General features: G+C 41.1%; 1 protein-coding gene across 1 annotated transcript; it reads right to left on the bottom strand.

The window, feature by feature from the left end:
* Positions 1-54,325: 54,325 nt before the first annotated feature.
* NECTIN3 (nectin cell adhesion molecule 3) lies at positions 54,326-112,622 on the bottom strand. Its single transcript, XM_086627198.1, has 6 exons — positions 112,388-112,622; positions 75,141-75,479; positions 67,789-68,085; positions 65,371-65,488; positions 62,273-62,424; positions 54,326-54,918 (listed from the first exon to the last, which is right to left on the bottom strand). Exons 1-6 carry the CDS (start codon positions 112,620-112,622, stop codon positions 54,326-54,328), a joined length of 1,734 nt encoding a protein of 577 aa, XP_086483324.1.
* Positions 112,623-144,179: the final 31,557 nt, after the last annotated feature.

Below are 144,179 nucleotides of genomic sequence, written 5' to 3'. Positions count from 1 at the left end.
ATTCTTGAGAGCAAGGAGACTCTAGAGATCATCTAGCCCAACCCCTGCTCAAGCAGGGTCAGCTAAAGGAGTTTACAAAGGACTATGTCCAGTCATTCTTGAAGTATCTCCAGATAAAATAAGATAAGATACTTAAGAATGGTGACTCCACAACCTCTCTGGGCCACCTGTGCCAGTGCTCAGTCATCCACACCATAAAAGTGTGTTTTATTATGGAATTGGATGGAGTATTCTGTGTTTCAGTTTGTGCCCGCTGCCTTGTCCTGCCACTAGGCACCACTGAGAAAAGTTTGGCTCTGTCTTCTTTACTCCCCCATGAGATATTTATACACATTGATGAGATCCCCCTAAGCTTTCTCTTCTGCTGGCTGTCAAGTCAAAGCTCTCTCAGCCTTTCCTCGTGAGAAAAACGCCCTTAGTCATCTCTGTGGCCCTTTGCTGGACTCTTTCCAGTACATCCGTGTCTCTCTTCTACTGGGAAGCCCAGCACTGGACACACTGTAGATGTAGCCTTGCCAGTGCTGAGTAGAGAGGAAGGATCACCTCCCTCAGACTGCCGGCAACACTCTCCTAATGCAGCCCAGGATGCCGTTGGCTGCCTTTGCCATAGGGGTGCATTGCTGGCTCACAGTCACCTTGCTGTCCTACCAGGACTCCCAGATCCTTGTCTGCAAAACTGTTTTCCAGCGTGATCTATGATTTGGGCCTATGAATGCACACTAGCGCAGGAAAGCGAGTCCTCCTTTCTGTGCGCGCTTGCAGTGATCACCTACGTCCAGAAGACGTGCAAATGTCACATTGGGCCATGATGGCTGGATTAGCAAGTATGCTGTGCTACAGCTGACACTCACTGATTGTCCTTGAGATATTTTGTATAATTTACTTTCCTCCAAAGAATGGCAGGGAGTGGCTGGAAAGCTTTTCGACACAACTAACTGGCTGAACCTCCCTTACATCTGACATGCTATTCCCATAGTCTTCTGTGAGTCTGAGAACACTCGGCTCTCTGTATGCTTGGTTTACTTGCAGTAACATAACCTCTTGATCCAGCAGCTGAGAACATGTCTTGACATTTCCAACAGCAAGTGAAACCACCTTGAACCTCGACCTGGGAACCCCTCAAGGGGCTACATTTCAGCCCAAAACTTCCCTGGCTGGTATAGCCTTATGCCTACGCTATGCTTATTTCCCGTGCTTCAGACTCAGATGCAACACCAGGCTGACAACATCCACTGCCAACAAAAGACAAAAAGCAGGATTACTCACATTTGAACATCCGCTTTCATCCCTTCTTCAACCTTAAGAGCCTTTGACTACTTGCCAAGTTAGTTCTCTTTTCATTTTTATACAAGTCTGCTGATTCACAGAGGTGGAAGAGGAAAGTAATGAGGGAAACACACATGTTGCAATACTAAAGAAGAGATCTTAGTGTAAACAGCCCAGCTGGAAAAAGCAAACAACAGAAACCTTATGAGACAGTTTCATCTTAAGTTTCCAGTCGAGCTATGTGGGTCCTCCCACACAGACAACGCTCACCCTCCAAGACTGCTTGCAACCAGGCTGCAATCCACTACATGTCATGAGGTCCTGAGTCCACGTTGCATGACCTACGTGCACAAAACTTGACAGCAGTCTTTTTTTCAGCTTATCTGAGAGAAAAACCTGTGCTTTCTCTGCATGCTGGTTGGGCTGAGCCAGAGACAGCAAGGTGGAGCATTTTAGAGTGGCTTCCTGCTAATGAGCTAACATTTCCAAAGTGGGCTCAGGCAGATGCAGCTATAAAAGCACTGTAATTCCAATTGATTGGCCCCTAGTGGAAATGAAGCAACGAATAAGACAGCTGCTTAGCAGTGATCCAAGAAAGAAAATGATGATTAACATTTGTCTCATTGCCTTAACATCTTGCTTTTTCCTTTATACAAGGTGATGTGTGCTGAACGTAACACTAAAACCAAATATTTTAGGACTAACTTTTCTTCTTTCTATCTACAAAGCTAAGCACCACCTCCATCAAACAAATATGTTTCCGATCTACTGAGGCATGTGGCTATCCAACAAGTACGTATTCTCTCCCTTCAATGGAGCTCTGCTGTTGAAATTGTCACACTTTCCACCCACAAGTCCTTTGAACCTTTAACTTCATACAACATCCAAAGTAATTCCTTCCATGGTCTAAAACAATTTGGTAAAAGTTGTCATCGTTCCTCATCTCCCAGATACAAACCAATCGTTCGAATAACATGCCATGAAATAGTTACAATAAACCATCAACCCACTTGGCATGTAACCAGTGGGCTGAGCAAGGAAACCTCCCACTGCTTTAGTGCCTAGGGACCTGTTTCATCTGCTGTTTACAGTAAAACATAGTAATTTTTTCAATACATCAGTCATCATCTATACTAGGGGCACAAGTTCTTCAGAGAATCCATTCTGCCTTTCAGGAATGGCAACCTCCAAGCACCAGCCAGCTGATGGTGCTCCATGATGTCCTTCAGCACACCCACATTCACATAACAAGTCAAGCTCCTGTGCAGCAGTGACACGCTTTTTCTGGAAACAGGCTCACTTCAGACTTCTGATTCATTTGCGATCCTGCCCAAATTCTTCAGCTGCCATTAGCTGAGGGAAAAAAGGCATGGAAACACCACTCTCCAACAGTAAAAATGCAGGCTCAAATTCAGGCAAGTCCCATTCTCTGAATGAAACTTAGAGGGATGCAAGTCTTTCCTCCAGAGCAAAAAGAGTCATTGTTTTCTCAAACACTTATTTTGGCATATTTCTTAAAGCAGAGGGGCTTCTTTGAGCCTTCTCTAAGACAGGCTGCACAAACCCATGCTGGATAACCTGAGCTAACACATGCTCAGAGCAAAGTTCTCCACAGCCACATATTTCTCTTGCAGCCATATAAGCAAAAGTGTGAAACTACTGTTGGGCAACTTTTTTTTACTTGCCAAGACAGTTTCAGATATAGACTTTTAAAAGAAACATTATCATATTTTGCAAAGTTTTTAATATTTTCTCTCCTACGCTTCTCATGTACTTTTTAAAGCTCTAAATTTATGTGGAAACTAACCTTCTGTGTTACTTTATTGTCCTTTACAAAGCTACTAGATACCGTCATCCTCTTCAATAACTTGAAGTATTTACATGGCTGCATGCCTTGTTAAATTCAGGGCACTCAGGGTATACCTGATTCTTCTCCCCCCTCCCATTATAACACTTACACAACTATCAGCGGAGTAGCTTATATGGAATAAAGAAGGGAACTAGAGAGCTTAAGGCATGACTCCAGAACAGAGCTGTAAACAATTTGACATCTTTTGTAGATAAGGGTCTGAAGGAGACTTCTAATGCATCAAAACAACAAGATGGAATAACTTGTAGAAGGTGCAAATTCAGGTCAATCCAACAAAGAATACCTTACAATTTAAGCAGTTGTTATTTTTCAATTATTATTTTAAAAAGCAGGGTACAAAAAGCCTAGAAAAACACACTCGCGCATCGAAGGTTGGTAAATCACCAAACAAATCAGAAGCAGATCTTCTCTTGGAAAGAAATAAGAATTCCTGAAAATTAGATTTCTCTTCACTATTCATATACCACCTAGAATGTCTCTATTGCAATGATGCTGAGGGTTGACAGACAGCAACAACATGCAAAGGAATCGTGCAATTAACTTTAAGGGTCATTTATTCACTCTGAGTTTCAAGAAAAAGGTTTCCATATGAAGCCCTTAGCTTTTCTATAAAACATATAAAAGAAACAGCACCAAAGACATCATCTGGATCCTCAAAATCCCCTCACTAAAAACATCAGTGGATAAAGCAAAGTGAATAGATACAACACTTTTACATATATTGATTCCTCTATATGTGTGGTCAAGTTGGCAAACAGGGGTTTTGTTAGAGGACGTTGTGCATTGCCAGGTTCCAGCTTCGTGCACCCACAAGTCCATCACTAACACCTGTTACACTCCTTCCAGACTCCCTTCTCCCCCCTATATTTCCCAGGAAGCCCAGTAGCTCAGCTGCTTTTCGTCTCTTAACAAATTTACATTCAGATTTTGTTTCTTCCAGGCTTCTCCCTTGAATTTTTGTAGCTGGCACTTCTTTCTTCCTCTATAGCTAGAGGCTACCAGGTGGTGTGTGACAGATCCATTAGCAGCTTCCATCATCTAACTGTGACCTACAACAGCTGACTAAGACATCTGTATACCTGGGCCTTGTCCTTCTACCACTCTAGAGAGCTGCTGTCCTGATGCAGCACTTCTTTCGAACATCTAAACCATGTCAAAGCCTATGAGTCCTCCTACAAACTGCTCATGGCTCTACATCAGATACCATGATACGTGCTCTGAGGTTAAAAAGTCTCAGGAAGGAGCTTTCATGCCCCCTTCTACTAATAGAAAAAAACGAAATAGAAAAGAGGAAAGGGAAGATGACAACAGATTCTTAAGAATCAAATCTGACCTTCCAGAGCAAAAATAAAACTTCATGCACAACTAGCGTGAATTGCACAGGTAAAAGCATGTTTGAATAACAAGTTTCCAAGTTGTCAGACCAGCCACTGCAAGAGGCAACAACAGGGTTTTACTGACATTTTCATATCATAAACAACTTTTATTATATTCCCCCATGTATTCCAACAGCTGTGCTAGCAATGCCCCTGGTAATAGACTTCAGATTCTCCAATTTCTTTGTATCTGCTATATTTAGATTTGTTGTTCAAATCTCTTGATCTGACTATTGGCATGACTCATCAATTGTCAGCAGCATATTATTATAACTAATCAGCATCTTACAATTAGAGACAACGGCTTCTGAATAAAACTATTTGACTGGAATCCTATTTGAGCCACTCAGCAGTGGCCATTAGAGAAAAAGCTTTACCACTTCTAATTTTGTGTTATTGATCCAAAAATGCTAGAGATAAAACACTGCTGGAAAACTTCCTGGAGATTATGTCAATACACGCTGAGTATTAATACAATAGTTTTTAAGAAGCCAGACACAATGATTCATCCCTTTTAACACATGCCTGGACTTTGGAATTGCCTGTTACGATTTCTGTATCATTATTTACACTAACTGAAAAACTTACCTTTCTCCCAAAAAATCAATTTTAATGTTTAACAGGAAAATTCATCCCCGTCTGAGCAACAGTTCTGTGAGTAGTTTCTTTAAGTACCCAGATCTATTTGACTTTGCAACCGCATAGGGAACTGGATGTATGAGCTCCGACATCTGCATTTTTGGCAAGTTCCCCTACGCTGCAATTTGTTCTTGACACAGCTTCACAGCAGAAACCAGTCCAAGCGATCTCTGGACTCTGCTGCCTTCACTGTGTCTGCCCAACATAGCCTGAGAGAAGCTCAGAGTGACACCCTATGCCGATGGAAGCTGTGGCATTCGGGGAGAGGCAGCAGCCTCCAGCTTTGGCCCCGCTCTGAACTCAGGTTAGCCGGGAGCCGTGCCTTATTTTAGAGGCAAAGCACTGCTCGTCGGCTGCTGAATGGCATTTCACCTCCAAGAGGCATTCTTCCAGCTTCCAGCGTTTTTTGTGGGCATGCCTCACCTCTAATTTGACAAGGCAAACTGTTATCTGGCACACCAAAAAGGTTGCTAACTCCAGGTAGAAGCTATTTTAAGATGCTTTTATGCCAGTATAATTTTTCCTCATTTCCTTTTCTACCAGGGAATAATTTTTAGCTCAATGAAAAGAAAAACGCATCACCCTACTGTCTTTCCAGAACAAGATTATTCGAATGGGAATTAAACCAGTATCTTTGTAAAGAAATCTTTGTTTACAAGCTCAGCATACCAAGCAGTACCTTCAGAGCGCCAGTGAAGTTTAACTGATGACATCACCTTCCCCAAAAAAGCAGGAAACCTTCAAAAAAAAAAGGTGTAGGAAGTCTGAAATATCTTTCAACAGTTCACATTCGAACTGTGAAACTGAGTGCTGATTATTAATGCCCTCCTTTTAACTCCTACTCATGTAGCAGAATCTGCTCTTCGCCAGCTCCCACAGTATTAACTTCATCTACAAGCGTCCCTGGCACCCTCCGATACCACGACAACTCAGGGCTGTTGACAGCCCCTCCACATCAGTGGGTTGTCAGCCTGCAGATCAGCCTCCCCAGACCAGTGTCCTGAGCCCACATGAGTTTTAAATGCCCAAAAGATTCCACCATGCTCAAATGACAGCACAGAAGCAACAAGAACATGGAGCCTGTTACTTTTTTTTTCTCTTTCTCTCCCGCCCCCTGCCCCCCCCCCAGACCCCGGCCTCTTCAATTGTCATTTAAGCCCCTTTTTTTATTCTTGTCTTTGATGGAACTACAAAACTCAGCAGCAGGGTACAGGTCAATCCCAGACTTTGCTGCAAAACACAGGATTACGGAGCACATCATACTACTCATTAGATCATCGGGACATCTTCCAGAGGGTCTCGCACTGCAACGTCACTCCTGTGAGAGGCTAAACATTGTCCTGCTTTTGGAGACTCACTGTTCTCTGGGACATATACCTATATACTGTGGAAAATTTGTCCCTCCTTCCCACACGCTGATTTAGGGAAAAGAAACAGAATGGACATGTTTGATGTGCAGGGGAAACACATCACATTAGTCTTCACAAATGGCAGATTCTGGAACAGGCACTTGAGCTGTTAAGATAGTGTTTAAATTAACAGAGGAAAATACAGCCAGAATGGCAGCTATATCAAGCCATAAACAAGCAGAAAACTAGAAAGCAGGTTCAGGCTTTAGTCCAAAAATTGTCCGGACAACCTCACAGTAACACAGCACTGGACAGTAGGATTCACAACAGCAGCATCAGTTTTATCCTGAAAGGCTTTCCTGTTACTCATTTACCACCAGTGTCAGCCAAATCCCAAGTCATGATTTCAAGTGTGACATCAGGGTGAGTTTTCATGCGTCGGGCTTGATCTTTCACAGATATTCCTTCCTTGGCGTTTCTGTGTAACCGCTGTAACCACTTTATGACCATACTGATGCACACGGATTTACCAACGCCTCAGCCTTTGGTAGGATCCAACACTTGTACAACTGCTATTTCCATTCCGAGACCAAGTCCATCATTCTTCCACACCATATTTTCCTCTTGCTTTACTCATCGGTTCCAAATCTAACTAAGAGGCTAAAAGAGGTGGGAGGGAGGAAGATGACCTCTTCCAAAACATCTTCCTTCCAAGGAAGAGTAAGCTGCTTGGATATGGACAGTCTAAACTCTTGCTCAGACTAAACAAAGACAGCTTCCTTGATGAATACATGACAGCACTGAATTTCAAATAAGCAAGTAAGTGCTGGAAGTGAATAAATAATTCAGTAGGAGAGATGGCAAGTGTGCCATTCACCTAAGATTTATTTTATTATGAAAGAAAAAGGCTCACTGGAGATAATGGGAAAACTTTCTGGAGGACGTGTTGTCTACTAGCCAATTATTTGGGCAAGGACTGCATTGGTTAACTTGTATTTCAGCACTGTTGACAAGAAGCAGCTCTTTACAATGCATAGCTGCATCTTCACATTTCTAAAATGCTGCATTTCTGCTGTGAGCACCACCCATGGGGTTCACCGTGTCCTGTACAACAACAATCACATACTGGGTTTCCTTGAGTTCAGAGATCAATCTGCTAAGCTTTGGGAGAGATAATAACTGTTACAGATTCAAGCCTAAACAAACCAAGTTAATAGATCTGTATCCTTGGTAAGGAAGGAGGTTTTAAATCAAACTCATACAGGTAGCAGACTTGTGTACAAACCCAACATCTATGCAGCAGAATACATCACCTCGTGACACTTGTCCTCTAAAGAGCTTTTCTGCGATTTCCAGTGAGCTTTTAAAGTCTTCATGGGGAATGAATCTCAGCCAGTCACACATGCTTAACTTTTCTGCCACTGACCCCCTGCAAGGAAATGGATCAGAATTTCTGAAAGGTTTTAGAACCACCGATGGAAACTTCCTTTTTCTCCCCATTTCATAGTCTTGTTTCCACCTGTCTGTGCATTGTGCAGTCTCTTCTGACTGCACTTAGTACAAGGCATTGCGTTTCTGCTGCGGTTTAACCTCAACCAGCAACCAAGCATCACACGGCTGCTCACTCCCTCCCTGTCTGTGGGATACGGGAGAGACTCAGAAGAGCAAAAGTGAGAAAACTGGTGGGTTGAGATAAAGACAGTTTACTAAGTCCAGCAGAAGCTGTGTGCACAAGCAAAGCAAAAGAAGGAATTCCTTCACCACTTCCCATTGGCAGACAGGTGTTCGGCCATCTCCAGGAGAGCAGGGCTCCATCACATGTAATGGGGACTTGGAAAAGCAAATGCCATCACTCTGAATGTCCCCCTTCCTCCTTCTTCCCCCAGCTTTAGATGCCGAACACAATGGCATCTTGTCTGGAATATCCCTTTGAGTGGGCTGTGGTCAGCTGTCCCGGCTGCGTCCCTCCCAACTTCTTGTGCACCCCCAGCCTCCTGGCTGGCGGGCGGTGGGAGAAGCAGAAGAGGCCTTGACTCTGTGGAAGCACTGCTCAGTGGGCAGGAAAGCATCCCTGTGTTCCCAGCACTCTCTTCAGCACAAATCCGAAACTGCCTCAGACTAGCTGCTGTGAAGAAAATTAACTCTATCCCAGCCAAAACCAGCACAGTTTCCTGGCCAGATTCTCATCTTGGGTACAGCAACACAAATCCAAACAATTATATCAATCAATTTGTTTGTTTGAGAAGCAGCTCCACTGTTAGCCTTCTAAAGAATTGCCAAGAATAGAGATCAATTCCTGAAGTTTTAACTAGATTAACTTTGAAGACATTTATTGTTCAAGCCCATACTCTGTCTCTTTCTTTCGGTAATTACTGGTCTCCCTAGAAGAAAGATTTTGAGGGCCAGTCATTCTAATGAGGATTAATTAGCTTGTGTCTGTTTTTTTGCCAAGAAGCAGCAACGGAGTCTCTGCATCTAGCCTATTGAAATGATTTTACTAATCATATCTTTTAATTTCCAGGTGAATATAAGGCATTGTATTTCAATGATTAGAGCTTTCAGACTGAACACGCCTAATCCAGCTGAACAGGAGGCTACTGCCAAAGGGGTGGTCTGGCTCTCCCAGTATGCCCATACCTACCTAAACACTCCCACTGTTTCCCATCAACTGGATCGAGCAGTCAGGTAGTTGCAGTGCAAATCTTCGATCCAGCCAAAAAATAACACCCTCATCAACTAACTATGTTTAGATTGGAGCCGACTCATCTGTCAGTTCCCTGACAGCAAGACAAGACGCGCTGTCCGATCTGATGCACGGTGGAATCAAGCGGCTGCAAGACTGGTACGGCCTCTTTCAAACACCAGCTGCTGTGTTTGAGTTAAAACTATGGTTCCATACTGTGCTAAGTCACCAAACAGAGAGGAAAGGGAAGATGTTTCCAGCTTGTTGTGGCAAGGGATTGAGGCTTGGCTGTAGGATTGGTAAAAGCATAACCTGCTGAAGAAGCTTGCTTGTTTTTGTGCTGGGACAAGTAAAGTGGTAGGGAAGAGGTAGAGCGGGAAGATGAAAGAATCTATAACGAGCTGATTAGCTACAGGGAGAGATGAACCATTTAGCTTTAATTTTGGTCTAAGTTGTCTATATGAAGTAAAAACATTGGAGAACACGCCTAAGTCCTGAGTATTCCCATGGAGTTGATCACAATTGCGCTTGACATTTTTTCTAATAGAGAATTTCTCACAGCATTTTTTAAAATGAAAAAATGGCAACTCTTGCATCCCACAGTCAAATGAGATGAGGGTATCTTGCCACAAACATGAAGAATTTGGAAACAGGATAAGATGTGTTAATGGGTGAGCATCAGAACTTATAAACCCTCATTATATCACTGGCACAAAGACCTCAGTGCTTCTGATTCAAGCTTATTCACATACCACTTGAGTATCTTTCTCCTTTCTGTTGAAGAAGCTTCTTTACTTTTCATGAAAAGGGGTGAGGAGAAGTCAATTACACTTGAATTAAAGACGTTACTTGACCATGAAAATTATGGCCAGAACCAAAATAAATCATCTGTTAACAGGGGAAAAAAAAACCCTCTGTACCTTAATATCTTTATGACTCCTCCTGTTCCTGTGAAAAATTTATTTTTGCTAATACAAACTACCCCATGACTCTCTTCAGGTTTCCCTGCCTGCTGGTACAAATCCACTCTGTGCAGAGAACAATCTTTCAAGAACATGTATGATGCAAGGCCAGATCTAAAGCACACTGGAGGACTTGCAGTTCCTGTGGAAGATTTTTGTGAGCCTACCAGCTGCCTGGACTGCTTTGAGGCATGGTGTGACACGGGATAGAAGAGAGAAGGTCTCCAGGAGATCTCTCTGGTGTGCAGCAAGACAGTGATCAACTTCTTTCAGCCTCTGGAAGTCACAGGGGCACAAACCTCTCCGTCTTAGCAGGCAAGACAACAGCAGAGACCGCTAGCTCCCCTCAGTACTGTATTACCACGTGGTGCTGTATCACTTCTGTGTTCAGTATTTCTATTGCTGTTCTCTGTAAGGAGCTCACCTAGGGCAGCTAATTCCCAGCTTTGAATCCAACAGAGCCATTCTGGCAGCACAAAGGCTGTGTTAGCCTCTAGGTATGTGCTTTCCAACACCACCCTACTTAGAACTCCGATTTATTTATTTCATGGTCAGTAGAAGCATTCGAAACTATTGAGTCTAGCACAGGTACAACTTGAGATTCCTCATTTCCTTGTATCTATTCATTTTCATTTCTATGCTAATTTGACTTTTCACTGTTCTTTAACCACAAGCAGCAAACTCTTGCAGAATTCTTGTTCTGTTATTTACTCATTCAAGTGTTGTCTGTGACCAAAATACCCCCAAAGTGTCTCAATGGCTCCGCTAGTTTTTCACTCATTCCCAAGCATCACCCTGCTCAGTGTTTTTACCAGGAATAGATACTTCAGTATTTGAACTCACTGCTACAGGAGATAAGGAACAGGAATTCTGTGTAAATGAACTCCCATTGGCAATGTTCCCTTCAGCACTACAGCAACAATTAGGCAAAAAAAAAAAAGGCAGACAACTATGACAAAGAGGCATCTAGTGTTCTTTTTTTCAACGTCAGAGCAATTCATTAGAAGTAAGATGACCTACAAATAGGAAGGTCTGCTGCTCTGCAAATGCCAGCTCTCCTCAGTGTCCCCTTAGCTCTACTTCACTACAAATCCGCTAGTTTTTCAAGCACTGGTATGACCAACAGCCTTAAGCGAGCAGTACTTGCCTCACCAGTTCAAACCATTGGCTAATCCGGCCCAGCAACTTCACTGCAACAACAGCCTCTGCAGATACGTGCAGAAGCCCAACAGGTTTGTCACCTGAAGTCAATCAATCTGCGTGCACTCAACCCTGGCTCGCACCCACAGCCTGGCAGTGGCCACACATAGCGGGCTTACCCTCCCTGCTGAATGCACTTCCCCAAAATCAATGGTCTACTCAAGGCACCTGCTAGAGATAAAACCATAGAATGGTTTGGGTTGGAAGGGACCTTAAAGACCATTCTAGTTCCAACCCCCCTGCCATGGGGGGACACACCTTCCACTACATCAAGATTGCTCAAAGCCTCATCCAACCTGGCCTTGATGCTAGGCAGGAGGACATCCTCCTCCCTAAGATCCAAGTCTGGCCGGGCACACCCCCCTCCCACCCCCCTCCCCCAGGGAAGGGGTTCAGGAACTACAGCCAAGCCCCCTCATTAGTGCAATGTTTTCCTCCTCACAGCCATCAGGGAGCTGAGCCAGGTCAGCACTGTTTGTAACAGCACACGCAGCTGGAGACCAGACAGATCTCGTTAGGCATTTACAAATCCGCCTTTAGAACTGAAAACAAAGCTCAAACACTGAAGTGGCTGCAGAAATGCATCTTTGGCCAGTCTGGGTAAATTCTCAATTCATCCAGCACTTGGAAGAGCCTTACAAGAGTCCTGCTCAACATGCAGTGGCACTGTGAAGGATTTCCTGCAGGTCTTCTGATTACTGAAGTTGTCTTTATTTTTCAGTAATGGGTCTGGACACTTGTTTTCCAAATTCTTCTGTGCTGCTGGTCCAGGCTCCACCATAACTACAGATTGACATTTCTTACTGAGGCGCAGGAACAGAGATGCAGGGGATATAACCAGGCCTGGACAAGCACGGCACGTGCCACTTCAGATTTATAGCCAGAAAGGACACATCCTGGCATCCTTCTAAAAAAGCCCAGGTCTTTGCTTCAAAGGCATTCCTGAACACCAGGTCAGAAACGCTCTCTGCCCTTTTCCGCACTGACTGATGAGCCCACATCTACTGAGCTGCCCAGAGTACACCAAAAGGGCATCCCGGCTCCATTCCAACACAGCAGCCATACGCTGCTTGTGGCATCTCCCCTTTTCCCCCTTCCCTCAGCCATCGCAGAGCAAGGCTGGCTGCCTCCTATGCTCAATTGCTTCCCTTAACAACTAAAAATTCCTCTTCAAATTGCAAACAACTTGATCTTTTACCTCTTCCTCCAGTCTTTTGAGATTTTTGCTGTGCCCTCGATGTGAGACTCATCAGTGCCTTCACGCTAACACAATTGAAAATACTTAGAATTCACACTTTATATGCAGTTCCCCAAACTAATTAAACTTCTTTATGCATTTTGTGAACTGTTTTTCATCACTTCTAGTAAAGTAACACCTCTACTTAAACATGTTATGTGCTGCTCTTCAGCTAGCAGCTTAGAACAGGGAGACAGGACTAAGGATTTTCCTAGCCAAAACTAAATAGGGTAAACAAGAAAAAAAGAGAGGGAGAACAGTTATGTAGAACTCCCATGGCAATCAGCCAGTTCCTTTACTCAGAGAGTATGATGTTTAGACCAATAGTAAAACAGCAAACAATAAAAAAGAGTTTTTGCATCTCTTCAGTTGGCAAGTTTGTGGGCAAGACTACCTCCCATATTGTTGTCTTCTCTGATTGTTAGACTGTCTCCTGCTTATCAGTGACAGGCTATTCAAATTGTCTTTTTCTGAGTAAGCAGTCTACAATTTAGCTGCTAAAAGAGTGGTCCGTTTCTCCACTTTCCTATGCCCACATCTTTATGAAAGGCAGCAGAAATTGGATATGTCTGTTCACTCATAATTAGCTGAGCATCCACATCCTCCGTTATGCATCCATCACTGCCTAAACTTTCATGTGTCACAGCTGATCAGCCAGCACTACATTATATTGAAGGAAATAGTGCTTCCCTGAAAATGACTATTTGAATTGAACGGTAACTGTTTTATATCCCAGGGGTATTATCACTGTTGCAGTCAGATTTCTACAATTAATTAGTTCATCGTCTGCCCTTGATGATTACGTGGCACTTCTCCATGGCAACATTGATTTGTGGAGCTTAGTTTCAGAAAGACAAGAAACTCACAAACCTTCAGATTTCATCGTAACTGGCAACACCAGCAGCGAGAGCGCTCAGGCTGCAAATCCTAGGAGACAGTAGCTGTTTGTCTCACTTCTGCTGTGCTCCAGCGATTGGCAAGTTTCTCATTCAGCAGTGTTTAGCCGTCCCTCTGCTATGGGGCTTGCAGCTGATTAGTCCTGTGTTGACTCACTATCCCAGGCATGCTAGAAAATGAGCCAAAAGGGATGGCATGGGCTTTACAACAGTTCAGGTTCCATCCTCATCTAAACAGAGCTGGGCTACTGGAGAGGTGCCATTGATTTCTCATCATGTTACAGAAGGATTTGTTTTAAGTTTACCCCTTGCCTGGCTCTATCGTGCTTCTAACACCTACTACTTTGTAGTAATAATAATAGCACCTAGCACCTAGGTTTTAGACTGTTATCTATGTTGGAAGATCCTTAGATGTTCTGTATGTTTGGCAAAGCACATTCAAGACATCTAATAACTTATCCAGCAGTGAAATACCAACACTTCAGAGTTGCAGAGCAATACATACCTAGCAGCAGACATCAAAGCAGCCACAAAACATTAAATTGACATAGTAGAAGCAGAATTACCATGACTTTATCTGGGCTGGAAAGAGCTATTAATGTTGAAAACGTTGTAAGTTGTCAGTGTTTCCTCAGTCTTCAATGACTCAGGGGCCTCCTCTTCATTCTTGAATGACTCAGGAAAAGGGGCAATAGCTTTAAACTGAAAGAGTAGATTTTGATTAGATCTAAGGAAGAAATTCTTCACTCTGAGGGTGGTGAAGCACCGGAACAGGTTGCCCAGAGTTATGGATGCCGCATCCGTGGAGGTGTTCAAGGCCAGGTTGGATGAGGCTTTGAGCAACCTGGTGTGGTGGAGGGTTTCCCTGCCCATGACAGGGAGGTTGGAACCAGGTGATCTTTGAGGTCCCTTCCAAACCAAACCATTCTATGATTCTATTGCTATTTTGTAAGATGACACAGAGCCGCAGGAGAGTTAACAAGCAAAATGAGAACACTTACTGAGGAGTCAAAAACGCCAGCCTGAAATCCTCATCTTCAAGCAACTTTTGCTTCTGTTGTACAGGCATGCTTCAACATGGGGACGGCTCAGTCTGTTCTAGTCTGGCTCTCAACATCCCCTCCTGAAGCTTTTCTGTTTTGAAAAAGTAACTGAGGCAGGGACAGAAACCTTGCTTTCTGCCCACCAGATCATTTAATGAGGGCGGTGGATTCTCTCTGCTGTCTAGCAAACACCTCACTATTTGTACAAAACAAACATCTCCACGAGGAGAAACCTTCCCATTTCAGAGCATCCTTGGCCTCGTGGCTCCTCTCTTGCCCCAGCAGTGGGAGCCACAGAAACCCTACAGACCCCTGCTGTGCAGGTTAACCTCTGGCACTTCACTGCATGTACCTCTACTGTGCAAAATGTTAGGAGGAGGGAAGCTCATTTGGTCCCCCTGTGCACTGTTAACAGCAGAGCTGTCTAAATGAGTTTAAGTAATACATAGGATTTCAGTTTCTTCTGCTCACTGTTGAATAAAGCCTCGTCCAAAGACATCATTGCTGTTACAACTACCAGCATCCCATCCTTGCTGCTGTTGAACGCAAAGCATCTATTTCAGATGCAAAAATCATCAGGCTTTAAAAGCAGCACAATTCATTAACTGACCTCCAGACAGCAGGCCCCCTTGCGCAGGCCACCACCGAGCAGCGTTGGGTGGGAGCAAACAGGCAATTACAGCTCCAGCAATGCCTGACTGACTTCAGCCAACTAGCAGCTCACCACTGCGACGCTAGCAGTGCCCAAAGAGCTCACGGCACTAATTGGTAGGATTTCAAGTGCACTAGGAGTCTGCTCTACAGGACTTCCTGGCCACTCTGATGGAATTAACTTCATGCGAATGCCTCAATGTTCATATTATGTATCCTCCTCCTGCAAAAACAGCATTTCAAATAATTAAAGCCGGGTTAATTACTCTGCCAGCCACTAGGAACACTTAAAATGCCGCCACATGTGGCAAAGGAACCCCGTGCTGTTTCCTATGTGTCTGGATGAGGGGAAGAAAACCTCTTCTACGTTTTAATAAACTTCCATGTTCTACTCACTAGTGTTATTATGTGGGAGAGCCGATGGGGTAGTTGTTGGTGGGAGAGCCGATGGCCGAAGTAACAAGTGTGCACAACAAAGCAAGACAGAGGAAGGCTCAGGAACTATGTTGTCTCTCAGGTGGTTACATCCAAGAGTCTGACATTACCAATAGAGTTCACCTTTTTTAACCCAGTCCAGTGAAGGGCAGGGGAGAAACACAGGCTGCTGTGTACAGACACACTAAGAGGCAGAAACAGCGACACCAGAAAGGAAAAATTGAAAGTGAAGACAATTTATCTTAAGAGTAAACAGTATGGATTTACCAAATATACCTGCAAGATGAAAATCAGGAGGTCCCCAGCCAGCAGAGCTATCAGGTGTTTAAACAGTCTTTCACAGAACAGCAGCTTTACAGCTGAAGCAATGCCAGTCTGTGAGAATGGATATAAGAGCAACTACAGGTGACAGCGGGGAAGCTTACTTTCACATCCTGACATATTCTTCTAGTCTTACATTTAAGTTAAGGAGTACTCCATAAGTCCCAGAAGATTTTGCTGGGACATTTTTCACATATCCACCTCCCCCACATCTCAGAGCTCAAGCGTTTGTAAAAACAGGGCAGTGGTTCACCTTCCAGGCTTTTGATCTCCCACAATCTACATCAGGAAGATGAAAGTGTTTCAGCTCTCTGGGAAGCACAGCCACTACTTAGGTTTTCTCCAAATATCTGTGACTACACAAAAAATTCCAAGGAGCAGTAAGCGCTTTGTGAGATTTAAGTACACAGTCTAAGATCTGTTACACCGAAAGCAACAAGCAGCCTGTGTTCTCTCCCATTTCATTTACAGCCTGGGTAATCCAGCAGCCGTGCTTTAATTTGCTGCTGTCAATTCAGATGGCATTTTTCCCCAGGTTCATAAATGCTACCTAAGTGAGTTTCCACCAGAAGTCTGATTGGACTTTAGGATGTTCAACTGGCAATATAAAACTAATCCTTGTCTCTCTTTCACTGTTCATCACATCATTTAGAAGCTTGTTTGCACTGTCAGTTTCAGGCAGCCTTAGTAAAGTCTGGGAAGAGCCACCTTCCACTGCTAGCATTACAAATGGGATGACAGTGTCTGCAGCAGACTGGGCCACTAACCCAAAGCGGCAAACAGCACTTTTGAACTTTCTCTTTCCCTTGCTGGTCAAGACAACAGAAGAGCAAATCTGTTTTCGGAAACCGCAGAGTGGATCAACAGCTAAGAAAAGAATGAAAAGCACAGTTTAAAATTACATAGTTCTGAAGGGGACCACGCCTCCCCCTTGACAATTATTTCTGAAGTCAAATAATTCACTATTTGTTACCTCATCTCACCGTGCTGCTCTCTGGGGGTGTTTTCAGGGAGAGGAGTACGGGGGAGTGGGATGTGTACACAGCGCATTGGTTTTTTTAACTAGACTTGGCACACACAAGAGGTACCTCGGTCTTTATTCTGACAACGAGCAAGCCAAGTCCTTTTTCAGTCATAACCCTTGACCCTCAACATGACTTCCTTTTCCATAAACCCTGAATCTGGTTGCTACAGTGACTCCCAGAGCAAAATCCACCTGTGCCTTAACCTAAACCGGATTACATTCGAGTTCTGCCGATACGGAAGGATGCCTGCAAGACAGCAGAGAGAGTTCCCTGTGTCGGGCTGCTTTGCCTTCCAGATCTGAACACAGAAATCATCAAGCAGATTCCAGGATAGCAGTGTGAAAGATGACTTTATTGTACAAGCACTTTAATACACCTACCATGTTAGAGACAGCTTTCTGAGAGCCCGGAAAAGTTCCGTAAAAAGTCTTAGTTACAAATTAATTACCCAGAACCTGTGATAAAGATAAAAGACCCGTTAGATTTACAGAGTGATATATTTACTAGAAGTTACTGTTATGAAGCTACGTGTTACAGTAAGCCACGCTACGTGATCACTCACTAAAGTGATTCTGTCCTTAACAACAGAATTTATGAAGAAACAGGGGCAATGAAGTGTGACTGCATCATTGGTCCTTTTTCTAACCCACGAATGATTAGTTTATTTATTTTTATTTATTTATAAAGAAAATATTTTAGCTAGAGCAGCTCTCTGGACATGATTAAGTAGTATAAAAGGCACTGTTAAGAGATTGAGCTCATTTCAAGCTGCACATCCCATAACTGTCTGGTTTGCAGATAACCTTTGATTCATTACCGTGGCAGCAAAGAGCAAACCATGTCCCTGCAGCACAACAAGCAGCAAACCACAAACCCACAGTGTGACCAAACACACAAAGCAAAGTTTCACTTTACAAGAGAGTCAACATTTTTGTCAAGGTCTAAGTTTAGAGACCGCTACCCATCACAGCTATATGCACAGTAAACATATGCATTAAACCAACTATATAGCGGGATTCCATTCCTCCGTTACAGAAGCTTAACTCAATCCTGTCAAAAAACACAGGAACTGAGAAAGCACAGAGCAAGTGTTGGCCTCTGCAGAGAAGTACGGAAGGGCCCTGGTGAATAACAGCTTGGACATGAGTCACCACGTGCCCTTGCAGCAATGAAGGCCAAATGTCTACTGGGTTGTGTTAGTAAGAGCGGAGTCAGCAGGTCAAGCGAAATTATTCCTTCCCTCTGTCTGGATTTGTGAAGCCTCACGTGGAGTGTTGTCTCTGGTCTCGGCCCTCTCAAAACAAGACAGCAGTTGCCAAGTCTCTCGCAGTGACTAGGGGTAACAAAAAATTCCAGACTTCCAAAAGGAAGCAAGCACACAGTTGAAACTAAAGTAGGACACTTTTTTTTTTCTCTCCAGAAAACCTCCTCTTCTGTAAATTCTATCCATCAGTTCAGTCTCCAGAGGGTATTCTGGCACCATATGTAGCTCCACCTGTGAAGAACATCTTATCAGTTTTTCCTGTGTTCACCAAGACGATCTTCATTCTTTTTCAAGTAATTCTTTAAGCTTTCACAGCATTTTTAGTCACTGCAGGCAACTGCACAAGTAGTAGTCCTTTAATTACATTCACACTCCATATGGTTAGCTTCGAAAGCCCAGGAGTAGATTCAGGACTGACAGCTCATCTCAGGGTTTAGCAGGGACGAACAATATGCATTCAGTACAGCACATGCTGGTGACACACTAACCAAAACCACCTGCCATCCTACCAGCTTCACAGAGAGGCACTTAACTGGGCTGACTCACAGCTACTATACCTGTGGCAGACTACACCCCACGGATGAGCATGTTCCACTGCACGAAGAGTCTGTTGCCACACCATTTTAAGCTGTTGAAGGTGTCCCATCCAGATGCAAAAGGCTCATTTTCTTTCCTTGGTTTGCCCTTGCATCCTAAGATGCACTCACACAAAAATAGAGAGAAGCAGTGTTATCAACAGATGTATAACTTCAGAGAGATCTATTCTCTGGCTAGAATATTCCTTTCATTTATCAGCAAAAATTCCACTTAAATTCTGAAAAATTTCAGACATATTAGGAAATATCACAGCCGAACACATTTCTGAAACACAGTGTTAAAGGAAAAAAACATGTGAGAGAGGATCCTGAGGAAGAAGACAAATTTGAAGCAGTACAGGAATAAAACTGAAACTTATTTCCCTTCCAGGATATTTTTCCCCTATAACCTGATATGCAGAACGTGCACAAGATCCTGAGATGCAACGATGCTTCACTTCACAAGAAAACCACGCACCTTCAGATTTCACAAAGGCTAAAAGCAAGCCTAGGTTGTCTTGAGAAAGTTTAACATCAGCTCAAATTGGAACTCCATCTGTGTTTTTTCAAAGGTTTGCAATCTGGGAAACAAAAGGGTGCTTCAGTTTGGTCTAAACAACTTCACAGTACCTGCAGTGTTCTCCCAAATAAGAAAAAGGAGGGAAAAGCTACACTGAAAGAGACAATTCACTTGAAAGAGTGCAGCAGCATCATGATGGTCGTATCATTTCATATTCCTCTGTATCTTACAACTGACCGCACAAAGGGAAGACCACTGAATAGTTACGCCAGGCAATCACAGACCTAATGATGGCAGCAGGATTGACCACATAGCTGGCAATAACTGTCAGCTTTCTTTTGCAACCATCTGTACAGGCCTGCTGGGAAAGATACCGTAACTTTGTCCTGACATTTATTGTTTTAACTGAAGATAAACAAACATGTGATAGGTAGTTATAGCAATCAGCCCCATGCGTTCGCTTAACACATTTCGTGAACAAAAAGCATTTCAGCAACAGCAAAGCAATTCACAGAGGGAAACACACAAAAAGCTACCTTTGATACTTTTTGTCTGAACACAAGACTTAAGTCTGGATTTCCCCTGCCTAGACCCCAAACAGCAGGGGAAACAGCTCACCTGTATTAACGGATCAACTAGTCAGAGTTAAATACATTTTACACTTAGGTTGAACTCCATCTTTTATCCCTTTGCCAGCTGACTTCAAATGGTGACTTTCTGGAATTCCAGCCTTACAAGAGAGCTGGCCTAGGTGCCCTGTGAGTCTGTATAAATATCCAGAACTTATCATTCATCTGCATTTACAAAACAAATATGTGCTTATGCTGGTACTAGAGTTCAACATGCATAAAAAAATATCTGAGAAGCTGTATTGTCCTGTTACTTTATTTATGGGAACGTTCAGTATTGGATACATTTACTTGACACCTTTCAAAGGATTCAAGAACATCTCTAATGGAGAGAGATAGATTATATTTTAATTATTTCCTGGTATTAATCAGAGTGAGATAAAAGCTCTTTAACAGAACTGAAGCTATCCTGAGATGGAATGAGTGCTACTCAGACACACAGTAGTCCTCAACAATCACTATTCTCTTTAGCCTCACTTGTTTAGTGCTCCAGTAAAGCACTGCTCGACTTCAGAAAGAGCCTTTAAAACAGGCTTTTGACACCTGGGTGGAAACAAGTACCAGCTTCCTACTTGGCCAGTCTTTGTTGTTTGTTTGTGTTTTTTTTTTCCAGTTTGCATCAAATATTGTATCTTCAGAAAGTATCAGGTATGCCAATAAGTCTAAATCAACTGTCATTCCAAACACATTCCATACACTTGTTAAATGCACAAACATACAGAAAATACAAAGCTCAGTAAAACGATTTCAGATTCAAAGTCACAAAGGGAAGGGGAGGTGTTCTTAAAAAGCCTGAAATAGAGGGCTCTTGGTTAGGACTTGTTAATTATGTCAGTCAAGCACGGACAACAATGTCTGATCTTCCAAAATGAAATTTCCATCTGCAAGGAAAGAAAACAAGGCTTAGTCAAATTCAGAGGAGGTGCAGGCCTATCTTTGCAAGGAGAAGCAGTAAATAAGTTTCAGGGGAAATATTAAAAATATTCAGATTTCCTAGAGAATTCCAAAATTCCAGTTATAAAAGCCAGCAAACATTTTCTGTTGGAGTGTGCCATTATTGATACAATTAAATTTGCAAAAAATGCAAAGATGGAGTTTGTGACAGGGAACGGATGGTTTCCTGACCTACATCAACCAACATGCACAAAGGGGCAGAGAATCTTGTCTTATGCAAACTGTGTGTAGGAAGCTTAGAATAAATTTCTTTCACTTATTTCCCTGCATCTTTTAAAAAAGATTTATTACTGTGTGGTATCAATGGATGCTACAAAATATTTTTATTGGCATTAGCAGCAACTTGGTCAACTGGAGCTAGGGCAACTTCAAGGAATGCAAGTCTTAAAAAGCGTTTACAGAAAGTTTAGCATATCTATACCTGGGTGCATAATGGTAGGTGTCCAGCTTCCCAGCCTCTTGTCTAAAATAACCAGACAGTAACATACTGAGCTCCCATATAAATCACATTAAGTATGGCACTTAATGTGGTCATTTCCGATTCATATTTACTTGCATATCACCTAGGTGGTTTTTTGTTTTTGTTTTTTTTTTCCTCTTTACCAAGTCTTCTCAGGAACACAAAGACATGAATTGTATATATTCAAATTAAAATGCTACCTAACTATTAACATCATGCTGTGAACTGTAACAAAACATCAACAGCAGAAAAAAAAAACACTAATATCTTTAGGACTATGTGGTTTCATAAGGAAACTCTTCCTTCTAATGCATTTCAGGACTATTTCAGATGGTACTTGTCTAATGGTGCTGGAGCAGGTCCAAAGTAGCTCAGAACATTTTCAGGGCATCCATTAGCCTGCTAGTACATAATCAAACTCTGGTCTGCTATAGTTTCTTTAAATCAACATCTCACAAGTGCAGCAACATCATTTCCTTTAACTCTAGAACATCAGCATTTTTTTAAAAATTCCCCAAAATACTACTAAAGTGTTGGTGGGGGAGATGGGGGAGGGGAGGGGCAGGGGGACTGTTGTGGGTTAGGCCGAATCCCACACACAGACGGTCACTCACCCTCCCCCAGCCCCAGGGATCAGGGAGAGAATTACAGGAGAAACGGGAAACCCGTGGGTTGAGATAAGAACAATTTAATACAGATGATTTAATACACAGTGTAGATGCTCACCACCCCCTCTTATCCGAAGCCCGTCTCATCCTGAAGCTGCAATCCTGGACGAACGCGAGGCCCCGAAATAGAGAGGGGGAGAGAGAGAGTACTCCGAGAGTGGGAGTACTGGAAGAGAGGGGGGAAAAAAAGGCAAAAGAGCAAAAGCGCAAAAGCACAAAGGAGCAAAAATGGCGAAAGAGCCAAAGCGCAAAAGCCCTTCTTTCCGGCTGCCCCTCACTTTTATACTGGGCATGACGCTGCATGATATGGAATACTAATTGGCCAGTTTGGCTCTCAATCTTAAGTTCCATCACAAATCACAAGGGGAATCGTGTCCCCCTTGTCCCAACTATGCTCCCCACTTATCCCGCCGTGCTTCTGCACCCCAGCACACTGAAAAGTCCTTGGAGTCTCACGTCCAACCACAAACATCAGCTTGCTATCAGCATTCTTCTCAGAGCGAGCCTCTGAGTAAAACCAAAACACGGAGCTCTTCTAGCTGCTAAAAAGAAGAGCTAACACTGTCCCAGCTAAAACTAGGACAGGGACAGGCAAAGAAAATTCCAGAATTAAATTTAGTACCAACTACAATGGCTGATATCAAGAGAACACGAATCACAGAAGTCCTGCTTAAGTTACCTAGGCTGCCTAGCAGAAGAACAGCCAGTTCAGTAGCAGAGCTGAAAGTCAGAGGTGCAGTGAGCATCCATAGCATCCTTTCATCTCCATCTGGAGATGAACTCCCATGGCTTTGTCTTTAGACACAAAAGGCTGATGGCTTCTTCAAACAAAGGCTTGCAAAGTTTGTAGTTTTTCTACTTTCAGTTGTCACTTTCGTGTTCTGGGATCTTGACAGCACTTTATCCTCCCCCCCCCCCCCCATCCTTCTGAAGTGAACTGATATTCCTAGTTAATTCAAAATCACAGAGCTATTTCCCAATTCTCAACTACTTACTGTATAATCAACGCTTTTAGATTCAAGTATCCACTAGGCATTTTATTCCACATAGATGTTCACAGGGTCAATTACACTTGTGCAAACCATGCACTCAAGCCTCGTCAGTGACACTAGAAATTCAATTATCTTTGCCTTTCTAGATTAATCTTTTGATGGGCTAGGGGACAGCTATGCAGCTATTTAATTTGTACACAGATCCAATCTTAAACAGATGGTGAAACTTGGATGTGATTTCATAGTAACACATTTGAAAGTGACAATTCTCACTCTCTCACTTTGCCTCAAAACTGTGGCTTTTGGATACCCTACCCTACCGTACAACATTCAGCTAAGTAGCATCAACAGTCAAGCTAACCGGATTCCTCCTGCTATTAGGACACATCAGAAAATGAGGAGCTTTCTAGAAAATTGTCACCTTTCGTTTATTTAAAATGGTTTCAGAAGACTGGAAAGTCAATCCCTGCTTTGTTGGAAAATACTGTTTTTTTTGTGATTGACAACATTACTGTATTATGCTAGAAGCACAGAGCTCATTTCTGCCGTCAGGAGGTCAAGACATTTGGTCACGAAATCCCACTACTGAATTCTACCTCAGCAGCTATCCTGCTTCAAGGCAGCAACAGGCAAGTAGTCTAAACGATAACACCTCCTTGTATAAGCAGAGGACTGTTTTCTCCAAGCTGTTATAGTCCATCCCAGGCTTGCCTCCTTTCTTGCTTACTGTATGTCATCTATCACCTGTAAGTAAGGTGATTTAACCATTTGCAATCCTACATTTTGTCCATTTTTCCACCTATAAAGAGGACAGCTGCTGTTGACAAAGTTTACCATTTTTCACTTCAAAAATTGCTCAGTTAAACACATACAACACATATATATACACACCACATCCCTCATGCCATTATAAAACATCAAAGAGGAGGAAAAAAACCCAACTTGTCCAACGTTGAATCTCAATCATCACCATATAGAGTCGAAAATCAGCTGTCCCAAGAAGCCAGAGCAGAAGGATAAGAGATAAATATGGTAAAACATAGAACCTGTTCTCCATCTTAGAAATGCATTAGATACTTTTCTCCTTAATAAAGCCCTAAGTAAATTAGTGGGAAATATTTAGCCAAGAATATAAGGAGAAAGGAAATCCTAGGGCAGAGACTGTTGCCTCTCCCTGCTGGAAAAAATGAGATCCGAGATGACTGAGCAAGGAAAAACGCCTGGGATGTAGAAGGAGCAAAGGTGTACAGAAGGGATCAGACAAAGACAAGCTGCAGAATAATCACTAACAAACTAGAGTGTGGGTTTTTTTGTTTGTTTTTTTTTTTTTTTAAAGTGTCTGAGACCTTTTTGATCTGAATTACTTTAACACCCCTGAATGAAACTAAACAAAACACATTGTGAATCTGTAAAGCTCCCTCTTAAAGAACAGAAACAAGGCAGACCCATGTTGCAGAGGGCAGGCAGGAGAACTTGCAGGTTCTGGTTTGTGTAAAAGCTAGTTTATTCAGTGCACAAAGTCAAAGGACACCAGGGGGTTTGCTGGCTGATCAAAAGAAGGATCTTGCAATGAGAGATTCTGGAAAGTCATCTTTCTGTCCAGACACAAGCCTTGATAACGGCCACGCCAACTCTGGAAAATTCGAGATCACTCAGCTCTGTGGCATGTAGATACATCTACACCATATAGCTTAAGGCATCATGTCCAGCCAGGAAGAGTCCCTGATCTTCAGGGCAAGAGGGCTCTTCTCTTCATCAAGCAAAGGGAAAAGGAGTTGTAAAGTAGATGGCTTGATTTTTTTATATGTAGGTAGTAGGACTCTTAGGATCCAATTTTTAGTAGTCAATTTTGAAGGTGCTTGAAGAGCTAGCAAAAACACATCCAAACACATGAGACTTTTTGCCTTATCCAATATTTGTTACTAATCCAAGGCTTCTAGCAATGGTCCTGGCTACAGGAAACTGATCCAGTTGACAGTAAGTTACACATTAAGTCAAGTCACAAGCATTAGTAGCAAAGCATTGTACCCAGAAACTGTGCAAGTCTTCTTGAGGTAATTAAGCCTTTTGTCCATTTGCTTAGTCTACCTGGGTGAACCAATCTACAAATCATGCTACCCAGTCAATCTGGATTTTAAAGCTACCTGGATCAATACAAAGGTATTTTATTTGCCCACAGGAATTTCTCCTTCTCAATTCATGTCAAAGAAGGAAAGAACTTTGATAGTTGTGGGATTCAACTCAGGCAGCTACAGTTTTTATGCTTAATGGGAACAGTCACATCAGTAGCTGAAGTCTGATCTTAACAGAGCTGATTTAGTCAAACAGGAGACAGAAATCCAACTGCTCTGTTTTCATCTATCATACTTGACAACAATTCAGCTTTTGCCACAAATAGTACCTAAAACTAATTATTCCAAAATTACTACGGTAGCTCAGAAAAGTTACATAGATCTGCAGACTCTTGTCTTTTCTTACCAGTATAGCATACTAGGGTGACAGGAGAGAGCACACTTAATCTTTTAATAGTTATCTGTCTCCTCTGACCAGCCAACAGGTAGGACTGAAGCACCTTTTGTCTGTATGCTGTAATGTTGCACATGACCTAATACTGCATGCAGCCATAAATTAGTAAGGAAAACTTCGCTTTATGAAGTTTATTAGCTGAATGGTGTAAATAAATACTGGCTCAAAATATTTTACTGTCAACTAAGTAGCTGTTCAAGCAAAGAATATCCCAAGTCATACAGAGAACTACAAGAACCTTCTTAATAGGGCAGGCAAGACAAAGTGTCAGGAAGATTGAAACTGCAGACACACCATCCGTTAGGACAGGATCTAATGCAGCAACACCACTAGGAGTAAGATTTCAGAGATCCAAGACAGTAATAAACTAATAAAATTGGACATTGGGAAAAAGACAAGTGGAAAAAAGACAGTTGAACCCTTTATAGCATCTCTTAACATTTTGCTTATAATCTGTAAGCAATACAGTCTGGTTACTAATTTCATATAGATGCAAAAATGAAGTTGCTTCCCAGCATTTAGACATACGTCACATGGCACTGGACTGAAACCAGAGGAAAAACTAGCAGACAAGTATTTAGCCAGATGTCTAAATTATCAAGTTACATTAAAAGCAGTAAGAGTATGTGATATATTGTCATGAAAAACTCAGGACCCATTAAGGTAGTAGTAGGTTTTACTAGTACAGGAACAAATTCAGGTGCAGCACAACAACAAATATTTAAACATCTTCCTCTGGCAATCAGCATTAAAAAAGTTATTTCCTGTAAATCTGCATTAGACTATAATTCTAATTTACCCCAGTGGAAGAGTACATTTCAAGTTGGAATATGATAAATCTGTGGCTAAACTCAAATTAAAATGACTTTTTAATATATTTAATGTACTCTATGCATTCTGTGTGTAGCCCTGCACAGTAAATTCAAATTTATCTCAGCTGGAGACTACTTAGTTTCCAACTCAGTCTCAAAATAGTAAGCTAAATTCAAATTACACAGTCTTGGTTACTAGTCACACAAAGGGTAGAAGAATCACAGCGTGACTTGTCAGGTCGTAAGTAGAATTTATTTTCTACTGGCAATTAAAGGATCTAGATTTAGATCCAGCATAAAATCAACTCACGTAAGATCACAAAACAAGACTAGACCTGCACCGATTAAAATGCCTCACACATCTCTAACTTGGGTTTCGCGTTGTTAAACAACTATTTTTTATGCATTTTTATTCAGCTAAAGGTATTAAGCTAGTGACCAAGAACAGTGCCATACTTTTCATAAAACACAGACACAAGAAATCTTTACTTTCTGTCAGAAGGAAACTCTTGAGGTTTATTAGAATTTTGAATCAGTATTTTGACACATAGACTCCTTTAAAACTTCAGTTTTTGGTTAAGGATCAAATCATAGGCCTCTACTTTTCAAAGCAGCTGGTGATACGAGAAGCAGAGAGCTGAACAGCACAACCCGCAAGTCGCCTAAACCACAAAAGCCCAAGTTCTCCAATTAGGTCCTTTCTTAACAAAGTCACTCGTGAATAGCAATTTTTCACTGCTCACAAATATTTTCAAAAGAGATCACCTCAGTTGCACAGCAAGAAAAAAAAAACCACGTTGGTAAGTTTTAATGCCACTGAATTCTCTAAGCCATCTACCTCCACAGGGGAATAAACCCAAAAATTTATTATTATGTGTTATCCTGTTGAGATTCAATCACTCCTCGGCTTTGGCTTTTTACCAGTTGTCACCACTTTAACAGTTTACCATAACTTTTTAGCACTTCGTTATATCATAACTACCTTGAACCACCTTTACAACTGGCCAGGTCATTCATGTCTTTCCATACCAAGCAGGTTCTTCTAAGTTTCCCAATATTCAAAGCATCTACACCACCAGATGCATAAAACCAGGTGACAGCTTTGAAACCCCCACTGAAAACACCGGCTAGCTTGATTCGTCTCAAACTTAAATGTTTTGATGACACTCATAAGATGCGTTATAGTGTGTAAGCAGCAATTAAGCATTAGTTTTGCTACTGGAATGAAATGTGTTTCCAAAAGCCAAACCCAGTCTTCCAATACTCTGGATATGTACCACAAGTGGATAAAAAACTCCGGGCCATTTTTTTTTTTTTTCCTGGAGCTTGAGCTCTGAAGGAAAACCTTGAAAAAGGAAAACCTTTTTTTTTTTCCTGGAGCTTGAGCTCTGAAGGTTCAGTAACCTCTGAAGTGACCTATGCTGTCAAAACAATTCCAACTGCTCTGCTACTACCTGTTACTGCAGCACTCACACAGAGCCTACAAACACCACAGTGGTTCAGATACAAAGAAGAGTAACTTCAGGTGTGTGGCATCGAGTTATACTATATTTTAAGCACTTATCTGTACAATAATACAGCATTCTGCACCCAAATTTGTATCACTCAGGGAAGGAAATAGCAGTAACACTGCCAGAAAGCAGCTAAAGTTAAGAGCTCATGGTAAAAACCTTCTTCCCATTCTCTGTGAATTATCACACCTTTTATTGGGCCTTCCTCGAGCTGGATACCCAATACCTCACATCATTTTGTGACCTAACAGAAGTAGTCCTCAATAATCTCTTCTTAAGTGTTTCCCTTTTATTTAGTACATTTTCTTAGTTTTCCTTTGTATTACTTCCACAAACATTTTGGACACAGCAAAAAATTGTATTTTCTGTAATTACACCAGCTTATAGAATTTAAACATACTTGAGCAGAAGACAATTTATATTTATCAAAGCTAGAAATGTGAATTACTACTCATCCTCTCCATTATCTACCTCCCTTAACAGTGATTTTGGGTGTTCAGTTTACATAAAAACTGGATTTTCACCAAGTATTATATGCCCCCTCTTAAATTAAAGAGTTGAAAAGACATCTCATCTCAGCATCCAACACCACAGATACTCAAAAGTGGTACTGTTACGAAAAATACACGTTATGAATATACAACCAGAGAGGAAGAAACTTATCAGCAAGAAAGTGATACATCTTCCACCTCTTAAGTAATCTTAAGTGTAAAGAACACATCAAAAATTTCTATTTTGAATGTTTTTATTCAAACCAATATACAAACACAAACATTTGGAGATGTACAAAAATAAAAAAGGACATTTTCTACATCTTTAAAAAGCATATCAAGCTTACTTGAATATGTGCACTCCTTTCTGTGTGAAATCCTAATCAGCAGACATTTTTCTGTTCTCTTCAGAGCATTCTATGCCAAATCCCCTACCCCAAAATCCAGCCACACTTAAGACTACAAGTAAAATTTAAAAAACCTAACACTAAATGTCCCTGAACAGATTACAAGAAAACATTTCTCACAGTTAATAACCATGATAACATAATTTCCCTAATGACTTTAGGGCAAACTACATGCTGATTAATAGTTTGCAATTTAAGCTTTCTGTATTTTGTTGATATATAACTTGGGCAACACAGTTGGACTACATTTTTCTTTTTAAGCTGTTCTCACAAATTCAAAAAAGCAATTATAGCTTTGTTAATAGCATTCCTCCTTCCTCCCTCCTTCACCTAAAGCTTCAACTCTTCAAAGAAAAATGTATCTGCAAATAAGAATAAAAAGCAGCAGCAGAGGTCTGAACCCAAAATAATTGATTTTTACATCATCTGCCAATGTAATAGGAACTGAAATGATCACCTGCTCAGTATCATATTGTATTAATGAATATAGTGGAAGCATTATCACAATAACACTATTTTGAACCACCCTTTAATATATACCCAAATATTTTTTGTATGAATTTTTGCTCAGTGATATTGGTCAAATTATCTCAAGCAGTATAGCTCATCTCAATGTTCTGTCATTCTATTCACTTTAACATTTGGCCAAGACACTGTTTTCTTTTCATGTTCTGCCAACAGATGTTTTTGGAGCTGCAGTAACGCAAGGATATGTGAGGCAACACTTGTGCAAAGACGTAGCTACTTCAACTGACATTACTGGAAAAATATATTTTGGGGCACACAAGCCCTTCTTTAGGTCTCAAATACAGCAGAAAGGTTTCAAGTTGAAAACAGTTGCTCAATTTACATCAGAGTGCTCAGTCTCTAAGAGTAAAGCAAGTTGACAATGGTTCAAAAAAAGCCCCCGAGAAAAAGGTTCTCTCCAACCTTTCTTTGCCATTCCTTCAGCTGTCAACTTCATCCACATCATATAACAGAAATTTGCTTAGCAAAAGAACAGTTAATGTCTTCTGGTACAGTGTCCAGAACATGGACACCTAAGTCACTATCATCCAGCTGCTACCTGTAACAAACTAGAAATATTTACCAAGCCTTACTGTGGATAGGGATCTCATTGACTTTACTATGATGGAGATAAATGCAGGTTGAACACAGGTTTTATAATGGCATCCTGCCTGCAGCACATGTAACTATACTAGCCTTCATTTCTATTGGTTCTACAACTATGCCTCTTTTCCTCTGTCTGAAAAATTCAATTATCTGCAGAGAAAACACTAATATCACAGAAGTAATGTTTAATTCTGTAACAATAGCTAGTTCAGTATGACAAAGTCATTTTTTTCAACATTTTGTCTTCAGGTTATCTGACTGAAAACCATTATTCTGTACTTACGTGTACAGAATATACATAAGTCATTCAAGTTCCTCCAGCAAATTTTAGACAGTGTCTCACTTCCAGCTGTCTTGAAATATTTCAAGATTGTCCTGTCCTCAGTACTAATACATTATTTACATAGTTTTTCACTTGCTAAATATTTATTTTTTTACTCCAAAGGAAAACTTGTTTTTCTAAAGATCCTGAGCACATTTTTTCAACTATTATCCCACATTCGTAAAGTTTCATGTGGAATACTCTTAGCACTGGTAACATCAGGACATTCTCCAGTTATTTCACGCTACTGGTTAAAGACTGAAGGACAGCACTGAGAAATACTTGAAGTCTACTGAAGTTTTCCTTTTCTTGCTAAGACATAAGAACATATCATAGACAGTTTTATTGCCAACTGAGAAGAAACTAAAGAACATGAAATGTATTTATTACCAAGCAAGAGGAAACTCTGCAACACTTAACATGGAGATCATACTTGGAAAAAGGCTAAATAGCAATTTGTAGGGAAGACACAGGTACACATTAGACTTCCAGAAAGTTTTGTCTGTCTAGACATCTACTTCCTGCAACTAAGTTTCACGTAGACCTACTATGAAACTACAACCAGTAAATACATCAACTGACAGACAGGATCAACATAAAGCAAAGTTTCTGATGTAAGGAAATTGCCTCACTTTAAACAAGGTGGGAAGACACACAACGTGTTATAAAACAGCAAGTCAGTATTTGAGAGGTAGTCTAGTTGCTCATTTGACTGGGAGAGGTAGAGCTAGCTGAGAAATCAATAGCTAAGGCCAGTCAAAATGACAGTTATACCAAATTTTCTAAGATGCAGAAAAACGACTCTCAGCCTAAGACTGCTTACGTCGCCAGGAATTCAGTTGTCTTGCTTATATTAGTCACTTTTACACAGGTAACTTGACTGTAAAATAACCATTCAGGGAGAGAATACTCCCAGAAATTACCAGAGAAACAGCTTAACTACATTTTCCACGTGTCAACTAATTGATCTAATTTATACATCTTACAACTATGAAGGTTAATAAAGCTAAATGGCTCTACTCTTTTGGCAGGTTGGTGTAACTACAAGAACAAATACGTAACAAAGGCTAGAAAGCAAGTGAAGTCCTAAATTCCACAGAGTTTACCTATATAAAACTCTCCATGCAATTTCTTCCCACAGGAAAAAAGATCAATTATTTTAGAGATGAAAGTCAACAAGACATACTGGTCACACAGTCAATAGGTATTAAACCCCCTGTATCTTCAAGTTAAGACAGCTGGATATAGAATCATACATAATGTTCCCTTGGATTGATGTAGACTTTTCCAGGTCCTGAGTTTTGTGGGTATCTGCTGCTCCAATTTTTGTAGTATGTTTGCTGATAAACAGGATACATATACTGAAGATCATCTTGTTCCTGTGGCTCTTCAGCCTCGCAAGTAAGTTGCCTTCCATTCACCGTTTTCTAAACGCATACAAGTAGTCATCAGTTTCACAGTTCATATACAGAACCTGCAATTCCTATTCTCGTAAAAGCTTTAAGCAAAATCAAAGGTGCATGATCTCCAAAACAGTTCTATGAATCAAGAAACATGAACTTAAAACAATTCCAATCACTAACAGAGATATGACAGAAGTGTTGGTAACTAGCTACAGTTAACCTCAAACTTTTGTTGCACAGAAAGTTAAGTTAGATTTTAAAGCTGAATAAATCTAAAAAGCAAACACAAACTACAAAGAAGTCTGTCAGCACTCTTGTGCATTGTTGTTTTATTCAATCAGAACTCCAAAAGCTCTAGTGTTTATGTATTTAAAGTAGTCAGCAAAACTACCTAAGAAATACAGGATATTAAAAAGAGATTGACTCTTTCCATTTCATGGATAGCAAACCCACACATCCAACAGTTATTGACTAAGATGAACAAATACTTTGCTCTTCATAAAGAACACCCTTACGAGCTTATTTTAAAGAATAAGATGAAGTCGAAGCTTCAACCAGGAATTCAAGTCATATTATTTACCATGTGCTGCAAGTTTCCAGCATCTTTCTCTCCATACTGGTTTTGCAAAGCAAAATGTTCCTCCTGAAAGAAAAAAGTTACAGTGGAAACAAGTCAAAATTAAACACTGCAGAACAGGTTTGACTTAGAAAAAAATGCTAGTCATCACAAAATACACTGTCTTGTGAAGTGTCTTAACTGACTGCCACATAAAATACTCATTTTCCACCAGAGAATAGCTTATGAAAGATGCTATTGTCAATTTAGGAAATGTTATTTACACGTATTTAATTTTGACTTTTTATTTAAGGAAAGCATGCTTGAGAAAGATTAAAAAGCTTTTTTATTTTAACATGACATTGATTTTAGATAAGCCACAGGTTAAAACCAAAGTAAAATCCATACCAGTTTTACAGTATAAAGTTTTCACAAGCATCATATGGATAAATGCTGAGTCTGACATTGCATAACAGTGCTTAACTGAAAAGGAATTTGATCATAAAATACTGAGAGCAGAAGGTAGTACATGTTTCTGTTTAACTTGATAAAATTAAACAAAAGTACTTCCTACTGAAAAACAAGAAACTTTTAAGAGACTATCCAAAACAAAGAAAATGTTTTTCAGTAATATTAATCTCATTATTTACAACTTGTCTACAAAAGTTTGTTTTGCTGACTGATTTTCCAACTGACAGTCCACACTGCCTAGACATTTTACTACTAACTCCTCTGTGAGGCCTAAAACGTGTTTCTCAAAGTATATCTTTCCAAAATATTCTTTTAGAGGTCTAGTGAGGCCTGATAGCTAGATGTACATCAGGAATTAATTAGCATTCTATTCACAGGACTAGACAAGAGCTAATAACAAGCAAAATCCCCCCAGCCATGCATTGCATGAACACCCTACATCTCCATGTCAGCTGTAGGTCTGCTCCTACTGTTCAGCGTGGCTTGCTAATAAAAACATAGCCATATACAGCAGTAAGTTCTTCCGTAATTCCAACGGGAGTCCATTGCTTGATTCATTAAGCCCATTGGCCCTTTGGAACATTAGATATGCTAGAACAGGGGAAAAAAACCAACTTGCTATCCAGCTGGGTCCTGCTACGTGATACCCTCTCCTACCTACAAAAGTAGCCTTAAAAAGTCACTTTATTCCGCAGTTATTTGCCCTTTGTTGGTTCCCAAAGAACAGTCCCACCACCAAGACCAATATAGTTTTACAGATTGCTTAACACTGAGTTTCAAAACTCATTAGCTATTACAGAAACAGAAAAATTCTTAAGGCTGATAGAGTGATCAACGCATTTGAGAGGTGTCACTATCTCTTAACTCTTCTGTCAGGTCTCCCAGAAACTCCATTAACTAAACCAGAGGTTCTGATGGCAGATGGTCATTGCTCTCTGCCCTACCCTATACCTCTTACATGTCCTAACAAAACTGTTTCCATATGTACTGGGGCTCTGCGACAGCTTTATGAGCTAATGCCTTGAGCCTGAGCACACATGGCAAACACCAACATTCTCAACCGTGTGACAATGCCTTGGCCTGACAGATGTGCCCTCAACGTGAGAGAACAAAAGCCTATTGATAAAACTATAAGATATGTACACATAATGCAGATGTTACTCCTGTCAATTAGAATACATGGGTTAAAGGGTGAAGACATACAACTTCTAGACAGAAAACAGCATCTTAGAAAGCTTCTGTATCTTGTCAACTATATTACTTCTGAAACAGTCAATATTAGTCCTCCTGATACTGTAAGGAGGCCATGGTTGTGGCTTATTCAGTAGATACTTTGCTTAGTAATGGCAACTAAAACCATATTCAAGCACACAAATGCTTCATAATCAGTTAGGCTGAAATCCTCTAACTTTGAGAAGTAATACTAGATGAAAGTCTTGCTCATTGTACACACCTGAAGAAAAATGAACTACACACAGCTTATCTATACTTCACATACGTTTAACATGTGCATACAGAGCAAGTAACAACAGAATCTACCAATAAAGGTAAGAAAACCAGCACTACTGGCATACAAATCAGCACGCTTACCGTGCTCTTGGAAGCAAGCTAGAAAAACATGGCGGAAATTCATTTCTGCCAGAGCTCACCAGACATTCCATGGAAGTAAAATCACCCATATCTGTGCCTTGCCTGAAGAGTGTTTGGAGGTACTATTCAAAAGCAGCTTGGACCACAAATAGTTTTCTCAGGCAACCTAGTATCTTGTCTATTCTTGTATTAGCAAGCTTTCCTAATAAATCCCAGTTTTGCAAATAAGTGTTTTTCGTTCACTTTGGGTTTTGGGTTTGGTTTTGGGTTTTGTCTTTTTTTGTGTGTGTGCATGTGTTTTAGTCAAAGGAAAGCAAGCAGCTTTCTGTTCTTTGTAATAGTCCTTCACTTGGTAGGAAACACATCGTGTCCTTCAACATTTTGTTCAGAATGGCCAGTTGTTTCCTTCAGTTATTACTCATGTACTAATCATGATAAACATTGTTAAAGTGCTCTGCATACCTTCTAATATTCTCAGTGGAATTCTAAAGTGGAAATGTGGTCCAATCTCAAAAGGCAGACTACTGCTAAATTCCACAGCTGCTGGAAGACACGAATAGATGCTTATCTGAGTAATCCACCACACTGATCCAATAGAAGACAAGAGCCATCTAGATTTTGCTCAGATCTGTCCTTAGGAGGACCTTGGGACTTTTACTGCTTGACTTACAACCCACTATCAGCATTTCTCAATTAGGAAGTCGCTACCCCCACCAATTTCAAGCTTACTCTGTAAAGCTCAAGACTTCCAAGCCGTTCTCTCCTCCCTCAGTCGTCATCTTTCTAAACAAAGAATCAACCTTCTACTAACCTCTGGGATTGTTTTGGAAAAGATAGCAAAACTCCTGGAAAACAAGTAATTCCTGCTTATTTTGTGTAAAGGCTGTAAGTAAAAATCAGTTTTCTTCATACAACTAAGTGTAGCTGGGTCAAGTACAAGGAGCCTTCAACGACTAGATGAGATTTATTCAGAAAACAGACAACTCCACAGCTTCATACTGCTTGGTTTTGCTCCAGTCTGTCATTAGCCCATTTCACAGCTTTACCATCGGCAACCTCAAGGTGACCAAGCTGGCAAAAAGCTGAAATAATATTACAGTAGCTGGAGACAACAGGCTCAGGTATAGCTAAAGGGAACAAAACTGTACCTTGAGGTTATGCAGTCACTGGTCTGAGATACTGGAGTAATGATTTGAAAGGAGAAGCTTTATGGACAAGCAGAAACCAGTCTGAACTATTGTTAGATTATATGACAAAATGGAAGACAAAGAGCGGACGAACATATGGTGCCTGTAATTATCTCCAAAAAGAGAGGGCAATTGCACTGCATTAAGAGCAACAGCATGAAGAAAAATCATCGATTAAGACAAGTTAATTTCTGTAACAGGGCTCATAACAGAACAGAACACAAACATTGTACAGTTTATAGTAACCCTACTCAGACTAAGAATAGTTAGATATAATTTTTTCTTCACTACTTAAAATCAACTAGGTCATCCTTTTCAAGACTGGCCTGCATACATAAAGTTGACGAATATTTCCATGCAATTAGTAGTTACAGCACTGATCAGCTTGTATACTCATCTAAGCAAGGGACTTAGGACAAAAGGACTAAGCAAAATAGCTCAGGCTTGGAACTGACTGACTGATTTTTTCCCCTAAACCAATAACCAAAGCACAAAACAAGAGCAAAGCACCATACCCTCAAGAGGACAGGCAATACAAGAACCTTTCCAAACAGACCAAAGAGCTAAACTAAAACTCAATTAACTTATTTACAAAACCATTAATTAAAATGCAAATTGTCATTTTGTGTATGTTTATATACTTACCTCTAATTTGATTATATCTGGGAGACAAAGTTCTACCCATTTCAGGAAGAAATGCTTCCTTGCCCTTTTTCTGGGCTCCACCTAATAAACACACTGCACACGTTACAGAGAACACACTTGAATGCATATTTTCAAATCCCAAGGAACTCAGTTCTTTGTTAGGCATTTACGGTTTTAAATTCTACCAACAGTGGCAGAAAGTATCTCAATGTTGCACTTTATTTTCCTTCTTAACCTTAGTTTTTAAAAAAAGAACTGTACTGCAACTATCCATTTGCATCTCTGCAAACAAAGGTATTTTTTCCAAGGAGATTTACCACAACTAAAACCACTTCCTCATGAGTAGAAAACCTTCCTCCTAGTTGAGCCAGCTCACTGTCGGAGGGGCCAGTTTTCATCCTAACCATTTTATCTGTTATTTAATCCTTTTTGGGAAGTAAAAAAGGCACTATTGGGAAAAAACAGAAGAACAACTATAACTAGCTGTCCTATTCTAGACCTTCAGACAAACGAGACATTACAGACTGGGAATTTTTTCCACCTTCTGCTCAGTAGCAAGAAAAAAAGTTTGAATAAGTAAGAGTTTAAAGCCTCATTCAAGACAAACATAAGTAAAACTTTTCCTGAATATTAAATGCAATGTCTGAAAACACCTAATGGTTAAATCTGCAATGTAAACAAAGGTCCGCATGTATTGAACTCATACTGTAGTAGATTGATACATGTATGAAATTATCAAGATCCAATACAATTCTCTCAAACATTTAAGAAATAAAACTTTGATTTCTTTGTTTTGAGTTTAATAAGGTGTTTCTTATCCATTTGCCCAGTTCCACTTATCCCTTCACACCTCAAACAGCTTTCAGAACTAGAGAACCATACCAGTGATACATTGATGCTCCATTTCAGATATATTGGCGCAAATTTTGGACGATAATTACGTTTCTAAAAATCAGTTTAACTTTCAACAATAATTCTACATGACCACTACTCTACTTTTCAAAAGTTAATACAACACTACAATTTTTACATTGGATAGAGCTGTACAATATGCTGATTACAATGCGAGCTACTTAAAATAGAAGGTTTAAAACCTTCTTTTGCTTCTAAAATAATTTTGTTATCATTATGATTAAGTAACTTTGTTACCAAAATGGGCTACTTCCAAATATGCAGTTAATCACCAACTGCCTAAGTTAAAGGACAGCAAATTTTAATCATACCAAGCAATGCTATCTGAGAATTATGACTCAGGATACAGCTTACACTGTGGTATCATTAGACTAGCCTGCTCCGTAAAAGACAACAAAAAGTCCTTCTATTTAATAACAAAAGGAGGGCTAAAGATCACCTCCAGCCCCTACTGGACACAGGGGGTACGTTAGTCACTAGTGATGAAGACAAGGCTGAGGTCCTTAATGCCTTCTTCGCCTCAGTCTTTAATAATAAGGTCAGTAGTTCCCAGGTGAGCTGGCCTATGGTGTCTGAGAGCAGGGAGGGAGAGCAAATCGAAGCTCCTGTGATCCAAGAGGAACAGGTCAAGGATCTGCTTCTTTGGCTGGATGCCCACAAGTCTATGGGGCCTGATGGTATCCACCCAAGAGTCCTGAGAGAGCTGGCAGATGTCATTGCCAAACCCCTGTCCATTATCTTTGGGCAGTCTTGGCTCACTGGGGAAGTTCCGCTGGACTGGAGGCTGGCGGATGTTACCCCCATTTACAAAAAAGGGCGGAAGGAGGATCCGGGGAACTACAGGCCTGTCAGTCTGACCTCGGTGACGGGCAAAGTCATGGAACAGGTTATCTTGAGTGCTATTAATGAGCACATACAGGTTAACCGGGTGATCAGGCCCAGTCAACATGGGTTTATGAAAGGCAGGTCTTGCCAATCAAACCTGATCACCTTCTATGATGGGGTGACCCGCCTGGTTGACAAGGGAAGGGCTGTGGATGTAGTTTTCCTTGACCTCAGTAAAGCCTTTGATACAGTTTCTCCTAATGTTCTGGTTGAGAAACTGATAACTGCTGGCCTGGACAGGCACACCCTCCTTTGGGTTAAAAACTGGCTGGATGGCCGGGCCCAAAGAGTGGTGGTAAATGGGGCTAAATCTGGCTGGAGACCGGTCACCAGTGGGGTTCCCCAGGGCTCAGTGCTGGGTCCGGTTCTGTTTAACATAGAATCATAGAATCATAGAATGGTTAGGGCTGGAAGGGACCTTCAAAGGTCATCTAGTCCAACCCCCCTGCAAGGAACAGGGATATCTCCAACTAGATCAGGTTGCTCAGGGCCTCGTCCAACCTGGCCTTGAACGTCTCCAGGGATGGAGCATCCACCACCTCTCTGGGAAACCTGTTCCAGTGTTCTACAACTCTCATGGTAAAAAATTTTTTCCTAATATCCAATCTGAATCTACCTCCCTCTATTTTAAAACCATTACCTCTTGTCCTATCACAACTGGCCCTCCTGAATAGCCTCTCCCCATCTTTCCTGTAGGCCCCCTTGAGGTACTGGAAGACCGCTATAAGGTCACCCCGGAGCCTCCTCTTCTCCAGGCTGAACAGCCCCAACTCTTTCAGTCTGTCCTCATAGGAAAGGTGCTCCAGCCCTCTTATCTTCGTGGCCCTCCTCTGGACCCTCTCCAACTGGTCCATGTCCGTCTTACATTGGGGACTCCAGAACTGGACGCAATACTCCAGGTGAGGTCTCACGAGGGCAGAGTAGAGGGGAAGAATCACCTCTCTCGACCTGCTGGCCACGCTCCTCTTGATGCAGCCCAGGACACGGTTGGCCTTCTGGGCCGCAAGAGCACATTGCCGGCTCATATTGAGCTTCTCGTCCACCAGTACTCCCAAGTCCTTCTCCTCAGGGCTGCTCTCGATCCATTCTCCGCCCAGTCTGTATTTGTGCCTGGGATTGCCATGACCCAGATGTAGGACGTTGCATTTGGCCTGGTTGAACTTCATGAGGTTGGTACGGGCCCACCTCTCCAGCCTGTCGAGGTCCCTCTGGATGGCATCCCTCCCTTCCAGCGTGTCGACAGCACCACACAGCTTGGTGTCATCGGCGAACTTGCTGAGGGTGCACTCCATGCCACTGTCCACGTCACCGACAAAGATGTTGAAGAGGGCCGGGCCCAACACGGACCCCCTGAGGGACGCCACTCGTGACCGGTCTCCACTTGGACATTGAGCCGTTGACCACTACTCTCTGAGTGTGGCCATTGAGCCAATTCCTTATCCACCGAGTGGTCCATCCATCAAACCCATGCCTCTCTAGTTTAGAGAGAAGAATGTCGTGTGGGACAGTGTCAAAAGCTTTGCACAAGTCCAGGTAGATGATATCCATTGGTCGACTCTTGTCCACCGATGCTGTCACCCCATCATAAAAGGCCACCAAGTTGGTCAGGCACGATCTGCCTTTGGTGAAGCCATGTTGGCTGTCACCCACCACCTCCTTGCTCTCCATGTGCCTTAGCATGGTTCCCAGGAGAATCTGCTCCATGACCTTGCCAGGCACAGAGGTGAGGCTGACCGGCCTGTAGTTGACCAGGTCCTCCTTGTTCCCCTTTTTAAAAATGGGGGTTATGTTCCCTCTCTTCCAGTCATCGGGGACCTCGCCAGACCACCACGACTTCTCAAATACAATAGCCAGTGGCTTGGCAACTTCATCCGCCAGTTCCTTCAGGACCCGCAGATGGATCTCATCAGGTCCCATGGACTTGTGCACCTTCAAGTTCCTCAGATGTTCCCGAACCTGCACATCTTTATCAATGACCTGATTGAGGGGATTGAATGTACCCTCAGTAAATTTGCGGATTACACCAAGCTGGGAGGCTGTGTCGATCTGCTTGAGGGTAGGGAGGCGCTTCAGAGGGATTTGAACAGGCTGGATCGTTGGGCTAAGGCCAATGGCATGAGCTTTAATAAGGCCAAGTGCAGAGTCCTTCACGTGGGGTGTAAAAACCCCAAGCATCACTACAGGCTCGGGGAAGAGTGGCTGGAGAACTGCCTGGCGGAGAAGGACCTGGGGGTATTGGTTGACTACCGGCTTGATATGAGCCAGCAGTGTGCCCAGGTGGCCAAAAAGGCCAATGGGATACTGGCGTGTATTAAGAATAGTGTGACCAGCAGGAGCAGGGAAGTGATCCTGCCCCTGTACTCGGCACTGGTGAGGCCGCACCTGGAATATTGTGTCCAGTTTTGGGCCCCTCGCTTTAAGAGAGATATTGAGCTCCTGGAGCGAGTCCAAAGAAGGGCGACTAAACTGGTCAAGGGGCTGGAAAATAAAACTTATGAGGAGCGGCTGAGGGAGTTGGGGCTGTTTAGCCTGGAGAAGAGGAGGCTGAGGGGAGACCTGATTACAGCCTACAAATACTTGAGAAGGGATGGTGGGGAGGTGGGGGAAGGGCTCTTTACATTAGGGATGGGTGACAGAACAAGAGGAAATGGGTATAAGCTTAGTCAGGGGAGATTCAGGTTGGATGTTAGAAAGTATTTCTTCTCTGAAAGGGTTGTCAGCCACGGGAATAGGCTGCCCAGGGAGGTGGTTGAGTCCCCATCCCTGGATGTGTTTAAGAATAGGGTGGATGATCTACTTAGGGATATGGTTTTATGGGGATTAGGGACAGTTGGACTCGATCTCTAAGTTCTTTTCCAACCTAGAAATCTATGAATCTATGAATCATCATGCACCATGTCTACACGTCTTAAATACCTCCAGGGATGGTGACTCAACCACTTCCCTCGCTGTCTGTTCTAATGCTTGGTACTTAAAAATATGATTAATAAATAATTACTTATAAATATTGATAATAAAATGCTTGACTTTGCAGAGTTTGATAAACGCATTCAGATTTACTCTAAACATGCTCTTTCTCAAACAGCCATTTAAAATCCTAAACCAATTATCTCACTAACATCTTGATCTTACATTTTCACATCCTTTCGAATTTAGAAATCCCATTACAAAAGCATCCACTAATAAAAAACTTGTACCTCATCCTAGTCCCCATCTGGTTACTTTTTTTTTTCCCATTGTAAGATCCTTCATCAATATAGATGAGTTTATCTTGCACATTTTATGCTTCCTTCCATTCAGTCTTGTTTGCCTGAACAGCTCTTCAGTCTAAGGCAAATTTGAACAATAATGCTTCTTTTTTCATCAAGGAAGAGACATTCCCACCTGTATTAAGACCATTAGGAAAAGAACTAGGAGAGCGCAGAAGAGCCATAATCTATAATTTCAAATTTGATCCAGAAATATCATCATTCAATAAATGGTGTCATAGGCTTTTAACTGTGCTAATACAATTTTAACATCTTTCCTGTTCTGAACAGGAATCAAATATTATGATGGAAGAGCTTTAGTGTCTGACAGGGTTGCTTGGCAAAGATTGTGACGTATTCTTAACAACTTGCAAGTCCAAAGTCAGTATTCTCATGGCTAGGATTACCTACGGGGCTGTATTTCCCTTCTCCACTTTTACTTCTGTTGCTACAAAAAAGTCGTATTAACTCCTGAATGCTCCAAGAACTCGTAAATATTCATGCATTGCATTATACAAAACAACATCTTTTTCCTCTTTCCTTCAGAAGCATCTGTCAAGTTAGACATAACTTCAGTTCTTTCACAACGTCAAAGACTGTCCATCTCAGTCGTGTTTCTAGGCAAGTAAAGAGGTCTTGCTTCTTAATAATATATTCTTTGAAATGTAGTGAAACTAACTCTAATGATTCGAAGGATTGCCTGAATTAGTGCCCCGTCTCCCACTCCTTTTATAAATATTATGCAACAGAGGAATTCCTCTTTAAGCCACTGGAACTCTTCCACTGCTCAACTTGCTCTTGATCTGCCTCAAAACTCAGTTGCCAAGCAGAGATCCTTCATTCACCACAGACGTAACCTTCGGGCTGCTCACTGCTCTTTCACATCACATGCAAAAAACAGTTCTGTGTAACAGAACAGTATTTCCATGACAATGATTATTGAAAAGCCACCCAGACAAAAGCAATAGCTTTGTTACTAAAAGAGTTGATAAAGTGAACCTACACTGTTCATAGTAAATAAAGTTATTTGCACTGCCATTCTTTCTTTGTTCCACTTAATATCTCTATGTTTTGGACTTCTACCTCAATCTTTTAGGGCCACAAATGAACCGGTTCTTCTCAATTCTTAAGTGACTCACAAAAATACATACACCGGTATTTGCAAATACCAGTACAGAGAAATTACTATGAGTACCTAGTTACACAGAACTTTTACATACACGTAGCTCATTATTTAACATTACTTTAAGTATACCTAAAGTATACTTAAAGCTTCCAAGTCTGAGAGGAGCAACTATGGAAGACACTGGCTATCTAGTATTATCGGATATCTACAAAATCCCTCTTCATTTTAATACCAACACCCATCTACTCAGATATGGCTAAAATCTAGTTAAATATTGACTGCTGGAACACAAACAGGAGAATTTCAGCTTATTAGTTGCATCTGGAATACTTCACAAGATCCAAAAAAAGCTACTGTGCATGATATGAACAATAACCATAAAAATGATTGAAAAATTTGCACATTACATGTAACAACTTCCCAGAATCAGCTCAAATTCAATCAATTCACTTTCAATTCTCAGTTATTGTGAGTATGCAGAAGACACCATTTAATTTCTTTCTCCTTTACTTAACTTTGCACCTTTGTGCAGCTTATCACTTCCACTCAGATTGAATTTGATCATCTATTGCTGTTGACAAGGCAGTGACACTTCACTTGCAGATCTTTTCAGTGTATCCAGAAGCTTACATCTGAACTACCCAGGCAGAAGCTCACCAGCACGCTTCTCATTTATGACTAGACAATGCAGTTCAAACAGCATTTGGAACTTAAATTATGAGGCTAGTACAGACTTCTAGTCAAACAGGACAAGACATAGTGACAGGCTGTTAACTTGCTTCTGTTACCTCTTCACAGCTGTTCAACTGTTGGCTTATTACACCAAAATAATGCAACCAATCCCTTCCTGACTAAATCTAGTATTTTGACACTTATTTCTATTAGATAAAGCAGAAGCTCTTGCCTCAAGCACAACAGAGAGCACATGTTGATTATAAGCAGTATCAGCTAGGAAGACAGCCTCTAGCTCCAGTTCTTTTCAGTTTTGGAGTTCCACAGAAGAGAAAAAGAACAGGAAAAGAACAGAACTGTTATGCCAACATCCATTAGTTTTAAATAAAGTGTAGTTAACATTTAGCCTGAAAAAGAACTAGATCTCTCTCCTCCCTTTTCCAAAACAACTTAAAACTATATTTATCCAGCTTGAGGGAAATGAATATTCAATTCAGTTTGTTTAGGGTCTTTTATCTATTTCTAAAATATATTTACATAAAATGTTTTATTATGTGTTCAACAAAAACTATAGTCAGCTTCAGCTCTTCTTAGTTCTTAAGTATTCACTAACAGAAGCCACAGTAAGCAAAACAAAGAAAGAATTCCAAAACAGTAGATTTCCAAAGAGGAAAACAATCAGGTATACACTTTATGAGTAGTCCTGTAAAGGATAAATAATGGCATTTCCTGCTGTTAACATTTTGCCATTTAGCAGCACTACAGATGCACAAATAACAACAGTCCATCTCTTCTGATTCTATAAGCAAAATAATCTTTTACCATAATACTTAAAACACAGAAACCTATTAGCAGAAGCATGATTCACCAATATTGCATTTGTTGAGCACTGTGACAGAAGAAAAAGTTACCTCATAGTAGCACAAGATGCCCAACTTGAGTACACAAAAGCACTGTTTCTTTTGTGTCATCTTAGGTGTTATACCACCTTCAAGATCAGAAGACAAAAACCTATAACGCTTTTTGCCAACCAAATGTTTCATACCTTCATAATGTTATAATCATCAGGCTGCTACTAAAAGTAGCAACAGATGTCAGAAAAGTTTCATTTCATTCAGTAACAATATTAACAAGTATTACCCAAGGCAGTATTTGTAATACAATATTCTTTTCATGCATTAGTTTAATGAGAAAGAGTAAAGCTTTTATTGGTAACTCATTTGGTGAGGTTTAGTAACCAACAATCGCATTAAGAAGATCTACAGGAGTATTTTCAGCGTTACTAAGAACTTCATCACAACCCATCTTGAAGGTGGGTGAAGATATTTTCCTAGGGCATCTCTCTACCAGAAAAAAGGCTTTTATAGGTCCTTAATGCTCAAGTACACCAGAGTATTTGAGAAATACTATTTACTACAAACAAATGATTGCCTGAATTACCTCAGTCTTGTAATTCAGCACATCAGTGGTTAGAATCATGTCATTTATACAAAGTACTGAAGACGTAACAAAAATCCCACTAAGAACAATTACAACCTAATTCTCACTAATACTGACAGGTGATTAAAGTTTTCTTCAGTGTAAGCAGAAATCTAAAAATTAGACTGACTAATTTAATATATATCCCCCAAAAAGTATCACATTCCAGGGGCTATAGTCAGGATCTACAGTTTTCACAGACTGGTTTATTATATGAAGTGTAACAATCAATGCTGTTAACTGAAGCCATCTCCCATGAACAGGTCCCTTCCGTGTTGCCTAGTGCAAAAGAAGCCTTCTGAATTCACCTGGAGTTTCACACGGAGATCAATCCAGCACAAAGCTATCCTGTAGCCAAGAAGGGCAGTCCTGTCCTTCCTCACTTCCCACTTATTTTAACTGTCTCATTTGCTAGAATTAGCTTTCCAGTGTATCCCCTCAATGATCCTGTTGTACCAGACTGTACCCACACAAACACTAACTGCTGGTAAGGAACTTCACTGTCTTGCTGTCTGGTTTGGACAGCATTACTGTAGATCACATGAAGCTACTGCTGAAAGTACACTAAAAATTCAAGTACTTCTCACAGAATTAGTACAGTCTTTTGTTGCTGATAAAGGTTAATTAAAGAAAAAATGATAAAATTACACGTTACATAATTACAAGCATTTAAAAATCATTAGTGATCTTCACTGGGAATCAAATTCACTCAAATCTTAACGGCTTAAAAGAATGGCAGTTTTTAGCAGCAAGGAAGATGATGATGCTGAAGTCACATGTTAAATTTGTGAAGGATATTTGTTCCTCCACATGAAGATTGTTTTATAAAGCTATGTATATTCTCTTAATCACCAGAGAATTTCAACTACAGCTTTTTCTACTTCAAGACTAGCAGAGTCTGTCAAATACTACTAGAGATACAAAAAGGATCCATCTATCAGCTTCCTGACCTTTAAGGATGACTAACATCAAAGGTGTAAGATTCTGGTATGACATACGTAGGGAAACCTCTTGGTTCAGAACCAACAATCAAAAGAATATACATTACCAAGAAAGCAAACTCAGACTAAATTAACATAATAAAGGAAATTGAAGTAGCAGAAGTCTTAACTTTAAGACGCATATACTTATGCACTTACTCACCTGAAGCATAGCTTCTTTCTGTGGTACAGAGAATGCTCTCTCCTCACATGAAGATGGTTTGTGAGTAGGTGGAAGATCAATCCTGTAGTAAAGACAGAATGAAATATGACATGCCATTCATGTTTGTGAATTCCAATTGAATGGTCAGATATTATTTATTTTAGCTGCCAAATCATCCAACACAACATTCAGGGACACACACCTCTCAGTCAGCAATAACACATAAATGAAATTTTGTCATGTTAACATATCCACCACTGGCAATAATTCAGCCACAGTTTTTGTAGAAAAGCACCATCTATAGTTTGTTATTTATCCTAGAAGGTGTGTTAAGTAGACCGAACCGTCCTCCCCTCCCCAAGTAAATTAGGGACTACTGGTATCTATCATCATTTCTAGGTCACGAGATACAGCTTGAGCAACATTTACTACTACTACTACTACTACTACCTACAGTCTTTCATAGAATCATAGAATGGTTAGGGTTGGAAGGGACCTCAAAGATCATCTAGTTCCAACCCCCCTGCCATGGGCAGGGAAACCCTCCACTACACCAGGTTGCCCAAAGCCTCATCCAGCCTGGCCTTAAACACTTCCAGGGATGGGGCAGCCACAACTTCTCTGGGCAACCTATTCCAGTGCCTCACCATCCTCTGAGAGAAAAATTTCTTCCTTATATCTAATCTAAATCTCCCCTCTTTCAGTTTAATGCCATTGCCCCTTGACCTATCGCTACACGCCCTTGTAAAAAGTCCCTCTCCAGCTTTCCTGTAGGCCTCCCTTTAAGTACTGCAAGGCTGCTAGGTCTCCCCAGAGCCTTCTCTTCTCTCAGTCTGCCTTCACAGCAGAGGTGCCCCAGCCCTTGGACCATCTTCGTGGCCCTCCTCTGGACTTGCTCCAACAGCTCCATGTCCTTCTAGTGTTGGGGACTCCAGAACTGAATGCAGTTCTGCAGATGGGGGTGGAGTCTCATGAGAGCAGAACAGAGGGGCAGAATCACCTCCCTCGACCTGCTGGCCACGCTTCTTTTGATACAGCCCAGGATATGGTTGGCTTTCTGGGCTGACAGTGCACATTGCCGGCTCATGTTGAGCTTCTCATCCACCAGCACTCCCAAGTCCTTTTCCTCAGGGCTGCTCTCAATCCATTCTCCACCCAGCCTGTACTTGTGCTTGGGATTCCCCCAACCCACGTGCAGGACCTTGCACTTGGCCTTGTTGAACTTCATGAGGTTCTCCAAGGCCCACTTCTCCAGCCTGTCAAGGTCCCTCTGGATGGCATCCCTTCCCTCCAGAGTGTCCACACCACCACACATCTTGGTGTCATCTGCAAACTTTCTGAGGGTGCACTCGATCCCACTGTCCATGTCACTAACAAAGATGTTAAATAGCACCGGCCCCAGTACTGATTCCTGAGGAAAACCACTCGTCACTAGCCTCCACTTGTACATTGAACCTTTGACCACAACTCTTTGAGTGTGACCATCCAGCCAATTCCTAATCCACCAAGCGGTCCATCCATCAAAACCACGTCTTTCCAGTTTAGAGACATGGATGTCGTGTGGGACAGTATCAAATGCTTTGGATAAGTCCAGGTAGATGATGTCAGTTGCTCTTCCCTTATTCATCAATGCTGTAACCTCATCATAGAAGGTCCATATTTTCTGTGTGCCTTAGCATAGTTGGCAGGAGGATCTGCTCCATGATCTTGCCGGGCACAGATGTGAGACTGACTGGCCTGCAGTTCCCTCGGTCTTCTTATTTTCCCTTTTTAAAAATGGGGGCTGTGTTTCCCCTTTTCCAGTCATTGGGAACTTCACCAGATTGCCACAACTTCTGAAATATGATGGATAGTGGCTTAGCAACTTCATCTGTCAGTTCCCTCAGGACCCACAGATGCACCTCGTCAGGTCCCATGGACTTGTCCACCTTCAGGTTCTTTAGATGGTCTTGAACCTGATCTTCTCCTACAGTGGGCGGTTCTTCATTCTCCCAGTCCCTGCTTTTGCCTTCTGTGACTTGGGCTGTGCAGCTGGAGCTCTTGCCAGTGAAGACTGAGGCAAAGAAATCATTGAGTACCTCAGCCTTCTCCATATCCCAGGTAGCCAGGTCCCCCGTTTCCTTCTGGAGAGGGCCTACATTTTCCCTAGATCTCTTTTTATCACTGACATATCTATAGAAGTTTTTCTTGTTGCCCTTGATGTCCCTGGCCAGATTTAGGGCTTTAGCTTTCCTAACCTGATCTCTGGTTGCTCGGACAATCGGTCTGTACTCTTCCCAGGCTACCTGTCCTTGTTTCCACCCTCTGTAGGCCTTCTTTTTGTGCCCAAGTTGGTCCAGGAGCTCCTGTTCATCCATGCAGGCCTCCTGGTGTTCCTACCTGACTTTTTCTTTGTTGGGATGCACTGCTCCTGAGCTTGGAGGAGGTGATCCTTGAATATTAACCAGCTTTCTTGGGCCTCTCTTCCCTCCAGGGCTTCATCCCATCGTACTCTACCAAGGAGATCCCTGAAGAAGCCAAAGTCTGTTCTCCTGAAATCCAGGGTAGTGAGCTTGCTGTGCACCCTCCTTGCTTCCCTAAGAATCTTGAATTCCACCATTTCATGATCACTGCAGCCAAGACTGTCCTTGAGTGTCACGTTCCCCACCAGCCCTTCTTTGTTAGTGAGAACAAGGTCCAGCAAAGCACCTCTCCTCGTTGGTTCCTCTACCACTTGGAGAAGGAAGTTATCATCCATGCATTCCAGGAACCTCCTGGATTGCCTATGCCCTGCTGTGTTGTCCTTCCAACAGATATCAGGGTTGTTGAAGTCACCCATGAGAACCAGGGCTCGTGAACGTGAGGCAGCTCGTATCTGTCTGTAGAGGGCCTCATCCACCCAGTCCTCCTGGTCAGGTGGTCTGTAGCAGACCCCTACTACTATGTCCCCTGTCCCTGCTCTCCCTTTAATCCTAACCCATAAGCTCTCAGTTGGGACCTCATCCCATCCCAGGTGCATCTCCATGCACTCCAACTGGTCTTTGACATAGAGGGCAACCCCTTCTCCTCTTCTCCCTTGCCTATCCTTTCTAAAGAGCCTGTACCCTTCTATTCTGACACTTTCTTTGAAAAGCCTTTGAGAACACTTTACAATCATTACCTGCAAGGCTTCAGCTACAGAATTTAACAGAAAAACAATAAAACAGTTATTTCTAAGCATGTTAGAAATTACTCGGTTGTAGGAAAACACTTGACTCACCTTGGTAGCTCAAGAGATTCAAATGCTGAAACTTATTTAATGCTCAACACTAAGTTATTTTGTTCTATTCTTCATTAAGTATAAAAAGACATGACAGACATTTTCACTTCTCATTAATTTACAGACATTCAAAACGATCATCACTTTTTATACATGTTCCTAACAGGGTTTAGACATCATCCATTAACTGACAAATTCATTTCAGACTTTTTTTTGTTTGCTTGTTTTTGTTTGACCATATTGGATGCTTAAAAAAGTAAACTGAATATCTACACCAGAGACTTGAAGAAACAACGAACATTTCAGAAAGCACATTTAGTCAGTCATTTCTAAGCACACATGCCTGTGGGGTGCTTGCTTCATTTCACACACACACATCAGGACAAACCTTGGCAGATCTCCACTTCTGCAAAGCCTGGTCAGCTTGCTCTTATGTTAGACCTACAGTTATGATAAACTAGTAGTCTGTGGCATCAGTCAAGATGGATGTCTCTCCTGCCCTCCAGTTCAATGAGCATTCTTCGTTCAAAAAAAAGCTTCTGAAGATATCAATAATTGCATTACCTGTGAAGTCCTTCTCAGCTTCCTCGCTTCTTTTTCAGAAATGCAGGTAATTTTACATTTGTCTACACTGAAAATACAGCCCTGAAATTATGACAGCTGAAGAGCTGCTGAGGAAACTCAGACACTTAAATTCCTGTATAGAACAAACACTTTCTGCATATTGCTTTCAATGAAAAAAAAAAAAAAATCCAACACATACTCACACTTTGTCAAGATAGGATGGCCTTTTTTTCCTTGGGGTTAGCAGCACTGTCACAAAGATGGTAATGATAAAAAGAGCAAGGACTGCTCCAATCACAGCCCCTGCTACAGCAACAGAAGATGTCTGCTTAAATGGCACATCTGCAATGTGATAGCATAGATTACACCTTTAAGAAGTTCACATACTTTCAATACTCAGATAAGCTGTTTGAGCGTTGCTCTGAGAAATGTTTCTTCCTTCCATGACCTAACAGCAAGCCTTGTCCTCTGCGCTAGCACTCTTGCAGTATTGGCTCCGGTCACTCAATTAAAAAACTGGTTAAAAGAGCTCATGAATTATTAACATCAAAAATGTCATTGACTACTTTTAATAAGTACTAGCTGCATGCTTTTATTTTCAATTTTGAGACAAGAAGAGGTTAGAGAACACATGCTTTGCACTTGTGTAAGTAAACAAAGAGTTAATTCAAAAAGCTAGACAACTATGGCTTTATTGGCAATCTATCTTTAAACCCACTAAAGTCTGCAGAAAGGAAAAAGGTAAATTTAAAAAACAATGGAGAAAAGATATACTACTAGGAACAATGAACATACAAACTCACTAATACTTTGCTTACACGCAAAGCAATCCATAAGACCATCTATTATCTGAAGGACTTGACACTTCAAGCTATAAGAAACAGTAATTTGGGGTTTTTTAAAAAGTATTTTTCTTTTGACCTCAGCATTGTCAAACCCAATGTTTAACAACTCTCATACTGAATTAACATACTTGTCAGTCTTTAAAGGTCACCCATTTCACTATGCTAATAATTCAGTAAGTTTTACATCTCAAAACTGTGAAACCTGTTAGCATACTTTAATTCAATCTCAGTGTTTCAAACTTGCATGCACCAATAGCCTTATCAAAAAGCTGCACAATTGGAATAATTTACATTAGCTTCACTAAAACTTTTATTTGTAAAATATAGGTAGCATACAGGAATGATGCCCTGATCTATGTTGACTACTAGATCAGAAAAGCAACAGTAAGAGTTTAAGATTAACACAGCTCTATACTTGGAATATATTTCTAATGCAGTTTACTGGAGCTATTTCCTTCAAAAATAATCATACTCTCCATTTCTCCAAACACTACACAACTTCCTCTATTTAATCTCTTACCAGAGAAAATTTTAGGAGCCTCTTCAGCAGCATATTCTGTTCACAGGTCAAAAACCCAAAACTGTGCAATTTGTTTTATCAATTATTTGTAATTCTAATGCTGTTCTGCTTGTACGCTGGAAAGCTAGACAAAGTCACCTTTTTCTCATCCCTCATTTTGAAAAAAATCCAAACAAAAACAAACCACCAAAAAAGACATAAGAAACCACCTTACTTCCAATGTAATTAAAGGATTTCTGTTCCCTCACTGCATACAAGAGACCTGACAGCAATACTTCCCTGGGATGCTCATGTAGGTATGTTTAAGTAGCTTGAACAAAACTAAGTGTTTTTAGTGACTTAAGTTGATGGATAAAGTCATAGTTTAACAACCTGCAGGAAGCTAATTTACTCCAGAAGATTAACATAATTTACCACCTTCAGTGATCATTGCTCTATTTTTAAAAACAGCTTTCTTGGCATAAGCCCCATTTGTCTGCCAGATACCAGTCTATACACTTAAGAACCATAATTTCCATTTTCTCTTGAAGAATGGGTACATGAATCAGTGGAAGGTTCGTTTAACCACTGCTTTATAATTGGCTTAAGAGTTCTTTACACTGGGTGCCCTCTTGTTTAAGTGAGAAAGTTGCAGGTAACTAATACACACTTTTAGGTCTATAATTCATGCAGATGCTTTGGTCCTGTGACTACACTAGAAGACTTTGACTGTTTCATACCCTATCAACTTTACAGTGCCTTTTTTTCTGGAAAATTCTGCTATAATATTGAAACATTACCAAGTATTATAATTTCAATGAAAGTTCAGCTACTTAATCCCCATTCTGGGTGAGATAACAACAGCCACCCACTTATGTGTGAACATCAGGAAAAGCAGCCATACTCCAGCAAGCGCAGCAACATACAGGAACTGATGTGCAATTACCACAGGGCTCACTTAATTTGCTTTTTTGAATTGGTTTGGCAAAAAAGCAGGCACAAAAATTCAACAGTCTAACCAAAGGAACCATCAGAAACCCAGCCTATCATGCCAAGCTGAAGAAGCCAGAGTGCACCTAAGATGCATGGTGCCAGCTATGCAGCATTTTAACCACCAGTTGGTCAGAAACAGATGGGAATCGACTTACTCCAAGAAATATGGTTAAAGCAGAGCTGTGCTTAAAGGGAAACTGTTTGGACAGCAACTATCCCTATTTATCATTCTCAAGGCTCATACTTTAAAAAAATAGTTTCTAAAGACACTTGTTTTATAAGCTTAGAGACTCAAAGAGGAAATGCTAAATAGTGCACCTTTAACAGCTTAAATACTTCAGTTCCTTCTACCCAGCCTCTGGGTTTATTATGCTTTTTCATCTCCAATTTTAAAAACATAGCTGTCAAACATTTTTGAACACTATCTGTGTTCCAGAAATTAACAAAAAGTTTATTCGCACAACAGCCATTTGTACTTACAATCAATTCTTTTTACAGCAGACATAATGTACAAAACATTGCAACACGCATAAGCCCTATCCCTATGATCAGCTCCAAAACATTTCAACTTCTTAACCCATAAGAATTAAATATATATATATATTTAAAAATCAAAACAAAAACATCCACAGAGACAAAAGCAAGATATCCCATGTGGAAAACAGGTTTATGGTTATGTTTATTTCCAAGTAACACCATCTTTTAAAGATGATATATCAAGTATTTTTTATTTGAAGAGAAGTATGATCTCTTTATTCCAGAAATAATTTGGATCAGAACCTTCTGCTAGAAATTTAACTCTTTCCTTTTGTTTGCATTCAAACTACAGATACACACAATATCATTTGCTATTGTTCTTGAGACTTTGGTCAATCACGTATCAGTACTGCGTCAAACCAAACATGAACTTAAGTCGTTAAGGGATGCTTTTCCATTTGAATTTCAAATAAAGCTGTTGCCTTAATCTTTTCTGAAGACACACAGTCATATGCAATCACAGTGTATTGTCTACAACGCTCAATACAACTATTTTTGTGAAGCTCTAAATGCTGTAAGCTACCAAAGATCATGAAGTTAGAAAAGAACTTCCAGCATGAATGCTTATGAAGCAGATGTAATTATGCAGCCTATTTCATTTTGAAGGTAGCAGAGAATTTTCCCTTTTCAAGTTTCAAATACTAAGAGCCTTAACCGCTTCATTTGCTCAAGCTAAACACTTAAAAATGGCACTTCAAAGAATGTGCTATTCTAATTATTAATTTATCATTGTTCTGTAATTCATCTAAAGTTATTTCAGTCCTCCCTACATATTCAGCAGTATTAGTTTGGTGAACCTGCTCAAGACAAAGTAGAACTACTTCAGATGTCAAATGAGATGTCCTACATACAATGCATACTATGTCATTTTAAAGAACAAGAATATGAACACGTTGTTAAATCTGTATCGATTATTTGCAGAGAAAACAAATCCACTGTGGCACAGAGACTGCAGAATTTATCTAAACTCCTGTTTCATAGATTCTGTAGTTCCACCATCAGAGAGTGTGTTTTTACTTTATGAAGTAGCAGTGCAAGTGTCCCCTTCCCTACTAATTATCTGAAATTCTAGTTACCCTCTTCAAAGCAAGCATTGTAACATTCAGAAGCAGCATAAACTATTTTTCTAACTTCTGGTCATAAAAATTCTAGCAAATGCTTTGACACCTCTTAGTACACTTAATCTTTACTGGCACCCAGGAAAATGGGCAAATTCACATTAGCCTCCAGCTTTAAAGTCTATTAGAGTTTTATTCTTAGTTGTGTCCAATTTCTCCAGCTTTCAAATTCAACAGTAGTATTCCCACAAAGCCTCAGAAACAGGTCTCAAATTGTGCCCTGTGTACTTGCACAGAGTCTTGTATGTGTTAATGAGTTTTGACATCCTGCCCATCACAGGTCTAACAAAAATATCTTACTGTATGTATACACACACACTAGCATAAGCTTTAGAAATGAATGACTATAAAAAATAATTTTTCATCTTACTCAAAGACAAGCCTTTGACCTGTTTATATAGTTACTCCTCAAAATTTTGTTCATAAGTTAGTTTCAGTGCAATGACTTCTTTTAAGTACATAGTTACAAGAAGGCTCACTAAAATGCTAAGAGGTATTCGGTTTTGTGCAGAAAAACCTAAATATAAAGCTTTGATTCTGCTGTAACTCATTTGAATTGGAAAGTATCTGCTATACAGAAGCATTAAGTTTACCATGGATGGTATCTAGACTGGAGTAACTCAATCTGCAATGTAAAAGCCCCAAAAGATTATACTTCGTCATTGCCTTAGGTAAACTTCTTTTTAAAATCAGAGAACCAAGACAGCCACTTTTTATTCTTAAACAATTTTGAATGGCAACTTTAATGTAGCCTTTTTTACCTCTGACATACACCAATATAAGCACTCTGCATTAAATCTCAAATCTTAAACAGTAGTACAGCATTGGGGAAAAAAAGCAGCTCAAATACATTTTCCCTAGGTTCAATATTTCCATTGTGTCGAGTCACAATATAAAAATCTTCAAAAAAAGAACAGTTTCAAAAAGTTTATTCCTCCTCTTGTGTAAGTATAAACAATCTGAAAGTGATCAGCCAATGAAATGAACTGTAGGTACACGTTTAGTTTTCAGTGGTTACTACACATACCACTCCCTCCGAGATATTACCGAGCCATCTATGTGAGAAACAAAGTCTTCTTCATTGTCATCGTAACATTCGCCACCCATATACTTCATTCCCAATGTTCCACCTTCATAGTAATCCATTGGTCTTTCATAACGTTCCTGGTACCTGTTAATATTGTCTATATTGTTCCACTCTGTTTTTTCAGGGTCTTCTAAATAATCTTTAGATATTAAGCTGTTCATAGGATGCTTTATTTCTTTTTTTATACTGTCAGGGTAAGAATCCACATCATCTGACTGAAGAACATCTATTTGAGACTCTTTTTGCATATCTGACGGTGGAATGTAGTTCTTAGCAAAGTAGTCACCACGGAACGTCCGTCTTCTCCTATAGCAGACAATTCCAACCAGAACACTGACAAGTATGAGGAAGAGCGCCCCACCCACCGCACTACCGATGACGGTACCCCAAGTGTCTTCCTGAATTGCTGGCAAGGTTGATGTTGGGAAATCTATTATTCTAGGTTCTGTTGCTAAACCTGTGATGCCATCAGTCGAAGGATGCCAGGGAACCGTGGGCAGTCGAGTGGTAGTAGTAGGAGGATCTAATGGAAAGAGCAAAGAAGTAGACAAGACACAGAAAAGGCACAGAATGTCAATGCAAGCTAAATCAGTTAAGGGTTTATAAGAAAGCAAAAGTTGATGGGTATGTTCTACAAGAATAGTTTTTCATTCTCAAGTTCATGGCACTACAAAAAGTCTTACACTTTCCACAGGCTTTGTACTAGCTTCATCACATGTGGTTTTGAGCTATGCTGCAGCAGGATAGGAAGTATGGGGAGAAAATAAAATAAAAATAATCTTTAAGTAGACATCTTGCCCTCCTCAAAGTAAGGAGATGCAGCTTTTCTCATGAGATGTTCACTGTTCGTAGTTCCTTATTTACCTCCCCCACAGAAGAACACTGTCTATTAGGAAACCCCCAAGCAGCCCTCTATTTTTCCAGCCAGCAGTTAGGAATACTGGATCAAATTAATTGATTATGCCACAGAGTCAATTATTCCACATTAAATTCCCACTTCAGAAATTGTTCAGGGCACTGAGTATAAGAATGAAAAACTATGAGTTGCGTGCTAAGTCAGCAGCACATGAACTACTGATTTTGAAGCTATTCTCTCCAAAAACATTTGTTGCATTAATATAACTTACTCAGCTTCACCTTGGGATTAGTGAAAGAAGCATAGTTTAAAATGGCATGTATTGATCTCAAAATAACACTTATGTTGAGCAAGGAGCTTTCATGATTTAAAAATTTAAGAAACAGGAACATTTGAAGTAAAAACGATCTCTATGCATTCCTCCTAAAAGCAATTTGATCTCTCAAGCACAAAGAAATTCTCATATTCGTTCCTCATGTAAAATATAGACTGATTTCATGCCAGGTTATGCAAGTAAACAAGCGATTGCCAGATACCAAGCTTCTCCAGCACTCAGCTCCTTCCTTCTTTTGGAAGGAGATGTATGCATCTAGAGTGAAGACAAAGTTGCAAGTGATGGGTTGATGACACTAAGAAAGTCTCCTGAGATTATCTCAGTCAATCGCAACGTTACATGCAACTCCAGTTTCTACTTCTGTGCTGCACTGAACAAAACTGGCTTTTTGCCTCACCCAATGCAAGGTAATTTTAAAATCAGTAAAGCAAACACTAAACATGTTATTACAGCTTGAATCTTTTAGAGAGAATATTACATGGACAGCCAAGTAGCTCATTATGTCATGTTATTTAGTTAAATGCCTATAAGCAAGATTCATGGAACTACCACTACCATATTACAGAAGCACCCTAAATTTACCATCACAAAAAGTAAAATAGATAGAACTGGAGATTTGTCAAGCTGCCAGTTATTTGACAAATCATAACTTCAAATATTCATAAATATGATTTTTAATCTTACTACTCAGAGACAATCATGTAATTCTCTCATTCTAGACAGAATTGCCACATTTGTCACGATCGCTACAAAACATACTTCAGACTGCACCTGACTGCTGAACACATTTTAAGCTTGACATAATAAGTTTTACACAGATTTTCAAAGCACATAATTATTTTACTTAACTATGCAAAAGTGGTGATTTGTTAGGGAGCTACAAATAAATGAAATTAATTTGACAGAAGACAGGAAACTGAACAAGGAAGATGTACTATCAAAATGAATAGGAGGAATTCAGATTATGATTTTAGTAAAAACTGATTTGAAATGAGTTTAATAATTTAACAAAGAAGTAGATACAGATATTAAGGAATCCAAGTATACCAGGGTTCCCATGTCCCACAACTCCATACGCAAAGAAGTTAAACTCAAAACCCTATTCCTTGAAAATGTTTAGAAAATCTGAAAAATCTTAAAATTTGCTTTAGACACAAAGTTTGCTACCTTAAAATACCATTTCAGATAGTACCAGCAATATGTTCTTCCGCTCTATATATACTTTGTTGTTTGTTTTCTTTTTTCTTTTTTTTTCAAAAAATGGCTTTGTAATTGGTCATCTATTTCCCTCTGATACTGAGGTCTTAAGTCCCATCCTCCACATCCACAATATAAAACACATTCACAAGAATGTAGTATTTACATCCTGGCAAGTTTAACTATCACCTATGCGAAAAACACAGTGGTGATTTACACTCTATTTTTAATATATTAGAAAACTCATGTTTAATGAAAAGCTTTTCCTTCAAAACTTCTGTTTCATCCACTAGTTGTCAAGATATCTGGCTGCATTATCTACAAGCACTAACTAGCATATTCATCTTCAATTCATTGCAAACATAGCATCAATTCTATGTTTGCTTATATTTATTCCTAGACTACACAACCATGAATACTTCTACTCTTTTTTGCATCAGTACCTTTTATTGCTGAAGAATAACAAAATTAAAATTGTCCTTCCTGGATTGTAAGGCCAATTACAACTAAGAACATGAGAAGTCAACTTCTGTCACCCAAAGCTTTCTGAATGTACAACTAGATTTAATTATTTTTTTCTCCCTCCACTTCCTGCACCAAGGAAGTTTCCCAGAATAGAAAACATTAATACCAGAGTTCCTTACCTCTACTGCATAACATTTTGCTTGCAAATCACATCTCAAATGCCATCTCGAAACTAAGAAAGTGCCATTCTTGTCTGTTGGTATGAAAGATTATATTCTTTCATTCCAACAAGCTGTTTAATTATAACATCTCACATCACCATTGACACCTGTTCCCTGAGTTCTTAATGCTTTCCACAAAACATTAACCACATCATTTTAACTGTTTCAAATGGCACTTTGTTCAAAAGCATCAATTTCCAAGTGGTTATGTACTTTAACATTCTACTTATGACCTAATGTTTAACACCTTTCATCTCCTTCACTGATGTAGACTTGTGTTGCACAAACCACAACGAGGTATCAACATATCCATGCAGGCCAGGGAGCTGAAAGTGGCAGAAATTCTAAAAAACACTAGTTTTAGGTTAAACGTATCTTGATTTCCGTTTTTGTTTCTTAGTATGTTCCAGGCTCTGTTCAAATCCTTATTACATACACCCTGTGGTAAAGATGAGCACAAGTGAAGACCCACAAAAAGTTTCTTCTGCTACTACATGGCTACCACTCCCATTAAAATAGGAGACATAACTGAAGAAAGTACAAATCTATTTTCTGGTATGAAAGAGTAAATCCATCAGCTCCGTCCATACATAAAAAGAAGCCAAGTTTTCCTAGTCTGTTTCAAAGTCTTGGCTAGTTTTCTAGCAAGAAAAGCAAGGTTTGCTCTTTACTTCAAATGAGGCCCTAATACCTTCTCAAACAAAGCACCATAGTCCTTTGTACAATACGCTTTGTTTTCCCTCTATTACTTATTTTCCAGATGTTTCCCATGAAAGTCAGTACCATCTTTCAACATCTTCAGTCTGTTTTTTTTTTTTTTTCCCCTTGAATGACTATTCTTGATACAGTTTTCCCAGTTCTTGTAATACAAAACAACTTACCTCGGGCAGATGAGTTTCTATAATTATGTTTAGTAGAGACATCTGACCACATGATACATCTCATGTCCCCAAACACTACACCTCCCCTGCTCAATCCCCCTGCAGTACATCCTTGTTCAATTGTCCAGAATTCATCTTTGTTTCGATGGGAATTCAAAGCCAACAAGAAGTACAGGGTCAGAAAGATGAACGCGCCAAAATATGGATGCATCATCCTTAGAAACAGATCATTAGCTTTAAATTAGCTAGGTTAAGTCCTGCCTTGGTACCAACAAGCACATCATTGTAAAAATCAAATAGATAATATTTTAAAATACAAACCATTTTGGATTTAGCCCACTATGAAGGATTCCAGGGGTAAGGTGAACAGCTCTATAATAAGGAAGAAGAAAATTCAATACCAGCACACATCTCCTTTTGGCTAAAATTTGTCACTTAAGCATTACAGAAACAAAGTTTTGGAAGGAAAGGTGCTTTGGCTAGTTCTTTTTTAGTAACACAGACAGTCAAAGTCTGTCTAGTTTCAAAAAACCATGATAAAGTCTAGTTCTCATTTAAAAAGCAAAAAGACAAACCCCACATGATTTAAGATCCACACTTCGACTCTCACATCCCTTTCTTTGACTTCTGCAAAACAAAGACCTGCTGTCAATTACTTATAACCCAAAAGTGAGGTGGCTTTGCACAAATCACAAGATCTCTCTGCGGTTCTCATTTTATGGAGTGGAAAGTATCTGCCTGTATGTGTTTCACACCTGTATTTGCACGGAGACATATTTACCTTGGCTTCTTAACTTGCTGTTATTGCTAAATTTCCCTTAGATGCTAAGTATCAAAAAATCAAAGTACTTGATAACTCTATGTAGCCGGGTATTACAAAAACAGCCCTTTATTTCAACTGCTGAAAAGCTCATCCATTTTCAAAGTTCAGTGTACTTTTGCAGTTTCTAGCTGGGATTTCCGTGCAGCAAGCAGAATGTTTTGGTCCTTCTTTGCGACATAAGAGGAAAAACTGTTATCATTAACATAAACTCAAGCTTGCAAGGAGTAACCAAGAACAACATCGGAAGTTCAAAGCCTGCTATACCAGGCAGCACGCAAGTTCGCAGTTAGCATATCCCAGGACTCCCTTTTCTATACAGCAGAAAAAAGCATCTTATCAATATCCCTTCTAATATGTACTTTAGAAAATACCAGAGTGCCTGTATCCACAATGTTCCCTCAAAAGAGAAGTCTATATATGAAGAAATAAAAGCAAAAATTATGACCAGGCTGTATGATAATCTTTACAGGATTCACTCTACAAGAAGGTGACTCCACTTACAAGTCACATCATCTTAGAACTGCTGGGATTGCTGGCTAGCAAAGGCTGGCTTTACTTTTAACAAAAAGTAGTGTTTTCCAAGGGCACTGAGTGGAAAAATGACAAAGGAAGCAAGCATATTCCTATCTGAATGCGAGTCTTGCAAGTCACCTCTCTTGCAAACAGAGGGAGGAGAAGCCTTGGTAAACTATATGAAGGTGAGGGAATACAGAGTCAAGAAAATAAAGTTCAATTCCTTGTGTAAAAAAGCTGAGTAAATCTATATTACAGACGATTCTATGAACTGCTTTACATATCAAGCCAACAGCTTGTTTTGGAAAACTTGTTGCTGTAGGACTAAGCCACAAACTCCAACAACACTTGAATACCTCTGAACTCCATGACAAAAGTGACTTGCTTTTGCTGGACAACTACACAAACCAAGTTTAACTTTACATCACTGAACAAGTAAGAAGTAAAGTCCCCTGTCTCTTCTTAGATGTTGATCATGCCACATACTCCAACATTAACATGACCTTTTTAAAATATGAAATTAATAATTTAATGTCAATTAAAGTATTTCTTTTTACTACTGCACCTAAGTTGTAGAACCATGACCCTGTTTGATCCCTAGCTGAGGTCCAGTTTTAGCTGATTTTTTTAGGGAGTGCTAACTTTTCCTATTTACAATAAAGTTACTGCAACAAAACAAAGCTGCTGCACAAAACTGAAAAGCAGCACACACGTAAACAATATCCATCAGTCCACACCAAAGACTAGCTACTGCAACTAGCTTAACTGTCTTTGCAGTAAGCTAGTTTACGTAATGTTGCATTTGCCACTGGCTAGAACATAAGCCATCACCACATCTCAGCTGGCACGTATGCCTATTCTGCTTTTTCAAGAACTTGAGTCATTTTAGGAAGCATCACATGTAATTTCATAGTTAGCCCAGCTTAGTCTGCAAGTCACAATCATGATTTGAATTATAGCCTTATATTTTCATGCACAACAGTCATGGTAAAAAGCATGAGTTCTACTTACAGCAGATCATTTCACAGAACTGAACTTGAGAAGTAGTGGATTTGAAAAAACTTCCCCCCTCCTTACAGTTAGAAAAGGGCTGAGAACAGAGCTATAAACAGTGTAGTTATTTTCTGAGTAAGTATATTTGAATGTTACATTCCAAGAGACTATTTCATCCTATTTAATGATGCTATTCTAATTTTTTATTTGTTACTTCTTACAACATGACAGTCTTCACAATTGTTTTAAGGCTGTTACACAGCCATGAGTTCTTCTCCATAAAAGAAGCACTAGAACCAAGCATCCAAAAGTAGCTTCTCACAGAAGTGACTTTCATATTAATTTTCAGCACTTACAGTTTTTCCATACCTAGAATTTTATATAATTTAAGATGTTTACAAATAATTCCAGTGCCTCAAACTACTTCTAAGTTTGCAGTTAACTAGCTCACTAAGTAGCCAGTTAATGAGAACTTAACTAGTTTTCCATAATGACCTGCAGTGTAATCATGTCAGTGACTGAAACACCATCCTTTGTTGTAAAGATGCAGATAACTCAAACTATGAATTCTGACAGATGTGCCTTCAAACATCCTGTATTTTCAGTTTTAGTCTTATGTTTTCATTCTCATCTCAACCTTTAAGTGCTCATATTTATTTTAAAGTTTTTGTGAAGAAGTCATCTATCTATCCATCTTTGTATCCTGTAACTGGTCAACATGCACTGGCACTTAATTCACTCTGTTTCATAACTAATGTCAAGAACTTACTGCAGAGTAGCAACAACATATAACAGAAAGAAGTTTTAATTTTCATGGATGTAATATTTTCCTTTAAAAAATGATAATATTAGCACTTATTGATCAGGCTAGGTATTAGCTAATCCATTACGGAAATCTGGAGAGCTTTTTCAGACTTCTACAGCACTATTCACATATACCCTAAGTCGTGCTGGTCTTTGACAAAGATGTCACACTAAAACATTACTTAAATTGTGTTAACAGACATAAAGATGTTTTCCAACAGCAGTGGTGCTAAGGGACACACAAATTTGCCATATTATACTAAGCAGATCAGCAAGAGCTCTGCATGAGTTACTTTACAATTGCTGGATATCTGCATCCCAATAAAAAGAGACAATGAATAACTGGAGTACAACGTACACATTCAGAACATAACCCTAACTTCCTTAAAGCAGAGCATCTTTGGACTTCTTTAAATGTACTTGTTCTTCTCCCAGTAACACCTGTTTTTTCAATTTATTACAGACAAGGTATTGTTTATTGCAGTCAGTATGTCTTGCCAAACACAGGTTAACATCACAAAAAAAGTTCACCTACCAAGAGAAAGCAATAATCTCAAAAGCACTATGGGAACTACCTCAACCTTAATTTCCACCGTATGTTGCTGTTATTGAAGAGTCAGTTTAATCTCAAATTCTACTGTAGCTCTCAAATGCCTACTTTGAATAGCTTTTCACACAATTAAAAGGCATAAATATTTTATGCATCAATTGGCTCTTCGGTTTGTTGTTTCAAGCACTGACCAAAAAAGAAATTCCGAGTTAACATACTGTCTTTGTTGAGAAGACTTACCTAATATGTAGATCGTCTTCTGATCACTCCTCTGACCAAGGGAATTAGTCACCTTACAGATGTAAGTCCCAGTGTAGTTGTAAGTCAATGGGCTGCTGAACTGCAGAGTATTGTTGACAGATAGCAATCCTTCAGGCCATTGTCCATCCAACCTGAAACAAAACAGTTATGTTTTACTTCAACTGTGAATCTTTACGACTAAAGTCTAAATATAACTAGTTTAAAACAGTATTTGCAACAGTCTAGAGTAAACTTTTCACTGTGCTCTGACATTGTCAGTGGACTTTCATTGGATATTCTCAGCGCCCATCTGAACATTTAGTATCTAATTCCCACGCCAAATCCTTTAAACATCAAACCTGCTGGCACTAGCAAGCTGTCCACAAATGAACAAACACTACCACAACTAAGAAAACATTACATCAAAAGAATGTGGAAGAACAACACAACTCAAGCTCTAAAAACTAACAGTCAAACTAAGAAGAGCTTATACTGCTGTAAGGATTATCTGCCTGTTCTTTTGCAGCCAGTTGAGCTATCACAATAAATATTTCTGTCAATACACACTTATTTTAGATAACATTTTGACTAGGATTTCTGGGCAAGAGTTCAGGCAGTTTCTTCCCTCTCAACCTGCCTTTTCTCATTCCCCATCGCTTTTCCATCTAAATTACAGTACTGAAACAGAATTTGGTGATACATTTGGGGAAACAACTGGTTAAAAAAACACTGTTGCAAATCGACCGGCTTTTCCAAATCTATAATTTTCCTGTAGCATTCTGCATGTGATTGCAGTAACAACTGCTAAGGACAATCGAGAAAGGGGAAAGGACAAAGGCACTGGAACTATTTCAGCACAGCTGCCAACTGCCCATTAACACCTGAGTGATTTCACGCCCTTGCATCCCATTTTGTTTTTATCTAAATATCTATTAACAGCTAAGCAGGACTAAGTCCTAACAATCAAACATGCGATCACTAGGTCTCAGTATCTTGGAAGCATTTAGCAAGTATGATTTTTTAAAGTAATATTGAACTAAAAAGCCACCCCTGACACTTTAAATTATCTACTCAAATGAAAAAAAACCCCACACCTCACAGCAAACATGATTTCCAACAAAAGTAGGTTCAAAAAAATACTCCCATTGCTTTGCTGACAACGATTACCGCCCAGAATTGCTTCAGCCATATAAAGTTGATAAAAGTGATTACACATATACTTCATAATTCATATCGCCAGAAATATTTATTTAAAGAAAATTGAATAGTCCATTAGTTTGAAAGTTCTATTAGAATAGAGTTCTCATACATGCAATATTTTAAAATATTATTGACTATGAAATTATTGCTATCCTAGCAAAAACACTTGTCACCTTTGCTTCCAAGATTTTTTGGTATGGTAATTCTAGACGACAGCATAATTTGAAACCAGTTAAGATAGCACACAATCTCAATACAGCTAGTTTCAATTTCTTAAACACTTAAGCTATTCTTCTTTTGCATAGATTTTTCCTTTCAAGTTTCTCATTCACTAGTATTACAGCTTATTGGATGGGTTTTGTTGTTGCTCAGACAAAAAGGTATACTAGTTTTACTCCAGAAAATTAAGCTTTTCTTGTAAAAGTTGGTTCATTTTTAACCTTAGAAAGTTTAGAAGTAACCTCTGAAGCTTTAAGTGCTTTAAATATATTTAAACATGTATATTTCTTCTGGAATTAGTAATAGAGGATGTATTGATTAGTTCTTAAATACATCTCAAATTCAAATCAGAAAACCGAGAACTCAGTTCATCTGAAAAAACAAGTGGTCGTGCTGTTGAGAGCCTGGCATGCTTTTTTAAACATAAGGATCCGTGTGTGTTAAAATCTCTCATCACACTGAATTTGAGCTAAGCACGGGGTGGGGATGACAGCCTACTCTAGCATATAGGCAAAGTATACATTTTATGAAGGCATACGTTTTATTAAATTTACTTTAGTGTAGCTATGCCATTCTGACTGCTGCAATACTGACTTAAGATTCCAAATGGCTGCTTTTAGGATTGAGTCATAGTAATGTTTTGTTTTCCTGTGAAACTGCCATCAAGCAGTTCCAAACTTATCAATACAACATTTTCAAACCACATTATGACTACTGCTCCTATCTGCTAAATTATATCTACTATTGAGAGAGTAAGGAAATGGATTAAAGCTTCACATCACTAAGTATTTCTGTTACTTTACCAACAGAAGCACCATAACACAGCTACATACACATTAACTTTCCAAAGGACAGTGTAATCCCCTTTGTTTCTATAGGCAACAAATCCATTTAAAATAGCTGGGTGTATTTAATTTTTTTTCTTCATAGGACAGATTTTGATCTATGCTTGCTTTTATTGATGCATATGATTTATGCTTTGCTTATTTTGCTATCTTCCTCTGTGTCTCTTGCCCAAAGTACATCCACGGCTGCAAAAGCAAAGCAGTAAACATCAGAGCAAAGCCCACCCAATCCATATATTCAAGAAATGCAGCTGTTATGTAAGACTTGAAATTTTTTTTTTCTTCCCTCACTACAGACATATGTTCAAGACCTAGTTTCCATCACTATGCAAAACGCCACATTTATCTTTCTTGGCAACTACTTGAGCACTTTTAAAAAAATGACAAATTCTGTAACTCAGTAAGCAGTATTTGCCATCTCAACTGTAATTTCCAGATTTTAAAATGCATATACAGAAAAGTCTGTTCAGGTGTTTACAATCTACTTTAAGTAACAATAAAACAGAACTAATGAAATAATACCTAGTAGAGATCCAACTTTTTGGGGCTTTGCTCTATACACTGCAACATACACAGTTTAGTCTACTTAATAAATTACAAAAGATTTTATCCTGAGAGTAATGACAAACTGTTTAGGCTTGTAAATTCACAAGATATCCACTCACCCATATTCATACACACGCGCATCCTGTATTCTCCTTTTAAACGGCTGGATAAAACCATTACAACCCAACCCAAGTCATAAACTCCTTGTATTCAAAACAGGTGTTTACTGTAAGTTAAGAGATTATAACACTTTTATCATGTGGCAAGCCCCTGTTTATAAATATTTACCTGGTCCACATAAATTCCATAGGTAATGGATTTGCATCAGCATTACATCTGAGCTGAACGTTCTCTCTTCCAATGAACCAATTTCCATCATAGCCAGTTACTGAAACTTCTGGAGCATCTGACAAAAAAAGATTTAACCTATCAACAATCACAATATTTTCTTTCAATGTGAACTGTATGCAATGGTCATCTCAATGGAGCAGAAGGGGTTTTGTTTGTTCAGTGTTTTGTTTTTTATTGGAAAACCACCAACAACAAAATACACAGAGAACACCAATACAGTTCCAAGCTACAGCATAACATGCAGCAGTGGATTAGATTAGAAAAAGTATATTGTTTTTATCAGTGCAACTGTCCTGCTGTGCATCTTCAGCAAACATATAGCACTTCGGGGAAGCGAGAGGACTTCAGAAGAATCTATTTAATGTTATTTGAAAGGGAGGAATGGTAATTCAGAGCTACTTCTCACTAAAAAGATAAAGCAAAGGATCAGAAACAGTGTTTTGAGTAGCCAGGTAATTAGGAAATTATCAAAAAGTTCACAGACGCCAGTTAAAAAGGTTAACAGTTATCCACTGACATCGTAATGCAGAATCATGTTGTTACGGTTCTAAAAACCAAGGAGGCCACTTCAGATAAACCAGAGAGCCCTAGCGGAAATATTCAGAACTCAGAACAGAACCACTGGTATAATTTGGTACAAGTTCTGAAAGCAGAGATGAAGGAGTAGTTGCAATCACTGTAAGCATAACGGAAGGCTAAAGACGACTAGAGAACAGACATAAAATCGCTGCTTCTCAATTGCTACTGTGTTGCTTACTATATAGTTTTGTTACAAGTTCTGAAACATGCCTTAGCCCTAATTTCAGATAAAAATTAGTTCAAGACCAACTTGCCCCCTTGCTTCAATTTAAATAGGGCCACAAAGATGATCCGAGGGCTGGAGCACCTCTGCTATGAAGACAGGCTGAGAGAGTTGGGGCTGTTCAGCCTGGAGAAGAGAAGGCTCCGGGGTGATCTTGTAGCAGCTTTCCAGTACCTAAAGGGGGCCTGCAGGAAAGCTGGAGAGGGACTTTTTACAAGGGCATGTAGTGATAGGTCAAGGGGCAATGGATTTAAACTGAAAGAGGGCAGATTTCGATTAGATCTAAGGAAGAAATTTTTTACATTGAGGGTCGTGAGGCACTGGAACAGGTTGCCTAGAGAAGTTGTGGCTGCCCCATCCCTGGAAGTGTTCATGGTCAGGTTAGATGAGGCTTTGGGCAACCTGGTGTAGTAGAGGATTTCTCTGCCCATAGCAGGGAGGTTGGAACTAGATGATCTTTGAGGTCCCTTCCAACCCTAACCATTCTATGATTCTATGATTCTAAATACAGAACTTCATTCTTATTCACTGCTTGAGAAAATAATGAGAACAAATATCTTTACTTCCGTTTCTGTATCAATGGCACTTCAGTCTAGAACTTTACTTCAATATTGACAAAATAAGCCAGTACTAATCACTATTTTATGTCTAAATAAGTGATTCTTTACCGAACGGAACAAAAACAAACCCACAAGAGATTCTAGTCAAATCAAAACAGTACAGTTTACTTTTTCCAGTCACTATATTTCTTCTAATTGAACTGTCAGTCTTCTATGATTTAGGAACTTGAAAGCAGCACACAGCTGAGAGAGGATATCAAACGAAGAACTTAAAATGACTTGTTTTGGTCACGTATGCATTGTCTAACAAAAAATGGTTCAAAAGCCTAAAGCTTATTTGCCTTAACTGGTTTTAGCTAAGCAGCATGTAAGCCATCTCACTTTGTATTCATGTGTTTTAAGGCCACAAATTTGTTAAACAAGCCTGGTACAGGTTTGAATTACATGAGCAACCTGAAGCTGAGTAACAAATGTTAGGAATGTATACATTATGTTCTTGTTTCCTTACACAAATTAGAGTCAAAAAAACTTAGTAACTTGAAAATAACTTACTGATCCCCCATAAGACCTACTTTCAACTTGCCATCTCAAACATGAACTTCCATTAGATTTAATACTGATGAAATTGTAAGGCACTATAAACAGTTTACAGATCAACTGAGTTCGTTATTTTGTCTGTAATCTTTTCAACGTTAAATATAAACATGAATAACAATATTTACCCATGTGCCAATAGCCAAAACAAAGAGAAGAAACATAACAGTGTTCTAGCTGTGTGACTAGATTTTATTTTTTTCTTTTTAAATACAGAGACCCTAGCTTTCTACTCTTGCCAGACCTACCTCTTATCACATACTTTCCCCTACAGTTTTAATTTCCCTTTTTCTCCTGAAGCAGGTAAGTGCTCATCTCCTTCCGGTGGAACATATACACCAATAAAGAGGATGTTTATAAGATACATACCAAGTATTAACTACCTTAAAGAATACTTACACTGTATGTCCAACACATGAGGGTATCTTATCTCCTTTTCCAAAGCAGGGTGCCTCACAACACAAGTTATACGTCTTCCTCTTGCAAATCGTGTAGGGACAATCATATACTGACTTACAACTGTCACCGTTTCGTTTGGAAACAAAATAGAGCTGGATTCCATTTCACCAAAACCTCCTTCCCAGTCAATCTCTGCAGCAGGTTTTCCAGTGGCTGCTGTACAAGTGGCTGCTATTGTCCTATTTGCACCATCTATTAGAGGGTTTGGTCCTTTCGTTAAGCTCACAACAGGTTCAACTAGGGAGGGGGAAAAACAGTAAATTTAACAAGACAGACTCCACATCTTTGAAACTGTTTCCCTGTAAAAGAGTTAGACAAGATCTAATCCATTTGCAAAAGAACTCAGGTCTATCAGAGATGATAGCTCTACAAAGCTTCAGCCTGCTGATACTCTTCACCTTCGTCCACTCATTAAAGCTCAATGTTGCTCATTCACTGCATTTAACGCATTCGCAGGGAATTCCAACATGGTCAGGTTGAAAACACCAACTGCGGTGCTCCAGGTGCAGCATCTGACAGACAGCTTAAAATACTACGTTGACATTATACTGTGATTTTTTTTAAAAAGCTTATATCCTGCTGCACTTCCAAGCATTACACTTCAAGTATTACTCTGTACTGTCAGTTTGTGTCATTTCAAAGCTACTTAATTCAGGTGTTTTAACATCTGACATTAAGAGTTTAAGCTTCTGTTGATCAGTACAATACAAATTGATTCTGTGCAGAAAAGGACAGCTAACCTCTAAAACAGTATTATTATATATACACATATACTATATAAAAAATCTATTATGTATACAAATATACGTAATATATTTTATATAAAATGTGTATGGTTTTGTTATAGAAATAGATTCTTTCCATATAGAAACAAAACAAAGTTTATATATATTCTTGTGAATGAATTTCTACGAAAGCAAAAAATCTGAACTCAATACTACGTCCAAGACTCAAGAAATCCACAACTTGAAGGAACTGACCTCCCTGTATATCCATTGCTCACCCCAAAATTTTAGAGGCTTAGAGAACACACTTCCTTCCAAAGGGAAGTTCAGTTCCTAATGTACAAGTCTACTGTTGAGGGCCAAAGACTGAAAAGCTTTTTTAAAAAAAACCCACAACTTTCCTTCTTAGTTAAAAAAAATATATAAAAAAATCTGTTCCAGCCCTGTATAAGCCATCCACTAGTTGCAACTTAAGTCAGAAATACTATCTGATGCTTCAGATCCAAATCAAGGTTTTGCTTTCTAGCACAGCCCATTTCTACTCTCAATACTAGAAGATACAGATTTCCCAGTAGCATACCAGCTTACTATATAATCCTTGTCTTTTGACCTAATGAGGTTAGCTTTAGTCCTCTGAAGTGAAGTCATCACTATGCACCATTATGCTCCAGAATCCACCTCAGTGGACCAGCCCTCAATAATTACAAAGCAGAGACCACTCTTGCAACTTCCTTGCCTTTTGGTATCCTGTAAGAAGTTTAGTTCACAGAATTTCTTTGAAACAAAAGAGAGCATCGTTCACAATACCTGGCAAGACACTTCAACTACTTATACGTTCAAGAGGTAACTAGTAACAAATATTTTTACCTTGAGTGAATTCGGTGCTAGAATCAGTTGTTTATTGTTTTCGGCTCAGTCTAACACTACTCATGCCTGAAGAAGGCAGTTTATTATTTGATCAATTACACTAAAATGAAAGGCAACTACTAAACAGATAACCTTATGAAAACACATTTTTTGTTCTATGCTCACAAGCACTTAAAGAATATATGTCATTACCAAATTGAAGGTTGGTTGGTTGCACAGATACTGACAATGGATTTTTTCCTCCTTTGTTTCTCTGAATGCCTACCCTCTGCAATTTTTTTTTTTTTAGTGATCCTATCATAAACAAGCCAATAGCAGGGTTTTTCTACCAAGTCTTACATTGACTCTTCTAGCTCTGAAGCACCTCTAACAGAACTTCTTTCAAAATTTGATTCCCTGCTGTCCAACACTAGCAATCAATAAGCTTGGATATTTGAACTGATGTACGTATGAAGCATTCCGTCAGATGAAAAATAGCATTTAAAACCTGGCATGGAGAACCTGACATTATCCAGCTGTTACTTGACACACAATTTGGTTTTCCTGATTTAACATAAATATTACCACCTTGTTGCCCCCAAATCTCTAGTAGTAACCTTTCAATAGCTTCTGTAGTATTAACTGAAATGCAGAAATCAACACTTAAACTTGCATTTTGTGTCTTACAAGCAGAAACATACTAATTTTTGCTGTATCCCCACCACCCAAGATCCCTATCACAGTGAAATCAATTAAATTAGCAGCTACCACTAGTTTTTAATGCCAGAACTTAGACCTAAATAGTTTCAGCTGGTAATAGTTTTATGTATTCTATTCCTTTGCATTTTCCTCAAAAAAATAAGTACGTAACTCCTGAATTTTTCCCTGTACCCCTTTGTGAAGGGATATCTCAATCAACCAGAAGTCTTAACTAAAGTAGCAGAGATCTCCAGACCCAAAGCAGACTATTTATTATATTGCTTTACTTACTGTGCTTTTAGAAAAAAATTATCTTCAAGTATTAAGTGAGAGTAGCTAGGAAACAGGCTACAGACTCATTTTAAAAGCCTAGTTTCTCCTAAGATTATAATTAGGAAAAAAGCATACTTGGCTTTCTCAAGTGATATCTGAAATTTGTGAGATTGGCCAGTTTCAGTTCGTTGTATAATCCTTAGTTTTACACTTGTCAGAAAGAAAGCTGAACTATTTAAAGCTACCCAACTTCATAAAAATATACTTATTCCCGGTCCAACATGTTTTGACGCTTTCTTTTTTTTAGTACTTCACAAATGGTTAGGCTTCTACTGTCACATCTTCCCATAAATCGTGATTCTTGGTCTATGTACCAACTACAAGATAACCAAATAGCCACATACTAAGAAGTGAAAAGCAACTGCTGTTATAGTACTTATTTCTGTAGTTTATCCTTCAAGATTACTTTGTCCCAGCAACTGAAGCAAAACCAACAGAAACTCAGCTACGAATTCTACAGTCTTTCAGGCTCTTTCACTCATGGATTAAGATAATTATCTTGTGAATGGATCCCTAATTACAAGGGGCCATTGGCATCTCACCTCTCACAACGGCAAACAGTTTCACTGTTTTCAACTTGGAAAAAAGTTTACCCAGAGTGTGAGATCTGGAGGGAGATTTTGGCTTTTTTTTTTTTTTTTTTTTTTTTTTTTTTAAGTGTAACTTCTATATACAGACTTTTGTAGCAGTTCTCTTTTGTCGCAGGACCACTCAGTGTGTCATGTGAATCATACTGAAGCATGTCCTACAGATTTTCATTGCTCACAGTGGTGGTGATAAGACACATGAAGGAGGCTGGGAGAGCATTGGAGAAGCTGCTTCAACCATTCGGTAGAAACATTATGCTCCATTCAAGTCAAATGAAAAAGACGGTGGGGACAACACTTAGTTTGGGAAAGGAAGCCACCAATCTCACAAAGATCTAAAAGCAGAAGGGACCTGCTTCCACAATGTAAGAGTTCAAGGACAGTGGTGGCTTCCTCCATCCAATTTAAATAATCAGAGTAGATACATTGAATGGACAGAAGTTACCAAAAGGTCACTGCGCATGGATCATCTCATTCCTGTATCTTCAGAGAAAATTAGTCATGCAAATCCAAAGCAATATTACGGCATGAATTTTTTTTAAGTTATAAGAAATGGTGGCTGAAGCATGGAAGCTAGATGTGCAGCTGTTAAGGAAATATTGCCTAATCTCCACATCTGTGCTAGCCCTTTTACTGATTCATCACCACTATCTAATTTAACTCTACTTAGTCTAGTTTCACCTTACATTCACATGGGCCAGAGATATAGCTCAAGTTCTTACACTTCTTTATAGAAAAACAACATAATAAAGCATCTGGAAAAGAAAGCACCCTAAATCCTATTGCATTAAGTTTCCAAGCCTCAAAGTTTCTTCTTGGTTTTAAGCACTCCATAAGCCTTTTACAACCTGCTTCTGTTAGTTTTAAACTTAATTTTCTTCTGCCACTGCACACAGGAGTCTGGACAAAATTGGCATGATTACAACACAAACAGTATTATTTCCACTTACCATTAAAGTCAGTAATTCCTTGGCAACAGTATGACACTGGGAATTGTCAGCCCCTTCATCACAACTGACATTTACTTGAGTTAACTTCTTTCCAAAAGTATTTCTATTTTTTATTTTCTCTCCTCTCAAAACCAGCAGTCTTATATTTCTGTGTAACTTATCCTGCCCGCTAATTAATCCTTTATTATTGACTTTGGGTTCTCTGTTTTGTTGTTTTGTGTGTGTGTGCCTTTTTTTTTTTAAGACCAGCCAGTTCACTAATTTGTTAACTACTTGATACTTCTTGTCCTAGAGTATTGTGCAGTACTCAAGAAGGCGGCGCACATCTTATCAACTAGCATGTTTCAAACACAGTTACTTTATCAGAACTGTCTGAAAGAATTCATTTTCCATACTCTCTGACACGCATGTTTCTTTAAGTCCTCATTGTAAGAATTTCTACATTAGCGTGATGGGGATCTATTCATGGTGACAGATCTGTATCTTTGACATTCCAACCTGTGCAGCTCATTCTTCACTTGTAGCACAGGTAGGTAAGAGCTAGCCCGCAGGAGAACAATATCTACTTTATCAAGAGCCATACAGAGAAAGTAAAACCAAACCAAATATTGAAAATACTGGTGATCAGGCTAGTAACATAAAAATTATGTTAGCTCTGCAAGCTACCCTGTCATACATCATCTCTCCTGCCTTCAAACACCATTTTGGCCAGTTTAGTTAGCATCTTAGCTTGACGCAAAATTCTTCTCAGTTTTTTGGCCAAGTTTAACAAGGCAAGTTTGAAGAGCTAACGTCTTAGACAAGATCACCACACTTGTCTGACCGAAGAAAGTATTTTCATATTCTCACTGTCTTAGCCTCTTCTTTTACAGTGCGTTTCCTTATGACAACATGAAGCACTAAGCGAGTCCAAGTGGGAGTGAGCTACCTCATCAAATGTCACAAGTCTGTTAGGCTTAAGTAACCTAAGACTGAGGTTCTACATATGGCCTTAAATGATCAGTGTACTGTGGCAAATACAGGACATTTTATCCTGTAGTTATTTTTACCTCCATTTGTTTCAGTGTCACTGCCTTACAGTGTACAAGCATCTACTACATGATTAAGTTAAGTATGTCCACTACATACAGGAAGGAAATTAATTCTTTGTTAAATAGAAACAGACAGGGAGTAGGAAAAAGGCAATGCTGCTTAGACTGGAAACAGCTTCAGCCCTAGGACATGAACTTTTCTCTCCTCACTTAAGGGAGAGTTTTTTAGAACAGTGGGAAAAAGCAGTCAGAAAAAAGCTGATTTTAAGTTACATCAGGTTTTAAATTTTGATTGAAGCTACTCCATGCCTCAAGACTTGGCTGAACTTGAAACTGCTAAGCTCAGGCCACTGAAGTTCAAAAGCTATTCAGTTACATGCACATTCTGAAAACCATTACTTCCCCAGTATTTTTACTGTTAAAGTTTAGATGTCAGTGTACCAAAGTTTTCAGAAGGTCAGAAAATATGCTGCTGAGGCCACAGAACATCGGCAAGTCCAACAGAGGGTTAGCTACCCAGCCGTGCAGGCAAGCCAAGCAGCTGCTAATAACTAGGATGGAAAGGCGTCTTTGCCAGTAGTTGGGTTTTGCAATTCAGAGGTTAATACCAAGTCACCAAGAGGCTTACAACTATCAGCAACCATCTACATCAACCACGAAAAACTCAAACCTTTGATCAGGACCACTGTACGCCCGACAACTGCTTCTTCACCTATTCAAACTGCAATTTTTAATAATATATATCTCATCAAGCAAGTTGCCGTCCTTCTATATTTTCAAATGTAGAATAATAAACACATAGGCTATATATTTGCTTTCCAAATTCCTCCTCAGGTTCTCCATAAACCTAAAATTTGAAGGGCAAAATTGACACAACTATTATTGTGATCTGAAAAAAAGAAAAAGTATCTTAGAAATAGGAACAGACTAGAAGAGGTGAAGGAAAGCAGTTAAGAACCTCCCACTGTATGTTAATACAGCACAATAGCTGAAATTTGAAGTCAAAAGACTGCTACAATAGCCATAGCCATTTGTAGTACAGACAGAAAACAGACGGAAGAGAGTGCCATAAGGCTACACGCTTTGTATATCACATAACTTCTCTGGTCAAATTACTTGTTTCAAATTGGATTAAGCCACTTGCTTTGATGCGTTTATTTTGCCCCACCTTGTGGTGAAAGTCAGTTTACGTACTGTGCTACAGCGACCTGATTAATCTCATATCGTATTCTACTACCATGGAAAGCAGAGATCAAAGACCAGGAAGATCCTAAAAAGCACATTTGTTTACAAAAATAAGAGTCACTGAAGACCACCTCAGCTGTAGAAAAGATCACTTGACTACTTGTAGTGAATACAGAAGTAGCTTACTCTATTATAAGAAGGTTTATATCTGTAAGAGGAGGGCAAGCCAATAGGTTTTCAAGTTTTAGGATAAGCGTTTTACGTCATACTGTGCTACCACCTAAGTCTACCTGTGCTTCAGTAGTAGTCCTTTATGACAGCAACACTGAACCCTCAACAAGACAGACAAAACTATTATATGCAAAAAAACGATTTTACATGGGCTTCACATTATGGCTATCCACAACCAGTCAAGGGCTTAAATTGCCTCTTTCCTCTCACTACTCCTAGTAGTAGTCTATGCAGTTTTGCTTTACATTTATACTGTACAAAGAAAAGTTTACATCACCAGCCCCCAACGGCTACATTAACTTATCATATTCACAACACATTTTATGAGGGAATCTAGCCAAGGTGGTAGCTAAAACTGTGCTTGGCAGCTTCTCAGCACCCATGCACACACACACGGAGGTCCCTAGTATCAGCACTGCCTGGTCTAAGTTCTAAAGCACTGTCCGAATATTTAGATTAGCATAATGCCTAAATAGGAACTGCTTATTTATTTTTATTATCTGGACAATCAAAGAGCAAGTTCTAAAGAATTGAGACCAAAAAGAAGTCTCATCAACCATACCAAGACACATTATGAAAAATTGGCAAACACATTTTTTGTATTGTCATTGGGTTAAACAAACATATTGATTGGCAAGTTTGCTGAAATTCACTAACATGTTTGTGCTATTAATTTCACCTCCTTTCATAAAGAAGTTGACTTACCTAGTACTGTTACAGTTGTTGATGACTGTGTATTTCCAAGTGGGAATGTAACTGCCTTGCAAATATATTCTCCTGCATCAGAAAAGCTTACATTTTTTAAGATGATTGTTGCATCAGTAAGTGAGTAGTTTTTAAATGACACTCTTCCTTGGTATTCTCCTTGAACAGATATTCCATATTCAGGGTGATGAACAGCAATAGTCTGTGAACTTTTACCATGTATCTTCTCCCAAGAAACTTGTGCTATTGTTTCATTTACATCAATTATGCATTTCAGAGCAACCTTCTTCCCCCAGACTGCTGTCACATGTGGATCAACAACTGGTCCAGCTAAGGCACCTAAAAACAAAGCAATCGTTAGTTGATAAGCAAGAAGGTTATGCCTCTAAGTCTTCACATTAAGCTGTCTTAGTAATTAGCTTGCCTGTTTCAAAGAGAATTTCTTCTTTTTCCGAATAACCGTATTCTAGCCAATTCACAGCAGTGTGGAAACATTACAGAAGCATGCTTTAAGCAGAAACATCAAAACTTGGTGTAGATCAACCATTCTTCAGAGAATACTATTGCAAATACACAACTTGATGTAAAAGAGACCTGATAATTGTCTAACTGGTGTATCAATCTTTCAGGATTTTAGCTAGATATGAGGATTGTGTGTATTCAGATTTACTGAAAAAAGTAATCAGACATGGTACTTCAGCAGTCTGATTACTGTTCCAGAGCATCAGGTAAAAATTTAAGTTACATTAATGCACTTGTTTCTACTTCCGAAAGACATGATTCTTAATAATTTCAGAAATGCCTAAGTGAAACTTCTACCACTTACCACACCAGTAACTACTTAAAGAGCAAAGCAGCAATTAAAACAAACTAACAAACAAAAAAACCCCACAAACTACTCCATCTTAACAGTGACAGTCAGTTTAAGAATTCTTTTTTTTTTTATCCTGGTTTCCAATACAGATATGCACCATCACCCATACGCAATCTTTCTGCTGCACTGTAGTGTGGTGTCTTCATACTAGATCTTCCCTCTGTATTAACACAGTAAATATGTAAGAGTACATATAGTCACGTGTTTGCTTAAGATTCAGTATATTTCTGTTGAATATCTAAAATACTTTCCACAGTAGCAACTGCATTCTGAGCTCAGCATTTCACACCACCTTCTTTCAAGAAAGGAAATCCACTAGGACAAAACAGTTAATTAAACCACAGGTTCAAAACTTCTTTTGCCAAACAGATGTTCCAGCAACTTCAACCATTCCTTCTCCTGGAATAAACTAATATGATAAAGCAGAATCAAATTCTTAGTCCACACTGTATTTCTTTTTACTGTGCTTAGCTGTTACTAAGAAACTCAACTTGAGACATTAACTATCTTTCCAGTCAACAAGTTCCCACAAAAGAGAAACCATGTGATCAGGAAAAATTTTTCTATATGCCTTTATGTATCCATTACAAAAAAGTTTCCATTTCCATCAATTGATTTTTCAGTCTTCAAAACATATCTAAGTCAATGAAGTCACCTAAACAAGTGATTTAAGTATTCGGCTGTGGATTTCTTCAGTATAAAACTACTGACTAATGCCAATAGTATGAAAACATTACGTTCAGCAAATAAATCAAACTAAGCCAGAACTTTATACCAAGATTGTTGATATGTCAGTCACTAATAGGCTGGTGAGGGGGGGAAAAATAACCAGAAAACTCAGAAAACTAAGTTTCACATAAAGAATATCTACCATGAGTAACTCACAAGTAATAAAAGAACATTTTGTCTAGTCTCCTCATGCCTCTTGAACTAATACACATTATTGAGACAGACACTGGAAGGAGGGTAACTATTTGAACACTATCTGAAATGCACAGAATTCTGCCCAAACTTTGCCTCTACTTGCCATTGCTACATTTAAGCATAAGGCTTAAATGTCCCTTAAAGTTCCTTAAACTATTGCTTTCCACCTTACATAGAAATAAGGCTCACAAGTTTTATTTCTGCAATGTATTTCAGAACATACAGAATATGCGTATTCTGTAATGTCATTTCAGTAAAGGAAAAACATTTTTTTTCAGAAATCAGCAATTTGCAATATTTAAATCTACTCAATCTTAACCTGTACTGCACCTTAACATAATGATCAGCTGTATATAACACCAACAAACTTAGTACAGAAAAGCCCTACAAGTAAACCTACAGAAAAGCTGCTCAGACTTCTGGGAGGGTAACAAACTGAATGGGAAAGTCAGCCTAGTTAGTGGAACACACAAAGCTACTTTGTTTCTTTTTTTTTTGACAACTCTACTTCCAATAATTAGAGGCTTTAGTTACATAAAGATGACCAGAGTACATTTAAAAAGTCAATGCTCAACTAGCAGTTATCCCTTTTTTTCAAGATGTGAAAATACAACACTCTTTCCACCAAAGAATACTTCTAAGAGCTCATTTGTGCCATGAGAACGTTGTGTTCTCACATGAATCACATTTCCAGCAGTCAAATCTTTTTTATTCCTGCTACTTCCAAGATTTACAGACTGAACTGAGCAGGCCTCATATACATATATATTTATATACTTACACACACTTGCAGCTATAGAACATCAATCAGTTACATGGTATTGTTCATTCACCTTCTCCAATAAAGGAAGTAGAGCCAATAGATCATTAAACCAAATTTTACACGTAAATCTCATCTTCTCACACATGTTCAGACTCCGAAGACAAAAAAAATCAACTCATCTAAGCCAAATGATTAGCATGAACTCACATAACTTTATATAACAATATATATACTTCAAAGCGTTTCAAGTATTAAAAATAGTTTAAAGCTCAAATGAGAACAACCACATCTTTAACTTGCAATAGCATCTCTGGTTTTAATCTTCAGTCAGTTATCATTATTTAACTAACTTCTTTTGGTTGCTGAGCAATCAAGCTAACAGCTCAAACTAGCAAGCTAATTACTATGTTGATACTCAGGGCTTTCCAAGACTCCGGACTCTAAGACAGGTATTTTTTTTGACAGAGATTTCCACTTCAGAATCACTATTTTGCTCCAAGATTGTACTTGAGTAATGAGTAACAGCTACATGTCTACTCCAAAGTAAAGCTTTAGAGGCTTATAATGCACAAGATTCTGAAGAACAAGACACTTCAAGGCCACACTATTAATCTCCTTAACTGATCCAAGGTACTGATGCACAAGACACATTTACTGTTTTAATAAAGCCTGGCTCTCCTCCTCTCGAAATCTAATTCTGAAATCTGACCTTCTTTGCTCGCACTTCCACAATATTGAAGCTCTTGCTTATCAGCATTCTCAGCATCCCTTAAGCAAACAATTTATACTCATTAATCAAGATCTTATTTTTAACTTTTCAAGGCACAAACAGCATCATGAAATTATCTTACATTTTTCTTTAGATTTGACACTTTTTGTGGATTTTTTTTCCGCTTTTCATTTTGCTCAGTTGGAAGACCAAAAAATAGGTGATGTCATCATAGAATGGTTTCGGTTGAAAGGGACCTCAAAGATCTAGTTCCAACTGCTCTGCCACAGACAGGGACACCTGACACTAGATCAGGTTGCTCAAAGCTTCATACAACCTGGCCTTGAACACTTTCAGGGATGGGGCATCCACAGCTTCTCTGGGCAACCTGTTCCAGTGCCTCACCACCCTCAATGTAAAAAATTTCTTCCTTATATCTAATCTAAATCTCCCCTCTTTCAGTTTAAAGCCATTGCCGCTTGTCCTATTGCTACACACCCTTGTAAAAAGTCCCTCTCCAGCTTTCTTTTAGGCCCCCTTTAAGTACTACAAGGCTGCCAGGTCTCCCCAGAGCGTTCTCTTCTCTCAGTCTGCCTTCATAGCAGAGGTGCCCCAGCCCTTGGACCATCTTCGTGGCCCTCCTCTGGACTCACTCCAACTCCATGTCCTTCTAGTGTTGGGGACTCCAGAGCTGAATGCAGTACTGCAGATGGGGGTCTCATGAGAGCAGAACAGAGGGGCAGAATCACCTCCCTCGACCTGCTGGCCACGCTTCTTTTGATGCAGCCCAGGATACGGTTGGCTTTCTGGGCTGCCAGTGCACATTACCGGCTCACATTGAGCTTCTCATCAACCAGCACTCTCAAGTCCTTTTCCTCAGGGCTGCTCCCAACTCTTTCTCTGCCCAGCCTGTACTTGTGCTTGAGATTCCCCCGACCCATTTGCAGGACCTTGCGCTTGGCCTTGTTGAACTTCATGATGTTTACACAGGCCCATCTCTCCAGCCTGTCAAGGTCCCACTGGATGGCATCCCTTCCCTCTAGTGTGAGTGTCCACACCACACAACTCTGTGTCATCAGCAAACTTGATGAGGGTGCACTCAATCCCACTGTCTATGTTGCTGAGAAAGATGTTAAACAGCACCAGACCTAATACTAACTGCTGAGGAACACCACTTGTCACTGGTCTCTACTTAGACATCGAGCCATTGACTCTTTGAGTGCGACCATCCAGCCAATGCCTTATCCATCAAGTGGTCCATCCATCAAATCCGTGTGTCTCTAATTTAGAGACAAAGATGTCATATGTGACAGTGTCAAACGCTTTGCATTAAGTCCAGGTAGATGACCTCAGTTGCTCTTCCCTTATCCACCAACACTGTAACCCCATCATAGAAGGTGACCAAATTTGTCAGGCATGATTTGCCCTTAGTGAAGCCATGTTGGCTGTCACCAATCACATCCTTCTTTTCCACATGCCTTAGCAGAGTTTCCTGGAGCATCTGGCTCCATGATTTTGCCAGTCACAGAGGTGAGACTGACTGACCTGCAGTTCCCTGGGTCTTCTTTTTACCCTTTTTAAAAAATGGGGGCCGTTTGTCCTCTTTTCTAGTCAGTGTGAACTTCACTGGACTGCCACAACTTCTCAAATATGATGGACAGTGGGTTAGCAGCTTCATCTGCCAGTTCCCTCAGGACCCACAGATGCATCTCATCAGGTTCCATGGACTTGTGCACCTTCAGGTTCCTCAGATGGTCTCAAACCTGATCTTCTGCTACAGTGGGTGGAGGATGTCTTCTCTCTCATTTCCTCAATCATGTATGCTCTGACAGGTCATATGTTCCAGCATGTCTGAAACATGGCATCAGGTTCTTGCATAGCCCACTTAAATGAAGACACTGTCAGATGACACTTACTGGTGGGTTACAGTAATTACTTGAGTATCCTATTGCAATATGGCATCCAATCCCATTCACTTCAAAGCTCTGAACTTAACTGTATCATTTGGCTTATACGAATATTTCAGAACTCCCTGTCCGCACCAGTCAGCCATACTTCCCCCTTTAACGAAACAGTTCCTACTACTGTTCAGATCACACAGGCAACAGAGAGGGGATTTACCTTGTTTTCATCAGGAAGAGATTGTCCAGTACCATTTCATATGCAGCCTGTTATTATTGCTATCTCCAGCACCTTTAATTGTTTCAATTTTGTCTAAGACCCTACACATTAACTGGTTTTTTTGATCACACAGTGATCCAATCCATGCAGTAATACTTCACGTCCAAGTCTGTCACAAAACCTTGTGTCTAAAGCTAACCAATTAAGGTGGATACTCCTCCTAGTTGATCTACTTGACATACCTATTTTCCAACCTATTTGCAAATATACTAGTAAGATTCTCAAACTATTTCACAGAAAACAGTCAGTTGCATGCAGACACTGACAGTCCACATCTCTGCTTCTCAAACTGCAACAGTTGCTCTCCATCTAATTTTAACAACTGAGATGACTTAAAAAAGAAGCAGTCATTTACTGTTAATGGCTCCACACTTATTTACGATCATCATGACACTGCCCTACCTCAACTGAAAGCCCAAAGAGAAAATAATTTCAAAGCTGAACAATGGACACTCTCATCCAAGAGTGCCAGGAGGGAAAGTATAAGCTTCTTGTTCTAGTATTTTTCATAAAACACCTTCCAGAGGAACATGTTTTTGGACCTTTGAGGTTCTGCCACCCCCTGCTTCCTCCCCAAAATCAGCTAAGAATCCTTCATTTTCCCACCCATCCTTCACATATACCACACAGATCAGATTCCAAGGCCCAGTACAGCAAATGTATCTCAGTCCAAATTGTACAAGATATTGTTTTATTTCAGATAAACACTAGATTTCATATTTTTTTCAAACAATTTTTATCAGGTTTACATTGCCTTCACTAGCTCTCCAGTTTCAGACCACTGCAAGAATCTTATTCGAAATCACGAGACACTGACCATTCTCACTGACATTGTCAAAAGGCAGTTTGAAGAGTAAACAAAATAATCCCTGTAACGCACTTCTAGCATTGAAAGCCACAGAACCAGGAGCTATTAAATATTGACCATGATAACAGCAGCTGTTCACTACTAATCAAGCTTCCCTCACTAAGTGAAAAGAGATGCTGTGGAAATACAGGGTCTTGAAAATACACTGACCTTCTTAATACAGGAAACTACACATGCTATGAAATGAGGGATTCTCTCCACACTTCCAGGCTTATGATTTATTGTTATAAACACCAGATTTAGAGATTTTCTATATGGAACAGCCATGCACAAGTCTAATTTCAAAAGGAACCCGTTTTATTACCTATACAGCCACAGTCTGCTTAACAGCACACCACAGAGACTACACTGACGCTTCCGAGTCACTTACTTTGCGCTCCTGTCAACTGTTTCCATAAGACAATAAAGCTAAACTGCAGAAGAGCAGAAAACCCCTAAATTTTTTCCCTACATCACCAACTTATTCATCTCATGGGTATATCTGGCCTGAGCACACACTAACACAGTTCCAATCAAGAGGAGAGCAGAACAACAAGAACATCCCATTTTGGTAACAGCAAGTTGCTACGTCAGCAGAACTTCCCATGAAAAACTCTTAAGGTCAGGCTAAGCATTATTGTTTGGTCAGTTTAATTTTAGCTGACATGAGAAAGCGATTCATTCTTCCAGCCTTCCTTCTGCCTCAGCACTCATCTGGTACCAAAGAGAGCCCAACCTACAAAAACTCACTTGTTTTCTTCCTGATTTAGCTTCTGAATTGGCTCGTTCCCTGTTCAATCACAAGTGGCAATGCAACAGAGGCAACAAGAGCACAGCCGCACGTTCTAGTGGCATTTTCAGATTCATTTAGCTAGAGAATCAAATCACTTAAGGACACTGCAGAAAACAAGCCTGAAACCACAACTGGAGGCTTTATAAAAATACATGCTTAAATTACTGGGAAGAAGTCAATGTGTCTCTTTTGAGTACCAGAGCATGATCAAATTACTGTGTCAAAAAAAAAAAAAACAGAACCAAGGAATGGAAGAGATTCGAGATTCAGTAGTACAAAAATACTTCAACACTAGCTTCCAATTAGAAATGTCAGGCAAGTAGTTGGGGAAAAAACTGCACTTAAAGAGATACTGTTATAATCTAGTGTTGTTCTCACCTAAGGATCTGCTTTATCTTAATCCTCGCTTGGAGCACTAGTTTGTCAATGAAGTTTTTTGAGGAAAGTGGGCTGGGAGCAGAAACAGGGCACGAGATTGGCTTCTCGAAGTATTGTATTTACTAGACTCAGCTCAAGTTCCCTTTTTTGTACAGCACTTCAAAAAAAGCAGCAAACCACAGGTATGTAATTGCTATCTTAGAAGAGCAATTCTTAAAACCTTGTTCAGTGTTTATCACAACAGTCTAACAGGCATACAAAAAGCCTACCAGAAGGCAAAAATTTTTTTTTTAAATAAGGCATAGCAATTGAATAGTCTGAAGCCAAGAGTACTGAAATCCTCTTAGCCTTTCTCTGCATTTGCCAGCTATCTCAGGCTGCTTTTTCATTTTAATTAATGTTCAATGGACTCAATCTTTTGAATCCAGGCATCAACTTTACCTGATACCGAAAGGAAACTAGGAACATTATGACAATTATTACTTAAATAATGACACATTCCTAGATTTCTCCCATTGCATTGATATATCACTGCTGTGGCTCATGCACATTCATCACTTGGAAATGCACCTATTAACTTCTGAATGTTCACTTTTTATACCTACAAATGGACCACAACTAGGTTCCAGTCTTAACTTTATCTAACATGTAAGCAGCCCTCCTCTAAGTGATTATAGCCTGCATGTCTACAAAGGCTACAGTAAGTGGAACATCATTTAGAATCACAGAATCATAGAATGGTTCAGGTTGGAAGGGACCTTAAAGATCATCTAGTTTCAACCCCCTGCCACAGGCAGGGAAAGTCTCCACTACACCAGGTTGCCCAAAACCTCATCCTTGAACACCTCCAGGGATGAGGCATTCACAGCTTCTCTGGGCAACTTGTTCCAGTGCCTCGCCACCCTCTGAGTGAAAAATTTCTTCCTTATATCTAATCTAAATCTGCCCTCTTTCAGTTTAAATCTATTGCCCCTTGTCCTTTCTAGTTGAAAATTGCAGGAAAAAAAAAAGTTGCTCAAAAGTAAAATTTTTCAAGCAACATTTGTTGTCAAGTTGTCAAGACACTGGCCACAAGAACTGGTTAAGTTTGAGAACGCATGAAGAGGTCAGCCTCTTAATTTCAGTACTGTCTCAAGAAAATGTTAACTCTTCCTGAAGCATGGTTTTTACTGAAAACATCAAGCTCAAGACAGACAAGTTGCCAGTTAAGTGCTCTCACAGGATATTCTTCAGAGTTTTTAAGTACTTCGAACCTCCACCCGCGGCTCCTAAGGGTAGAGCTGACAACGTATTACATCATTCCACAAAGAGGCTCACGTCACCTAACTCTTCCTATTCGTGAGGAAGGCTGCAGCTACCGTTCACAAGACAGCATCCAGAGCCCTCAGAGAGAAGACTCACACTGCCTGTTAAAAGGCCAGACAACGCAATACTGGACAAAATACACTCATCTAAATACAAATGGGTCAAGATTATAAAATACGCAAACCTCTACAGGGCCACAATAAACACCCATTTTCAGCAAGACTGACGTTTTCATCACAGAAAGTAAGAAAACAGATTAGAAAGAGGTATTTTATTCCAGTGCACCACAAAGTCAAATAAAGAAGTAGTTAAACCTCACGGTTTAACATCAACATAGCTTGAATCCCAACTCTTAACAGTCCTGAGTTGGAGCTTCAAAAATGTGCCGCATCTCTGCACTAGAAGTCTGCAATGGCTGTGACCATTCTTATTTCACAATGCTGTCTTCTTCACACGTTAACTGGTGCTTCTATTCTACTTCCACTACCTCCACATGGGGCAGCAACTGTGCCCCTGCGCACTCTGCTTCCTAACACGCTGCACAGACCTTTAGTATCAAGCAGCAAGAAACTAAATAAAATCCAAGACACCAGAGGAAAGTTTAAAAAAAGGTTAGGCTCATGATTCAAATTGAGTTGTGAAAGACACTCTTAGAAAGTCAATTTATAAAATAAGGTTAAAGCTTAAAATCTAACTACTCACCAAGAATGTTTACAAAATCCCGTGAACTTTAAAATTTGGTCTGGAATTTCAACTTAAACCATCTTAGCAGGAGTGTCTGTTTTACATAGAAGATGATAATGTAAGAGCGTGTATGTTAACACATAGCAAATCAAGAGATTCGTGTTTATCCTGGTACTAAGCATTTAGATGTTTACCAGACATGTTGAACTAGTGAGGCAAGCTATGAGGCAGCTGGAAGTTCTTCCGGAATGAACATTCCGACCGCTGTTTAACCAGACAAACCTCCCAATCCCACATGCTTTAAAAGGAAACAAGCAAGACAACACAGAATCACAGAATGTTAGGGATTGGAAGGGACCTCAAAGGATCATCCAGTCCAATCCCCCTGCCGGAGCAGGACCACCTAGATCAGATCACACAAGAACGTGACACAGTTTAGTGTCATCAGCCAGCTTGCTGACCATGCACTCTATTCCCTCATCCAAGTCATTGATGGCTATGTTGAACAATACTGGTCCCAGTACCGACCCTGGAGGGACTCCACTGGATACAGGCCTCCAACTGGACTCTGTCCCATTGACCACTACTCTCTGGCTTCTATCCTTCAGCCACTTCACAATCCACCTCACTACCCGATCATCCAGACCACACTTCCTCAGTTCAGCTGTGAGGATGCCGTGGGAGGCTGTGTCAAATGCTTTACTGAAGTCAAGATAGACCACATCCACTGTTCTACCATCATCCACCCACTGGGTGATGTCCTCATAAAAGGCTATCAGGTTTGTCAAGCACGACTTCCCCTTAGTGAAGCCATGTTGACTGCCCCTAACAACCCTCTCATCCTTGATATGCCTAGAGACAGCACCAAGGAGAAGTTGTTCCATTATCTTTCCAGGGATGGAGGTGAGGCTGACCGGTCTTTTTCCAACAAATGGGTCAGGCTCAAAAGCAGGACTGGAGAACTTCATCCTTAGTCCTACTCCCTCAAAAAACTAGTAGTAAGAGTAAATAAGTAGTTCAAAAGTTAACCATAGAAATACACACCACTTCCTCTCCCTAAACACCACAAAATGCTTCACGTTTCCATTTAAATGAATTTAAATCCACAACTACCAGAGCAATAGGTATAAATACACTAAAAGAAAAGCAAAAGAGATCATAAAAAGCAGTTAGTCATGTAATTCAAACCTTTGATTAGAAGTTTGCTAAAGAGTTCCAGATGATCTTCAAAATGTTTTGAAACACAAAAGATGAGTCAATAGTCTGGATAAATGAACCTGGAGGAAAAGGTTAAAGTCCTCCTATGTGGCATCCAGTTTAAACACATACCCAAAATACCGAACAGATACAGCAGGAGGTCAAAAGGAGCACTGTGTTTCTGTTCTGTATCTTGGTGGGGCTGACAACTAACTGCATTAGACACAGGAAAACAAGTGAAGTTATACATAACAAATGTATATGTTCAGGGCTTTAAACTAGATTTGAAGGGGGAGGGGGGGAATATCAAGAATGATAAAGATATGCTGGAAGTACCCGTAGAACAGAAGAAGGGAATTCCAGCCACTTCAGCCAAGAAGTCATATTCATACCGCTGTCAGCATGGCACCAGTGCCAGCACTGAGGGTCCAGAGGCTGGGGAAGGATCGCAGGTATGTTCAAACGAACTTACACTGCCGTCCAAGAGAACCCCTGTCGCTCCAGCCAGCGAGTCGGCTTTGTCGGAGGCCCAGCTGAAGTGTATGTACACCAACGCACGCAGCATGGGAAATAAACAGGATGAGCTGGAGATGCGTGCACATGAGCAGGGCTACGACCTTATTGGCATCACGGAGACGTGGTGGGACGACTCCTATGACTGGAGTGTCAACATGGAGGGGTATAAGCTTTTTAGAAAGGACAGGAAGGGGAGACGAGGAGGGGGTGTCGCTCTCTACGTCAGCAACCGGCTGGAGTGCGTGGAGCTTCGCCTGGGGTCGGAGGACGAGCTGACAGAGAGCTTATGGGTCAAGATTAGAGGACGGGGACGGATAGGGGATGTTACGGTAGGGGTCTGTTACAGGCCACCTGGCCAGGAGGACAGAGCAGATGAGGCGCTTTATAGCCAGATAGGAGCAGCCTCGCGGTCACAAGCCCTGGTCCTCATGGGGGACTTCAACCACCCTGACATCTGTTGGAGAGACAATACGGCAGGGCACAGGCAGTCCAGGAGGTTCCTGGAATGCGTGGATGACAACTTCCTCCTGCAGGTGATAGAGGAGCCGACAAGGAGGGGTGCCATGCTCGACCTTGTGCTCACCAACAGGGAGGGACTGGTGGGTGAGGTGAAACTTAAGGACAGCCTTGGCTGCAGTGACCACGACACGGTGGAGTTCAAGATCCATGGGGCAGCAAGGAAACCATTCAGCAAACTCTGTACCCTAGACTTTAAGAAGGTGGACTTCGGCCTCTTCAAGGACTTGATGGGCAAAGTGCCGTGGGAGGCGGCCCTGGAGGGACGAGGGGCCCAGGAAAGTTGGTCCACATTCAAGGAGCACCTCCTCCAAGCTCAGCAGAGGTGCATCCCGATGAAGAACAAGTCGGGCAAAAAGACCAGGAGGCCGGCGTGGATGAGCAAGGAGCTCCTGGACCAACTGAAAATGAAGAGGTTAGCCTACAGAGGGTGGAAGCGGAGACAGATAGCCTGGGAGGAATACAGAGAAGCTGTACGAGTGACCAGGGATCAGGTGAGGAAGGCTAAAGCCCTGAAGGAATTGAATTTGGCAAGGGATATAAAAAGCAATAAGAAATGCTTCTATAGGTATGTAGGGGACAAAAGGAAGTCCAAGGAGAATGTAGGCCCCCTCCGGAAGGATACTGGTGCTCTGGTCACCCGCGACATAGAGAAGGCTGAGGTACTCAATGAATTTTTTGCCTCAGTCTTCACTGATAAAGCCTCTTGTCTTACCACCCAAGCTGTGGAAAGAACTAGCAGGGACTGTGAGGATGAACCACCGCCCACTGTACTTGAAGAGCAGGTTCGGGAACATCTGAGGAACTTGAAGGTGCACAAGTCCATGGGACCTGATGAGATCCATCCGCGGGTCCTGAAGGAACTGGCGGATGAAGTTGCCAAGCCACTGGCCATTGTATTTGAGAAGTCGTGGCGGTCTGGCGAGGTCCCCGATGACTGGAAGAGAGGGAACATAACCCCCATTTTTAAAAAGGGGAACAAGGAGAACCCGGGCAACTACAGGCCGGTCAGCCTCACCTCTGTGCCTGGCAAGGTCATGGAGCAGATTCTCCTGGGAACCATGCTAAGACACATGGAGAGCAAGGAGGTGGTGGGTGACAGCCAACATGGCTTCCCCAAAGGCAGATCGTGCCTGACCAACTTGGTGGCCTTTTATGATGGGGTGACAGCATCGGTGGACAAGGGTCGACCAACGGATGTCATCTACCTGGACTTGTGCAAAGCTTTTGACACTGTCCCACACGACATTCTCCTCTCTAAACTAGAGAGGCATGGGTTTGATGGATGGACCACTCGGTGGATAAGGAATTGGCTCAATGGCCGTACTCAGAGAGTAGTGGTCAACAGCTCGATGTCCATGTGGAGACCGGTCACGAGTGGCGTCCCTCAGGGGTCCGTGTTGGGCCCGGCCCTCTTCAACATCTTTGTCGGTGACGTGGACAGTGGCATGGAGTGCACCCTCAGCAAGTTCGCCAATGACACCAAGCTGTGTGGTGCCGTCGACACACTGGAAGGGAGAGATGCCATCCAGAGGGACCTCGACAGGCTGGAGAGGTGGGCCCGTACCAACCTCATGAAGTTCAACCAGGCCAAATGCAAGGTCCTACATCTGGGTCATGGCAATCCCAGGCACAAATACAGACTGGGTGGTGAATGGATCGTGAGCAGCCCTGAGGAGAAGGACTTGGGAGTACTGGTGGACGAGAAGCTCAATATGAGCCGGCAATGTGCTCTTGCGGCCCAGAAGGCCAACCGCGTCCTGGGCTGCATCAAGAGGAGCGTGGCCAGCAGGTCGAGGGAGGTGATTCTCCCCCTCTACTCTGCCCTCGTGAGACCTCACTTGGAGTATTGCGTCCAGTTCTGGAGTCCCCAACATAAGAAGGACATGGACCAGTTGGAGAGGGTCCAGAGGAGGGCCACAAAGATGATAAGAGGGCTGGAGCACCTTTCCTATGAGGACAGGCTGAAAGAGTTGGGGCTGTTCAGCCTGGAGAAGAGGAGGCTCCGGGGTGACCTTATAGCGGTCTTCCAGTACCTCAAGGGGGCCTACAAGAAAGATGGGGAGAGGCTGTTCAGGAGGGCCAGTTGTGATAGGACAAGGGGTAATGGTTTTAAAATAGAGGGAGGTAGATTCAGGTTGGATATTAGGAAAAAATTTTTTACCATGAGAGTTGTAGAACACTGGAACAGGTTGCCCAGAGAGGTGGTGGATGCTCCATCCCTGGAGACGTTCAAGGCCCGGTTGGATGAGGCCCTGAGCAACCTGATCTAGTTGGAGATATCCCTGTTCCTTGCAGGGGGGTTGGACTAGATGACCTTTGAAGGTCCCTTCCAGCCCTAACGATTCTATGATTCTATGAAATCTTTCCCCTCCAGCCCGAAAAAAGCTTCAAGTTCTAGTGGGTCCAGATCAGAATAGTAGTCAGCAGGAATGAGTATAAGTAACAGATAGAGGATGTTAAGTAACTGGTTAGAGAGCAAAGGCTGCTCTGAAAGCTACAGCAAGTGTAAGTACATGGTGATTATATTTCAAGAAATCAAAGTGCCACTCTAGAATACGTTAACATAGAGGTAAGCTCTCTGCTCTAGCCAACATCAGTGAGGCTCCATCCCGAGCTGTTCAGCTTGAACTAGGTGGCCAATACCTGAAGTGAGTCTGAAAGCAAAGTGTGGTCAAAGGCCTAGAAAACACAACCTACAAGGAAGGACTGGAAGAACTGATCGTTGTTCTGAAAAAAGGCAACCCAATAAAGGTCATGAAGTACTTACGCTGCAAAAAGAATGCCTGCATTGCTCAGTATGCCTGTGGAGGTTAGGAAGGAGATAAACGGAAGCAACAAAAAAAACACCACGAAACCAAGCAACAATAAAACCTACTGAAATCAAGAAAACCTTTGACGCTACGTAAAGTTAATTCCTCTAACGAACCCTGTGTAAAACTCCACAACCTTTAGAACTGTTTCATGTTTAGTTATAAAAAAACAAGCACTCAAGCTAACCTAAGGTGATCCTGCACTGGGGTAGAGACACTCTCTGCTGTTCAAGGATTCTGCCAGCCTAATTACTGTAAGACTGTTAACAGATATTTTTAGTAAAGTAATAATACGGTCTTCCTTCAAATTCTTGTCAGCTTCAAATTCTTGTCAGCTGATACGATACACATGCTGATGGACTCAAAGCCAAGCTCTCCTTTCAGGAGCTTATTTGCAACAACCCATTCAATACACTTGCACCACTTGCTCTCTCACGACCATTTGGCTCACCCAGACCTCATGACTCTAAGAAAGATTTCAGACTACATTGCTTTTAGAAGTGTCATTCCCAGTCCTCTTACTAGCAACTTGCTGATTGACATTTTTGACACCTGTGTTTCAAGACTATCCTCACTTGCTTTGCAAATCAAGGAGCTCACACAGTTACACATGAAGGAATTAACAAAAACAGAAGGAAGAAAATAACTCAGAAGACATCTAGAATGGCCAATTTAATTTCATTTTTAATGCTCAGTTAGTAGCACTTCAAAAAACAAACTTACGAACCCAAAAATTCTGTGTTCAAGAGCACCAGTACTTTTAGCTAGCACATAGTTACTTAATACAGAGCACTTTCAACTACTTTTTTCATCCTCAAGTCTACTGCATTTGAGGTTTAACTTGAATGTTACATTCATTCAACCTGTTAAACTAGATAGCTGTTTTCTCACCAAATGTTTTTCACCATTTGCTGCTTTTATTTGTATCCTTTCCAGTTACTCTTTTCAGTACAGATTTTCCTCTTAATCAGAGGGGCAGCCAGCTCACAGCAGGTAATCAGTGTTCTCTATTACTTATTTCTTGTGTTCTGATGCACAAGCAGATATTCCACTTTTGTCATGTATTTTTTAAAAGCTTTTAACTTCTCAAAGCTGTATATATCCACATGAAACCTCTGTTAGCACCAGTTTGTCCTCAACTGAGGAACTGCAACATTCAAATCACTCCTTAGAGACTAGTTCTCAGCCATCAGTAAGACTTGGAGATATAAAGACAGCCTTCAGCTTTGAGAAAAGTAACTCATTCTGAGTATGCTCATTCATAACTTATGTTATATTCTGATGTTTAGACATAAGTTTAGTGTTGCTTGCTTAAAATTTATTTTAAAAGCTCTATTTCTTCATTTATTTGCAAGGCTGTGAATTCAAAGTAATGACAGAAATTCCACTCAGGAGACACAGAGTTAACACTTAATCACTTAGTTTTAGTCAGCTTTTCTGCCTTTTATATATCAAGTACACAAAACTTGATTTGCCTTTAAGTCAACCCCATTACCTACTACCAAGTGCCCTTCATAATACGAAGAGACAATTACACACCTTACACAAAAATCGCCACTTTCTGGACATCGATTCGTTCTCAAGAGGTTTCAAATCTAGTATGCTCTTCAGAGCTAAGTCTAGAAGTTCCAAAACTGGCACTACTACACATTAAGTTCAAAGCAGATGCCAACTTAATACCATGACAGAGGATACGCTTCAAAACAGTACACTACCTAGCTCCTATCTTGTACGTGCAGCTGCCTTCATGTAACACCTGTGGCAAAAAGTCTTTCCTCTTAATAATGCGAAATCGAGAAGATAATAGAGCTTCCAGTCCACAGTCCAAACTTCAGAGATAAGCACGAGACATTCAAGCTGCTATAAATGATTTTTCCACCACATTCAGAGCTGTACGTGAGATGCTCAGCTGTGCCATGTGAAGAACAATCCAGAGGAGGCAAGGCTTACTGTAAGATTTTCCTTCAGGTGAGAGTAGCACTTAAGTCAAAGACACCTGGCTCGAGCAGGATTTCCTATACAATTGACCATATACATAAAAGAAGGCATTAGAAGATTGATATTTGACTACAAAATAAATGTGTGACCTGAACATTTTATGCAAGTTTGTAGACTGGAGGTGGTGGTGTGTTCATTACTGAAATCACCTCTGCAGCCTCACTTTTCAGTAACCCTTAGATAAAATGCTTCAAAAAAGGAAAATGCTTTGTTTGATCAAGATGGCAGTTCTAGATTGACATTCCTTCCTTGCCCTCCACGAATACTTCCCCATCACCCGGAAATCTACAGCATGGCTTGTCATAATAAGGATTTGTGCTCTCACTGAGGCAAAAACTACCAATAGTCACATGCAGAAATAGAGGCAATAACATATGGGGGCAGTTTGTCAGGACAAACTAACACTTTCAGCTGTCCCAAGCATGATCTGACCTGTTGGCTTAACCCTCAGTTGATTTTTAAGCACCAATCTATCTCCTGATGACTTCACAAGCTTTCTGCACCCACAGCATCATCTGGGAAGGAGTGCCAGTAATCTTGCCAATAGTTCTAAAAACATCTTTGCTTGCAACTCGCCTCCTTTTAGCTTCATCTGATGAGCACTCAGTTTTTGCACTGTAAGAGTTAATCTGTATATCCACTGTTGACATCACAGATCCCACCGTATTCCTCCCTCTTCTCCCCTTCTCCTAAGAAATTGCCTCTTTTCTCAACTGAGAATTCTTAGCTGACTGCACTTAGAAGCCCACTTTCATATCTTTGACCCTTGCAGCCTTCCTCTAAACCTACTTCAACCTTAGGATTATTTTTTTTTTTTGGTTCTAAGATCAAGGGACCAAAACCGGACAGAGCATTTGAAGAACAGGCAAGCAACCTATTTACACATTAGCACAGCATCTTCTGTTCACTTACTCCAACACTTGATTTGCCCCACCTCCACCACCCTTTAAAGATAACTAACACAGAAAATCATCAGGTTCACAAAAATGACCATCACATCCTCAAGGCCTTGTTTTCAAGTATTCAAATATATAATAGTTATGATGTATAATATATATGAAGTTTACTCCTCTCTTCCACAAGGGAGGCCTCATGAGCATCACTGAACATTCATCTACACTTCATCTTATATCATTATTCTATCACTCAGTTTCACAAGGTCTTCCGTAACTCTGTGTAATCCCTCTTTATTCTGGCTTGCTATCAGCAACAAGTAGTTATGTACAATTAGGGCATCTCATACTCCAGGAAGTGCAATAGACAAGATCCTACTATCCTCCAGCACCACCCACAAGTATAGCTTCCACCATATTAATTCTATCCAGAAAAAGGTCCTAGCAAGACAGCAGTGACTGCTAACTGAAGGTTTGGTCAGGTTAACACCCTCACACACTTCCTTCCAGACTCCAAACCTCTCCACTCCTTATTTGGAAAAGCAATTTAATGCTGTTTAATGCTATCAAAATACCTACTTTTTTTTTTTTTGAGAGAGAGAGAATGGAAGAGGAAAATCAGGATGGGGAGGATCAGGCATTAAATATCACAGAAGTCCAAAGAGTTACTGCCCATTACTCCTGATTCATTTCAAAATCTGGGAGTTATCAATGACATAGCAGCACAGCCTATTCCAGCTAGCCATAAACTTGCAAAACCTGGGTTGGTATTCAAGGAGGTGCACATCAAGTCCAACAAACAACTTCCCTTCCAAGTTATATGTCTGTTGTTTCAGCATTACCATATAATCAACTTCCCATTACATAGAGTAACAGGAATTCGTTCCAGCCAGCCTGTTTCTCCAGCACGCTGAGGTCCCTCAAAGTAGCAGTCCTGCCTCCTAGTCTATCAACTGTACCCCGGTTTGGTATCATTCATAAGCTTACTGAGTGCCTGCATGAAACAGTGTTTGCCCCAGTATCAATTGACAATCAGCCTTTAGTTGGACTCTGTGCGACTGAATTACACCCTTCAAGTCATTCCCAACCACCTTGTTTTGCCCTTCATGTGCCTGGAGAAGGCCTGGAGGAGGATTTGCTCTGTAATCTTTCCAGGGCCTGCAGCAGGCCTGACCAGGCTGTAGTTTCCCAGATCCTCCTTTCTTGAAGATAGGTATGTCTGCCTTCTTCCACTCATCAGGAACCCCCTACAATTACTATCATCTTCAAAGGTGAGAGAACATGACATCAGCACTCAGCACCCTCAGAAGCATCCTTTTTGGTTCATGGTCTTGAATACGTCCAACAGTTTACGTGCTCTCAAACTCTATCTTTCACTACTGTGGGTTATGCTACATCCCATAGATTCTGCTAGTAGACTCAAGGAACTGGGAAGCCAAAGGGCAGACCTTACCCGTGAAAAATCTAAACAAACACAGGATACTGCACATCTGCTTTTTCCATGTCCTTCCTCACGAGGTTCCTTGCCCCACTGAGCAGTGGGCACATATTTTTAGTTTTTCTTTTGCTGACAGTGTAGCTACAGCACCCTTCCCTGTCACCCCTAATATTCCTTACTTGCTTCAGCAGCAGCTGAGCTTGAGCTTTCCCAGTCACACCCAAACTCTCAGTTACTGTCTGTATGTTCCTCCTGCTTTGACCTTCTGTGGACTTCCTATGTGCATGTGAGGTTCAGTCAGGAATTTCCTGTTCTTCCATGCTGACCTTCTGCCAGACCTGTTGGACTTCCTGAACATTGCAGGGGACATTTATTGTAATTTGAAGAGGTTTCTCTTGAAGATCAGTAAGCTGCCCTCAGCTCACTTGTCCACCAGAACAGTTTCCCCATGAGAACATTAAAAGCAGATCCCTGAATAAGATGAAAACTTTTCGTCTACAGTTACGATTCTGCTATCAGTCCAGACCACTTGTCTCAGTATTTCAAATCCCAGTCTCAAAGCTACTTCAGCCAACAGTGCCATTGACTTTTACATCTTCAACTAGCTCTTCTTTGCTTATGCGTAACAGATCCAGTAGAGAAACCTTTCCTCGTCAGCCTGTTTTCATCTGCATCAACAAGCTGTCTGTAATACACTCCAGACATCTCCTGGATTGTTTGTGTCCAGCCCTATTACTCTTTCAGGAGATACCAGGGTGGCTGAAGTCTCCCGTGAAAGCTAAAGCCTGCAATCATGAGGCTTCTTCCAGGTGCCTAAAGAAGGCTTCATCTACTTTTTGATCAAGCCAGCAGCAACAGACACTTAATAGTATTACCTGTTCTGATGTGAAGCTTTTAATTGTCTTGTCACCTACTTACGGGCAAAGCTCCAGGCATTCCAGTCACTCTTTTATAGAGCACTACCTCTTTCTCACCGTCTGAGTCTGCCTTGCCTGAAAGGTACAAATCCAGCTAATCACACTACTCCAATCATGAAAGCTATCCCACCACATTGCTGGAATCCCAGTGAGATCATGTCTGCAGTTGTGCTAATTTGTGCTGCCTTCACAATGGGAGGGAAAAAACCTCTCCCATCATGTCCCTCTTGCACACTTCTTTATTGTTCCTCATGTCTTCACTTGTCCTCAGATTTTTCTCTAATCTGAAGAGATCTCAACATACCTAGTTTAAAGCCCTCCTCACAAGTAACACCAATATCAGAAAAACTCCCACCTTTGTCATATGGACCTGGTCTCTGGCTCAGCAGTACTTGTTCCTCAAGGAGAACTCAGTGATCGGGGAACTCAAAGTCCTACCTTCACCATCAGCCAGATGCATTTACTCCTACCCAAGCCTTTCTCCCTCACTGGGATAGGCACCTAGTTTGTGGGCTCTGTGCTCACATCCTTCACCTTTGCCCCCAGAGTTCTTACTCTTAAAAACACTCGGGGAGACCCTTGGCAGAATCATTGGTGACCACATGGATATCTGCAAAACGTAGCAGTCAAAAAAAAACGAGTCTCTCCATAACATCCTGGATCCAATTGCCCAGAAGGAGTGAAAGATCTCAACACATCGAATCATGTCCACAGATAGGGTGCCTCCAAATCCCACAGGAAACTCTGATAACCATCCTCCTCTTTTTCTTTCCAACAACACTAAGTCCTTCAAACAGAACAGGAGACTATTAAGATGCACAGAACTAGGTGCAAACACATTATGAAACCATTATGCAACATTAACCTCCTCCATCTGATAATTAAAAGTGCTAAGACTACTACTACTCCTCCTCCAGCAGTACAAGTATCAGCTAGTAGTCAACAAGTTAATAAGCTTTCTTAAATAGAAAAAAACACCCACAAAACAACTGTGTCACAACATCTCTCAGTTGACATTTTTCTGAAAAGCGGTCAAGGTACCACTATACTGATAAGCCTAGCAGATACTGCTGAATGCATGACCTACGGAATTAGCAAACCAAAATTCCATCCCGCACATTACCAAAAGCAATAGCTGACTGAGGCACATTCATAAGCAAGTCTTTCTGCCATTAGATCAAGTAGAGCATGACATAAAGGTCTAGAAATTAAAAACTGGTTTTCTTTCTCCGTTTGGTTTAAAGTAACAAACACCTTGGTGCCTAGCAAAGTTACAACCCCACAATGCAACTAAGGGAACCCTACAGCAGATATCATCAAGCCAGTAACATCATCCTAAAGCAGTTGGGCTGGGCTGTAACTGCTAAAGTCTTAGTGATCATGAAGTAACACCTGATCTTTCAGGCATTTCACAGTATTTCCACCAGCCAACACAAGAAAGTTGCAATGGTCACCCAGTATCTGCATATTAACCACAAGACTGCAGGGCACACTTGGAATTACAGTCAACACAGCTGCCTATGAAAAGCAATAAAGATAAAAGTCAAGAATTAGCTTATTTCCATGCCTATATTTTTAGGCTTGTGCAGTATTATAGCAATATTTAATTATTTTGTTACACAGTACTTAATTTTCCACACCTCTGTACTTTCTGTCCTTCCCATGCTACACTGCACTTCTCAGACTTCACTTCTCCATTCAGTACTAACAATGGCTTAAGTTCGCTTTAATCTATGGACTCCAAGAAACAATTAACTGTCCATTTCTGAATTTCACAATTACTGTTTATGTTCAAATATAAGGTCTAATAACAAGCGATCATGTTTAAGTTGTATTTTCTAGAACTAAGTCATATTTTACCTACTTAAAAGTAGGGGTGGGAGGGAGAAGTATTTCTGATCTGTTCTGTTAATATGGCCGATAAAGTCGAAGTGAAAACTACAGATTGCTTTCTTTTGCCATAAGCAAGCAAGTTCATTCAGTATAAACACAAGACAGTTTAACAAATCAACCAAAAAACCCCAAACAACTTGTCAACATGTACTACCAGAAATGCTGGCTGGTAGTGACCAGCTGAAACGACAGCCATTTAAACGTGTGTCATATTGAAAAGCAGGTTCTACAAAATTCCTATTCAACTTGGAACCAAAAACAAAGTTTTATGCACAAATAACACCTCCTGACTTAGGATAACTTAAAAAAAACACCTATGTCGTGCATTTCAGCCATTTTGAGGGGAACAAGACAAACGGAGGATATTACTTTTACATTGGAAAAGTAAAGCAAAAATTCAAGTCAAAAAGAAATAGACGTCACTCCAACTTTAAATGGAGAAAGGAACATGGCATGCTCAAGAGAGACTACCCACCACATTTGGTGTCCTTGAGTGTACACAGCCCTTACAGAAAGCTCACAGATAAGCTAGCAAAAAATTCTATGCAAGCAAAAATTCCCAGTTGCTTAAAATACACATCTGGGTATCAGGATTTACTGTTCTAGGGGGTTGGTTTTTGGGTTTTGTTTTAGTTTTTTGTTAAATTAATTTTCAGGACAGACCTGAAATTCTGCTAAGCGTACAGCTTTCAGCGTTCCCTGCCACCAGAACTGGACCTCCTACACTGAAATTAGAAAATCATTAAAAACTTGTCAGGAACACTGATGTGTGCAATATGCAATATCCTCATAGATGAAGGGACAAGACCTTCAATCCCCAGGAAAGCCCCGATTCCCTTAAGCAAATCACTCCTCCACTTCTTCCCACATACCACCTACTCCAGGAAAAACTGCGGTCTGGCAGAGGAGAAGGGAGGTTGTACTTTGCACTACATAAAGCAGCAAAGCCTCAACTAAGTACAGAAAGACAGCTAAAGATTAACTTAACTTTTTTAACTATTTGTAAAGTTTGAATGTTATCTGCAGTATTTAACAACTGCAGCCGTACAGTGAAACATAAAATGAACGTTTTGTCAGGAGCAGCAAATCATAAAATATAGCACCTAAACCTCAGCTGTCCATGACAAGATCTGATGACTTACCAGTTACATTACGAAGTTATGCGGATGCCTTCTGCCCCCTGCATTGCTGACACTGCTGGCTTTTTTTTTTAGCTCTTAAGGCCACCCTCCAGTGCAAGCCATTCCAGCATGTTAACCCTTTTTGTGCAGGAACTGCATCAAGACAGTAAGCCTAGGTAACAAACAGCCAAGTATATTAATGCTGTATAACAGCTGCTCGTTTTCAGTATCTGTCGCACTGCCACTCAGCTCTGTGCTCTAAGGGACTGGTCTTACTGGCTACTTATTTAAGTAACAGAAGAAATACAGGCGTCTGTCTTTAAGAAATTTTCTAAAAGTTATCACCTACATTAGGAATTAACAGTGCGATCCAATCTTAAAATAAGCTTTTAGCAGTCAAATCGTTTTATAGGAAAAACTTGTTTCAGACATTACTTGGACATTTTAATCTTAATAGAAAAAGACTTGCAACTACTTCTACTTTTCTTCCACGGCTAGAGTATAGTTTACTAGCTCCTGCCTACCCATGCACAACATGATGCTCATTTAGACTGAAAGGGACTTCTGGTGGTTATCCAATCCGACCCCCAACTGAAAGCAGGGCCAACTTTGAAGTTAGATTAAGTTGCTCAGGGTCATACCATAGTCAGGTTCTGAATATTTTCAAGGACAGAGATTCTACAACCTGTTCCAGTGCTTCATTCTCTGTGTGGGAAAGCATATTGTTAACACATTAGTAGAATTTCCCTTGTTGTAGCTTGTGTCTTACCTCTTACCCTTTCCCTGTGCATATCTAAGGAGAGTCTGTCTACATTTTCTCTCTCACCTCCTATTAAACAGTCATAGACAGCATTAAGAATCCCCCACCTTAAACTTTTCTCAAAGCTGGCACACTCACTTCTCAGTCCTCCTTCATACATCATGTACTGTGGACCCCCACCTTAGTGGCCTTCCACAGACACCTCAGCATCTGCCTACTACTTGGGAGCTCCAAATAGGAGGGAATAATTGCTTTCTGCAAGTGGCTGACCATGCCCAGTATGCTCTTCACTTTTTCCACCACACGCTGACCCAAAAGCACCTGTATGTGCTTTCCTGTAAAGTTGCTTTTCACCAGTTAGCACCACATCTATTAAGCTGCATGGGGTCACTCCACCCCAGGAAGACTCAGCATTCACTTTTGTTGAATTTCAAAAGGTTTCTGCCAGCTATTTCTCCAGCCTGCAGATGTTCCACTCAATTAGCCTTAGTCTCCAGCACATCAATTGCCCCTCACAATCTGGTAGCACCCACAAACTTGCTTAAAGTGCATTACTGACCTGGAAGAGGGGTTGGAAGGCAGACGAACTGCCCCTGCACTGATCCTTCAAGGCATGCCACCAGCATCAAGCCTCTAGGTAGACTTCATACAGCTGATAAGAACCTTCTGAGTCCAGCAGTACACACAATTTTTCACCCACTTACCTAAACCATATCTCACCAATTTGGCTACAAGGACATTTTAAGTAAACCTTGTTAAAAGCCTCTCAAGGTTAACAACACTCACTGTCTTTCCTTTGTCCACAGTCTTGTCCTATATACTTACAGCAATCAATTTAGGACCTCTTTTCAGAGCAGTCAAATTGTGGAGACACCACAACTCCTTTTCCTCATTTACTTGGTTTTCACCTTATTTTCAGCAACTGTGATAATTAATCTGGTTATAGTCAAAGGCCTTACCATTATACAGCCTCTGAACTTAACAGCTGTCTTATACATACAGAATCACAGAATGGATTGGGTTGGAAGGGACCTTGAAGATCATCTAGTTCCAAACCTCTGCCATATAACCTACGTCCAGAAGCTTAAACTACCTCTGATATCACAAACTGCTGAAACACAGCTACACAGAACTTGGTATACTTCTTCCTATAGAGGTTATCCTGCATCAATGGGCATATTGCACTCACTAGTTACGGGATGTAGACTATTTTATGACACCTCAGCTACCAACAACACATTGAAACTTTCAACAAGATGCATTTAAATCTCCTAAAAAGTGATTAATGGTATGGTCACAACCATCAAATTCTCATGGTTGATTTCCAAGATCCATAGTGCCTCTTTAAACGTTGAAGTACCTTAATGAAGTCATAACAACATTACTTGTTTCAAGAAAGTTTATTTTTTGAAGTCAAAAGTGCATTAAAGTGTTCAAAGCACAGAAGCAGCATCACTGGTAAAGGACTGAGCAGTGGGTTTTTATAACACAAATACTATCAATCTTTACAAACATGTTCAAGAATGGAATTAAGCTTAACAGCTCTTAATCTTTGCTTCCCCCATATCTAGTAACAATCTTTAGCAGAGTTGACTAAGTATATTTTTATTGTGGCAAGGGCCAACGGGTGATGTAGCAGAAATTGAAGAAGGAATCTGGGGAAAAAAAATTACCCCAAGTTAGCACAAGCTAAACGTTTTGCCCTCTCAGTTACTCTGTTATTATGAAAAAGTTCCTTGCATTTGATGTAATTTATCTTGTGCTTGACTAAACTGACTACTTTTCTATTAGATTATGTTCACTGAAAATAAAGTAAAGCTAGTTACCCAATTTGACTTCTACTTTTTCACATTCTATGTCCAGCATCCCTTCATCAAATAAGCTGTTCTTAAGCACACTTGTCTCAGCAATACTTAGTTTTCAGCTTAAACATACGCAGCATGGGTGGTACTGCAAGTAAAAAAGCAACAGAAGTGGGCGACGAATGCCCACGCAAAACAGGATTAAGAAAAATTCAAGTCAAACACTGATTTGTAAACTTGAAACTCAAGGGCTTGTGAAAATAACAGATCAAAAACTAACTACTAAATTCATCGAGCTAGCTCAGTTAGCCTCTTCCACTCCTCTGTACGCACAGCAGCTATAGAGACCTGTTTGACTAGCCTTTACTCACCCTCTAGCAAGTATGTTTTTCTGGCAGGAGACTGCCATTTCAATGACTTCAAATTCTGCATGCGCCACTGCATTACAGTGATAGCACCAGCACCTTTTAAGTGTTTAAAACAACAGTCACTTAAGGAAAACACTCTGTTCCGTTCAAACTAATCCCAGGAATATACTAAGGACAAGTTTAAAAACTATCATGTTATACCAGCCTTGACTAATGGAAAACGAGAAACAATGATCCCCTGAAGATATACAAAGGTATCTTAAATGCCAGATAATGAAAATCTAATGAGGGGGGCAGAGAGGGGAATCAGTAAGAGCCATCTACTGCTGCAGGTAATCACACTACACCAGTCAACTCAAGACAAGCCACGCTTGACTAGCGTTCATGTTGAGAATGCAAAAAAAACCACGATATAATTCTTGCTGCTAATTTTATTCTATTGTTACCTCATGGGCAGAAAGATCAATTTTTGAGTTCACATTTGAACTCAAAGTCTAAAAGTTAATTACCTGAAAAGAATGAGGAGGAAAACTCTTGAAGCATTCATTTACTGGATACTAACCAAGTTTGTTTGGTGTTTTTATTATGACTTGGAAGTTGTTGTGCTATGCCTTGAAGCTCTTCACCATGACCTTGTGTACTAAGTTGTGTAGTAAACAACCACTAGCCTAGCTTCTCCTGAACCAACATAAACAAACGCCCTGCCTGAGCTGTGTCGGCGCAGGCAGGGCATGCGGGAAGGGCGGAGCTCTTTCCTGGTTCAGGGAGGCTGACACAAGCAGTGGCCGTTGCTTTCCCTGAGGGACACACAGCTATGGTTGCCACTCGGCTGAAAACCAGCACCAGGAAGAGTGTGGCGACTCAGACGAAGGTCCCATGCAAAGATGTGGCTGTCCAGGTCTCCGGCTGCATGGAGTGCCTGAGCCTGTCACTGGAAAGCAGCAGAGACAACTGTGTGTGCTGTGACCAGGTGAATGATCTGCTCTGCCTGGTGGCAGAGCTGAAAGCAGAAGTGGAAAGGCTAAGGAGTATCAGGGAGTGTGAGAGGGAGATCAACTGGTGGAGCCACACCGTATCATCCAAGGCAAGGGCAGCAGATGGACACTTTGCAAGAAGCAGAGGATCTCCTGCCCTTTTCCCACCAGGCTGAGGGAGGGGACCTAAGAGACCAAGGGGAATGGAAACAGGTCCCTGCTCGGGGCAGCAGGCAAGCTCCCTCCAGGCCTCCCTCACCTACCCAGCTGCCTTTACACAACAGGTATGGGGCTCTGGAAATTGATGATCCAGCAAATAAAGAGCAAAATATAGATGAGGGCCCACCCAGGAGGTTGCCTAAGGTGAGACAGTCTGCCCCATGCATTCTGACTGCCTCTGTTAAAAAAAGGAGGGTAATTGTCATAGGTGATTCCCTTCTGAAGGGAACAGAGGAGCCAATATGTTGACCAGACCCAACCCACAGGGAAGTCTGCTGCCTCCCTGGGGCCCGGGTCAGGGACATCACTAGGAAACTCCCTGGTCTGGTACAGCCCTCTGATTATTATCCGTTACTGGTCATGCAGGTAACGGATAACTGATGAGGTAGCAGAGAGACGTCCAAAAGCCATCAAAAGGGACTTCAGGGCATTAGGGTGTTCGGTTGAAGGGTCAGGAGCCCAAATAGTGTTTTCCTCAATCCCTTTAGTGGCAGGAAAGAATACAGATAGGAACAGGAAAACACACCTGATTAACAGATGGCTCAGAGGCTGGTGCCACCAACAGAAATTTGGTTTCTTTGATCATGGGGTGGCTTTCACAGAACCAGGTCTGATGGCAACTGATGGATTTCAGCTGTCTCAAAAGGGGAAAAGGATTCCGGCTCATGAGCTGGCGGGGCTCACTGAGAGGGCTTTAAACTGGGTTTGAAGGGGGAGGGGGATATAACTAGGCTCAGTAAACTAGGCCCAGGGGATAAGTCCTCCCACCCCCCTAGGGTGAAATCGGCATGCTCAGCTGGCTCTGAAATGCCTGTACACCAAGGCACGCAGCATGGGGAACAAACAGGAGGAGTTAGACATCTGTGTTCCATCAGTGGGTTATGATCTTGTAGCAATTACTGAGACTTGGTGGAACAGCTCACATGACTGGTATGTGGTCGTGGATGGCTATGTCCTCTTCAGGAAAGACAGGCCAGCAAGGCGAGGTGGTGGAGTTCCTCTTTACGTGAGGAAGCAACTAGAGTGCATTGAGTTCTGTCCAGGGGCAGATCAGGAGCAAGTTGGGAGCTTGTGGGTGCGAATTAAAGGACAATCTGGAATGTGTGATACTGCTATTGGTGTCTATTACAGACCACCGGATCAGGACGAAGAGGTTGATTAGGCCTTCTACAGGCAGCTGACAGCGGTCTCGCAAATGCAAGCCCTGGTTGTCATGGGGTACTTCAACTATCCTGATATCTGCTGGAAGGCCTACTCAGCCAGCCATCCACAGTCCAGGAGGTTCCTTCAGTGCATTTATGATAACTTCCTGATGCAAATGGTGGATGAGTCTACTAGGAGAGGAGTGCTGCTGGATCTTATTCTCACTAATAAGGAGGGTCTGGTTGAAGCGCTGAAGGTTGAGGGTAGCCTTGGTTGTAGTGACCACGAAATGGTGGAGTTCAGGATTTCATGTAGCAGGAAGAGAATACCTAGCAGAACTAGAACTCTGGACTTCAGTAGGGCCAACTTTGATCTCTTCAAACAATTGCTAGGAGAAATCCCATGGGATAGATTACTAGAAGGCAAAGGGGCCCAAGATAGTTAGCCTTCAAGTACCTCTTCTTCTGAGCTCAAGACTGGTGCATCCCAACAGGCAGGAAGTCAAGAAAGGGTACCAAGAGACCTGCATGGTTAAATGGGGAACTGTTGGGCAAACTCAAGTGGAAAAAGAGAGTGTACAGATCATGGAAGGAGGGGCAGGCCACTTGGGAGGAATATAGGTCTGTTGTCAGAGGATGTAGGGAGGCAACCAGGAAAGCTAAGACCTCCTTGGAATTAAACCTTGCAAGAAAGGTCAAGGACAACAGAAAGGGCTTCTTCAAATACACTGCAGACAAAACTCACACTATAGGCAATGTAGGCCCACTGGTGAATGAGGAGGGTGCCCTGGTGACAGAGGATAAGAAGAAAGCAGAGTTACTGAATGCCTTCTTTGCCTCAGTCTATACTGCTGGAGGCTATCCTGATGAGCCCTGGAACCCTGGGGCTCCTGAGGAAGTCAGGATAGAGAAGTCTACCCTGGTTGATGACGACTTGGTTAGGGACCAGTTAAGCAACCTGGCCATCCACAAATCCATGGGTCCTGAGGTGATGCACCCACGGGTGCTGAGGGAGCTGGCAGATGTCATTGCCAGACCACTCACCATCATCTTTGCTAAATCATGGGGAACGGGAGAGGTGCCTGAGGACTGGAAGAAAGCAAACATCACTCTGGTCTTCAAAAAGGAAAACCCAGCTAACTATAAACTGGTCAGTCTCACCTCCATCCCTGGAAAGATAATGGAACAACTTCTCCTTGGTGCTGTCTCTAGGCATATCAAGGATGAGAGGGTTGTTAGGGGCAGTCAACATGGCTTCACTAAGGGGAAGTCATGCTTGACAAACCTGATAGCCTTTTATGAGGACATCACCCAGTGGGTGGATGATGGTAGAGCAGTGGATGTGGTCTATCTTGACTTCAGTCAAGCATTTAACACAGCCTCCCACGGCATCCTCACAGCTGAACTGAGGAAGTGTGGTCTGGATGATCGGGTAGTGAGGTGGATTGTGAAGTGGCTGAAGGATAGAAGCCAGAGAGTAGTGGTCAATGGGACAGAGTCCAGTTGGAGGCCTGTATCCAGTGGAGTCCCTCCAGGGTCGGTACTGAGACCAGTATTGTTCAACATAGCCATCAATGACTTGGATGAGGGAATAGAGTGCATGGTCAGCAAGCTGGCTGATGACACTAAACTGGGAGGAGTGGCCGACACACCTGAAGGCTGTGCTGCCATTCAGAGAAACCTGGACAGGCTGGAGAATTGGGCAGGGAGAAGTTTAATGAAATACAACAAGGGCAAGTGTAGAGTCTTGCATTTGGGTAAGAACAACCCCATGTACCAGTACAAGTTGGGGACTGAACTGTTGGGGAGCAGCACAGAGGAAAGGGACCTGGGGGTCCTGGTGGACAGCAGGATGACCATGAGCCAGCAATGTGCCCTTGTGGCCAAGAAGGCCAATGGCATCCTGGGCTGTATTAAAAGGGGTGTGGTTAGTAGGCCGAGAGAGGTTCTCCTCCCCCTCTACTCTGCCCTGGTGAGGCCACATCTGGAATATTGTGTCCAGTTCTGGGCCCCTCAGTTCAAGAAGGACAAGGAACTGCTTGAGAGAGTCCAGCGCAAGGCCACAAAGGTGATTAAGAGAGTGGAACATCTCCCTTATGAGGAAAGGCTGAGGGAGCTGGGTCTCTTTAGCTTGGAGAAGAGAAGACTGAGGGGGGACCTCATTAGTGTTTATAAATATGTAAAGGGTGACTGTCACGAGGATGGAACCAGGCTCTTCTCAGTGGCATCCAATGATAGGACAAGGGGAAATGGATATAAGCTGGAACATAGGAGGTTCTGCTTCAACATGAGGAAGAAGTTCTTCCCAGTAAGGGTAACAGAACACTGGAACAGGCTGCCCAGAGAGGCTGTGGAGTCTCCTTCTCTGGAGATGTTCCAAACCCGCCTGGACGCGTTCTTGTGTGATCTGATCTAGGTGGTCCTGGTCCGGCAGGGGGATTGGACTAGATGATCCTTTGAGGTCCCTTCCAATCCCAAACATTGTGATTTGCCATGAGTCCTCTAAGAAATCTTACTTATACATACCTACATCTCATTTTAGCCAACTATTTTACACCTTCGCTGTCTTTTCACAGCCAGGGGAATAAGATGAGCTCTCTCCTAACAGCTTTTTAATCTCTCCTCATTTTATAGATGGAAACACAATAATCATTTCCCCTGACATGGTCTTTACTGTACATTTCACTGTTTCATTGCTTCTCATCTATTTCCTTGTATTTCATTCACATTCACCTATTTCCATCTTTTCTTTCTTAGCTATTCTTGGGATTTCTTCCCATACTTAGGCAATACTCTTTCCTAGGCAATCTATCTGTTTTCTAACCAGAAATAGAGAATAGTGTTAATGATTCCTCTACCTCTGATAGGTTGATTCGAGCTTTCTTATCTCATGCCTAATGGAATAAATCATCACCTTCTCCATCCTCTCAATAAAATTACATTACTTTATTTCAAATAGCTATGATTTCTGAGGCACTGAACACAACTGTTCTTCAAAGAAGTACTTTTCAAAAATCTTGGTTTAGATAGGCTAACCCTACCAAAAATCCCCACACAAAATCCCACATAGAACCACAAAAAGGTTTGGGTTAGAAGGTACCTTTAAAGATCATATACACCTCAAACAATAACAAAAAACAAGAATATGTGGCATAACAAAATAATAATAATAAAATAATTGCATCTATAGCTATTCTTCACTAAGAAAACCTGGCCATTCAATTAGTATCCAACTATCAGGTTTCTAAGAAAATTCCTCACAGGAACTTCTGCATTAGTATCTATATACCAGACAGTATAGCAGTCATCAGGACAAAAAAAAACCCAAAGAAGCGTTCAAATAATCCTGATTCAATACAATATATTCATTCAAAGTTTGAAACAAGAAGTCCAAGTACAAACACAAACAGTGCTAGAGCAAAGTAATCTGCCTCGTAGAGATGAGCTGTGTGATGACAATGTACCAGGACCCCAGAGCAAACAGACAAGACAAGACATCTCAGCACTCTCACTTCTTTGCAGACTTATCTCACCAGACTGTAGCCACACGTTCTGATAAAGACCTCTGTTTGGACAAAGCTGCATTTGACCACAGGACAGCAGCTCAAACCAACTCCGCAGCAATCTGGTGTAAGCCGGGATGGAAAGAAACACTCTTCCAAGTTTACTACTCTTCAACGAAGAACAAAATCAACACTAAAAAAGGACAATATTTACTCACAGCACTGCAAATAGCTGGCAATTAGCAAGATTACCTTCTACCAGTTTGTACACCAGGTTTTGTATTTCTCTTACTCTACTCCCATTCACTGATTTTTGTTTCTTAAAACTGAGATTTAGACTTCTGATTCTAGAGCTTCAACTCGACTCTTCTTTGAGCTCCACAAATGCTACCCATTAGCCCCGTGCACTGCTTACTGAAGCAGCACACCCTCAATTCCTTTTCCCTTTTCACAGCAAATGCATTTATAACTGTGATTTTGCATATTCTAAAAGCTCTACCACCAGCACCTGAAGGGCAATCAACTGGTACAGATGCTCAGTAAAGGCAACATTTTTGTTTCTCCTGCTACAGAATGGTCCTTTGTTTCCAAATATCATCCTGGGAGCAATGCCATATATAAAGGGGATGAGAAAGATAAAAACCTAAGTTTGACCATATTTCTAAACAGGATATTTGACTCTCTACAAGAAATAAATCCTGTTAGAGCTTTCTTTTATTTAATATCAAACAATCTTTATATTCCATGACATAAAATGAAGTTATTTAAGGAAGCAGGAGGGAAACACATTGTTTAAACCAAGAAACTGTTCAACCTTTATGTAGCACAAATGGCTAAACAACATCACAATTCTTTTATAATACTCAAAGCGTTCAGACCCTAACTCAACTAGCATTACACTTCACTTCCATATACATGGGAGTTCTTGCACACCACAAGCCACAATGTTAGCTGGCATCTTTGCTTTTCACTCATCCCAAAATTTACAATTACTGCAACCTCCTTTCGCCCTGTCCATGCAAGCTTTACAACCACTTCTCTCAGAGCACTATTTTCATGCAGTGCCGTAGACAAATTGAAACTGTCTTGTCTAATATTTAAATAGCAGTCAAGAAGTATAAGCCTATACAATATATTTTATTAAAATGTTAGCATCTACATTTTGTTATTTTGTATTTATTCTACATGAGCACCACACTTTAACAGTGATCTTGAACACGAAAGACCTACCAGAACGAAAGAGAGCTAAGAACTGCTCCAAAACAGCACACCTCATACTATAGTGAGCTTTCCTGAAGTATGGGCTTGACAAACTTCTGGCTTGCTTTTTTTTTCCCCCCCGCTCATTATCAAACAATTCAGGTTTAACTCTCCCCCTATTTGAAGTTACCCTGTTATTTCTACTAGTGCAGTTGCTCTATTTCTTCAGGCAGCAGTTTCATACACTGCCCTACCTACTACGTATTTCACCAACATTTCATTCTCTCCAGTTTCTCAAATATCTTTTATAATATTCCTGTTCCTTTTCTTACCATTGTCATATTCGCTCCCCTAACATCTTTTTAAAGAGAGCATTTTTCTCCATACTATTGTCAAAAAAAAAATATGTATTCAGACATGAATTTCTAAACTATTATCATTGCCTTTTTACATACAGTGAGGAAAATACACATTCTGTTGTCTTTTTGAACACTCTTCCGCACATTCCCATGTCCAAGGTAGTAACCTGGTTTGCTTGACCTCATATATTTGTCACAACTTAACCTGAAAATTACAAAAAAAAGTTTCTAGTTAAATAAACTGTTCTGGTCAATAGCTACTTGGGAATCTCCTTTTTTTATTTACTACTCTATTTTTCTATATGGTACACTGTACACTTGTATTATCCACATCTTTAGAATCCAACCTTTTCAGCTCCGCTACGGTCTGGAGCTCTGTACTCCAGGCTGCTTTAAGAAAAAACAAAAAAAAAAAATCAATGGGAATTAAAAAACATATGCCCACAAACACTTCTTTTTCTAACCTTACTGAAAAGCTTAACATAACCAACTCAAATTGAAAAAAAAATAATTATTTCCTCAACCAAGTCCCTGAAAAATGCATCTTCTACATTTTTCCTTTCTATTCACCCCACTTTACAATTTCACTTAGTTTTTAATTCATGCTAACATTCAAAAAAACTCTGCAAAAAATTTATTACTGTGTGCAAACTAATAAGGCACTGAAATTACAAGGAATTCATTATTTAGTAGCACACAAGTCCTCATATACAGCACAGCCGAAAGATACGTGCCACAACATATACTAATTTATTTTATAATAAATTCAAGGTTATGATGATGTTTCTTATGGATGCCATACATCTCTCCTAGTTTGCAGCTACACTGAATTTGATCCCCTAAGTTTAGTGCGTACTTCATTGCATCGCGCACTGTTCAACTGTGAAATGGAAGAACTACTCATACATGTAAGCTAAACCTGACAGTCTTGCTTTCCTAAAAAGAACACTATTTATTAAAGCAGGTCTACTTTTATTCAAAAATCGAGAAGTAGTTGTTATTTCAAATTCCACATACATTTTCTCTCTTCCTTCCACCTTCAGTTCTTTGGTTTGAGTGCTGGGAGGCGTTTGGTAATACTTCTCTGAGGAGTTATAGATCAAATAAATAATCATTTCCAGCTGTCAGGTAAAACAATTGCATAAAAATTGGTTTGATTTTATAGTGAAGTTATTCTACTAGGGGTTGGGGATTTTTTTCGTGGTGCCACTTTCATTTCTTCCTTTTGCTAACACTGTCAGAACTGACCATCTAGTAGGACAAACGGTGACCAAAAGCAGTCACCTGCTTTGGGTTCTGTCAACACCTAATCATGCTCAAAAATGTATTTACGAGCACTCTTAAAAGCCACAATCATTGCACTATTCTTCTTTCACACTTACCTGAGACAGTTACAGAGATAATGAAAACAATTGTGGGAAATTTCAGGGGGCAAAAAAAAAATACTCTAAAAACTAAGATATTGGTGAAAAACCATCTTCCCCTGCTCCTTACCTCACAGTCCAAAAGTCACTAGTAGTATTTTAAGTTTCCCCCTTTATCCACAGATTATACTTTCAAATTTTGTGCTTGAAAAAGAACATTATTTCAACACAACATTGCCCCTTTTGGCAGATATTCTGAAGTGTTATCAGTCAAGTTCACATATGCCAAAAGGAATCTGGGAAGACTGACATCTGAATTACACTCATCGAGACTAAAATAGTAAGCCACTGCTCTTAACTTCATTGTTACTATTACTTTCGCATCTACATGTAAAAAATAGCTTGGCAAGGTTATATCAAGTCCCTAACTTCACCTTTTTAATCGCACAAGAACGGAAATCACCCTGAACAAAGGAAGGGGAAAAAACTGCTAGTGCAAGAAGTTTGCCAACCCTATGAAAACTAAGTCTTCAAACCTTAAGGTTTTGAAAAGTGGTGCCGCCTTAATATTGAAAATGTCGATTTACCACAAAAAGCCAAACACTGTCTAATAAGCATTTGTCATCAACTAAGAGCTCCAAAGTTTTATGCACGGGAAATAAAACTGTTGGATGTATTTTAAAGATGAAGAAAAGTAGGTCTTTAACACTTCTTAAAACATTCAGCCAAGTAGCTCTAGAGAACACACAAGAAGGCAATAGATCTTGTTTCAGTTATTTCAACAGCAACTTAGCTTAATAGCTGATGATCTATTAAAAAAATAAGCAAGCCGTCAATTTAGAGATCTAATCCTGTAGCCAGGACATACTCTACGCAACACAAAAAAAATTCCACATAAGCAATTCAACTTTTAGACTGCTTCACTAACAAACAGTTCATCTCCTCCAAAGCAGCACCCCAGTAATCTCTGGCTAAGGACACAGTCACCTATTCCTGCAGAACTCTCGTGCTGTAACAAGTATTGCAGCTGTCACTTAGCTTGACTAGGACCAAATCTGTCCTCTGAACAAAATTTATGTGAGCACAGTAGCTCTCAGTAAATTGAAACACTTAACAGGTTCACCATTAGAACGAGGAATGACAGTGAACTACTCTTCCTCCTCTGAAATAAACCCCAAGCACAGGAAGACCCACCCTTCTGTCTTTCCCATAGTTGCCTTTCTTTAGGGACAGGTAGAACATACAATTTCACAGGGCTGTCTTTCAGCAAACGCACGTGTTTAAGCTTAAATTAGCGATAATCATCTTTTCTGAAAGCTACATCATTGCCAGAGGGGGGAGACTATTACATGCAGGAGCACAATCTTACAGCAGCAGTGCCTCAACTCCCTCCCTGAAAAAGCATTTCTCAGATACTACAGAACTGCTTTACGGTGGCACGGCTTGCAAGTTCCTCGGTATTTTTATCACATGAACCTCCAGAGACTAGCTCCTCTAACTTGTTCTTCCTTCCTTCAAGAGGAAAAGGACACAGCGTATCCTATAATAAAACACCCTTGCCAACTATTCATCACTGCATTGGGAATACAAAGCAGGATGATGGTTTTCGATGTGCTCTTGCCCAAGTCCACTACTTCTTCTCATCCTCCACTGCTGTAAAAATTACACTACGCGCACTACACTGCATGCAGTAAAAAAAACAATAAAATAAAATTCCTGCTCTGATTCAGTTTCCAACTGCTACGTCGCTTGCTTGTTTTCCACGGGGAAAAAGCGGGGGAGTGTGGAGTGGGAAGGTGTGTGCTGGTATTCTCCTACGAGTAGTCACGTCAAGGCGCACGGGGGCCCCGCGCCGCAGTGCCCCAGTAGTAGCTGCTCAGGAGGAGGAGGAGGATGCAGAGCACACAAACCCGTTCTCACAAGGAGAGATAAGCGATCCCAACTCACGAGCCGACAGCAGTTAGCACTGGTTTCACCCTAATTAAGAGGGGACAACGATGCGAGCCAGCAGCAAAGAGCGCACTCTTCCTCCCCCCGAGGAACACCCGGAGCACACCAAGACCCACCCTTCTGCCCTTCCCACAGGCTGGGGGAGGGAATGGGGGGGGGAGCAGCCGCGAATTTCCGCAAACAAGGAAAGCGCGCCGTTCGGGACGGGAATAACGGCGGAGAACCTGCCGCCCGCCAGGGAAGAGCCCCGGCACCGGACCAGCGGCGGATAAACTTCCCCCGCTGCCCCGCCCCGGGCTGGGGCTGCTCGGAACCGGCCGCCGGAGAAACTTGGCGGCGGCGCGCGGCGGGGCGGCTCCCGGCCCCGGGCCCCGCGCGCCAGTAACGGTCCCCGCCGCAGCAAGTGAACCCAACGGCCGGCACGGCGGCCCGGCCCGGCCCGCCGCGGCCTCCCGGGACGCCCGGCACCCGCTCCTACCGGCGAGGCCGGCGGCGGCCTCCAGGCGTGTGCGCGCGTCCCGGCGGCGGCGCCAGCGGGGGGTTTCTCGGGGAGAAGGCGGGGGAAAGCGCCTGGGGCTCCCCGGCGCGATGCAGGCTCCGGCTCCGAGCTCCCCCCGTCCTCCGCAGTCGCTCCCGGGAGAGGCTACCGCGATCCCGGCCACGTCCTACCCGCCTTCCCCGTCCGCAGGGCGGCCGGCAGGCAACCGCCACCCCGCTCCGCCGGGCACGCGAACAAAGTTTCCCCCAACTCGGCCGAGTCCCTCGGCGCCGCCGGGGCTCGCGTTTCTCTCCTCCTCCCGCCCCTCCGCCCTGCCCCGGCCGCAAACGGGAAAAAGTTTCACTTACTGCAGCAGAAGCGAGAGAAAACCAGCCCCAGCAGCCCCAGCCCCGGCCCGGGTGGCACCGCCGCGCAGAGCCGCCGCTGCCGCCGCCGTTGCTGCGGCTGCCTCCGCCGCTGCCACCACCACCACCGGGGGGAGGCAGTACCGCCGGCCGCTGGAAAAAGTTCCCGGCGGGCGGGAGGAGCCGACGAAGGGGGAAAACCAGCGGCAACCTCCGCAGCGGCTTCGGCCCCTGCCATGCTCCGGGCTCGGCTCCCAGTCGCCGCCGCTACGACGCCCGCCCGCTCCCGGTCCCCGACCAGCCACCGCCTCGCCGCGCCGGGTGCGTGTGTCACTGAGCAGGGAGGCGCCGCGCGCCGCTCCCCGCCCTCCTCGGAGCGGGCCACACCACCCCGCCGCGGGGAGGGGGGGAGAGGGAGGCGTGTGTTGTGCGCGTCTACCTCGACCCCCGCCTCCGCCCCCCCCTCCCTTCTACCCGCCCCAGGGTAAGTCGCCTCGCCCCCCGCCTCTCCCGACCCGCGCTGTGGACTCGCAGACCCGCCCGCGCACCGCGGGGGGTTCCCCTTAGCAACGCGGGCGGCGCAGAGGGCTGGTGGGAGGGGGTGCCACAGTGTCCTCCCCCGGGGGGCTGTTGGTACGTCCCGCCCCGCCCCCTTCCCCCCTCCCCGCCCGCCACCGCCCCGAGCGTGGTCGGGGGCGCCGCGCTCCCGGCGGCCCGGCCTGACTCACCGCCCGCCCCCCGCGCCTTCCCGCGCCCGCCTTCCCGGGCAGCCTCTCCGGCCTCCTCCGCGCCTCCCGTCCCGCTTCGCCCCTGTGGGCAAAGGGAGGCTCCGCCACCGGTCCTGCCTGCCGCTGTCCGGCGTGCGCCGGCCGCGGGCCCCGCGGAGGCAGCGGGGAAGCTGGCGGGAGAGGGGAGCCGAACGGCCGAGGGTGCCCGCGCGGCCGTGCCGGGCCGGGTGGCGGCTGCCCCGCAGCCTGGGGACCGGTCAGCAGCGCATGCCCCGTCCAGCGGGGGACGGCGGGGGCTCGCCGCAGCTCACTCTGCCGGGCGCGGGAGTTCCCGTTCGTCCGGCCGCCGGAGAGGCTGGTCAGGGCCGGCCCCGGGAGGCGCGGGGGGGCGGCCGGCGCCGCTCCCTCCTCGGCTGGACGGGCTGTTTCCCCCTGCACGGGGGCGGCCGCCCGCTGCGGGGCCGGGACGCAGCGTGTCCTGCGCTGGGCTCCTGGCAGCGGGCGCTCCGCTTCGGCCCGGTGGTGGCACAGTAAACTTCCCCGCCGTTGTCCCTCCATCGCTTGCGCTACCCTTGGCAAAGCCCTCGGGAGAGGCACGTAGTGCGCTGCCCGATCGGTGCCAGGCACAGCCGCCCGTTTCCACAGCACCTCCCGACGTGCCCATCCGGGCAGCCTCGGGAGCATGGAGCGCATGGGTGTGAAAAGATGCAGAGCCCGTCCTGCGAGGAACGGCTGTATCTGCGGGCAAGCTCTGGCAGAGCAAAGGGGTCTGGAACCGTTTGGGAGCAGAGCGATCCCTGTGCAGAATTCATCGAGGAATACCAAATATGGCCCTGTGCGGCCCTCGCAGAGGGTCCGGGGGGCGGCGGGAGGGCTGCTGCCACGCCAGCGCCCGCAGGGATTCCTGGCTGTGGCACAGCACATAGCTTTGCTCTGGGCAGGGCTGCTCCAAAGGGAGCAGCGTGCCCGGGCCACAGGCAGAGGCCCATGTGGTGGGTGAGGTGGCCCCTCTCGAGGCGGAGAGGGGACTCATGCCTCTGCCCAGGGTCCCAGGGATCCAGCTAAGGGCTGGCTCGGAATTAGAGCAGGCTGTAACCAGGTCACAAAATTAAAGGTGACTTTTCCAAGAAATACAGTTTCTCTGCGGCATCTCGATACTGATCTGAACATGAGTGTTGTGGGCACAATGTTGATGAATGTATCCCTGAATTAGGTTTTTGATAGCAAAACACAGAAACTCTAAAGAATTGAGTCGAAAGTCTTGCTTCTTTATGATCTGGGTGTGCTTTTTCATTTGAGATCCACTATACTTGCAAAACTTCAAGGAAAATATTGCATAGCTGTATATACAATACCTGCTGCTGAAAGATCTACTGGGAGCGGGTTCTGTAAAAGCCCCCACGTTTTCTGCCATACGGTGTAATAATTGATCATTTCCTTTAATGGTGGGCACGAACAGCAGTTTCTCTCAAAGCTGCGCATGGCTAAGTTTATCAGATGCTCACAATAGTACGTTCATCTGGTCTTCAGCTACGCTGAATGTTTGCCAATTAACTGGCCTCATTAATTTGTAACTGCGAAACAAAACAGAATTCAGGCAAAGAGTTACTAGAGGCAAACTGCTAGCTGGAATGGACGTTCAACATCCATCAAGATTTTGGTATGCAAACCAACATAATGAGAAGACTTTCAAAGTTTTGTGAAGTCAATTTAATGCTGTAAATCTAATCCTCAGCTAGTAAAAAAACTGTTCTCGTGCCAATTTGCTCTGGGATTGCGACTCAGGATTGCTCAGGTGGTACACATCATCTTCTCCAAAAGTGCATAAACAAATTTGGCCGACAGTTCGTTTAAAGCAAAAAAAAAGAGTACTAACTGGAGTGGTTTTCCCACTCGGCCGATGCTTTCAATGCCTGGTCCTTTACTCTGTTGTTAGACTCTTTGCTGTTTTGATTCTGTGGAAACCAATATATTCCACCATGCCAATAAACCTGGATAAATATAATACTGAATTAATCATTAGAGCCCAATTTTTATTTATGCTAAGAGCCTTTTTACATGGGAAAATTGATGAGCATAATTGTAGCAGAATAATTGATGCTGGTATGGCTTTGCTGATGTAACATTCCAGGTAGATGTTTTAATTGGATGTAATTATTCCATTTCCCTGTATAGATGAGTCCCATATAGATAAATCCCCTTTTATAGTTAACAGTCAAAGCAAATTACGTCTCATAATTACATTTACACCAAGTTTAAAGCACGCTTAGGATGGGCAGGAAATATAATGGGGCCATAGTGTAATTGAGAGTGCAACCCTTAAAATCCTGTTTGTGACAACTATAATCAAATTGTCATCTGCTATAATATTTTCATTCCTTCTCATTCCTAAACAACAAAAGGCATTGAGTCTGTGTGAAATATAATGTTTAGAGGTGTAGCACCAGAATACGTACATCGATTCATGCAGGCTAAGGAAGCAAATGCAGTTTGTTATATTTAAACAGAACTGTGCCCAGTCTGTAGGTAACATCTTCCAGTGCCAGATTCAGCACTGTTGTAATCAGGCATCCTGGGGACTTTGTGATACAAAAGGAAATTTGACTTCATGATATCAAGGCTAAATTTGGCTCCCCAATGCTTAGAGCACTCCTGAAGGCATGATGTGCTCCAAACAATTAATCTTGCATAATATTGAATAAATGCATATAGGACACACTGGCTCAGTTCTTGTAAATCCGTTGTTACTGGCGTATTTTTTCCATGAAAAGATGGTTTTCTTCCACAGTTGGCAGCAGTCCTGTTCAAAAGCATCTTTGAGCTGTAGAAATACAAAAGACTGTCCTTTATTTCCCATCCATATTTCCCTCTCGCTCTGGCCTTTGTCCACCCACCTGCCCTTCCCCCCCATGGAAAAAAAGCCCTTACCCTTAATTTAGAACGGGGTGTTTGGCAAGCATTTACTTCTCCGCTCTTAACCCTTTTGGTCATTTGAAAACAAAGTCCTGAAGCAGTGTGAAATTAACTTATATGCATAACATTTGAAGTGACGGCACAAATTCCCGCTGGAATGAAGGGCTATTCACTTCAGTGGGAATCGGCAAGTAGGTTTGTGGCAGAACAATGTGCTTTTCTCCAAACTCTCGCTTCCATTCGAACGGATGGGACGGGGCCTCCCTGGCGATGCTTGCGCACCACCACCCGTTATGACCCTTTAAAATAAAACCACACCAAACCAACCTTGAACAAAAACTCCTTTTTTTTCCACACGCTTCCAGCTGGATGAGATATTTAGCCTCTTATTACACAGAGTTTCTGCGATTTGCCAACAGGTGGTTGCGTTTTCCACAGCAAGTGACATCGTTGCTGCATCATTCCTGCAGCCAAAGTCGAAACAGTTTTATCTCTGGCCATGCCTCAGCAAAACTGCAGCCGGAGTTACTATTTTCTGTGCTGTATGGAGAAAGGTGCCTGTCCAATTCCTTGTCTAGAAAAGCATGGCAAAGCATCTCTGTAGGCTGCGTGGAAGGCATGATTGACAGCGGGTCCAGCAGGACCCAAGAACGGGGGATGCATATTTATGTGCGTGCGTCTCCTGACCCGGCGGTGGACTCAGTGTTCTGATCATCCATGAGCATGTTTGGGAAGAGCTCAGACAGCTCCCCATGATGCACAGAGCTGATAAACTATCTTTTTAATAGTGTTGGATACATTTAGGAAATTTTTGGAGAAGGATGCTCTATAACCATGGTTGTTATTAAGAAATGACTAAGATTAAGAATATATTGTAAAGTTGAATTATTCTCATGTTTCCCAGCTCTTTGCATACAGTATAATGCAAAATGATCTGGGTTGTCATCTCATAGAAAAATCTATCATAATATTTTGATTTAGATCATAAGCAAGATTAGCCAAGAATAACATACATACAGGCGCACGGTATATAATATTTTTAAAATCCGTTTGCCCAGTACTTTGCTTATTAAAGATGACATACTTAAATCTTGTTTCAATCAAAGGCTATCCCTTTAAGGAGAAATCTGAGTGACTGACTCTCTCTTCATTGCAAAGTACAATTAGAAAATGGGTTCTCTTGCGCACAGAGTGGCCCTGCTCTCACACATTTGTGCAAGAACTTTTATGTATCTCAGAAAAGTCCCAAAGGTCATGCTTTTTTTCACAAAAGGGTAATGCAGTTACTGACAATAATCATCCTCCAACATTATGTTTCATACCCATGGTCAGGAGCACATATCATCCAGTCTGCAATGCAACTGGGATTCCTGTTCTCAGCCAAGAGGTTTAAGACTCCCAGACAACTAAGTAAATTCCTCATGCATTTCTGACAGACAAAAAGTAATAGGCAAGGAAATGGTACAGTTTCAAGTTAGATCTCTCTGGTTGCCACTTACCTCATTGAGAAAGAGGACAGAAAGCTTAAGGATTCCTCTCAGAAGAATATTTGCAAGTCAGACAATGCTTGCTTTGTTTTCTTTCTGCTCTGCTTCCCTTTACAGTAGTCTCTTGCTCCTCTTCTGTATGCCTGCTTTCTTGCCTTTCTCTTTTTAACTGTTTATGTATACTTATACTTAATTGTGATATTTTCTACTGATAAGTACAAAACATCCTTGATTCTTATGTGACTGTATGGACGAACACACAGTTTGCTTATTTTGTTCTAAAACTACCACGTTTCTTTCTAGGCGCAAGCATTAGGTACTTCAGATGAGCAGAAAGAGAGCAGAGGAAGGCGAGAGAGAGAAAAGTGAAGGGAACAGGTAGAGAAGAGGGGGGAAAGAGAATGAGCACGCGAGGGCTCTTACTGAGACGTTTTGGAAGCAGGAGTGTAGTGGTACGGTTACAACAAGAGGAAGGAACCCAAAGGACCATACCCTGATCTATAGCTGGGGAGTAGCTGGTGTAGCAGAGGGAGGATGCTAGGTCTTGCTTTTAATAGTTTCTCACCAAAACTATTAGCCAGAAGCCGAGGGTCTTGCCAGTCTGCTTGCATGCCAACTGGACATCTGTATACCGCAGTCTCACTTCCATGCCCTAGGCAGTGGTCTCTGCAGTGGCCAAAAACACCCCCCCAGGCACACTACCACAGTCTGGCTGATTTCCCTGCACAAGAGAGAGCTGCTGACCTGCTTCCATGGGGCTGAGCTTCATCCAGCCCCTGTGCGGTATCGTGAGAGAGGAGAATGGTTACTCAAGACAGCCCTGATTCACTCCTGTAAGAGAATTTGTGCTGTCACGGTAGATATTTCTCTCATAGCTAAAGAAAACTGAAATGAGTCCGCTTTTCTACAGGGTAAGAAAGAAGAAAGATGACTTCCAGAAAAAAAAATTATATCCCAATGAGGTCACGATTTTATAGTGCACACCTACATTTCACGACGATATTTTCATTGTTCCAATTCACTGACATGATCCCAGCCCCAGCAGGAGGTTGGTTCTTGATTCAAGGAACAGGGAGTTTTAACATTCATTTTAATGGGAATCTTTATTCATTTTTAGTATCAGCACTGTTACACCAGCTTCACTTAATTATGGGAGAAGAAGCAGGTTTAGAATTCCCTGGAGGAACTTGCTGTTTTTTCTTCTTAGGCTTAGTCTCTTCATCTTCTCAACTGCTCCTCCCTTAGTCTTTTCATTTGCCTTGAGAGTGCTTATTCTTATCCTTAGAAATGAGCACATCTTGGTGAGATTTTTACTACTATAAATGGTGTAATTTTATTACTTTACTTTGCTTCTTTTCCACTGTCTTTTCCTCTGTGGATTGATTGTTATATGCGGCAGGTTTTCCACAGTATGATGAGTGGAGGACACAAACCCAAAGGTTGTGCCTGCCTGTGTCCTGGGGATGCAGCTGAGATATGTAATATATGAAAAATGCATCAAGGTAAAGTCACAAGGTAACTGCAGTAACATGCTGAATTCCTGCTGCTTACATTCATGTTTTCTGCTTGAAACCATATTAACTGCTGTGAGTTCAAAAACCAGCTTAAGACTGAAACCTGACATGGCTCGCTAAGAAAAAGTCACTTTATTATACCTGTAGGTTTCTGCTATATGAAGCCTGTGTTCGTCGCGCTTTCTGTTATGCCATTTTTGAATACCTGTAAAAATTAGTGTTGGCCTGAAACTAAATGAAGGTTTCAGTCTCTGAATGATTTTTGAGCACATTTTAAGTCACTTACATATCAAGTCTTTTAAAACTTTGAGTGGCAAAGAGGAGTGCATATTAATTTTAGATAGCTATTTTTACACTTTTACATGTATAATTAAATTCAGAATTTGCCCTTCTACTTTCAACCTGAAAAGAGTAGCCTAGAATGCACCTACACGCTTTTGATCCTTCAAAAAAAAAATTGTAAACTGAAGGAACCTTATTAAACTTTTAAAACGAGTCTCTGTGCACAAAGAGAGCTTCATTTCTATACAGCTTTTCAATAGATGCTGTTAGAAGCATACAGAAAATCTATAAATTTCTGCTTTAACCTGAGCATTCATTGGTGGGTCCCAGGGTGGGTCTTTACATGAAGAGAAATACACTGGTGCACATGGAAAGTGTTACTGAGGTTGAAGACTTCATCTACATAAATATCTTATGCTACTTCAACCATTCCTATATACAAGAGAAAGCTGCATTTATAAAGAAACGAATACTCTTATTCCTGTAAGAAAAAAGAGCGCCTTTATTGATAGTAACTACACCTAAATTGCAGTTATATAACTGTTTTACCTAGAAATCACCTCATGATCAGAATTGTTATATAACAAGGAAAAAAATCTGTGTAGATTAAGGGCACATGAATAGGGGATTTTTTTTTCCTTTGGTCATCCAGCCTAAATAAGGGAAAAATGTAATTTCAGTTGTGCAAAAAGAATATTACTTAATTTTTTGGCTTTGATAAACCTCTCTGACTCCCTCAAATTAGGTCAGTTTCTGAACAAAAACATCCCTTAACTGCAAAGTATCTATGTTTCGTTTTGGAAATATTTACCATTTCATTGTTTCACTTCTCCAGAATGAGACATACTGCCATTTGCTGGAAACTGTCCCAAATTCACAAATGTTTTCAGAGTCTACAAAAATAAGGTTTGGAGTGATATTATTTTTGTCAGGGGTGGGTGGGGGAGAAGGGTACAGCTACACCTTATTTAAGAGTCCACAAGACCTGAGAACTTTCTCCTCTTAATTTGTTGTAATCCACTCACAAAGGATTAAGGAATCCAAAACAGGCCACCCTGTGATAGAAATACGACAGTCGTCTTTTAAGCTTACATGAAATAAATCAGTTTAAAGGAATGTTTTATGTGAGGTGTACAACACTGAAACACCTGACGTTTTTCTAATGTTACCCTTTAGCAGACATGATCAAGGAAGAGTGCAGCCTTTACTGCTAAAACACACCCATATGTAACTTAAGTTGTGAGAAGAACCCAATTAAAAGAAAACCTGCTCTGGGTTGTATGTACATTAAATACCTTGAGAAACAAAGGCTGTGAAACATATTTCTCCTGCCCACAAACTCACATCTGCTAATGCCTCGTAAAATTAGTTACATCCTCAATGCTGTCCTTCAACAGCAAGTTCCAAGGTCTGATTATATATTTAATTATGTATTTTTTGTCAGCTCATTTACATCCAAGTACATTCAACAGCATGTCATCTGGGATCAATTCTTCAACAGTGATTTTATTATAGTTTCTATATAATGTTACTTTGGTATATCCACCCTGTTCCCACCCCTAAGCATATGGTATCTCTTTTTTTAATACATTTAAGTTAGAGAAAAGTACTAGCATTAAATATGAATCTCTTGGCTTTTGACAGTTGCCAATCCTAGAGTTGTTTGCAAATGTTTTTGATATCAGTTTCACTTCTGTACCACGAGTGCTTTGTTAACATCTGCCCTGCAGCAGATGATCATTTTTATTTACTGATTTATTCATGTATCTATATTTCGGTGTGAAAACATAGTCATAACTCTTGGGCTTTAATCTGCAGAAGGAATAGAGCAGAATGAAACACGGTCAGTCGCGCTTTGCACTTGGAAGCAACAACGCCATTATTTCTTTGTTTTCTGTGGTAATCCTAGGTATAATAGGTAGAATGGCAAAAAATTAGTTGTGGTCTTTGTTGCAATTCCCCCTCCCTCAGCCGAAGAGCCATGCTTTCTCTCACGTACGTCGTCTATCAAATGTTGTTTAAGGATCTTTTTGTACCAGCTGCTATCCTGTTTCACTTTTTGCTTCAGCTAAGCTCTCTAAACAATTTGATGAGCACAAAGAACGATGCCAACCTGACAAATCCTGTTTTTCAGATTTTTCTCCCGGAGTTGCCCGGTTGCGAAACACCATGACGGTGGCTGTGGGGCTGTGAGAGCCGTCAGCCCCATTACCTCGTGGTTCTGCAGGGCTAGAAGTGACTTTGTGAAACTGCATGATTTTTCTGTTATTCATTTGTTACATGTTTATAGTTATAGGAACACAAAAAATTGTCGATATTTACAATTTGCTTGTGTAAATGACTTCATGTGATTCAGGAAGGGTAGCACCCAGTCCATGAGCTGCATTTTCAGAGGAGACTCCACGTTCCCACTGTAGACTTCTGCCATTAGCCTAAAGTGAACTGGATATTTAACTTAATCATTTCAAGCTGGAATGGCCATTTTATGTTAGTTTTAGAGATGCTTTAGTTTTATCAGTTATGGTGTTCCTCTGCTTGCAATCAATTGAATGAAACTCATGATAAATAAAATAAGAAATATAGAGAAGAAACAGATAGTCCTGATCATCCTTAACCCCTGCCACCCCTAACTCTGACACTTTTGAGCATTTCAGAAACTGATGGTTTTCCATAAGCAATGGTGCAATGGTTTAGAAAGGTTTTACTAGCATCAGGTTTAATTAAACTGCATAAATAGTTGTGTTTGTACAAGTAGCATAGAGACTCTAATAGATCTTGTTGGAGGTAGAAGGCATTCAAGAATAAATGCCAACATAAAAATTAGCCCCCCAAAACATGTAGAATTTCAATGAGGAAGCTAGCACATTTTCACTAGGACAGAAAATATTCACACTTTGATAGCACAAAATGCATAACCAATTGTAATCAGATTTTCCACAGATCCTTGGCTGAGACTGATCTAAAATACTCAGTCCAAACCCTGACAGCCATTTCTTTTTTAGCTGCATCGTTTGTTAGTTTTATCACTGCAGTTTCCCATGAGAATCCTTCATCAAGGTGGTAAGCTCTCAGAGAGACAGATGAATAGAAAAACTTCTCCAAAATCAGAATGACTTGTATACTTATTGATAATATTCTTATTGCTAATCTTAGAAATTAGTAAGGAAAGTGGCTTATGTGAGATAATAATAAACAATTTCACTTGTAAGAATATAGACCCTGTGTAAGAACTGGGGTGTTGGCATTCTGGTAGGTTGTGTGAGAGCAGAAGGTGACTTCGGTGCTGTCTCTGCCTGTTTGGTCGATAAATAGAAGACATTGTGCTCTCTCTCATATATGTGGAAAACAGTATAAATTATATACTGTACAACTCCTTTCCAGGAGGAAAAATGCCATAGTCCTTAATTTCGGTGTATTACGAGCAGAGAATTTGCCATTGAATATTTATATGTTCCTGACCAGTAGTACCTAAGTATATCTTTTAAGAATTAAGGGTAGAGAGGTAGAAGACAGATAGTAATTTAAGATTTTCTAGTTATATGTTATTAGAGGAACATTTCTTCTGTTCTAAGCAAAATAGAATTATGGTGGCAAATCAATCATCATTCTAACATGTAGCATTTATCTACCTATGTAGATAAATATATGTACTAATATATACTAATAGATATATACTAATAGAGATCTAAATAGATATACTGCATGCAACTTGCCTATGAGTGACCTGATCCTGCAAAGACTTATGCATATGCCTTATTTTATATGGCTGGTGTGACCAAAACAACGTCAATGATGCATGTAGAGTTCAGTCCGTGTGTTAACTTTAGCGATACAGAAGCCCTGATCTGCCTTGATTTGCCAACTTGTCAGTTGGGGAATTTCACCCAAACTATTTTTTTTATCAGAAAATGTAGGTGAATTTAAATCAGACTTTCTCACAAGAGAGTATACGCCATTTTCAAAAAGGCTGGAATTTCTGGAGCAAGTGAGAATCTCCAAGACTAAAAGTTCGCTGAAACACGTAAAATCCTGCTTACTGAGTTACGCTTACTACATTAGACATCTTCAGTAGACAGAGAAGACGGCATGAGCACCGATAAAGAAGTCACTAAAGTACTGACGTGGGGATGTGCTATTGGAGACCCAAATGCAGCATCTAACTCAGGCAAGAAAGGAGCCTCACCCCAGGAGATGAAGGAACGTTTCACGTCAGGTGCTAGAAGGTTTGCTTTTAGGTAGAGCTATAGACCACTCCCGACTGTTAAGTGTAGACAGCTTAGGAAATGCCTACTGGATTACTTCCATGAAGCAGAAATACTGTTTCTTATTCAGCTGTTATGACTGTGTCTATTGTTCCTGCTCCATTTTACAGTGAGTATTTTTACATCCTTTATTGTTATAACAGCAGGGATAGATAATTTTTTTTCAATTACTGGAAAAGTCGCTGAAAGTACGGTTCTAAAGTGACCGAAATTGTTCACACCAATAAGTGTAATTTGGCAAATAATTACAACTGAAAAATATGGAAGCAGTATAAAAAGACCTGAAATGTTTCCTTTCAGAAACACCAACTGCTTATTTTGACATTTTTTTAATGAATCATTTTGGCTTTTCCTTTCAAACGACGTTTTTCATTGGCGAGTGGTCTATATTTTTTAAAGACAAAATAATTAGAAGTACATAATCTGAGAACAAAATGCAACATTTTGATGAAAAAAACACATAAAAAGTCCATTTTGATTTCAATGTAGCAGAAGAATTTTTCCCCTTATTTTTTGTTGTAATTATTTAACTAAAAAGAATTGTAATTTGCTCTGCTCTATTAGTAATGACTGTAGGTGTCAATAACCCGGTGTATGCATGTCAGTTTAGATCCAGTTACATTTTGGAAGGAAGAAAAAAAACCCATAACTGTGTGACAATGCAAATAATACGTTTTTTCAATGTTCACAGATAACACAATGGCGTAAATGTGACTACATCATGTGTGAATGGATGACTAGCCTGAAGTATATTAGAACAAGAAATGAGGCCAGGGCTCTGAAGATGCCTGTCTTAATTCACTCAGTCCTTTGAAAGATGTACAAGGTATGATGAGGCAGCTTTGCAGGAAAAAACTGTCATGGTAAGGACCTTGTCAAGAGTCCCGAGCGTTCACTGAAAGACTGGCTTAAGGCCATCCTGTATAGATAGATATAAGGGAAGGGGTGAGTTTGCTTTATTTCCTCAAGTCCTGGAGATCTGCTGAAGAAGCAGAATGGGAAGGCTACGGGAGCAGAAGGCTTGTTGCACTCAGAAGTGGGTATCTGGAAGACGTGTTTGAAACACACCAGAGCCCCACTTCAGAGCTTTGGCATGGAAGCACAACACGCATATCTCATAAATTGGGCGAAGAAGAGTTAAGATGCATGGCACGATTCCAGGATGTACAAGTGTTAACTATTAAAGAAGCTGTGCTGATGCAAAAGAAAAAAAAAAAAAGGATTTGGACTATGTTCTTTCACTTATTTTTTTCTGAACTGATGCAAAGCTGATCCAGTGAAACCCCACCAAGCATCTATTGGTTCCTGGTTGCAGCACAGAAATCCTTAGTACAAAATTCTCCCCATGAAATGATGGGGTTCAGGCCTTTGTACAGAAGACCTGTGCTCCACCAGTCAATTAAGAGCCACTACACTGTTAAGTTTAAACTTTTTCTCCTATATTACAGCAAAAATGTAATTATTTTGTAACTGCTTATGCAAGCACCTCTGGAAGTTGAAATGGCTCTGTGTCCCCTTGGGTTATCAGTAGTGAATTAAAGTTTGCATGTGCCAACTTTTTCACATTTGTGTGAAAGGAAAACAGAGGGGAAAACTGAAGGGATTAGTCTTAATACCTTGGAGCTAAATAAATATTTACCAAGTTTGATTTTGCCATCACTTCATGACCAATGCTAAGTACAAGGTGACTGTGGGACTGCTGAAAATAGACATACAACATTAATCTGCTGTTTTTTTCCTCATTTTGAAATGTATCATAGAATCCAATTTCATGGCACGCTTTGATTTTATATGTATCCCTTCCCAGGTGAAATAGCCATTTTTTGTCGCTTGTGACACTTTCATTTCTCATATGTGTTTCTAAAATATAATGCGCCGTTTCCCCATTTAGAGATGCCTTTATGCAAAACTATGGCAGAGATTTACTGCTGCAGCAGCTACTTTTTGACTCTATCAGGCAGCCAGCTATTTTCTACAAAATCCTTCCTGTTATAGGATTCCAGGCTACCCATAGATCACTCCGAACAAGAATGTGAACATTCAAAACCAGCTCTCCTGCTACCAAAAAGAACTTCTTTGTTGCTTTCCATATAAAATTCAGCTGGTAGTTAATCAGATTCGTTAAGAGTATATAACTAATGATACTAAAATACCTGTGTAGGTGTGAATGTGTAACTTTCTGATGTTTTATATGAGTAAAATTCCATGGACTAATTAAAAAAACAAACATACATAGAACAATGATTTTTGCACAGTTCACCTCCATGTAGGGTTACTATAATTCACAGAATTTGCAGCTGTAGTTGAGGATGATGAATTCATGTATTGTAAAGTGTAGCACCTTCTACTAACCAGCTTCAGACTTTTGCAAATGAAAGAGGTTCGTGCCTCTTTCCTTCTCTTGGCTCCAGACCATTTCCAAAGTCAGCTGAAGGCCTCAGACATAATCCTCAGGGTAATTAATGACCACAGCCCCAGCAACACAACAGATCCAGTTTCAGCCTTTGAATGGCTGAGACAGCTTCTTCTTCCCGGGGCGAAGCAGAGCACAGAGCTAGAGAAACTGCACTTGCCCACCTATGGACTGTATCCCTACGGCGTATCCAGCTGCCACTAGGAAACCTTGCAAAGGTGCTTGGCAATGCGGACACAGCTTGTGGCTAACCTCCTTTCAGAAGGTGATGACAACCTCCCTTGGAAGTGTCTTATATGGCTTCATGGAAGTCCTGTAACAGGTGATGACTTCTTAAAAAGTTTAGTAATTTAACAAGGAGTGCCCCCGCCCGCCCCCCCCCCCCCCCCCCCGCCCCCAATGCAACCCTTCAGGAAAAAAACTTCACAACAGGATAAGAAAAAAACAACTAAGGCCACTAAATTGTCACAGGGATTGTACAGAAAGACTCCAAGGCTCAGGATGGCACTGTAGACACCTGGAAGAAGTGTCCTGTACAAGATGTTCTTGGACTTAAAAAGTATAGGGGGATTAATCTGATGAAAAGTAAGTTTATTATCGCCAGTCTGGATTTCCTTCATAGACAGCGGAGAGGAAAAGACATTTCTGTGGTGCAGTTCATCTGATCCTAAAGTAGACAACCAAAATAGAGTAGATGCACATACCCTTAAAAGTGTCTGCTTCTCACTCTGAACAATTTGAAAGCCCGCACTATCTCAGACATAGGCATTTGCATTATAGGCATATAAATTAGGGAAAGGGAAGCAACCTGGTCTAGTGGAAGATGTCCCTGCCCTAGTAGGGAGCGCTGGAACTAGGTGATCTTTAAGGTCTCTTCCAACCCAAATCATTCTATGAAGTCTGGTCCTTACGAATATATTTTGGACTAAGACCCACCATAATTTATGCAAGTCATTTACATATGAAGTTTACATCTTTTTCTAATGAACAAAGAATGCACCTGAGCAGATGTTATGTGTCTGGAGACGAGCTTAGTGCCCTCTGCACAGGTGTGAAAAGGAAATTGAAAAGCGTTTGAGCATACTTTAGCTGAAAACCAGCACAATAGCTTATAATACAAAGGGCAGAGATATTGCACATTTTGATTAACTACGTTACAACCGTTTTTGGTCGCTGCTAGGTGCACGCGTTGCTGACTGCTGTAATGCCAGTTGTAGGCACCGTGAGTGTAACCAACCCAGGCTCAGAAGAGCTGCAGAAGCGAAAGTGCAGGATTTCATTCCATCTGGTTCCCAGCACTGAATCTTAGAGCAACTCCATAGTGGAGCACCAGCTTCACTAATTGCCAGAAGTGACTCCTGTTTTCTCAGATGCACATGCAATGCAGTAACTACCTGTTGGAAGCTTTGAATTTGCTTACTTATTTCCACTTAACCGTTGAGGTTTTTTCTTATTTTGCCGTCCCGCTAGAGCATAAACACCAGTACCATCCAGGGAAGCTATTGAGACTAAAAATTTCATGAACTACACAAGAAGTGACTAACAGCCTAGTGTTGAAACCTTGGAGGCTCGAATAACAATGTCTTCTTTCCATGCTGAGGTTTTCTCTGACATGGATTCCAAACATAACGATGTATATACAGCTTTTGTATAGGCATCTCTTTAAATGACACACCTTCAGGAGTGTCAGGATCTAAAGGACACACAGGCTTGTTTGGATGTTGGTATAATGGTGTGTGCTGTTACTATTCTCTCCGTGTGCATGAGGATGTAAGCATACACGTGTACATGAGTTCATGTCTAAAATCACTTTTTCCTGAGATTTGCCCTTAACTAATTATAAAAATGGTGCTACAAACCCATTTTCCACTCTAAGACTTCTCCCTTCAGAGGCATCCATCTCAAATGTGAAATCTGGATGGTGTTTTCTCTGTTTTCTGGCACCCCGCTAGGGAAGTAATTTACAAAACACAGCCTTACTTTTTTAATCCACATGACAAACCCTTTAGTTCCACTGGAGGATGAAGTTCACGAGAGATTAACATTTTAGAGGCCTATGAACACTGACATACAATCACAGTAATAATTTTGTATTGAACTCCTGCTGATTTCTTTTCCAGCTTAGTGCTGTACACAAAAACTTCTGGCATGACACTGAGTTGTAGTTTCTGAACCTGAGCCATGTAACTCTTGTCAGGTTATTATGCAAATTTCATATCCATATCAAACAGTAGTGATTCAGTATCAACTGACTTCACTGGCTGTTTTAACATCTTTTCTGAATTTGCTGAAAGGGACCATTTTCCCCATTTTACCACAATTAAGATTTATATTGAGGTGAACAATGGTATATCCTAACATTTTGACAGAGTGCAGCCATTTTCTGTTAAGAAGAGCTAACTACCAAAAAAGATTACAGAAAGCAAAATAATAATTAAATAACTTACCAAACTACAATCAAACATGGTGACGCTTCACAGGTGTCTAGTTTCTCAGCAGTCTTCTTCTAAGTTATCAGATCAACTTAACAGAGTTAAGACTATGCTGTTGGAAAGGGTGACATGGTTGAGATATTTTAAAAGAGACAGAGAAAATTAAAAACCCAATGAAAAAATTGAAAAGTCTTAATAGAAACAATTTTTTCTAAAATAATATTTGACCAGAATGTTGAGATTTATGCTTGTAATTAATTTATTAAGTACTTTTATGATCATTGGTAACCAGAAGCTTTTGCTCTTTGGACAAGTTTGTCTGGAGAGCACGGCAGCTTAGGTAGAAAAGATTTCCAGTTGCCATGATTAAGAATTAATTAAATATTGTCTCAGAAAGATGTCTTGATTTAATTTCTTATAGCTACTTAAATATGCTCTAAAATCTTGTATCCTGTTACAATTTACGATGTCTGCTTACTCTGGAACCTAAAAGGTAGACCCTGTGGGGGGGAGAGGGGGGGAGAAGAGAGAATACTGATGTTTAAATAGATTTCTCCCAGATAAATATTCCTCCCAGAATTCATGCTAAATCAGTATCGTGATGAAGTACATTAAAATCATTGATATGTGCATCACCCCAGATGCTTTCATTATTGCAATTTAGGTCATTACTTCTCACGCATAGCAGCTAAAATCTTTGTTAGTTAAGCAATATTCATTAAAAAAAAAAAAATTAAAATGTTTTCCTGCTTTTCAGAGTACTGACTGTACAGAATTGCGAAGTTCCACACAGTGATGGTAAGTGAAAATAAGAAAGTGTTTTAATCATAAATATTATGGTGAGTACTTGTGTCAAAACAGTGAGTTTAATTTATGTTCCTCATGATGACATAGTATGTGGCCAAATTACAAAATTTCCAGTTTGAAAATGAAATTCAGTGTCTAGTATGGCTTAATGCCCATATGTATGAGAGGAAGAAGTGCAGTTCAAGGTTTATGTTCCTTTCACAATCCTTGCACTAAAAAGTCAGAACTAATACGCCATTGCAGGCATTAGACTTTCAGTGTTAGAGTTAGTCTTGGTATTTATCACACCTCTGAAACCATATTGATGTAATTTTGAAGCCACATCAGTAATAATCACAATCTCTATTTGGGATATTTTAAGTTCTATCCGGACTGTAATTTACATTGCCATCACCATCAATTATATCACAGTTCTGTCCAGGACTTCAGAATAAGTGTAGGAAGTATAAGTGCACACTCAAGCTAAAGAAAAACTTTTTATTATCTTGCCATTCACTGAGACCCAGGAGATGTACAAAGCACCTTATGCAGTGTGCAGCAGCAATAATATTTGCAATATTTCCTGTGGCACGGAAGCACGGGAGTTCATGGCAGGTCACCTCACACCGCGGTGCTGGCGGGGAGGAGGGGGGGGACCGACACCAAAGGGCCAGAACAGAGACGAAGGTTAAGACTCCATCCTTTGAAACTCTCCTATGAGCTATAAATTTGGGAACCAAGCAAAGCAGGGAGATCTAGGGCCTCAGCCGTACAGTAGACCATGTTTTTGAAGCACTCCTACAACTTAATAAAGTCACAGAAGAGATAGTATCACACACACACACTACAGATTGTCACTCAAATGATGTTTGTTGCAGAACTAGTACCTATGGAAAGTAAGCCCCCTACGTAAATTCTTTGCTAGGTGAAAATCACCCCTTTTCACCGTTCAGGGTGACTAGATTTTCTTGATGGAACTTCCTTTTCCACCTTTCTGTGGGAATGTAGGGGGAAAGCACAAAGTGACCCAGTATAAGAAAAAGTGTAAGTAAAAGAGCACAATAAAAATAAATTATATGTAAGGTTTTCTGTGCTGGAAGTCAGGGGGAGGGAGGCTGCACATAATACACATATGCACATACTCACATTTATTTATACAGATAATGTTGACGGAATTTGAGATATCTCTTTCACCTAGAAACATTTTTATATAATTCTCACATTTTCAGTATCCATGTCATTGTAATACCATGCTAATTTGCACTTGGTCTCTGTATTACGAGTCACTTCATCACATCTTCCCGAAAAACAAGACTGACCTGTGTTTGCGTTCCCATGACTGGAATCTGCTTTGGAATCTGCATGCAGACTTCTCATTGTCTCTGCTTGCTTTTGTCTTCTCAAGCTCTTAGTAAAGGAGATTTTTATAAACTGCTCATTGTTTCCTCTGTGCCTGTACAACATTGTACCAATATTTCTCAAGAATTACAGACAACTTTAGTGAATGCATATGTACAGACCTCTAGGAATTTCTGATCTTTGTCTTCTGTTGCAATTTGAGCCTGTGCAAGTTTGCCTGATACGTGAACTGTGCAAAATCTTTTCTGAGCTTTTTTTAAGCTCTGGTTTTGTCCATGGGAATGCATGGCATTTTATTACTTCAAATGTGAAGATGTTTGTTATGACAAGGACAGAAAAGCAGAAACTAAAAGCTTGGTGAAAGAATGTTAGTTAAGACAGCTAGCTAGCTAGGACTCTGATCATCTTCATTTATACCAATTTTGAGTATAAACCATATAATAAAAAAAATGTTTATTCATAGAATACAAACACTAAAATGATAAAAATTGTCTTTTCAGATACACATTAAGGTCTGCCATGTTTTACTAATATCATGTTTGTTCATTTCACCAAGCTTTATCTTGTTATCTGAAGTTATTCAATAAATCCCTGCATATAATTTCCATAGCAGACATGTTTAGAAAGTGAGGTATAAAGTTTAATTGATTTCTTCTTGTATGACTATGTTGCTGCCAATTAAGGTGAGATAAGAATCACTTCCAATAGGCTTGTATTTTCAGTGAATGCATGGATCCCATCATACGGTGTTGGCAATAGGTAAAAACAAGAAGCTGATGTCATGATCAGCATGTAACACTGTACGCAGACTGTTGTACTGCACAGAAGGTGGTTGCTGCAGGAAGAAGGAATGAAATGGAGCTATTCCCCAAAAACTCTATCAGGAATCTTTTCATTTAGTCATATGACATGCGTCTCACTGAAGTATGTTCCCCTAGTATTTATGTTGAGTTCAGCAATTTATTTTAATACTTTTTTAGTTATCCATAAAATATCGCTAATTTTCCAGGAAAGCTGTTGGACGTTTTGATGAATATTCATGTGAAAAACCAAAGCTGTCTGAATACCTATGGTTAAGACTTTGTAAGTAAACATTCTATGTTGTTTTGATAAAAAGAAATCATATAACTTGGAAATAAGAAATATTTGGCTACGTCTGTATTACTTGAGCCACTTTAATATTCAAAGAAGATATCTGATTCTCTAAGCTGCAGATCATTTCCACTGGGGAGCCCAGTATTGTACATTCATGTGTCAACCAGTCAATATTGATGGTGTTTAAGAGTTTGCAGAATCCGGATGCAAGAGAAGAGGTTCGTATAATTTTCCCACTCACTACATATTTCCTCTCGTGTTAGAAGGTGACGTCCCAAAGAACATTTACTGGAATATCTACAGATGAGTTACAGCATTGCTGATAGCTTTCGGCAAACACTACTGTTGTACAGTAGAAATCCTGTAAAGCTAGGATAAAAGCTTTGAAGATAAGAAAGATTAGCGTGGAAATGTCATTATTTGGAGAGGAAGAAGTAGATGCACTACCATAAAAACCTGTAACGATTCTTTTACATACAGGCATATAAAAAGATAAAGTGTCAGAATCCGTGGGTGCTCAGCTTTTTCATTTTTTAGGTACTGAGCCAGGGGTTTAAGTACTGATTTAGTCACGTCAGTTTAGATTCTCATTCAGTGTAAACCAGTGTAATTTTGGAATAAGTGATACTACATTGAAATATGTAGAAAATGCCTTCTGCTCCCTCCCTCCTCTTCTCTCCTCTCCCTTCTTCCCTCCCCCTTCTCCCTTCTTCCCTCCCCCTTCCCTTCCCTTCCCTTCCCTTCCCTTCCCTTCCCTTCCCTTCCCTTCCCTTCCCTTCCCTTCCCTTCCCTTCCCTTCCCTTCCCTTCCCTTCCCTTCCCTTCCCTTCCCTTCCCTTCCCTTCCCTTCCCTTCCCTTCCCTTCCCTTCCCTTCCCTTCCCTTCCCTTCCCTTCCCTTCCCTTCCCTTCCCTTCCCTTCCCTTCCCTTCCCTTCCCTTCCCTTCCCTTCCCTTCCCTTCCCTCCTTCTCCCTCTCCCTCTCTTCACTCTTCCTCTCTTCCAGAAATGTACTCATTATGAATTATGAGTATCAAGAGTAATAGACTTTATAGGGTACTGTAATTCTTAAATACGAAGAAGCTGACTTCATCCTAATAAATTGTATTTCCAGTAGAAAAATGATCAAACTGAATTTGAGTTTTCTTTCAGCCTTACTAAGAATTGAAAGATTCAATATGTTTTTAATTAAAGCAGTCTAATAGAAGTCCAGATCATGCCCAACTCTTTCTTTTCTCTAAGTAGAGGAAGTGGCAGGTATGCTAGAACTGGTATTTTCCATTCAAAATACAGAAGTTAGAAGCCATATTCCAACTTGCAGCTCAGAGTTCAGTCCCCAGCACTGTCTAGAAGGAGAGTAGACAAATATCTGAGTGATCACCTTCAACTTTGGCTGAAAAAAAAATTCTTTGCGAAAGAGACATTCTAATTCAGAAAAAGATTTATCATCAAGAACAGGAAAACTATTCCATATCTCCATTCCACACCCAAGACAACTAGATGTGGCAAAAGCCATAAGACTTAAGTTGTGAGCTATGAATAGGAAAATCAAGTTTATTCTTCAGTTATAATTGTGGTGTAGCAGGGCCTGTAATACAGTAGTTGACTGATTATTACAGGGGCCCACCTGGTGGTAATTTTGGACAGTTCCAGAAATTGCACCCAAGGAAACTCCTGCTAGTGTCTAGTCTAATTTCTGTGCCTAAATGTGTTTATTAACATCCTGGATGGAGTGTCCCAAAGTGCCCCTGCTGCTGAAGTGGTTGGATTGTACACAGATAAAACGTTTGTAGATAGTCAATAGAAAACATTTCTCCCAAAACGGCCATGTGGGACAGTCTTATGTCTTTAGCTGGGATATTTAAGAGTTGGGTTTTATATAGTTAAGGTGTATGAGTAGTGATGAATTATGCTGGTGCTGTGCTGGTCATATCGGACCGTGGCCTGCTGGATTACAAGAACTGAGCAAAACACTGTTTTCAGGAGTGTGTCCTGATACAGCTGAAGATGCTGTTTGCAAGGACGCTTGCAATGGATACCTCCATCACCAGTGGGCAGCAACCCATTGTCCTGTTTGGAAGATTTGCTTCCCCATGTGAGCCCAGCCCTATGCCAACATCCCAGTACAAGTTTTTTCCTTTTAACAAGCACGCTGCCCAGTGCTCTGTCTGTGCATTAGTCAGGGTCTGACGAAAGAACCGATTTCCTGAAATCTTCTGGCTCATGCAACTAACACTTCTGAAATAAGCACGGCTTCCAGCAGGACAGAAAGCAAAATGAGCACTCTTATGTCAGAGCTCCTCTGCCGCTTCCCTGCTAGCTCTGCTGGTCCCTTCTCCCTGCCCTCCCACTGCTGCCTGCCCTTTCCAGAGGAGGTGGAGTTTCAATAAATCCTTCCTGCCAGTCATCAAACTCACCTGCCGAGCTCAAACTCACCTGCCGAGCTGACTTTGGAACCAACTGTAGGAGACCTGATTTGTTTATGCAGGATCCACAGGCTTGTAAACCTAGGACTTTGGCCACTAAACAACTTCCCCAACTTAACATTTTCTTAGCCACTCTATCTTTGTAGGCTTGGTATCCCTTTACTTAAGGAGCTAGGTTGTCCAGAAATGTAAGTCTGTTTCTAACAAGATCCGTTTTCATTCTTCAAACTGAAAACACAGGCGTGTCATTTAATGCAACACAAGGCAGAATTGTGTTTTCTGTGAACAAAAAAAGGAAAAAGAAGAGAAGCCTAGGCAGCGAATGCACGTGTGGTCAGAGGGCATTGGTTCTGTTAAACAACTCCCATCATTTTGGCAGTCAAAACGGCACAGGCCAGAGCTCCAGTGCCTTTGGCATGTACTGACAATCTCAGGAGCCTTGATCCGGCGATTGCAGGCGCTCGTAAAGGGACACGGTGCAAGTGGGCCCCCCTGTAGACAGTGATTACAGGTTATGCATAACTGGATTTGTCAAGTACTTGAGGCCATCGTGAAGTGCTTTAAACTTCTATTTCAGCGTCATACTTTCCTTTCAGAGCAATCTCTAAAACACAAAAACATCAAATAGAAAAAATCAATAACAGGAATTGTTCTTTCCAGAAACTGCAGCTTCACATTAGCTCAGTTTGGCCTCTTTTTTGGTGTAGATCGTAATACTGTGGTATATTATAGTGCTGAAAAGGTGACTGAAATTGAGAAGATTAGTATGGTAGCAACTAGATTGAATCCTAAGAAATACCAAGCATATAAAAGTCTCAGTTAATCCCTCTAGAACAGCAAATATCTGTAACTCATGTGGGTGTCCCAGACTTCAACGTGTTGGGTGACTGCTGGGGAGATGAGTCAAGGGAAAACTAGAAGTTTTGCTTTCTGCTCTGCTGAAAACTACGGGCATGCTAGTGTTGGAGACATAGGAGTCTTGGCACTTATTTTGGGAGGAAGCAGAGCAATCACGAAAAACTATGTACCTAAGTCACAGGAGGGATTCAAAGGGGATGTCAGAAAGATGTGAAGTCAAAGCAGTAGTGCTTCCTCTCCACCAGCTTTAGACACCGACACCATCTGTACTGGGGGTCTCATAAAGCAATTGCCATGATCTTCCAGAAATTATTTAAATAAAAAGGAATCGAGGAATAAAATACAAACAGTGTTAAAAACAAATCAGCTGGAAAAAAAAAATCACAGAGGGCCCAGTTTCCAGTCATGTGCCTATAACACTCCTTAACAGCATACAAGGTCCTTGGAGTAAACAGAGTTTGAGCATGAACAGTGCACACATCACGGCTCACGTGTATTATTTGAGACCTGATCTTATGGTCTTCCCTGGCCGATATAATAAATAGTGAAGTGCAGAACACTTGGCATAAAAAGTAGCACCATCTGTTCTCAAAGCATGGATCCTTGTCTCAGGGAAGGAAGCTGCTGTTGTTTTTCATGAGAAGGTAGTTAGTTGCCTCATTGGAGGTGAGACTGACCTGCAGTTCTCAGAGTATCGAGTACAGTAACGGTTTTATTATTCTCCACACCGTTCCTTGTCTGATAAGCCCCAGAAGTTATTTACAGTTCAAATCACTCCAAGGTCACTGGCTATTACAGTAAGAGAAGACATTGTGAGGCAATGCAGACTGCACGGTGTAGCAGCAAGCTGCTACAGGTAAATAGAAATTTCTCCAGACCACTGGCCTGTGTGGGCCAAATTCGTTAAAGCAAAGACTGGATCAAAGCTCCTATGGGGCAAGGGGTCATGAGGTGAGTTCAGTGGTGCTATAAATAAAGCAGTCAGCTTTCTTGGAGAACATCTGAACTTATTACACCTGAAAAAAAAAATCCTTTCCTTCCACTACTGAAGTACTTATCCCTTTGTGGGTATCAGTTTAATCACGTTTTGTATAAGCAGTCGTTAACCGCGTTCACTCCCAACCAGTTCCTCATTCACCTGTTTGGTCTTCTTTAATTCTTCCTCTGACATCTCTTCTGACAGTTTGTGCTGCGGGGAAGACAGAGAGGACCTTTGGCTCACAAAGATCACCTGAACCTTGGGGACCTGTGTGCTCCCCCTTAGCCATGTGGATGGATACAAGTCTGTCTGTAGGGGCCATCGCAGGTTTCCTTCTCGCCCCTCACTCACATCGGATTTGACTCTGGCACTTTCTGTTCCTCACCTCGTCAGGGTCCCATTCCTGGAACACACTTCATCTGCACCACTGCTATAAAATATGCCACTTACTTCATTTTTAGCTCTGTTTCCTATGGAAATAGGATAATGGAATCCCACTGCATTTTTCCCTTAATTTAGTAGATTAGAACCAGTCTGCCAATTTCAACAATCTTTGTTAGAGAGGTACAGGCTTAAAAGATAGTTCAATTCCTACAAATGTAAAGAAAATAAGTGATCACAGAGGTGAACAAGACACTTTTTGTGCCTTTTTGTAGTAAATGCTACCATTCAAGCTCCTATCTTATTATGAACAGGAGAATATACACATCAGAGAGTGTGATAAATGTCCGTCTATGGCAGAAATTTCACCTTGAGCTCAGAATGAAAAAGTCAAAGACAGTCAACCATGAGACAACACTTCGCAGAAATGAAGTTTCATCAGTCTGGTGCTTGTTCAACCTCCCATGTGATGGATTTCTCACTGGGAATCCTCTTCTACCACTGTGAATTTCATCTGATTTACCCATCCCATGGTTATTTACCCATCCCATGGGTAAATAACCATGAATAAATGGAAAGACTGTGAGATAGCCAGCCATATGTAAATGAAATAACAACAGAATAATAACTATTTAATAATAATTTATCAGTTCTCAAGTGTTTTTTTAAACTAGTAGCCAAGTTAACAAGCCTCAGTGCTGCTGTCAGAATCTACACAGCATAAGTGAGTAGGACTTGTTTTGCTACCCAGAGTACCAGAGGGGCTGGTGTTCAGAAATGTACCAATTACTATGGTATCAATTGCACTAGAAGATTATCAAGAGCCTTCTATCCTGAAGTTTTTTAGCAAATTAATTAAAAGATCTGAACGCTCATGAGTCCAAAAATTCTTTATTGTTTAATACCATAATCTGCTTGTTACAAATAAGGGGTCCAGTCATACAAAATAATCTAAAGCCTTTTGCAATGCATAATCCAGTGAAAAGACTCTGGTTTTGGTTCAAAGTTGGCTAAGCTATTTGCAGCAGGTAGGGACAATAGCAGGATTTTAAAGCGGTCAGCTGTTTGAAAGATCCTCTGATAGAAATTTGTGAAGGAGAGCAGTAGTTCACTGTCCAGGGAGGACTTTGTGAAAAGAAAGTTGTTCACGTGTGTGCATTTGAAAAGAAGCATCTCTGGAATGAGCATTTTATAGGCTGCATGTCAGAAATTGCAACAGCTGTCCACTTTGCACCTCCATTTACGTAAGTTTAAATACAAATAAAATCCCACATTGTCATAACAGCAGCAGCTGAAAATGAACCACGTGGACAACTGTCATTAGTATTCATTTATCTGTGTTGCTAAATCATTACTTTTAAAATAGGAGTGGAAAGTCAAATGGAGGTGTTTAATTGGGCAAATAACTTCACTGTTTCCTTATGCTGCTGAAAGGAAATTCAAAGGATTTCCAGTCATTAATCTTCTAATTAATCCAAAGGAAATCCTTGGATGATGAGAAACAGTTACAAAGTGGACCTCAGGGATTGCCTCGTGTAAATGACAGGACTAATCCAGGGATTCGTCCATGGATATCACATCCTGGCTAACTGTTGATTCAACTGGTACTTAAATTCATCCTGCAGCTGGTTACACTGAAGGATATTCAGCGTAGCTTTTAATGCACTCGTGTAGACAATCTCTCTATCAAAAGCCTCTATCAGCTATTTACAGGACAATTATATCTGCTTTTCAGACTTCTTTGTTCTCTTTTTCTGGTGCTTTTCACCTCTTTCACCAAGAGATGTTCAAATGCTGATATGTAAAAGCAATATGTTAATCTGGACCTTTAAAGGATCGCAGAAGATGCCCAGATGCAGCAACACCGGTGTAATCCATAGTATTGAAGGCTGCCAGGTTTTTCATTGATCAAATGCATCACGCTCAATAAGGCAGTTCTGCAGCTGGCTTCATAACTCCCGTGAGGTTCTTTATAGCATTGCTAGGAATCTGTAAGTAAGGTATCATCATAATTTGCCAGAGAATAACAGTGTGTATGTAGCTCCTTGTCTACCACAGATCAAGTTCTGGTGGTTTGCGGGTTTTTTTGCTTTGGTCCCTCAGTGTACCTACAGTTGACTTTAACTGGCTGAATGTTCTTGGATGATTTTTGGACTGATTAATATTAAATGTGACGAACTGGACACTGATTTCAGGTAAAACTTAGAAAAATCAATTTGAAAAGCTTCACAAACTTGTGTGCGACTTAAGGTTTGTGCCGATAATGTGAAAAAGTCATGAGTCAACAGGAGTGGTAATGTAATTTTTCTCACAAATAGATGTATCTTAGGTTTTCAACACACCAAAGTTTAATAGGGTAGAATAAATTAATGGCAGTTGTCTCAGGAGAATTAGATGATGTACCATCTATTCTGTTGGGGTTTTTTTAATATTTTCACTTAATTTGTCAGTGATTCAATATTGTAAAAGCCTTTTGCCTTCTGATTAGAAGGGAAGCCTACAGGAACTTTTACTCTCCAGAGAGCAGTGCAAATAAAATGAATTTCAGGAAACAAAATAACCATTTAATTTGCTCCCTGAGCTGTTTATACCTCGCCCATGTGTAGCCAAACAAAGGAATATTTAAGGGAATATGAAAAGAAACAAGCAATGGAGGCAGTCCTAGGATTTGTCCTGCATTGTATTCCCAGGGGCAGAAACTTCAAACACGTGAAAACTTTACAGGTCCCTTTGCTTCACCCGCTGCTGCCCAGTGGTCTGTGTTGCCCTGAGATGAGCTGGTGGGACGGGACCGCTGCATGGCAGTGACTTGGCAGAGGGTGAGAGAAAAACGACTCTGCAGAGGGACCGCGAAGGATCGGAGTTGTGCCGCACACCCACGTACTGATACAGTGGTGTAATACGCGCGTAGAATAGCCGTCAAAATCAGCCCAGCAACAAACAAAAAGTTGCTGTATCGTGTTTTTTCTCTAAACTCTTCAGGCACCCACCTAGACTCCAACAGCAGATTTTGTGGCCAGACTTGTTGTGCTTGGCTGACTACGGCTGGGCTCCTAAATCCATATTTTGGCAGCTAGCTAGGAGCCGACAGAGTATCGATAAACCTCACTGAAGTCACCGCCTTTGAAAACCAGGCCTCCTTCATTTCTGTGCTGAAAATGGACTTAAAAGCCCTCATTTAAGCACCTAAGATTGCAAATACTGTCTAAAGGTTTTACATTAACCATAGATTAAACAGAACTGTGAGCCAGCAACAAAATAAATGAAAGTCATGTCCTTCCCTGACCAGTGTTACTTTTTCTCACTTAAAAAAGATCTGATTCATTGTTTTCATCTGCCCCCCTGAGCAGTTCATGTGTTTGCAGAGCCCAGGCTTGTTTTCTTCCTGCACCATTCGTGGCTGCGTTGAAGCTGTGCTGTCAAGGGATGAGCCAGGACTTATGCACTCGGTGGCAAAGACAAGCAAGATATAGCAAATTTTTTTTAATCCTCTTGCCTTGTCATCAGTGTAGCAGCTTTTTCAGATCCTCAATTGTCTGCATTCCTGTGGGAGGCATACCACAATCAAAACGACTTTCTTTCTTTCCTTCTTTGTCTCAGTCCAAACAAACTCAGGCTAGCTATTCATTTTCTCTCTCGTCAACCAATATTAACTTTAACATACATTGCTGCCTCCTCAAATCTTTGTTTCACTTATTATTTCCTTTGTGTTATACACCAGAAATATGAACTTGTAATCTACATCTTGCTTTAACACTCTTACACTTACTTCTTAACACATGTGATCCTAATTCAGTACCCATATTTTTGGAACTTTCTAACTTTCCCATGCAACTCATTTAGAAGTCATTCATCATTTTCTAACTCACTTCTGTTTCCCTTCTCCTATCCTCCTTTGCCTATTAAGAGGAAATCACAAGCCAAATAAACAAAAGACAACAATTTCAATCAAAAAAAGCCAGCTTTTCTCATAGGTCTTCATGTAAGGCGGTCAACAGGAAAATGTCTGTTCTAAGTGATGGAAGCATGATACAGCATTCATGAAAGTGAAGTGGCATGTTTGCCTTGCAGTCGCCTAATTTTAACCTTTTCTTCAGTCTGGGAGGAAAACGAAAAGCTATGTGTGAAAATGAGAATAAAAAGCACCTTTTCCTTTAAAGTCTTGTACTGGAATGAATGTTAAATGCCAGTTCCCATTTCCCAAAAGCAAACTTCTAGCCGGCAGACAGCCATTCCAGAGAGCTGCACGCTTTGTAGCAGCAGCAGCAGCAAAACTAGGAAAGTTCCCTGCAGCTCCAAACAAAATAACAAAACCTCTGCTGTACAGGTTTATGTTAAAGTGACATTGTTGAGAACAGCCGGCACCACCTTTAGCTCGCAGGGTGACATGCCTTTTCCACTCACCGCGGAAAACAATGCAAAGAACGAAGCGGCGATACCAGACTGCAAACAAAACAACCCAGCAAAGCACGGGGAAGTGACCGACTGAAATTTTCCCAAGTGCCCAAGGACCGTTTCGGCAGAGAAACACACGTTGAGTGTGGTGACGCATGAGACAGCTGCCTAAAGATGAAGCCGGTGCCCGTCTTCTCTGTTTTCTCTTGGGAGCTGCAGGGAGCAAACATCGTTCCTGTGGCAGAAATACTTATCCTAAGGGCGGCAATAAATTAGGCCTCCGGCACAGTGACTGCTACAGGACACCCCAAGGCAAAGAATTGCTGCAAAGCCATCTCTCTGTGGACATTTCCCCTACTGCTAATAAGTAATTATTACCCCTGTCCTCCCCAGCCCACTCCGGCAGCCCGTCGCGGTGCCCGGCAGGAGGCTGGTGCTGTGGGAGCTGCGAAGCCAGCTTGGCACGGGCGCTCCGTCAGCGCGGGAGATGGGGTGAGCAGCCTCTTGGAAACAGCTGCCTGGGAAATGATCTCCAAAGCGAGTGGCACGAATGAAACAGAACCGCGTTTCCCCTCTCACATTTATTTTTTCCAGTCCTGCGGATACATCAGATTCGTGTCGGAAAGCCTCTCGGTACTCACTGGAGGTGGTACTGTGCTGATGTGCATCCACGCCAAGTATGCTGAGAGAATTCCTACTGTGAAAAAAAATGAGCTAAGGAGAGCACGAAAGAGCACACATATGTATTCCTAATAAAAATATAAACCCCACAAGTCTGTGGGCTGATACATTTGAATTATATTGATTTGACAAGTTCCTGCTGCCAGTAAGAATGAAATAGAAGCCAGTGAAGTGGCATGTGCATGTGCTTACAAACCATTTTTTAACCCTGTCAGATAGCCTCAGGCTTCTCTTCTAAGAATGACTATTTTATTAGCCCAAAATGTCTCCAAAAGGTTTGGCAGAGGGAATCAACTTAATAGCTTCACAATTTGTAACTGTGCTTAACAACTGTCAATGTATTTGGCAATTTCAGCCATGGACAGGAGATCCTCAGACTTCTTGATTGGTGGGTCACTTGGACTGGGAAGACTTACAGCTCCGGCTCTCTTAGGACCTACTTAGGTGTTTTCACTCATACCTGTTCTTCCCTGCTGAACTGAAACTTGTTAACTCAATTTCTTAACAGAATTTGCAGTCTTGTTCCAAAGCTCAGCTATTTAGATCATTACCAAACCACTTAACCTGACTCATGCAATACAATTATTTCACTTTACAGCTACTGAAGATGAAATTTCAAAAAGTGCCATAATTTCATGATCAGTTTAAGCTGCCATAAATGAGCACTGTAGCTGATAGAAGCAATCCCATTTTGCTCCCAACCCCGCTGGTATTCCTGGCATGAGGAGTCAGCATTCAAAGCTCTGCTCTTCTAGGGTAAGGAGCCCGAGCCTGAAGCCTGTTCAGGACCCAGCCTTGGCTTCAGTGATGCTGAGACCTACTTATTGACTTCACAAAATTTCAGGCATGAAAGCGGATGTAGGGAAGAACAGGATGAAACCTTCCCTCAGGTTCGAATTCAGTTCAGAATTCACTTCAGATAGCGACTCATACAGAACTTCATTTATAACTCCAGACTTGGATCTCCATGCAACTAAGATGCATAGTAATATTCCTTTGTAAATTCATCTCCAATTGTCCTTTTGAAATATATGTTTGCATTCCTCACTGATGTAATTCATGTTCAAAATCCTTTGTGATGATACACATCACTGACACAGCCAAACATAATTTCCCAAACCTGGGTTCAAAGCTCAAGTATAAATCCCCCCTCCAATCTCAGAAATGAGTGGTACAGTCATGCAGAATTTTGAAAATCCTGTCATGGATGGTTTTGTTAATTTTCATCTAAGCATTCCAAGGAAGCCATCAGCCACAAGCGTATAAATACTTTGCAAGCCTAAGGAAGGAAAAGTGGGGAGTGCTGTCTTTCTGATGTTTTTGCAAAAGCCTCTCCAGCAGATCCAAAGAAGGTGACGTCAATACCACTGGTTTAACAGACACTGATCATTTTGCAGGTGTTTGGCCTTTTTAGGTTAGATTTTAGATCTCTCTTGAGCTTGGTATTAAAGAACTAGCAAGCTCAACAACTTGCACAGCAAGCGTTAAGCTGCTAAGCGTTATTTGCTCCAATAAACAGGCTTTCCATAGGTGAGTCGTTGGTAATGTGTACACTTGCTAGAACTGATAGAACAGGATGTGCTTTTGGATGCCAAAAGCAAGTCACTGGAAATGACAAGTAGGCATTAATTGCTCTTGTTAGCATACTGAGCACATCTACTACCTTTTACAACATAAACAACAGAAAAATGAGAAATTAAGAAACACTACATGAGACTTGACAGTACATTACATTTCTATAACATTTTTTTCTGAAACACATGTTCTGTTAGAGATTTATAGGCCAAATAGAGGCTGCTTTACCACCCTCTGTCCATGACTCCTCTGCATGGAGCATCTGTGTCCTCAGAACATCTCCCTCCACTGCTGGATTTCCAGGTGATCCAGAGCTACCACCCCACTTCCAGATTTTTTTTCTGTCACCAGCCCAGTGGGCACATCTGAAGATAACATTATATTGCCAGCGAGGGTAGATTCACTCCTCTCACCTGTGAGCAGCTGATGTTGGCAGCTCTGAGGCTGTTTTGATGCGCTGGGGTCAATATCAGCACCCGGATGGGGCAGGTCACAAAGTAGATTCCAACCTATTTTAAGCGGGTTCAGACTATTTTCCCTGTCCTGCTATTCTGCCTTTAGCACTTTCTAACTGGTATGAAGAAGTTCTTTGCTCAGTTTTTCTACCTCTTGTCCCCATTCTAACAATTACAGCTCATTTTTTACTGTTGGCACTATTACTATTTATCACTTTAGAACATATTGAATAGTAAATTAAAATATGTATGTGTAAGCAACATGCGACTACTCGGAATGCACAGTCCATACATGTTTCTGGACTGGCCCTACAGATAATCCTACTTCAGACAGCTGGAAACAGCTGCCCTGAAAACAGGACCTTATCTGACAGTGGTTGCTAACTGGTGAGTTAGTTAGTGGATGCCGTTACATCAAAGCAGATTAGGCAGAAAATATCTAAGGTTTGCCGATAGGAATGGAGATGAAAGACAACAGTAAAAGTGGAATAGACCAAGAGAGAATGGATACCAGCCTCTGAAAGACTGATCAACAGGCTGGCCAGGCACACTGTGTAAAGAATTAGCAGGCTGGCTAGTCTTACAGCCAGGAGATGTAGAAACCCTGTGTAGTTTTTCCAGGGGGATTAAGACAAGATAAAGTAGTTAAGATAAGACCTGGTAATATTTGGTGTTTCTCTAAAAGAAAATAAGTACGTGATGTTGCTTTGCAGCTAATAAGTGTTATGAGCCCTACCCGTATGCCTGATAAACCACCACTGCAGAAAATGAAGCCTTC

Source organism: Tauraco erythrolophus, chromosome 1 (genome assembly GCF_009769465.1).
Source record: "Tauraco erythrolophus isolate bTauEry1 chromosome 1, bTauEry1.pri, whole genome shotgun sequence".
NCBI lineage: Eukaryota > Metazoa > Chordata > Aves > Musophagiformes > Musophagidae > Tauraco > Tauraco erythrolophus.
Note: the sequence above shows the minus strand (reverse complement) of the source record. Positions and strands in the feature narration are given on the sequence as shown.

Excerpts from the sequence above, each read along its gene's own strand:
- NECTIN3 (XM_086627198.1), bottom strand. The coding sequence starts at position 112,622 with ATGGCAGGGGCCGAAGCCGCTGCGGAGGTTGCCGCTGGTTTTCCCCCT. Across the intron at positions 75,480-112,387 it reads TTTCTCTCGCTTCTGCTGCA|GTGCCTTAGCTGGACCAGTT; the intron begins GTAAGTGAAACT and ends CTTTGTTTTTAG. Across the intron at positions 62,425-65,370 it reads ATGGAATTTATGTGGACCAG|GTTGGATGGACAATGGCCTG; the intron begins GTAAATATTTAT and ends GTTTTGTTTCAG.